The sequence below is a fragment of the Oryctolagus cuniculus genome, chromosome X (assembly GCF_964237555.1).
Source record: "Oryctolagus cuniculus chromosome X, mOryCun1.1, whole genome shotgun sequence".
NCBI classification, from domain to species: domain Eukaryota; kingdom Metazoa; phylum Chordata; class Mammalia; order Lagomorpha; family Leporidae; genus Oryctolagus; species Oryctolagus cuniculus.
The window spans coordinates 25,685,684-25,828,031 of NC_091453.1; the positions used below are offsets into that span (position 1 = coordinate 25,685,684).

General features: G+C 53.3%; 1 protein-coding gene across 1 annotated transcript; it reads left to right on the plus strand.

Annotated features, from left to right (window-relative positions):
• The first annotated feature begins 50,101 nt into the window (after nt 1–50,101).
• On the plus strand, nt 50,102–50,945 carry LOC103351823 (selenoprotein W). Its single transcript, XM_017349659.3, has 2 exons — nt 50,102–50,170; nt 50,715–50,945. Exons 1-2 carry the CDS (start codon nt 50,102–50,104, stop codon nt 50,943–50,945), a joined length of 300 nt encoding a protein of 99 aa, XP_017205148.1.
• Nucleotides 50,946–142,348: the final 91,403 nt, after the last annotated feature.

Sequence of the window (142,348 nt, forward strand, 5' to 3'; positions counted from 1 at the left end):
GGTTCAAGCCCCGTATTTTGCAGAAAAGGAAAGCGACAGCTCATCCTACTGCCCACAGAGAGCAGGATGAGTAACTCCAGGCCCAGGCCAGTGGGAAAAAGCCTTTCCATGGGTGAACCGACTGGAGTGGCCAGGCCAAACCTGGGCCTGGGGCCATGCTTTCCCTTCACCACTGGGCCCTGCCACCTCCATCACCAGGCCCTCCCACTGCCACCCTCCAGCCCTGGAGCAGGACTTCCAAACCGCTTCTCACTTCCCAGCCTGGGGACCTCCAACTTCCCCTCCCAGTACAGATGACTCCAGCTAGAAGAGATTTTCTTTGGTGTCTTAGTGCATTCCAGCCACTGAAACAAAATGCCATCCGCTGCTGGAGGGCTGGCAACCAGGACCTTGCATTCATTCGCACAGTTCTGGAGGTTGGGAAGTCCCAAGGTCAAGACTTCTGCAGATTTACTGTCTGCTAAGGTCCACTGCTTGGCTCGTAGCTGGCACCTTCTTGCTGTGCCCTTACATGGCACGAGGGGCAGGACTGCCCTCCGGAGGGCACTAATGCCTTTTGTGAGGGCTCCACCCCTTGTGACCTAATCAGCCCTCAAAGGCTCCTATCTCATAACTCCAGCACCCTGGGGGGTAGCATTTCCACATATGATTGAGGGGTGGGGACACAAACATTCAGACCATAGCACTAGGAGAAGAACCCTAAAATGCTCAAGCTTCAAATCCCACCCCAACCCTTACTCCCATCCTTTTCAGTTTCAGGCTGAAGTGGGTGAGAACATCCCACTGATTTCATTGAAGATGCCAAGTTCAAGGCCAAATACAATGAATCTTGTATTTGAAAGCTCATTGTAAGCCCCTGGAGCTTCATGGAATTGATACTAAAAAAAATCTCTCATTCATACAACACACACATACAACACACATAATGCAAACATGGAATTATCCAACACAGAACACATGTAAATGCGATGTACACAAACAAGATGCATACAACACATAATACAGACAAGGCCAACACAGAATGCACACACCACACAAATCAGATCATACAGGCAATATACATGACATACACAACATACACAAATGTGTTATACTCAACACATAAACATAACATACACAACGCAGAGACACACATGCAATGCCAAACCCAATGCAGCCCACACGTAGCACACACATGTGCATGCACACACATATACATACTATCTCTTCTCTGCCAGTTCCTTGCCCACTTGGGCCGGAAGTGACATCCGAAACAGGCATGGCACCAGCTATGACCTCGTCAGTGCATCTGGACTGCACCCAGTACGGCACTGAAGAGGGGGTTATTCCAGTTCATTTCCACGAGGCATTTTAACCGACTTTTTGCTTTCTTTCTCATGCCTCGGTATTAATTAGCCCCGGGATTTAAATCTGATGCATTAGGCAAAAACAATTCTAAATGCTTTTGGAGAAACAAATTCCAAATTAGCTGTAGCTGAGCGTGCATCTATTTGAAAGGCAGGCAGCATGAACACTGGCACTATAAATAATAGAAGTGAAACCCCCTAGGAGGGAAGGCCAAGAGCAGCAGTGTTTGTTGAGTGCCTGGTCCACAGCCCAGCCCCGGTGGGGGCTGTGCAGTCCAGGTTCTTGGGATGAGAAGGAACGAGAAGTTTTTCGTCTAGGTTACAGGTGGCAGGGGTGACAGCAATTCTCTCTTTCCTGCATTCGTCTCCCTGGCCGCCTCTTGTCTTTGCAGCAGCCCTGCCTGGAAGTCTAGAGAAACCCATTATCCTAAGGCCATGAGAGGCGAAAATCCACCTCCGGTTTCTCCTGCTGCGTTCAGGAATCTTCCTCCACCTGCCTGTCCCCTTTGGGCGGTCCACAGTACCCCAGGGCCCGAAGCCTCACACCTGCCTCTGACCATGTCCTGGGGCTCTGCCTTTTCCTCTCAGTAAGACTTTCAGTTCCTTACATGCAGGCCTGTGGCACCCCTGTGGTTAGGGACAGCAGGCCTGCAGCTGTCTTCTGTGTGTGGAGCCCGACTGGCTGCTCCACAGGAGTCTGAGCGGGGAAGCCGAGTCGGTGGGACCACAAGGAGAGGGAGTTATAGGAGTTATCGGACAGATCATGCCAGCTGCGGTGGGGGAGCCACTGGGCAGTCTGGGGGAGGCTGCTGCCTCTCTGCCTGGGGTGGGCTCCCAAGGCAGCCTGGCCAGTACTCAGGAAGGTGGACATGGGTGGGCTGGGGGACCAAGAACTCACCAGACCTAACTGGAACCTACATCTATCCCTCCTCACCTCTCACCTCAAAAACATGGGTGACCCGCAGGCTAGCCAGTGCCCTCCACCACGGAGCCACATCCAGCAGCCTCCAGACCCAGGGCAGCTGAGAGAGAGGCACTGGCAGGCGCTGGAGGCACTACTGACCCCGCTGTCGCCCACACCGTCAAGGTCAGCCTGCAGGTGAGGGCTGGCACGCGTGAGCTGCAGCAGCGCCTGCCAGGCCTGCTCTTGACTGGCAGAGGGTACGAATGGCTGCATTCCACTTCCATGCATGCGCATTTCTCGTCTGGCCAAGCACAACCTGGAAGCATACAGGGCAGGGGATGCTGGGAAACGTAATTCAGCAAAGTCAGAGTGACACGGGGCAAAGCCATTTACTGGGTAATGACTTCCCCATTTGCTCAACATCCCCCAATCATTCCCATTTCCTCCAGACAGCAATTAGACTGGATTATTGGTGTATCAGTCAACTACGTAACAATCTCCAAATCCTAACAGCATCCAGCAACAAGCCCCGTGTTCTCACAAGCCTGTGGTTTGACTGCGGGACTTGGCTCCCAACACGGTCATCCTCCTCCTGGGACTGATACAAGCCAGGGCATCACCTTCTCATGGTGACAGCGGGGACAAAAGAGTACAAGAAAAAACTCACCAAGTCTCTTAGGGCCTAGGCTCCGAATCGCGACATGAACACGTTCACCCCATTCCATTGGCCAAGCAAGTCACGTGAGCAAGCCCAAAGCAGAGGAGGGGTGAAACCACGACAAGGATGAGACTGCAGGGGAGGGTGAAGAATTGGGAGAGCCGACTCCACTTACCACGAGGGGAAGACGCTCCCGCTGCATGTACGCCACCGTCATTACATCACCAAGCCACTGAGCGCTCACTGCCTCTTTCCGCCTCTGCCCGTTCAGTTTGGCTGCTCGGGCGATGAATCCCTGGCTACTCCTTGCTTTATACCTCTGTCCTGCCACCCTTCTTTCTTTCATAGCCTGTCTAACAATCACAGGGGAGAAAAAGAAACCTCCTTTTTATTTTCTGCATTCCACTTCTCAGCGATGCCACATGAAATTCTGCAACAGATACAGCTGAACCAAGGAGAAGAAAGGCTATTAGTTTTGAAGTGAAATTAGATAAAATAAAGAGTCAGTGCCATCAATCTCTAACAACCCTTGAAATTGTCTAGAAGTGCCATCCATAATCACTGCCAAGTCTCCATGTGTCTCCTCAGACATAGCTAATTAATATCTATTTTCCTTCAAGCCTCAGCATTGGGCTTGAAGATACTTTCTCCATTTGAAGCTACTGTCCGTGGTATTCGGATCTAAGGAATCTACCACTGGCAGTTTGTCTCAGAGGGTGTGCTTGAGGAGGGATTCGGTTAGGTTCCAGAACACACGTGGCACACACAGAATCGTGGCACTGGCCACCACTGTCCGGAGTGTTTGCAGTCCTGGGGACAGAGGCACAGGGCTGTGGCTAGCAAGCGCTGGTGACCAAACTACCCCAAAATGCAGTGGTGCAAAACAACAGCTGTGAAATGAAAGCTCACAGAGCCCGTGGGTGGGCAATTCAGACAGAGGACAGAACAGGGGGCCTGTCCCCGCCCCGACTGTGTGGGCCTCCGCTGGGAAGTCTCCAGTGGTGATGAGTGACTTCATCGACTATGGGCTCAGAGTCTTTGTGTGCGTGCATGCGTCCGTGCGTGTGCGTGCGTGAGAGAGAGAGAGAGAGAGAGAGAGAACCCAGGGCTCCTCCACATGGAGACGCAACCTCAGGGTAAGCAGACAACCTCAGGTGGTGGCTTTCCAGCAAACAACGCAGAAGCCCTATGGCCTCTGAAGTCACATGACATCACTTCTGTCACCCCCTATAACTGCAGTAGCCACAAGCCCAGCAAACTCAGAGGGAGGGGATGCAGAGCCCATTTTTTAAGAAATGTTCCAACCATGTTTTAAAGCCGCCACTCTGTATTCCCAGCACAGTCTCAGTTGGAACTATGTTCTTCGGTCCAAATAACAGATTCCCAAGTTAACTTTGCAACACAACTCGTTCGTTAAGGTGGGTCTTCCAGAATTCTCATTTTCCCTCCAAAATATCTACCACTTGAATACAGCTACCAATATTATTTATTAATTAATTAGTAACATGTCTGGGGCACTTTTTACATACTAGGCTCAATGCTAAGTACTCTATGTGCATTGGGTCTCCTGCTCCTTCTTAGAACCCTCCAGACGCTGTGGTCATTTCCATGTCACATGTGGGGAAAGAGACATGCCAAAGGTCATAAAGCTAAAACTCTGACACCGATTTTGCAACCAGTTCTGTCTGATCCCCAAACTCCATGCTTCACTCGTCTACCATGTGCTGAGTCCATAAATATTAGCAGAGTAAATGAAAATCTCTAGGGGCCAGCGTTGTGGTGTAGTGGGTAAAGCCACCACCTGCAGTGCGAGCATCCCATATGGGTGCCGGTTCGAGTCCCGGCCACTCCACTTCCAATGCAACTCTCTGCTGTGGCCTGGGAAAGCAGTAGAAGATGGCCCAAGTCCTTGGGCCCCTGCACCCACATGGGAGACCCGGAAAAAGCTCCTGGCTCCTGGCTTCATATTGGCACAGCTCCGGCTGTTGTGGCCAACTGGGGACTGAACCAGCGAATGAAAGATCTCTCTCTCTCTCTCTCTCTGTAACTGTGACTTTCAAGTAAAATAAATAAATCTTTAAAAAAAAATCTCTAGACATTTGCAAAGGCCACAGGGCTCTCTCCAGAAAAGTGTTTTGCGAGGATACTCCCCAAACTTCATGAAACATGGGAAAGGTAAGGTTTTTCTGAGTGCAAAAAAAGAAAAAAAATCTTGAAATCTATGCATACCATGGGATCTCCAAAGTTTATGGAAAATGTGTATCATGGAAAATCTATGCATAGATGTCAAAGATTTTTTTTTTTTTTGCAGCGAAGTAAACTTATATTTTAATTCCATTGTTCCATGAACTCTTGGAAGTCCCATCATTAATGTCGCCATCAGCTCTCACCACGAGTGATGTTCTTGCGCCAGTAGGTCAAAGGGTAGCAAAGGCAGTGCCTTGCTGGCCGGGTGGATCTGGGTCCCACGGTTCTTTCACATGATCACAGCTAATTTGTGTCCCCCGGCCATCGGCCATCGCTGCCTGGCCCCGGAGGTCCCCGCCTTCTCTGTCCTCAGCAGCCCCATGGTTTCGAAACCACAGCAAAGGGAGCTACACTCAGCTTTTTGTCCCCAGGCATGGCCGGGAATGAAGGGCCCTTTTTGTCCAAGGCTGTACAATGCCATTTGTGTGGGGGCAGCTCTGGGGCAGTGCGTGGATGAGGGAGAGAGAGAGAGAGGCAGAGAGAGAGAGAGAGAGAGAGAGAGAGAAGCAAACACCACCGGCATTCTCTGGGGCGGGTAAGCAGCCTGCCTCTGCACACGCAGCAGGAGGCCGAGTGAGGCTGGAAGGCCTTGCCCCCGGGGGGCCGTTCCAAAGGAAAAGACACTGCTGCTCTGGTGGGCCGTCCCTAGGGGTTTCACAGTCGAGCGTCTGTGTCACCGGCCCCAGCCACCCTCCCCCTATTCCCCGTTTCCCCAGCTCCTAGTGCATCCTGCAGTCTGCGAGGAGAAAACCCCCTTGTTTGCAGTCTTTGCAAGAATGATGAAAGCCTTTTTCCCCCTCTTTATAAGAATTCATCTCTGCATTCCAGAGGGGGCATTTATCACCCCATGGCCAGGCTGCAGACGGCTCCCTCCTTCAGATCCTCCTGCCCAGAAAGGCGGCCTTGTCAGACACATGACACCGGCCCCTCTGGACATCTGGACCAGGCGCGGCCCTTCGGCTGAGCACGAGGTGCTCCTGAATGCCACAGAGACTCAAAGGACAGCCCTTGTTCCTGGTCCCAATGGCCCAGCTAAATGGATGCAGCTGGGCCCAGTGGGGGCGGTGGGGTGAAGAGGGGAGGCGGGCGCTCCTGGCTGGCAGCCTCAGGCACCCCCGCGGGGCAATGTGAAAGGCAAGTCTGCTGCAGTAGAACTTTCTGGAGCAGCCTTAGTAACAGCCACCTGCCAACAGTTAAGAAAGCCCGGTTGGTAACCAGTCGTGGGTGGCTGTTGCTTTGGTCTATGCAGCACCCCCCCACACACACACAACCAACTCCATGAAAAGGTGCAAGGCTGCCACCACCACCTTGCACGAGACTCAATGCCCAGCCCTCGCTGGCCAGTGAGGGGCACAGTCACCGTGCATCTGATGCTAGCTTGGCCAATCACAGCTCCCCTTAGGACGCTCCACCAGGGTGAGGGAGCATGCAGCTGCCAGTGGCCATCTCGTCTACCACGTGCCTTGAAACTGGCTACGAAACGAAATGACAAAGCTTAAGCCCCTAGACCCAACAGTGTCTGGTGTTATTTGCTGGACACTTCCAGTCCCCACACCAATAAGTTTGACTTTTTGCTCCAGTGCGTTGGAGTTGGGTTTCTGTCATTTGCACCCCCAAAAAAGACTTGTAGTTTCTCCTCAGCCTGGCATTTTGTGATGTAGCCAGAACGTAGCCATGCCAGGTCCTGGTGGGCCACCTAGGCCAGCCTTGTCCCTGCACCAGAAGGCTCAGTCCCAGCCCTCTGGGAGAGAACGTGACTCTCAGGTCTCTGGGCAGCTGTGACCTGCAGATGCGCTAGGAGGAGCCTCTCACCCTCCCACTTGGCCCTGGCCCCGGTCCCAGGCAAGGCTCTGCACCAATGGTGGCAGGCCAGCTGCCAAGTCTGGGCACACAGCTATCACCTGTTTCATCCCAAGCCTGCCCAAACAGCACATTCTGTTGCCCCCAACGAAGCAGGAAATGCACAGGATGTGTTGGGACTGCCTGGGGCAGAGTTGCTCCCAGCAGCACCTGCGGGCCACCTCTGCAGAGACAGTCTCCAGGCCTCCTGTGTGAAAGAGCTGCAGCTGACATCCGGGTGGTGAGCACCCAGCTTCCCTGAAGTTTCTCACGGGGCCTCCTCCCCAGCTTCCAACCTCTCCGCCAGCTCTGCAGTCCCGTGTGCGCATGCCCATGTGTGCATCTGTGTGTGCGCATCCAGGCACAAAACCAACCACGATCATCACATGTCCATCTCCCTCTTTCCCCCCACGTTCTTCCTTCAACCCTTTTTGAACTCACACTTAACATCTGTCCTCTGTCCCCCAAGCACTACACTTGATGAGAGCGTTACTGAGACTCTTTACCTAACCTACTTCCTAATAGCTATTGTCACCCCCACTTTATGGAAAAGGAAATTGAGGCCCAAAAGGACAATGACTACTAGGGCTTGGATGTGGCTTGTCCCCCAGGGGTCCATGTGCTGGACTCTTGGTCCTGAGTGTGGCAGCATTGGAATGTTGAGAGCTTTAAAGTGCAAGCCCTAGTGACAGGTGCTTGGGTCTTTGGGGGTGCACTCCAGTCATTCTCTGGCTTCCTATCTGGTGATGTGGCCTGTCACCTCCTGAGGCCACTCCTCAGGAAGTCCTTGCCAAAGTGGTTCATGCCCTTAAATCTCGAGAACTATGAACCAGGTAGACCTCTTTTCTTTATAGACTTACCCAGCCTCGGGCATTTTGTTACAGTCCACAAAAACAAAGACAAGCACATTGTCCCAAAACACACAGCCGAGTTGGGATTTGAACTCAGTTCTGAGGGGACATGAGCACCTTCCCACCATACCCTGCCGCCTCCACTGAAGTCCCATGCAGAAACACCTGCCCGCAGTGTGGCTAACTCGTCAGAACCATTCTGAAGTGGTTGGACTTTCCTTCCCTACCTCCATAACTGCCAGCCTTCAAGCACAGTGACTTGGTTCTTTTCTCTGTCCTGTGTCCCATCTTCTTCCAGGGCTGGCATTTTTTAAGCACTCAATCAATAGTGATTAAATTGAATGTCATAAGAAGCATAGAACTAAGTCAGGTGGCCAGGAGGGTAGCCACTATTTTAAAAATAGCTAGGGCACCTGGTACTTACCATCTTTGGAAGGTTCGTGGTCAAGTTCACATGCAAAAAAATCATGGAGACAACACTGCTCAGTGCTGGAACACACAGTAAGTGCTCAATAGATATTAGATGTTATTGCTGTTGCTACACTTCCCACCCAATGATCCCAGCTTGAAGCGAACTTTTTAATTCCTTTTACTCCAAGACAGCACCAACAACTGCTTCATTCACGGAGAGGCACACGCAAGAAGGCAGAGCTGCATAACCCAGTGACAGTGTCCTGGGTTCTGGCGCCGGGGTTGGAACTGCCTTTACAGCCTCTCATAAACCCACCACCCTCCCGAGGCTCTCAGCGGAGGGAAGGAGGGAGGGAGTGCTGCCGACGGAGCCGCTCTGTGTCTTACTTAGAAGCCAGCTTGCACCCTGGTGCCAAGGTCACTGTACCGCGGCCCACGTGACTGAGCCCGTGCCTGGCGAGAGTCGGCGCCCAGGATCCGCTGTCGAACTCATTCTTGCTTCCTGCAGGTCACCAAGCACAAACCCGCCGCGTGCCTGAATGCCAAAATCATTTAATGATTTAAAAAGATCAAGATCAATGGCTTCAGCAATTTCTGGGAAGCGGTAACTCAGCGAGCTGTGGAAGGTTCTCAATTTGCTGTCTCCAGCCTGGCCCCGCGGCAGGATTTATGCTGAATGAGCTCCACGAGGCAAATCTATCCTGGGATCGGGCCCCATCCAATCACCCCACCCAGGAAGTGCTGGCATACTGACATCACCCTCACAGCTGCCAAGTCCCCCTTGCTCAGAGGGGCACTCTCTCATTTCACATTAATTAGAAGGCCATTTTCCAAGCATTTCCAGCCCATAATGAAGGGCTTTCTGCAGCAGCTCAGTGAAATATTAAAACATCTGACTTGGAATCTTAACAAAAATCCATCCTGCCTGCTCAGTCTGTGTATTGTATAACCCTTCATATCCCCGGGGCTGGAGAGAGGTGAGTTCACGGACAAGGACAAGTTGTCCCAGGTGCTGGCAGAAGGGAGGTGGGCTGGGAACAAGCCACCCCCACGGCCACTGACCACTGTGCTGCCTGGTCTCCCACACACGTGCCTCTGATGGGGACATGGGGATCAGTGCAGAGGACGGCAGGAGAGAACAGAGAATACAGAATGTATGGAAACCCAGACCTCAAAGGGTACAGAAGTGGGAGCGGCTACTGTGCTGGCCCCCAGTGAACAATGCCTCCCACCCAGTATTCACCCCTGTGCGCAGTTCCCTCCCATCCTGACTCTGGGCCTGGACCATGTGACCTGCTTTGGTCAATGACCTTAGCAAGAGCGATGCAGGCAGAGGCTAGGTAAGCACACGTGCATTGTTCTCTTGGGACACTCACTCTTGGGATCTAGCCACCAAGCGAGGCAGCCCGAGCTAGCCATGAGCAGAAACCATGCAGACGACCCCAGCTTTCCAGCCAGCCCACCAGAGAGTCAGCTATGTGAATGAAGCCACCTCAGACATTCCAGTCCTGTCCACCATTGACTTTAGCTGCACCAGAAACCCCCTGAGCAAGACCAGCAGAAGATCCACCCAGCTGAGCCCTAGACAACCTACACAATCCTGAAAAATAATAAAATCACTTCGGCCTCAAACCCACAGGTTCTGGGATAGTTTGTTACCAGCAGTGAATAAGCAAAACATAGATCATTCTTCAGCAGCCTCAAGGTCATGATCATACATTCTGACAATTTTTATGAAAATTCCACATGTCTGCTGTTGACATGCACTTGCTACAGTGGGTCCCCACCAACGACCACTCTTCTCCTACCCCTCTGTTCAGCAAAAGTAGGGGTTCTGCTAAACTGTAGCATCTACATCGCCCACACAGTAATCTTCATGATCAAGTGCCTCCCTCAGTCACGGACCTTGACTGTGATAACATATTGGAGCTCTAGGGTTATAAGGATATAAAATAAAATTTCCCTTCTACTCTGTGTGGCAAATGATATGGATGCTGAGAAACAAGATTTGAATTACTAATGACTACAAGTTATGGGGCCAGCACTGTGGCATAGTGGGTAAAGCTGTCACCTGCTGTGCCGACATCCCATATGGTCGCTGGTTTGAATCCTGGCTACTCCACTTCTGATCCAGCTCTCTGCTATGGCCTGAGAAAGCAGTAGATGATGGCCCAAGTCCTTGGGCCCCTGCACCCACATGGGAGACCCGGAAGAAGCTCCTGGCTCCTGGCTTCGGATCTGCACACCTCAAGCCGTTGCAGCCATCTAGGGAGTGAACCAGCGGACAAAAGACCTCTCTCTCTTTCTCTCTGCCTCTCCTTCTCTCTCTCTGTAATTCTGACTTTCAAGTAAATAAATAAATCTTTTTTTAAAAAAAGACTATGTTTTACATACACACATGCCCACACATACCACACACAGGTACACACACACATAGACAGGGCAGGCCTTCAAAAAGTTCATGGAAACAGTGTATTTTGCATGGAGTTTATTTTTTTGCACCAAAATAAACTTACCTTTTGATTCAATTTCCCCATGAACTTTTCGAAGTGGCCTCATATAGTGATTTTTATATATATATATATATATTTATAATTTCTTGGTTCATGCTCTATCACAAGCTAAGCTAAGTAATGAAAGGCTGTTTTGCTTTGTGGAAGTCCTTGCTATAATGAATTAATAAGAACGCTGTGCAATCAACATATTAATTGTATGTAAATGGTGTTTTTTAAATGCTTTAAAACAATTTATTCCCCTGAGCATTTTAAATAGGCCCCCTGGAGTTGTTTCTGTAGTCATTTGCTTGGTGAACTTCTCTCTCCTAGTGGGTGTCTTCAACCCACAAATGAACACTTGAGGAAATCTTACTGCCGCCTTCCTCTTCCTTCCTGGGGCCCAGTGTGTGTGTGTGTGTGTGTGTGTGTGCGTGCACGCACGCGCGCACACGCACCTGAGATCTGTCCTGGCGGTTCTGAAATCTGATCACTTTGTCTCCTTTGTCTCTTATCCCTTCTGCCAATTGATTCCTGAGGTCTGGGTAAGGTTCAACCCTGGGTGATCACCTAGACAAGAGAATCCATCAAGCTACTGCCTGCCTGTGTTCCGACCGCCCCCACCCCTTGGCACAGAAGGAAAAGGTTGCTCAAGGCACACATCCTACGCATCCCCTAGCATTACGATGTCACCAGTCTGCGGCCGGAGTTGGGTACAGTGGTTGGGATGCCCACGACCCATATGGGAGTGCTTGCTATGCGTCCCAGCTCTGCCTCCAAAGCAGCTTCCTGCTAATACACACCCTGGGAAGGCAGCAGTTGGTGGCTCAAGCAGTTGGGTTCCAGCCACCAATGTGGGAGACCTGGATGGAGGAGTTCTTTGCTCCTAGCTTCAGCCTGACCCTGGCCTTGGCTGTTGTGGGCATCTGGCGACTGACCCAGGGGAGAGAAGATAGATATCGCTCTTCCTCCCCGCCCCACTTGGCTCCTCCCTCCCTCTCTTCCTTCCGCCCTTTCAAATAAATAAATAGACACAGTCATTGCGTACCTTCCAGTCAAACTGAAGCAACAAACCAGGAATCAAACAACACCAAAACAAGATGTTCCATAGTGAAAGTGCTTGACTTGAAGAAATAGAAAGTGCCATTTTTAAATTTTATTTTGTTGTGGGCTACCAACAAACAAACCTAATTTTAAAATTAACCTGACTTCCCAGGGACCTTCGCGATAAGTAAGGTTTCTGGTGAGACCTGACCTAATGCAGTCCTGTTGTCCGTCTAGAATTTTCCCACACGCCCCCTCAGAAGTAGAATTCAGTACATTCTCTTGAGACACACACGATCCCGGCATGGAAGGAACACACAGGGCCCTGTGCGTGCGGGGTGTTAAGAATTCAGCTTTGAACCTTGGAAGAATGCAGGGCAGCTTCCAGGAGCTGAGCCCCCAACCCATCCGACGCCCCAGGCCTAATAAGAACCCCAGGGCAGCAGGGGGCACTCTGAGCTGGCTTCTGCAAAGGGTGCATTCTGGAGCTGAACTGACCTTGTGGCTCTGCCTGACCCTGAGGGGCAATTATCTGAAGGAAGTTGGGGTGGGGGGCGGGGCCAGGGTCCTGTTCTCCAGCTCAGCAAACCTTAAGCCAGGAGCAGCTAAGGGTCTCTGCTTCCCTTTTGCGGTATAAGCAGGTGGGAAGGTGACCAGAGCCGGCTGCTTTTCTCAATGCAGCCAGCCACAGCTGACCAGGAGCAGAGCCTGCAAAGGGCTGTGGAAGCAGCCCCCGCTTTCCCAAACCACCCAGGTCGGGGGGAACGGGGGGACTAAGGCCAGGTTGGTCACTCTGCACCTCTGTGATACTCCAACCTCAGGCCCTCACCACCCTACCACCCCCGCCCAAGGCACTCCCAGACAGATGGCCATGTCCCTGTCTTCCGGTGGTCAGGCTGGGGAGGGCAGCTGGGTATGCCACCCTCTCCATCTTGGCACCCACTCCTCCCTAGCTGAATCACCTCTGGGACACAAGATTTGCAAAACCTAACCTGTAAAGAACATCTGGGCAGGCGCCGCGGCTCACTAGGCTAATCCTCCGCCTGTGGCGCCAGCACACCGGGTTCTAGTCCCGGTTGCTCCTCTTCCAGTCCAGCTCTCTGCTGTGGCCCGGGAGTGCAGTGGCGGATGGCCCAGGTCCTTGGGCCCTGCACCCGCATGGGAGACCAGGAGGAAGCACCTGGCTCATGGCTTCGGATCAGCGCTGTGTGCTGGCCTTAGTGGCCATTTGGGGGGTGAACCAACGGAAGGAAGACCTTTCTCTCTGTCTCTCTGCCTGTCAAAAAAAAAAAAAAAATCTGAAGACAGGACCAAAGGGGAGGCCAAAGCTTCATAGGAAAACAATGAAATCATGGGAGAGCTATTTGGAGCCTCCACAGCAGGGATATTTGAGAGTGAGGTCTCTCAAGTTCACCAACAGGTCACTAACTGGCCACCTAATACTTTTGGAAAAGCCAGGTCAGGGACAGCCTGTCTTCTCCACTGGCCAATCAGAAAGGAAGAGGCCAGGTGCAGGGTCCGGAAGCGTTCCGGCTGCACCTGCTGTTAACCCTTTCGTCGCTGGGTAGAGGGAGGAGGTGAGCTAGGGGAGGGGCCCTTGGAGCTGTGGCTGCAGGAGCTCAGAGGAGTGGTGATGCGGAGGCTTTGCTGGAGCCACCCAGCTGCGTGTGATCCAGGCCAGGGCCTCCTGGTGGGAAGCCAAGGGGACAGAGCGCTGCTCTGTAAGCCAGGTCCCCAGGAAGGAGCGGGGATGAGAGAGAGTCCCTTCTGAAGCAGACACTCGCTGCAGACACGCGGCGGCCGGGCTCGTGGAGCCCTCTTCCCACAGGGAGGACGGAATGATTTGCAAGGAGCCTCCCGCTGTCTTCCTGGCCCGGTGCCTGGTCTCTGAGGCGGCATATGTGAGCAGAAGGAGGAGGAGGCCAAGGCCCCCCACCGGCCAGTCTCTGCGCAAAGCTAAGTAGCCTGGGGGGCTGGGAGGAAGACCTTGACCTCAAGAGCCCTAACCCTTGCCTGACAGCAGACTGCAAGGAAGGCCCCCCGGGAATGGCGTTTTATTGAGGGACATTTGTCTTCATTTGGGGCAGTCTACATCTCATCCCGGAGGCGTGCCCTGAGGCTCGAGTCTCCCTGACCCCTACACCCACCGCCCCCGCGCTGCAGCCTCTGTAAGCCCCTCAGAGCCAGGTGACAGATGTCAGACAACTCTGGGCAGCACCCCAGAAGGCTCCACACCCAGCCCAGGACTCCTGACCTAGGGCAGGCGGGAGCACCTCATCACAGACTCAAACCCCTAAAACCCGGGTCCTCCTGGGCCAGCGATTCTGGAAATTTGAAACTCCCATCCAGCCTGAGAATCATACTTTGGATTATAAAAAAAAAATCACTGATGGTTTTCAGAATGCGAACTATAGAACTTACCCTCCTCGAAATCACTGCGCTGGCAGAGTGGCCCCAGATTCTCTCTCTTGGGGGGGGGGGAGACAGACTGTTGGAAAGGACTTTGCAAAGGCCTTTTCGAAATCTAAAAATATCGGAGTGCAAGATCTGGGTGGGGTGTATTTTTCTCTGAAAAAGTCGGGGTATTTAAAATGTTAGAAGACCACAAACCATTTCGCTAGATGCTGCTACTTATTTGTGGACTTGCGAATAAATCATTTCACTTCTCCATGCAGTATTCTCCAAATATATATATATATACACATATATATATATATATATTTCAAAAATTGCCTGATCATCAAAGGCGATGCCTGGAAGCAAGACTGCCAAGGCGCGACGCTGATTATACCCCCGACCCAGGTTCCCAACTTAGCTTTGCCTGGGAAAGGCCTGTCTGGGCGGGGGAGGCCACATGGAAGGCTTTGGTTAGCCGCACGGAGCCAAGCACAACCCGACAGCGAGATTCAGCGAGTTGCGCAGGGGAGGCGTGTGGCGCGCCTCGCTCCAGCCCTTTCCAAACGCACAGCCGCGCTAGACAAGAGCGGTGGCGCCCCGGGACGATCGGGGTCCAGATGTCCCTACCCAGGGGTGAGGGATGTGGATCCGAGGGGGGCGAGCCGGGTCCGACCTCCTCGCCCATGCCCGGCTCACTGCAGCGCTCGCCAGCGCTGCTCGCCGGATTCATTTCCATTTGGAGCGCAGCGCGTCCCAGACGCCCTTATCTCGCCGCCGCCGCCGCGGCTCTGCCGGCGCGGGCGCCCCGGGCTCCCTCCCTTCCCCTCCCCCGCCCGCCGCCCGCCGCCCGCCGCCCGCCGCCCGCCGCCCGCGCCTTTGTCTGGCCCGGCGGCGCGCTCGGAGCCAGCAGGGCGGGTAATTGGCGGCCGGAGGAGGCGAACTGGCCGGCCCGGCCTCCGCTAATGAGCGGGCGGAGCTGCGGGGAGGGTGCGGCGCGGCCCGGGCACAGAGCTGGGGAGGAGGGATTCCGTGGCCGCGCGAACCCCTGGCATGGCCCTCGGGGTCCCGGCCGCCCTCTCCCCGGCTGTGGCGGGGATCGGTGCCCTGCAGGCATTCCCCCTCCTCCAGCCGGTCCCCGGCGCGCTCCAATTACCCTGCGGTGATGCCAAGGCCTCCGGCTGCCCCCGGGCCGCCTCCCGAGTCCCCGCAGCAGTGCCAGGAACGGAACGCGCAGACGGGCAGGCGGAAAGAGGGGGACTCCCTGGGGGGTTCGCCACGCTGCAGGAGACCCTGGTGGTCCAAGCGCTCCAACCCTGCCGCCCCCTCCCGCATGGCTACTGCCGGCAGATGACGCCCCCAGGCTCCAAAGCCCGAGAGCTCTCCCAGGGAAGCCCGCAGGCAGCAGCGAAACCTGCTCCAGCGTAGAAGGTGATAAAAAAAAATCCGCCCTGGTTTCTAAATTAATTACACCGAGTCCGCTGCGCTCTGCCGGCCCGGGCTCCGGCGGGCTCGGACGAGCCTGCACCGAAGGGCACAGTGGCCGGGAGCGGTCATGTGTTACTGACTTCCCTCTCCAAGGCGACAGAGGCCAGCGGAGATGAAAAACAGGGACCAGAAGGAAGCCTCTCTCCAGGCAGTCCTCCCCTTCCTGGAAGCCTGCCTTGCTGCCACCAACGACCCAAAGCCTCCTGCTTCAGGAACCCATGCCCTTCCTGTGGTCCAGTTCCCAGCTGCAGAAATTCTGCACCAAACGCCACCCCCGCCTCGCCCCGCCCCGCGCCCCACGCTCCACTTCCACGGTGGGTGCCCACTGAGCTGTGCCCTGTCTCCACTCCAGCCTGGGCTTGTGCTCCGTGTCTGGGTCCCTGGTTCTTGAAGTCATCGGTGCTTCTTCGTGTCCACAGAAGTCGGGGTCACCCTTTCAGACCGGACTTCTGAGACTTGGAGATGAGGTTCTTCCTGTGCAAGGCAGGGGCCAGGCCTCAGGGCCTTAGGGGTCCGTGGAGGAGCCCCACATTGCCCCCCCCCCCACCACAAGCAGTTCAGAATAGCCCCAGAGGGAGCACCCTAAGGGCTTCCAGGGTCACTGACTTAACAGGAACCGCCACCTAGAGCCTTCCCCTTTCCGACCCCGCCCCCTCCACCTGGGCAACCCGGAAGCAGCCTGCCGGCAGCCAGCCAGCATTACCCCATTTCTGTTGAAGTATAAGCTTGGGGCGAGGGGGGGGGAGGGGAAGGCCTGATGATTTTTTCTCCCGACCATCAGGGACAAGACTAGGGTAGGCGTTTGGCATAACAGGTGAAGCCATGGCATCCCATACTGGAGCGCCAGTTCAAGTCCCAGCTGCACCACTTTCATCCAGAAGGCAGAGGAAGATGGCCCACGTGTGTGGGCCCCTTGTCATCCATGTGGGAGACCGGGATGGGAGTTGTGCTGTATACGGAGGGTGGGCTGGAGGCTGTGGCAGGCATCTGGGCAGATACCAGTCTCACTCCCTTTTGAATAAACCAAAAAATAAATAAATAACCCTTTTTAAAAAAATAAATAAAAACCTTTTTTTAAATGTGGGGGGGGGGGCATCATAACTCATATTTCTATAGCACAGGTTAATAGGAGAAAAGCCTAGCAAATGTATTTACTCACATTTTCCGTGGCCAAAGACTTCAGAGCCCAAAGACTAAGCTCTGCCTGTGTTCTGGGGTTCAGAGAAGACTGCAGAGGGGTGTAGGCCACAGAGAGATGTGACGGGACACGTGGGCCAGGTCCCTCTACCCACGCCCCTCCAGCCCACCCCAGCATACAGCACGACTGTTGTATCCTTCAAGGGACAAGGCAGTGAGTGACCTGTCCAGCTTTTTTTTTTTTCTTTAAGATTTATTTGTTTATTTGAAAGGCAGAGTTACACAGAGAGGCAGAGGCAGAGAGACAGAGATGTCGCTGGTTCACTCCCCCAAATGGCTGTAATGGCTGGAGCTGCGCCGATCCGAAGCCAGGAGCCAGGAGCTTCTTCCGGGTCTCCCACGTGGGCGCGGGGGCCCAAGGCCTTGGGCCATCCTCTATTGCTTTCCCAGGCCATAGCAGAGAGCTGGATGGGACGTGGAGCAGCCAGGACTCCAACAGACGTCCATATGGGATGCTGGGGCTGCGGGCGGCAGCTTTACCTGCTACGTCACAGCGCCGGCCCCACCCTGTCCAGGTTTTAGGGCTGACTTTCAGAGAGAGGGGTTCTAGCTTCTGTGACCCACCTTGCGGAAGGATCATTCTGACTTCTGTGACTCCATGAGACCCGAGGGCAGAAGATCAGGGAGAACTTGCTTCCGGGGTTGCTGTGTTCCAAGTCCTTTGGGGTGCTGTGTTCCGAGCCCCAAGATACACACCTCCTAAGGGCACACCTTGATTATCTTTCCATATGACTAAACCTGCATAATTTCCACCCAGGTCAAGGTCCAGAACTACAGACCGTTGCCAGCAGTCCCGAAGGTTCCCTCACAGCCTCTCTTGGCCAACACCCTCCAATCTGTAGCACCATAGAGTAGCTTTGCCTGTTTTGTCCATGGAGTCATGCATCGTGTGCTCTTCGGTGTGCGGTGTCTTCACTCATTTCCTGCTGTATCCATCCATTCTGTGGTGTGAGCCATAGTTCACCCTTTTCAAACCCTGAACGGTGCTCCATTGGATGAATGAACCATTATTATCTGTTGGATTGTTGATGGACATTTGGAGTGTCTTCAGCTTGGGACCGTTACAAATGAGGTGATTGTGAATATTGTCTTATATGTCTTTTAGCAGATAGAAAAACCTGTTTCTTTGGAATTGCTGAGCCATAAACTCCATTGTCCAACTCCGCTGTCAAACCGTTTTCCTAAGTGGTTGTACCCAGTTAACTTTTGAAAGTTGCAATCCAGGCACAAATATCCGGTCAGACCCCATTCAGAGAAATAAATTGCAAGCACAGCATAATGATGGCAGTGAATACATCCTAAGCGCTTAGTAAGTGCTAGGTAGTGTTCTAAGGGATTTGCATGCAATTAACACCAACTTCCATGGATTTATATGCAAACATTCTCACTGCATCCGGTTTCCTCTTAGAGTGGGCACAGGTCTCACGGGCTGGGTCATACTGATTTTTGCATTGCCTACCCTAGTTGGAGCCCAGATCCAATAGTCTGTATTTGAAGAGTGATTCGTCTGCTTTTTACAAATGAGGAAACCAAGGTGCACAGAGGTGGTGGCTTGCTGAAAGTGCCAGGGGTAGCGAGTGGCAGAGCCAAGTCTACAGCTCAGGTGTCCAGGCTGCTGGCAACACCGGCATTCTGATGAGGAAGCCCAACTGCACTTGTAGCCTCCCTCCGAGTTGGCACCCTCAGCGTGCCAATCATTCGGGACCCTTGTCTTTCTTTTCCCATGACGTCTTTGTGTATAATAAACCGCCCTGAGATGGAGTGCCTTCAAACAGCCATCATGATTGTTTCTCAGATTCTGTGAGTGGAGTGCACTCAGCTGGGTGGCTGTCACTTGGAATCTCTCGTGCAGTCACAGCTGCAGCCATCTGGGCTGGACTGGGCTGGGCATCCAACGTGGCACACACACGTGGCTCAGCAGAGGCTGTGAACCAGAGTACCTCCTGGTGGCTTGGGCTCCTCACAGCACGGCGACAGGTCTCAAGAAGCAGAAGGAGGAAGCTACAGCAGGAACTGGTAGAGATTCCCTTCTATCACATTCTGTTGCTCAAGGGAATCATGGGACCTCTCCAGATTCGAAAGACTGGAGGCAGAGATTTGATAGATGAGTGGCAGGCCACGCTGCAGAAGACCATGGGGAAATGGTAGTCATCTTGGTGAAGCACACACCTTCCTCACCCACTGACCTTGACCCCAGCTACAGGTCCAAGAAGGCCAAGAACAGTTGCTACCTCTTCAGATTCTGAAGATACAGGATCCCCAGGGCTCTTTCTATTTTGGATCAAACATCGCTGCCCTGAGCCTTCTCATCACCGGCCCCTTGCCCTCCCTGGATCGTGGTCTCACTCAGCTTGCCATGCCCCTCTGGGTCCCTGCCCACATATGTCAGCTTCTGTCCACCCTCTGGGCACCATCACCACTCTGGGGCGTCCAACCTGACTCCTGCTGTCCTGGCCTGCCAGCCCCAGCTGCCACCTGTCCAGGCCTTTTGCCTCCTGCCAATCCTCTCTTCTCAGACACAGAACTCTTTCAGACCCCTCATCGAAGCAGCATTCCCCTAAGCTGTCTGCAGCAGGAGGTTTGGTGTCTGCAACTTGCACTACCGTTGAAAGAGCACAAACGTTCTAGAGGGAGGACCCGATTTATAATTATAATTATTGGACCCACCTGTGAGGGCAGGTGTGAGGCTTAGAGGTGGTAACACATAAACAGCTAGGAGAGAGCAGATACTCCCAGAACCAAGTCTTCTCTTCCCAGACTCCAAAGCTACTTTTTGAAAGTGAACTTGTTCTGCCTGATGAGTTTTGCCATCTGATGACTTTTCACAAAGCAGATCATGCAACCAGCAGCACCCGGATGAAGGAAGCAGAACACCAGCAGTGGCCCAGGAGTCCTTGCTCCCAAGACTGCGTGGACTTCTAACAACCTGGATTCAAATCTGACCGCACTTGAAAGGAGCCCCAAATCAGGCTCCTAAGGGGTCCAGATGGCTGAGGCATCCCTCTATGCGCCCCACCCAGGGTTCCCCTTTAAAATGCAAATCCATCAGTGTGGCAGGTAACAATTCCGTAGCTGGCCAACTTCTGCCTACTGGACACTCCCAGGACAGTCAAGTCTTGGTCACCAGCAAACAAACGGGGCTGGGGGGGGGGGGGCAGTGGAAGAGGACAAGCATGGAAGGAGGAAGGACTTCACCTGCTTCGCAATTCCGCCAAAGCCAGCCAGATTTTTAGCATATTTTTTTAAGATTTATTTATTTATTTGAAAGTCAGAGTTACACAGAGAGAGAAGGAGAGGCAGAGAGAGAAAGGTCTTCCATCCTCTGGTTCACTCCCCAGATGGCCACAACAGCCGGAACTGAGCCAATCCGAAGCCAGGAGCCAGGAGCTTCTTCCGGGTCTCCCACGCGGGTGCAGGGGCTCAAGGACTTGGGCCATCTTCTATTGCTGTCTCAGGCCACAGCAGAGAGCTGGATCGGAAGTGGAGCAGCCAGGACTCGAACCAGTGCCCACATGGGATGCAGGCGCTGCAGACAGCGGCTTTACCCGCTCCACCACAGCACCAGCCCCTTAGCATATATTTTAATCTGACATTTAAGACTTACGCCACCGTCAGCCAGAACAATTCCGGGTGGGCTGGGTGCGGCCACATGGCAGCTCTCACAACGCACCTTTTCCAAGTCAGGCCCAGGAGAGCTGTGGCTCTGTGACATCATCAGATGTCAGGCCTGTGACAAATGAGTCCAGCCCGCAGCTGGAGCCTTTGATAAGCCATTTGCGGGCGTCCAGGAGACATCCACGCCGGCGCTGGGAATGCATCCTAGCCCCATCTCAAGTTCACATCTTTTCATGTGTTTTTTTAAAAGCATGCTGTGCATCTGTGAAGATTCATGGCTTAAAATATTTCTTCTTTTTACTGACATTTCACCTTTTCTCCTTATTTTATTTTTTTTCAGGAAAAGAAAATATTCACTCCAAGGTTCATTTAGTTTCTCGGTAATAACTGTCAGATATTAACAGATAGCCCCATACATCCAGCATACAATAATAGAATTTGTGGAGTGCGTTAGACATCCAATAATGGGCGCGGCGGCCAGCGTGGAGGGCCGAAGAAAGGTTGCTCTTGGTCGAAGGGAATGCGTGCTATGAAAAACAAGACATAAAGGACGTTTGTCAAAATGCCCTCCTGGACCTTCATGCATTTGCAAATCCAAGTCTCCCTACTTGGAAAATGCTTTCTTGACTGCCTCTCCCAGCACCTCCTCCGCAGCCTACACACCAGCCTGCCCCCACCTCCTCTGGTGGGACTCTCACCTGTCCCACCCGGTCCCTAGGGCGCCCTGGGCTTGCTTCGGCCAAGGCACTTGTCGTAGGGCTCTGTGCGTGTCCGCTGCACTGTTGTCATCTACAAACCGCAAACTCCTTGGGGGCAGGGCTGCGTCCCCTGCCCCTGCCCTGTATGAGACTCAGGCCAGCAGGTGCAGTTCGTGCTCACCGGTTTGAGCCCTGGCTTTCCGGCTTCTGTGTAGGCAGACCTCTCCAATTCCGATAGTCAGCCTCTGTAGTTTTGCCCGGGTGTTTTCTCTGGCTTCCGGAGCCCACTTTGCTGTTCCTGCGGCTGGCTGGGAGAACTGGAGAATGAATGCCCTTCCCAGCAGCCCTCAAAAGGAGTTGGCACGGCCCTGTGCCTTCCTGGATGGGAACGCTCAGGCTTACGATCCCCAGTGGCTTCAGCGTTGGCCTACGATGTGCACCTCCCTTGCCCTCACTGGTGGGGTTTGACAATACACTGTTTATTGCTTGCCTGCCTTCCCTCCCTTCCCTCGCCCACTTGGCGCTCACTTCCCTACCGATGCTTCTTGAGATCACCTCCCAAATAAACTACTCTTCTTGCGTTCAAGTCCTTCTTTTTCTTTTTTTTTTTTTTAAGATTTATTTATTTATTTGAAAGGCAGAGAAACAGAGGGAGCGGGAGGGAGAGGGAGAGAGGGAGAGAGGGAGAGAGGGAGAGAGGGAGAGAGGGAGAGAGGGAGAGAGGGAGAGAGGGAGAGAGAGAGAGAGAGAGAGAGAGAGAGAGGTCTTCCATCCACTGGTTCATTCCTCAAATGGCTGCAATGGCCGGGGCTGGGCCAGACCGAAACCAGAAGCCAGGAGCTCCCTCTGGGTCCTCCACATGGGTTCAGGGGTTCAAGGACTTGGGTCATCCTCCGCTGCTTTCCCAGGCTATAGCAGAGAACTGGATTGAAAGTAGAACAGCCAGGACTTGAACCAGCACCCATATGAGATGCTGAGGTTGCAAGAGGAGACTTATCCTGCTACGCCACAGCACCGGTCCCTCAGAGTCAGTTTTTAAAGAAACCAGACTGGGGCTAGTGTCATGAGGTAGCAAGTTAAGCTGCTGCCTGCAATGCCAGTACCCCACATGGGCAACAGTTTGTGTCCTGGCTGCTCCACTTCCAATCCAGCTCCCTGCTAACATGCCTGGGAAAGCAGCAGAGAATGGCCCAAGTGCCTGGGCCCCTGCATCCATGTGGGAGACCCATCTCTGGCGGTTGTGGCCATCTGGGGAGTGAACCAGCAGATGGAAGATCTCTTTGTCTCTCCTTCTCTCTCTGTAACTCTGCCTTTCAAATACATGAATAAAATGTTAAAAAGAAAAACTAAGACAGACCCACATAACAGATCCTTAATAAATGATTTCTGAATGAATGATGAAATGTTTACAGTAGAAATGAGCTCTCTGGGACTAGATTCTCTGTAGGGTGTGTAGTGTGCATTTTCTGTGACCAGCCTGAGTCAGATTGGAAGTCTGCATGCAGGTCAGGCACTGTGGCACAGCAGGTTAAACCGTCACTTGCAAAACTCTCATCCCATATCAGTGTCTAGTTCGACTCCCACCTTTGCTTCTGAGCCACACCCTGGGAGGCAGCGGATGCTTGTGTCCCTGCCACCAGCATGCGAGACCCGGATGGAGTTCCTGGCTCCTGGCTTTAGCCTGGCTTAGCCTGGCTGCTGTTGGCATTTGGGAAGTGAATTAGTATATAGAAGATCTCTCTTGCTCTCTCTCTCTCTTCCTCTCTCTGTTACTCTGCCTTTAAAATAAATAAAAATAACTAATAATTCCTTTTTAAAAAAAATTGTACTTGAAAAGCTCTCCTTCACTTTGGTTGGACCAAGCAGACAAGGCCAGGGTACAGGTGCCAAGAACTGGGAAGACCGCAGAGGGTGTGCCGTCTCCATCCACGTGCTCGCTGTGGCTGCAGCAGACTTTGTGAGGAAAGACTTGTTGAGCTCACAGTCCTGGAGGCTCGGAAGTCCAGGAGTAGGCATGGACATCCGCCTACCTTCCGGTGAGCGCCTTCTTGCTGCTTCGTAACGGGGCCCAAGGGCAAGGGGGAAGGAGCAAGAGAGAGCTGAGGAAGCCCACCTTGCTCTGATGATAGCCCACTCTCGTGAGAACGACCCACTCCCGCGAGAACTCACTCAGTCCAGTGAGAGCAGCCTGAAACCATTCATGAGGGTGAAGCCCTCAGGATCTAAACACCTGCCATTAGGCCCCACTTCCCAACACGGCTGCATTAGGAATTCAAGTTTGAACACATGAACTTCTGGGAGACACGTTCAAGCCATACACCGAGTTAGACATTAGAAGCCATGTCACTTTGTTGTTGTTGTTGTTTTTAAAGATTTATTTATTTGCTTGAAAGACAGAGTTTGAGAGAGAGAGAGAGTGAGAGTGAGAGCGAGAGAGAGAGTCTTCTATCCACTGGTTCACTCTCCAAATGGCTACAACAGCCAGCGCTAGGCGAGGCTGAAGCCAGGAACCAGGAACTCCATCTGGCTCTCCCACGTGGGTGGCAGGGACCAAAGCACTTGAGCCATCTTCCACTGCTTTCCCAGGCACATTAGCAGGGAGTTGGATTGGAAGTGGAGCAGCCGGGACTCGAACCGGAGCCCGTATGAGATGCTGGCATTACAGCTGGCAGCTTTAAACCTGCTGCACCACAGTGCCAACCATAACTTTGGTTTTGATTTGGGGCTGTAGACCACACTGGATCCCCCTTTTTCTCTGTTCTGAAATTGATCACGTTGCAGCTTCAACTGAGTCTTGGGATTCTGGTAAGTGAGAAACGGACAGCCCGTGTGTGCTGCCCCTTTCCCCAGGGAGACATCCCAGCTGAGAATCTGTCCTCCCTGCTGTCGCTCAGCCTTCTGAGCTAGCGCAGGGGGCTGGGGAGCGCGGGTTCGGTGAAGGTGCTGTCAATAGTGGACACTGATTTTTCTGATGACCTTGTCCCCTAGTGGTCACGTGTCCTTTAGACGCTAGCTTGGTTCTAAGAGAGCCTTTGTCACCCTGGCTGATGTTTCTGCCACCTATTTGGTTCAGGGAGCTCTTTCTGGAAGTACTCCAGCTTATTGGTGATAGAGCCGACTGCTGACATCCTTTCTACTTGGGAAACTCTTCAAAAATTTTACAACATCCACATTTTTCATAAACTAACATCTATCTGTCATTCTCATCTCGCTGTATTTCCCAACAGGATTTCTGAATTGGGACTTTTTTCTCTTTTAGTCCTTTTTGTAGGCAAAAGAGACGGTAGTTAGGTAGAGGAACCCAACACAAGTAGCTAATATCAGTTGAGTCTTATAATGTACAAGAGCTCTGCGTGTATTATCTCTGTTAACACTCACACACCCCGAGGCCTCATGACAGATGTAGAAAATGAAGTCCAGAGCCCCCAGAGAACTGGCCCAGCGTCAGCTGGGGAAATGGCAGCTCGGGGCCCACACCATGAGCCCACATTTTAACCAGAGCACTCAACCATCTCAACATTTATTGAGTGCCGATTATTGCTAGGAGTTGTCATGCTTCTTCTCCATGTTGTTGTTGTTGTTATTATTATTATTAATTTGAAAGGCAGAAGGAGAGAGGAAAAGGTAGAGACAGACACTGGTTCACGCCCCCAAATGACTACAAGAGCCGGGATGGGCCAGGCCAAAGCTGGGGGCCCAGAACTCAACCCAGGTCTTCGCCATAGTTGGCAGGGACCCAAGGACTCAAGCCCTCCCTCACCTTCTGCCTCCTAGGCAGCAGGAAGCTGGCTGGGAAGAGGAGCAGCCTGGGCTTCCGCCGGGCACTGCACTATGGGATGTGGGCGTTCCAAGTGGTGACTGAACACCCGCCCTGCTTCCTTTCCTGTTGCACCTCCTGCTCAGTACAGTCTATGAAGTCGCATTTGTCTTCCCCCAGAAGGAGACCATGAGATGAGGATATGAGCGCAAGTAATTTGGGAAGGTATTCCAGCAGGTGCCGACAGCGGAGTGGGGAAGTGAGGCAGGGAAGGAGGGGAAGCCACTACCACCACCCTGGGCCGCTGGGGCTCAATCCTGCTGGGGAGCTTGGGGAGCCACTGTAGAATATGCACTTTGATTAACCTGTTCACGGAGCACAGAAGCTGGGGTATTGATCCACCAAGGGGCGTGAGTCCTCAGTTGAGGGCCAGCTCCCTGCTCTGCTGTGTGCAGGTGGAGTGGGCTGCAGATCCGGAGGAAGTCAAGAGACACAGATATCTTAGTGGCTGGAAGACAGGCCTGTGTGCACTCCAAGGGGAAGACATAGGGGGTCCGGGCAAGGTGCCAATAGCGCCTCTAACACCAGCATTATCCGCCTTGTGTGAATGGGGAAACGGACACTTGATAATAAATGGGAGAGCCCTGGGGAACTGTAGGTGGTGGCCGCAGTAGCCGGAAGTAGCAAGACAGCACGGTGTCTGGCCCTAAAAGGTTTCCCACGTGAAACTAAACGGAAAGGACCTCCACCTGGGATTACATTGTTGAGGGGCTACCGGCTCCCCTGGGGGTACCCCGAGGGAGACAAAGGCAGCAGACAGTACTAACAGAGGAAATAGGAATAATAAAATTGGAAAGAGAGAGCTATGATGTGGGACAAAGCCCTAAATAGAAGAAAATTCCAGACTATGAGGGCCATGTTTTAAACTTCTTTTGACTGTGACCAGCATTGTGACATAGCAGACTAAGCCTCTGCCTATGGCGCTGGCATCCCATATGGGCACTAATTCATGTCCCAGCTGCTCCTCTTCCTATCCAGCTTCCTGCTAATGCACCTGGAAAAGCAGTAGAAGATGGCCCAAGTGCTTGGGCCCCTGCACCCACGTGGGAGACCAAGAAGAGGCTCCTGGCTGCTGGCTTCGGATCGGCGGCTATGTGGACAGTGAACCAGCGGATGGAAGACCTTTCTCTCTGTCTCTTCCTCTCTCTGTAACTCTACCTCTCAAATAAATAAATGAAATCTTTAAAAAAAAAAAAAACTCTTCTGATCAAACAACAATAAGATATCCTCCACTTAAAGTGCTACCTCTAGGTTTGAGGGAGACAAAGTCGTGTAATTGATGGCTTTCCATCAGGGAAGTCCCTCCTCTCACATCATGTCCAGGGACTGTGAGCCCCTCCTTTGCCCAATCACAGGAAAGAAGAGTGGCCTTGAATGAGAACCCTGCTAGGAAATGCCCTGACCCCCAAAGCAATGCTTCCCTCGGCTGAAGTTCTGGGAAAACTCATTTATCCCAAGGGAGAGAAACCATTTCAACTAAGGAAAGGGCTCTCGAACCATACAAGTTCAAGTTATTTCTCCTATGACTCTTAGCTTTCCCATACTGCCAAACAAGGCCTGCAAAATGATAACCCTCCCCTCCAAAGATAGCCACATCCCAATTCCTGGGACCTGGGACTCTGTTACCTTATGTGGCAGAAGGGACTTTGCAGGTGTGATTAAGTTGAAGACCTTGGGATTGGGGGCATCATCTTGGATGATCCATGTGGCCTCAATGTATCAGAAAGGTTTTTTATTAGGAAAAGAGGGGGGCAGGAGAGGAGCTGAGAGCGAGGCCCTGGGAGACAGACTCCACCTGCCGTTACTGGCTTGGCAGGTGAAGAAGAGAAAGCACAAGACAAAGAACATGGGTGGCCCCCAAAAGGTGGAAAAGGCCAGGAAAGAAAGCCTTCTGTAGAAGCTTCCAGAAAGGAGACCCAGTGACACAGTGACACCCGCTGACACAGTGACACAGACCCATTTCAAACGCCTAACCTTCAAGGCTGTAAGATACGAAGTTGGTGTTCTTTCAAGCCGTTGTGTTTGTGGTGACTTATTACTGCAGCGAAACAAAACCAACACAGCAAGCTACGCCAGGAGCTCACGAGCCCGCAGCCCACAGCCTGCAGCCTGTGCAGGTCCCCTGTGAGCACCGTGCAGCTTCGCCACTCCTCCGAGAGCTCTGGGGGAGAATGGCAGCACAGCCTCACCTCCCGGAAGACAGAAAACAGCGGTCCCCGGGAAATGTCAGGACCCCAGAGAATCCCAGTCCCGGCATCCACCTGGGAGCTAAATGCCACAGGAATTAGCAAGCAGCTCTCCTCCGGGGATTCAGTGAGTTAACCAGAACCCCCAGCTGCTTCTCGCCATCTTCAGATGAATTTAATTGCATCTAGAATGCGAAACCAATAGTTTCCAAACCTGCCTGAGTCTCAGAATTACTGGGACCCTTGCAACAGGAGCCCCAGACAGCACCGTCTCTGTCCGGAGGGGTCTCCAGTCCAGGCCTCTGAAGTCAGAACCTGTGAAGGCAGGGCAGGGCTGGGCATCTGCATGATTGACAAGCATCCCCAGGGGACTCTGGTGCCTGCCTGCAGACCAGGATGTAGGAAACGCTGCCCGCGCTGCCCAGCTGCAGAACGTTCGTGGGATGCTCCCACCCTCAGCAGCCCTGGCTTAATGGAAGAGTTTGGCCATCCGAATGCACACCTGCAGCCCAGGTAAAAGGCACCTGGGCCATCTTTAGCTGAAGGTGTGCCCCAGAGCTGAAGGTTCACCTTCAGGCCCCAGGTCCCCCTCCTTTCCCATGCCCTTGACCTCAACCCTGGGGCCCCACGGTGGACGCTCTTGGCTGACTACTCAGCAGCCTCTCTTCCCTTCTTCCTTGCTAACAGAAGCCTGGCTTTGCTGGCAGGGAGCACCTGAGAGGGAAATATGGCTCTTTCTCCAGCCTCAGAGGGCCGCTGTGCTAATTCAGCCATGGAAATCCCAATCCTCTTTGGCAGAGATTGGAAAATGATCCCATGACCCAATTCTGCGCAAGGAGTCATTAAAGTAGGAGAAAGCACTTCAGGAAGAATATTCCTTTTCTATCCACTCCCTTCTTGCCTGCTTGGGGTACTATTATGTGGGTACATAAAACCGTAACTGCTGTCTTAGGACCATAAGGTGACACATTTAAAGGTTGAAAGAGCATGCTTTTAAAAATTTTTAAAAAGATGTATTTATTTATTTTGAGAGAGAGAATTTTCCATCCTCTGGTTCACTCCCCAATGGCAGCAGTGGCCAGCGCTGGGCCAGGCCGAAGCCAGGAGCCAGGAGCTTCATCCAGGTCTCCCACATAGGTGGCACTGGCCCAATTAACAGGGAGCAGGATTGCAAATGGAGCAGCCGGGACAAAAACCAGCACGCATACGGGATGCTGACATCACAGGCGGTGGCTTTACATGCTATGCCACAGCGCCGGCCACGAAAGAGCATGCTGGAGATTGCGAAGCAAGGGCAGACATTTGACCTAGAGGGTGAGATGCTTGCACGCCGTGTTGAAGTACCTGATTCCCAGATGCAGCCCCTGGTCCCAGTTCCTGCTGATGCAAACCCTGGGAAGCAGCAGTGACCGTGGGCGTCACTGTGTTCCTACCACCATATGGGAGGCTTCAGCCCCGCCCAGCTCCAGCCATCGCAGGCGGTTAGGGGCTACACCAGCAGATGAAGGAATTTTTAAAAATTAACAAAATAAAGACTTCAGAGCAGAAGCATGAAGCAGGCCTTGATAATAATCACTGTGTACAACTTGACCAATCTTGTAAACACCTAACTCCAGACTCCTTAGCACGGGAACTAGATAAAAGTCTGTGTTGCTCAGGCTACTGTTCTATGGTTATTCTGCAGGGCTATTTTAGATCTCTCTCTCTCTCTCTCTCTCTCACACACACATACACACACACACACATCAACAGAAGGGTGAATAAAGAAAATGAACTGTACATATACACAGTGGAATACTATTTAGCCTTAAAAATGGGGGAAATCTTGTCATTTGCAATGGATGAATGGCTGGATGGATCTGGAATACATTATGCTAAGTGAAATAAGCCAGGCACAGAAAGACAAATACTGCATGACCTCACTTGTATGTGGAATCTAATAAAGTTGAACTCACAGAAGTACAGAGTACAGTGATGGTTACCAGAGACTGGGAGGCAGCAGGAGGGAGGGAACGAGGAGCTGTCAATCAAAGAGTGCAAAGTTTCAGGTAAACAGAAGGACTGGGCTTTTGAGATCTATTGCACAGCAGGGGGACCATAGTCAATAATAATGTATATTTCAAAATAACGGAGAGGACATTTCGAATGTCTCACCACAAAAAGTGATAGGTAGGTAAGCAGGGTGATGTACATGTCAGTTTAGGTAGATCGAGTCGCTCCACAGTGTACACATACATTAAAACACCACGTTTTAGCCCATAAATACATACAATTATCATTTGTCAATCAAAAAATAACATTAAGCACAAATTTTTTTAAATGACTCTCCAATTTTTTTAAAAGATGTATTACTATTTATTTGAAAGAGTTACAGAGAGAGGTAGAGACAGAATGAGAGAGAGAGAGAGAGAGAGAGAGAGAGAGGTCTTCCATGTGCTGGTTCACTCCCCAAATGGCCGCAACAGCTGGAGCTGCACCAATCCGAAGCCAGGAGCCAGGAGCATCTAAGTCTGACCACGTGGGTTCAGGGGCCCAAGGACTTGGGCCATCTTCTGCTGCTTTCCCAAAATTTTGACACGCCCCGCCCCCCCCCCCCCGCCTTCCACCAAGAGGCAGAGTCTACGCCCTCGCCTTCCCCATCCTGAGTCTGGGCTTAGGCCTTAGGAAACAGGTCATCCTCTTCTTGTCTGCTCGGACATCTGCCCTTAGAACCCAGACTCAAGGCCATGAGGAAATCGGAGCAGCCTACACGAAGGAGAACAGGGCCCTGGCTGAGCTCCCTCCCACTGGGCAGCCAACCCCAACGTGCCAACATCTGAGCACGCCATCTTGGAAGTGGCTTCTCCAGCCTCGAGCTGCGCAGTTCCAGCTGACGCCACGTGGAACAGAGACACCTTCTCTACTGCGCTCTGCTCCGATTACACATTCAGGAGAAAAATCAATGATGCTTGTTGTTCCCAGCCACGAAGTTGTGAGCCATTTTATTCTGCATCAGTAGGTTACCGGAACACTCTGTCACTTGCAACTGAGCTACAGTCAAACAGATACAGAGCCATTCTGTAGACTGGAGGCCCTCCAACTGCCTCCTGTAAAGGGCTGGATGATGAGGACTTTGGGCTTTGCAGGCCTTGGGATGTCTCTTCCAACTACTCCACTCTCCATTGCAGCATGAAGACAGCCATAGGCAGTAATTAAAGGAATAGGAGTGGCCCTGTTGCAGTAAAATTCTGTTGGTACAAACAGGTGGTGGGCAGAATTTGACCTCCAGGCCGTGGTAGAGCAAGCTGCACGTTCTGCCTCCTCCTAAGCCAGGCTCCTTCTGATGGTCCTTGCCTTAGTCCTGCTCTGTCTCCAGAAGAAACCCCTGGACCCAGTATCCTCACCCCGACGATGGTTCCCGCCAGCCAGCGGGGAAGTTGAAAAACTCAGCCCTCAGGTGTCTGGTGCACTTGGAGCCTCTCCAAAAAGTCTTCCCAAAGCCTCTGGCTTTTTCCAAAACCATAAGGACCCTTGCCCAGGCGAATCCTAGCCCCCACGCGATACTCTACGTAATGGAAAGCCTTTCCCCCGAAATAAGTATATGAAGCTATGCTTTGCATTTTTTACATGAACTGAAATTCGATGCAAATTGATAATAAATTACCTTCCCCCTACTCATTCATTTGGGAATCACGTAAACTAGTTTACGGTTATGTATTATTACAGTTCCCATTAATATAGCCATAGGACGTTAGGCTTTGGAGAAATTTGTTCCCCAGCAAACCATCAGAAATTGAGGCGGTGAGAGCGGGATTTGTTGGAATAACCAGCTCTCCTAATGTTCCAGCCATGGAGAGCTGGCAAAGTAAACCATGAGGGCAACGCTTGAGGCCCAGCTAATTCATCAAATGATCGCTATCCTACTTTATGGCATAATTTTTCTCACTTCAGGATCTTCCCGTCTTCCTACCTTCCTTCCATTAACTTCTAAATGAGTACTTTTGGAACCACAAGCAGGATCTCTGGTGGGAAAAAGCAAATTAGAGAATGCCAAAGGCTTACCGTTTAATGGAGGTGAAAAGCGCTAGACAAAGATGCGCATTGACTAAAGATATTCAAGAAAAAGTTCAGTGGAGACTTTTACTGAAAAGTGGTGGACTAGGACCCAGCGCTGTGGCGCAGCAGGTTAATACCCTGGCCTGAAGGGCCGGCATCCCATATGGGCGCTGGTTCAAGACCTGGCAGCTCCTCTTCCAATCCAGCTCTCTGCTATGGCCTGGGAAAGCGGTAGATGATGGCCCAATTCCTTGGGCCCCTGCATCTACAAGGGAGAGCCGGAAGAAGCTCCTGGCTCCTGCCTCTGGATCGGCTCAGCTCTAGCCATTGCGGCCATCTGGGGAGTGAACCAGCAGACGGAAGACCTCTCTCTGTCACTACCTCTCTCTATTACTCTGTCTTTCAAATAATTAAAATAAATCTTAAAAAAAAGAAAAGAAAAGTGGTGGACTAAACACTCACACTTCCCTCCGATTCCTCTCAAAACGTCACAAACCCATAGAGAATAAATTTTCTAAAAAGGCAAATCCACAAAAACAGAGGAAATGGGAGTGATGGCAAAGTCTTATCCTCTTAGACCACAGAAAGCAGATAACCGAGTATCAATGACTTCTCAGATTTGGGAAAATGAACCCTCAGTAGGCAATGGGATGGGAGAGAGCCTGGGACAACATCAGTATCGTCGAACTGCCCAACTACGCAGGCACGGCTGGCACCAGGCGCCTGCAGAAGCACAGGTCAATGTGGAGCTGAACATCTGTTGAGAAGACCCCCGCAGTTCCCTGCTCAGTTTCCCACAGCTAAGCTGCTGTTTTTGTCCCGTTGGGTGCGTGATCTCCAGAGAGCGTCAGCCTAGAGATTTCCCGATGGGGTCACGGGCAGATCTGAACTGATGTGTCCCCTGCGGAAAGGAGTCAGGTGAAGTTAACATGTTGAATGCCAGAAATGCCCATCGTCTTGGCCACTAGCTCCCACACTGACACTCCACCCCCGCCCCATGTCCCCAGGTAGGAAACAGGACGTGAGGGTTAATTTTAGGTATCAACTCCACTTGATCAAGGAATACCTAGACCCCTGGAAAAGCGTTATTTTGAATGTGCCTATGGGAGCATTTCCAAATGAGATGAGCGTGGGTGGGAAGACCCCACCTCCGTGTGGACAGCACCATTCATTGGCTGGGGGTCGGGAAAGACTAAACACAGAGGCGGGTTTGGTCCCTCCCTCTGAGAGCCTTGGGCGTCATTTGCTGGCCTGTGGACTCTGGGACTTACACCAGCGCCCCCCCCCCTCCCCTCACCAGGTGCCACCCAGGCTTTCAGCCTGCAACTCAGAGTTACAGCTTTGGCTCGTCTGGTTCTGAGACCCTCAGACTTGGACTGAGCCATGCCACAGGCACCTCGGAATCTCCAGTCTGCAGAGACCACCAGTTGTGGGACTTCTCAGCTGCCACAGTCGTGTAAACCAACTCTACTCATAAATCCCCTTTCCTATGCCTATATACACAGCCTGTCAATTATGTCTCTGTAGAACCCTATATGGATTCTGATGGCAGGAGAGGATCGTATCCAAGGCCAGGCCAAGAAGAAACGTCTGAAAATAATGAAACTTACTCTTAGATATAAACCAATAGCCAAAGGCCAGCAAACACCTGCAGAAAATTTCAACCTTGAGAAAGAGATCAGTAAAAGGGGACATAACCTTGGCTGAAAGAAACGCTATGTAAGGGGCCGGCACTGTGGCGGCATCCCATATGGGCGCTGGTTTGAGACCTGGCTGCTCCACTTCAGATCCAGCTCTCTGCTATGGCCTGGGAAAGCAGTAGAAGATGGCCCAAGTCCTTGGGCCTCTGCACCCACGTGGGAGACCCGGAAGAAGCTCCTGGCTCCTGGCTTCAGATCGGCGCAGCTCCAGCCTTTGCGGCCATCCGGGGAGTGAACAAGCGGATGGAAAACCTCTCTCTCTCCCTCTCTCCCTCTCTCTCTCTCTCTCTCTCTCTCTGCATATCCTCTCTCTGTGTAACTGTGACTTTCAAGTAAAATAAATAAATCTTAAAAAAAAGAAACACTATGTACAGAGAAAAGAAACCTGAAACATAAAAAAAGCATTGTTAACATTGTCAGAGAAATAAGATGATGCTAATAGCTAAAACTTATCGAGTGTTTATCATATACAGGTACCACTGTAAGCCCTTTATATGCTTTTTTTAATTCTTTCAGTAAGGTAGGTAGAATTATTATCTCCATTTTAAAGATAAGGAAACTGAGGCCTAAAGAGATGGAAGAAGTTCCCTATGTTTATGCAATCAGGACGTTAGATCTAAGCCTAAGCAGTTTGGCTTCAGAGTCTACTCCACCAAATAACGTTGCCACCCCTGGAACAACAGCAGGGTATCATTAAAGGCCAGTATTTGAAAAGGGCAAAGCAAGACAAAAAGCAAAACACTCCTGAGAATACAAAATACTATAGAGGAAATTCAAAAGTGGATAGGACAATTAGAAGACGTACGTGAGGAATTTTCTAGAAAATAGAGCAAAAAAGACAAAGAGATCTAAATAAGGAGAGAAGTGGGAAGAAAATTAAAGGATCAGACCAGAAGAGCCAACACCTGAATAACAGCTTTTCCAGAAAAAGAGGAGAGAAAATAAAGGGAATTTATATCATCTAAGCAAAGAACTCAAGAAAATTTCTTAGAACTATAAAACACAAATTTCCAAATTGAAAGGGTGCTCTAAGTACCTAGGACAGAGAGCAGGCCCTAAAGGCTGCCAAAGAGAAAAACCATGATTGCAACAAAAAGCTATAAAATCAGAGTGCTAGTGGAGCTGTCCACACCATTAGAAGTTAAAAGATCATAAGAGAAATGCCTTCAAAATGGTAAACAATTTCCAACTTGGCATCTCATACCTAGGAAAAAACACAAATGTGGATGCTCCTTGATTTATGATGAGTTCTGTCCCAATTATCCCATTGTAAGTTGAGACTATCCTAAGTGGAGAAGGCATGGAATGCCCTAACCCAGGGCCCATCCCAGCTCAGCAACACAGTGTGCTGTAGAGTGGCCAGGGGTTGGCCTCATGACCATGGGGCTGCCTGGGAGCTGTGCTCGCTGCCACTGCCCAGCATCACGACAGAGGCAACGACTGTAGACTGCTAGCCTAGAAAACAGCAAATGCCACCAAATGCCACATTCACAGTATAGTTTTGATTGGATGTGCATTGCTCTCTCAGTATCTTAAGATATGTAAGTTGAATCATTTTAAGTCACTATGTTAACATAGGGAAATATTTGCAAGCATGCGGATTCTTAAATTTTTACACTCTAGGCATCCTTTCTCAATAAACTAGCAGATATGTTCCACCAAAACGAGAGAGGAAACTATGAAGGAGGGAGGCCTGGAATCTAGGAAACAGGAACTCTCTTACAGAGGAGGAGAACAGGAGTGTCCTGGTAAAGACAGATTGAGGAGCACCGTTGTGTAACAGGAGTTAGGGGCCAAGAGTACAGATTAGAGTAGGTCAGAAGGTTCCAGAAGCGATGTCTCCAAGATGACGGAATTTATAGAATATTGTATGGGCTTGGTTATATTAAGAGGCGATTAGGGAGCAAACAGAGATTTGGGGGTTGGGTTAGCAGGAGGTGCCTAGAACAATATCTCAGGCATCTATTGCCATGTAATGAACCTCTCAAACACTTAGTGTCTTAAAACAGCCACCATTTTATTTGACCACAACTTTGTGGATCAACGACTTGGGCTGGGCTCATCTGAGCGGTTCTTCTGGTTTGGCCTCTAGCCACTTATGTGGCTGCGGCCATCTGATGGCTCAGTTGAGGTCGGACAGTCCAAAATGGCCCAACTCACAGGTCTGGTGGTTGCCAGGCTATTGATTGGGAAGCTTCAGTTTTCCTTTATGTGGCCTCACCAGCATGGTAGCCCAACTCAATCATATCATGGTCTCAGGTTTCATACTGCTCCACATTTGCTCATGTCTGTGGCAGACTGAAAAATGGCCTCCCAGATATGTCTGTCGCTTAATCCCCAGAACGTGTGATTGTGACCTTACCTGGTGAAAGATGGTGTGCGGATGCCATCACATTTAGGATCATGAGATGGCAAAGATACCCTGGATTCTCCAGGGGAGACTGACATCCCCCAAACGGTCCTTATAAGGAGGGGGCAGGAAGAGGCAGAGGCAACGGAGGAGGTGTTGTGATAGGAGCAGAGCTTGGAGCGATGCACAGTGAATACAGAGGAAAGGCCACAAGTCAAGGAATTCGGGCGGCCACTAGAAGCTGGAAAAGGCAAGGATAGGGTCCTCTCCTCAGATCCTCTGAAAGGAACCAGTCCTACCCGCACGTGGACCTCAACCCCGAGACACTGATTTCGTCTCTACCCTCCAGAACTGAAGCGAGTAAAACTACGTGGGCTGCAGCCACGAAGCGTGTGATAACTGGCCACAGCAGCACCAGGAAAGGAAAACGATGTCTCATTGGCCAAAACCACTCACATGGCCAAGTTCAGATTCAGGAGATGGAGAAAGCGACCAAGAGGTGGAGGGACAGCGGCATGCATGGCGAAGAGCTGCGCATTCATGGCAGCAGTTCTGGTAGCCATGTTTGCGAATCATCTGCCACAGGAGAGAGTGAAGACAGGATCCCAGGGTACTACACGACTCAGCTATGAACGTTGTTTGCACAGTCATATCATCCAGCCACAGATTCAATCAACTGCAGATTAAAAATAATAGAAAAAATCGTGTCTGTGCTGAACAGGTACAGGTTTTTTTCCCCATCGTAATTCCCTAAACAACACAGTGTAACAACTATTTACATAGCATTTACGTTGTATTGGGTATTATAAGCAAGGCGATTTAAAATATAAAGTATAGAGGATGTGATTAGGTTCTGTGCAAATATTATGTCATTCTGTATAAGGGCCTTGCACATGCATGGATTTTGGTATCTGTGAGGGTCCCGGAACCAATATCCACTGGACACCAAGGGATGACTATAATACGAATGCTAAATATTGATCTGACTTGAGAAGACTGAGAACGGGGGAGCGTGGTAAAACAGAACCCAACGCTCATATTCTGTGATAGGCCATCCATAGCAATGAAGAGATGATGCTTACGACGGAAAAATCCGGAAGTGCTGTGCGTGCATTAGTTAGAGAGGTATGTCCGTGCAGAGCTGGGCAAAGGAGACGAGAGGGGAGAGCGGGGCAGGTTTGCCAGAGATTTGTGTTTGTGCACAGAAAGTCTGGTAGAGCTGTCACACGGCTTAAATCACACGCGTGCACAGGATGACACAAACCGCGAAGACTGGTTTGGCGAGGAAGGTGCACTACGTCTTTTTGTTGTTGTGCTGATTCCCTTTTCTACGGAACTACCTCTGTTCTCCAGCCACACAGAGCCGAGGCTAAAAGCTAGGGTTTTCCCACACTAATAAACAAATAAGAATACAGGCAATGTTTTCCACAACGCACGCAGATGAAACTACAAGGCCTCCAATAGATGTCAAGTGCAAGTGCTGTGGCCCGGAGGCTGGCAAAAGGCCACCGTAATGCTAACAGGCTTTTGCCTGCTAGTTCTAAAGGTAATTTATACCCAGAACACTTCCACCGTGTGAGAGAATGACCCTCCATTTTACTACATGCGGTATTAATGTCAATCAATATATGTTTGAGGGCTTTATACATTATGGATAATCATATCGGAGCTTTGCGAGTCATTTCTCTCGGGGGAGCCACGCAAAATTCTGCAGGAGAGAGGAGAGCAAAGCAGTCAGGCCCTGGGAGCCTAAGCTCCTGTTCCGTGGGTGCAGCCCATGTTAATCAGCTCAGCTATGCAAATGAGAGCAGGAGCAGGCAGACTCCCAGATGGAAAACAGGAAATGCCCTGGGAGGGGGCGGGGCCATTCAAAATGGGAAAGTGGCCTCTGGCTGTGTTCTGGGGAGAGTTCTGTGGGGACCCCGGGACTTCTTCCTGGACCACACCGGCTGTGCTCAGGAAAGACAGCCACGCAGATGGGCTGGGGGACTTTGGCCAAGTCACTTAATGATTTTAATGTCTCAGTAGTGCTTGCTTTTTAAAATTGGGCCCACTAATCACCTATACTTGGAGTTGTTGTGAGGACTGGAAAATCTATACACATGCGCCTCGATTTACGATGAGGATTTTCCGCATAAGGCCATCAGCAGTGGGAACTACCCTAAGTACAAAGGCACAGACTTCCTCTTACGCAGGACCCATCCCAGCTCAGCAGCGCAGGGCACGGTAGAGCATGGGTGCTCTCCCTTCACGACCACAGTTGCCCAGCCTGTCCAGACAGCATCCAACCACTCAGCGCTAGCCCAGGAAGGGGCCAAATTCAATGCTCGAAGTATGGTTTTCACTGAATGTGTGTTACTTTGGCATCATGGTATGAAGTTGAACCATCGTAAACAACACTATCTGTGTTTCATATTTTTAAAATTGTCTATTTCCATTAACAATCAATTAAATGATTGGACTGGATTCTTCCCCGTTACCTGCACCCACACGCTTTGTCATGCTACTTGGTATCCATTCTACTTCCCCTAATTGTGATACAGAAAAATTGAACCCAGGTTGCTGGACCCTAGACGGCCGACTTGACAGAGAGCTGATGTGAGCAAATGGGTTCATTCAAGAGACCAGCAATCTTGGGGGGAAAGCACACAGCTTTGGACTCAAAGGTGCTTTTCCCGCCTTGCTAGCTAGCCAGAGCAGTCTTAAAGGATGAATGGGGGTTGGGGCGGGGGGTGTTAGGGAAGGTAATGGGCTCACTTGATTGTCAAGCAGAATTGCAAGGTTGGCTTGAAAGTGGCTTGGTGATGGTCACTTTTGTTCAAGGCCCAACTGTGTACAGGGGCGGTTACAGTTCCTGGCTGGGTCTCATAAGCCCAGTGATTTCGCTATAGTCAGTGCCTGGAATTCTTAATCAAGCATTAGTTATCTGTTTAAATATAATTCTGACTAGCTGTAAGATCAGCAGTTAGCTTTCCTTGATCAGAACGGGCAAAGAAAAGGAAAGATGTACTCTCTTACAGTTACAGGTGTATGACTAGTCACAAGGTTGGAATAGGGAAAAGGACAGGAAGTTATCCTCACTCCGCTTACACCTTGATTTTGAACTTGGCCATATGTCTTACTTTGGTTGATGGAATGTAGCAAGAAGTCACTGTGTCTATTTGAGCTTAGGCCTTAAGAGGCCTCACTTGCTTCTGCTTGCCTCCTTGTCCCTCTGCCATTGCCATCGGAAGAACATGCTCCCAGCTCTGCTGCTGGCCCAAGAAGGATGGGAAACACGCGGAGCCAGTCTCCATCCACCTTGCAGCCTGGAGCCACGCCCAGCAGAGCCATTCTAGGTTCACAGAGCAGCCGTAGGCAACTCGAACGACTGGGAGAAAGAAATCCTTATGACGGTACCACTGAAATGTTGGTGTTGCTTTTTACACAGCAGTAGCTAAGTGCTGCACGTGGCCAAGCCGAGAGCTAGTAAAGAGAAGAAGACCAGAAGCCGAAAGGGAAGGACACCAGGCAGCCCATCTCTAGACAGTGGCCAGGCAAAACGCAACGACTGCGGTAGGAACTCAGAATATGGAAATGCGACGCGGAGTGTCTTATTAGGATTCCTGGGATTGGGTGTTCTCCTTTCATAAACAGATGGTCTTAAGCATTTTTAAATATTTGTGTTTTAGGAATTCTTCTCGTCCTTAGCTTCTGCGGCAGCCTTTCCATTCTGCCGAAGAAAAAAAGAGAAACATTCATGCCCTGAAAAGGCCTGAAGAGAAAGAGGCACAGTCGTGGTGGCGAGGAAAGGACACCGCTGAGGGAGAGGCACAAATTCCGAGGAACGACGTCAGGGGAGGCAGGTGGCTGCTCTCACCTCCAAAGTCCACTTGCCCCCCTCGGAGCCCTCAGCCCTGTGCTAGGCTTAAGCTTATAACTCCCGTATGCAACCAAAATTTATTTGGGTTTGAATTGAAAGCATAATTTCAAGTTGTTCCACTAGACCTTGAACTTCTTGAGGGAAAGAATATCTTTTTAAGATTTATTTATTTGAAAGATACAATGACAGAGAAAAGAGGAGAGAGAGAGAGAGAGAGAGAGAGAGAGAGAGAGATCATGCATCTACTTGTTCATTGCTTAAATGGCCACAACAGCCAGGACTGAGCCAGGCTGAAGCCAAGAGCCAGGAACTTCATCCTGGTCCACACGGGTGACAGGGTCCCAAGTATTTATGCTGTCTTCCACTGCCTTTCGAGGAGTATTAGCAGGAAGCTGGATTGGAAGCAGAGCAGCCAGACTTGAACTGGCACTCTGATATGAGACGCCGGCATCACAAGTGGAAACTTAACTCACTGTGCCACAACACCAGCCCCTAAAATGTCCTACTCCACCACACAGCTCCTATGTCTAGCACAGTGCCTGGCCCACGTTAAACGGAAGGATGGTTGGAGGGTAAGATGATGGATGGATGGATGGATGGGTGGGTGGATGGGTGGATGGACGCATAGGTGGATGGGTGGATTCTGCAGGTGTAAACTTGTACACAGTAGAGGTATTTTTTACTTTGAAGTAACCGTATTCAGCACAGACTTCATCTAAAGTTCCGAAATCATTTTGTGGATTGTAAGTGCTCAAATATCTCTAACATCATTGCTATCATTTCCTGTCTGGTAGCTTCCTCCAGCAGCTAGTAACTAAAATAGCTCCGATAACCCAAGTTCTCTGACCTCGGGGACTTCACCACGTAACGGAACGGAATGGTAATGCAGTCTTTGAATTGCAACAGTATTCGTACTTTTGGTCACATGTCATTTCTCAGTCTCGTTAATTTCTGTTTCTCATAGTCTAAATGCTAATATGTCAATTGGTTACGACTGAGGGCCAGGTGAGCCAGGTAGCTTGTCTGCCCCAGAGTACACTGGAGCCCCACCAGGGTGGCTGGGAAATTCACACACTGAGCGTATCAGGATGAAGATGACCTCCGGAGGTCGGGGCCACAGCCGCATGTCTTCCCAAACACCGCTTACTTCTGAATACCTTTCCCGCCCTTCTTACCTCTCTGATGCCCTTGACTTCCAGGCTCTGAATTCTCGGCTGCCTGACGATGCATCTCGCCACCACCTGGCCTCCCCGGCCCTCCATTCCCACCCTAGTCTTTAACTTGGATGCCTGCCCCACCCCAAGCGAGCACCTTCCCTGGTCTGGGATCTCCCACTGGAAGCATCAAGAGATGCAAGTAGAATTTTCCAGAGCTGCTGATGGCTGCGTCGCTAATGGCAAGAGTACCTGCAGACGTCGAGCCGCGGCTTCCTGTTCATTGATTTCAATTTGCTGTGCAGTCATTTCTTGGGCTCTCATTGGCCCACGCGCTCAGAGCCCTGTTCAAGGTACTGCTGAGAGGAGCTGTGGAGCTCCTGGGGCAAGCCAGTCCTTCAATGCGGGGCACAACCCGGAACCCTGCGGAAGCAGCTTCAATATGTGGGCCAGCGCCGAGCAAATGGGAAAACATTTTGAAGCCGCAGGCTTCTCCTGAATTAAATATTTACTCATTTCATGCCTCTCCCTCTGTCCACGGAGAATCCAGCTCAAACTAAATAACAAAGGAGGTCAGGCTTCTGATCGGCACAGAAATACTTACCCTGCAATTATAGGAATATTGGGCCTTACAATTAATGCCAGGCCTGTGGAACTTGGAGAGGGGCCAAAGAACAGCAATGGAAATGATGAAGGGGCAGAAATATAAAGCTGTGGGAAAGACTACAGAAGTAGGGCTGGTTTTCAATGGAAAAGACCTTGGGGGTGGCTTCACTGTGGTCCTCAATACATGCAACATGGGGTCTCCAGTTCCACCGGACGTGTTTAACCTCTACCATCAGGTCGGCCACCTCTTGCATCTCAACTTTTTCATCTCACTTCCCTATTAATAAGAACATATTGAGCACTCCCCATATAATTATGTACACTTACTTCATTTTAACTATGTTTAACTTTAAATGCAAGCTTTTACCAAAATTATCTTCAGTAGGAAACACACATGGAAATAGAAAATAATAGAAAAAAATAGAAAATAAAACACAACTTTCTTCCCACATCTCCGGGGATTACCTGGCTGTCTTTCTGCCCCACCAAGGAGTCCACTGCTGGATTAGAAATAACCTCAGCCACAAGGTCTTCTCGAGGGAAGGGGACCTTGGCATGCCCCTCTCATTCAGCTGAGTGTCCCAAGGACCCGGATGGGCCACTGCCTTAGATCAGTCTCCCCAAAGGCAGATCCTGAGATGCACAGTCCTGTGCAGTGTTTGCTTAAGGGTACGCATCGAGCGGAGGTGGGAAAGGGAGCTGGGAAGCAAGACAGGGAAGAGGAGGGTGCCAGAGTTCCCTGCCTCCAGTTATTGGTGAATGGGCCCTGATCATTGCCTTTGGGCTGGGCAGCTGGGCTGAGGGACGCCAGAAGTTTCCTCAGCTCCCTGTACAGGCAAGGCGGCTCCAGCAGCCTGGGGCAATCCTCTGAAAAGCAATCCCCAGTGCTTGGCTGCAGAAAAAAAACTCCACATGGGGTGGGAGAGGTCGGAAAAAAAAACTGATGGCAATGTATCCCAGGTGATGGGTGACACCAGCATTGTGTGTTATGGTAGCTAATTCTTTGCATATGTTCCACAAATGTGTGCTGCCTCATGGATGGAGCTCGGCCATGCTTGAATGCACCTGGGGAAATTTGCATGCTCTCTGCACAGGGGTCTGGGAGCTGCCATTCCACAGGGGCCCTGGTCCCTGCCAGGGCCTGGACAGCAGAGGAAGCACTGTGAGGCGCGTGCGCTCTGTAACCTGCGACAGGGCAGCCCTCTGGAGATGGTAGCCTGTGTGAAACACTGACGAAGACAAAGCACTGCCCCCGAGCTGGGACAGCATCTGCATTTTCCAAAAAGCGCTTCTCTAGGCTTGGCTGAGCAGAGGGCACCTGCCACCCCGGGGGGAAATTGGGCCAATACCCCATTTGCCAGCCCATGCTGTGGCCGTGTGACCTTGGGTACAGTTCGGCATCACTCAGCGTGGACATTTCTGCATCTGTTAAAAAGAGGAGAGCCGTGCTGGCTTCCTGCTGGGTGCACATGCAAATATTCTGTTGCTGGTAGACTCAGGAGACCTTGGAAGCAGGGAGATGACAAGTCGCGGGAGCCACAGGTTCCTCATTTGTAGTGCAGCCACCCAACAGCACAGAGACCTGTTAAGTGCTCATGGCTGTGCTGCCGGGGCCCAGAGCTCACCCTGTGGCCATCTTCGCAGAAACGAACCACTGGGTTCCTGCCCTGTGATGTTTCTGTCCTCTGTTCTCGGATCACCGCCAGCCTTTTCATGAAGAACTCTATTTCATCATGTGAAATGCCGTGCAGTTGAAAGTGTGAGGATCCAGATTCTAAGGCCACTGGATTCCTGCGTCACCAGCCAAATCCACTCTTTAGCTGATGTGTGTCTTCCGTGTTCAATATAATTCTCTTTGGCTTCCTAGCTGCCGGTGGCTGAGTTCTGCTGTGTCCTAGGGCAGCTCACCCGTGAGCTGCCTCTCCATGTGGCCTCTGGGGTCGATTCATTTTTCTCCCAATGCCTTAATGAGTGATGATTTCTCGAGACAATCAGATCGGCTGTGCGGGAGACTCCTCTCCATCATTACGACAGCCGGATACATCACAGGCACCATTTTTCAAACCCATGTTTTTCATCACCCAGATATGACTTGATTAAACCTTTGTGCTATTATACTGGGATATTTGGGAATAGTCTTTAGTGGCCAGCATGTGCGTCTTGTTTGTCATAAATCTAGCACTTCCAGGGGAGGGCGTCTTACATACGGGGTTTCTCTGAAACCAGACTGCCTGGGTCCAAATGCCAACTCCACCACTAAGCAGCTGCGTAACTTTAGTCAAGTTGTTCAAGCTTTCTGTGCCTCAGTTTCCCTATCAATAAACTAGAAATAATGTTGTTAATAGGAAACCTACTTTACAGGGTTGTCGCCAGGATTAACGGAGTTAACATGTACGAAGTGCTTAGCACGGAGGAAAAGATGTATATACGGGGACTTCAGAAAGTTCGTGGTGGGGCTGGCATGGTGGCGCAGCAGGTTAAGCCTCGGCGTGGGACAGCCTACCGGAGTGTCTGCTTCTGGTCCCAGCTACTCTGTCTTTCCAAATCCAACACCCCGGGAGGCAGAAGGGGATGGCCCAAGTACTTGGGTTCCTGTCACCCCCGTGGGAGACCTGGATGGAGTTCTGGGCTCTTGGCTTCAGCCTGGCCCAGCCCAAGCCATGCAGCCATTTTAGGAGTGAATCACTGCAGGGAAGATGGATCTCTTTTATTCTCTCTCTCCATCTCTCTCTCTCTGTCATTCTGCCTTTGAAATAAATAAATCTTTTTTTTAAAAGCTCATGAAAGAGGCCAGTGCCTCGGCTCAATAGGCTAATCCTCCGCCTGCAGCGCCAGCACCCCAGGTTCTAGTCCCGGTCGGGGCGCCGGATTCTGTCCCAGTTGCTCCTCTTCCAGGCCAGCTCTCTGCTGTGGCCAGGGAAGGCACTGGAGGATGGCCCAGGTCCTTGGGCCCTGCACCCCATGGGAGACAGGAGAAGCACCTGCCTCCTGGCTTCGGATCAGCGCGGTGTGCCTGCTGCAGCGCGCCAGCTGTGGCGGCCATTGGAGGGTGAACCAATGGTAAAGGAAGACCTTTCTCTCTGTCTCTCTCTCTCACTGTCCACTCTGCCTGTCCAAAAAAAAAAAAAAAAAAAAAAAGCTCATGAAAGAGTGGAATTAAAAGTATGAGTTTATTTGGACAACAATTTTTTTTAAATGCAGGCACAGTTTTTTTTTTCATAAAAAGTTTGATGTTTAAAAATTCTTTTGCACCTAAATAAACTGGTAAGTTGCACTCTGCCATGAGCTTGTTGAAGCCCTCTTGTATATGATGTTCGTGCATACAGCTTGCGCTGCTATTACCCTCCTCAGTATTATTTACCCAGCACTACATTCCTGAGAGGCAGAGCTCACTTAGAGCTAGGGAAACTGATGCTGGAGGGAGGTAACGTAGCTCGCCCCAGATGGGGTCACGGCACCAGATTCCACATGCAGAATCGCATGTATGTGCTGGCTGCTACTTGACATCTGTCGCCCTTCAAGGTCAGCCTTTACGTGAAGGTCGCAGAACAGGCTGCAGGCACAAAGAGAGGCTGGCTACTGCCAGGATCCCACCTCCATCCCCATCAGCAAGTGAAAGGAGCAACTGAGACACGCAGCGCGAGCAAGTCTGGCAGCGCTAAGAGGTAGGTCCCTGTTGTCTCCAGACGTCACAGGCTGCCTAGAGAGCTGGACAGAGACAGAATGAAATCTGTGCACTGTAGTCTATGCTAGAAAAGACACCTGCCCTGAAGGTCAGGGGGAAAGTGAGGTCTGGAGAGAAGGGGCAAGCAGGGAACGTGCTTCCATTGGTGGCTCCCCTGGCTCATGCCTTGTAGCAGTCAGGACTCTGCTCACACCGCTGTGTAACAAACAATCCTCAAGCCTCCATGTTTACAGCGACAAGCATTTCTTTTCTTTGTTCCCACCCCACCCCCCATTAAACTTGGCTCCAGGCTGTCGGTTCAGGTTAGTTTCAAGCCTGCTCCATACGTCTCTGCTTTCTAGGACGGGCAGCCCCCCGCACATCTGCCTCACAGCAACCAGCAGGCCAGCAAGAGGCCAAGGCAAGCCACACAAGCATATTTAAAGCTTCTAGCCATTTTCCGTGAGCTGAAACAAGTCGTACAGCCAAGCAGCATTCATGGCCCAGGGAGGCACGCCGGGCCTGTTCTAGTAAGAGGGTCTTCAAAGTCACGTGGGCATGGTGGTATAATTCTGTTATCAGGATAGACTGAAGAATTGGGAGCAAAAATGCAGTCTACTATGGGTACCGCAGGCAAGACCAACAAAGAAGATGGCGGCTTTACACAAGCAGGAAGCACTGCCCCCAGGGAACAGGGTGGGGCTGCTCCATGTATGAGGCGAGAAACAGGTGCTCCACGCAATGTCCCTCTCACTCAAGCCAAAAGGGAATGCATTTGCTGCACAACTGGGAAGTCTCCGAGTTGTTGAATTCCAGTTTGACCCTTTCCAAAGGCTCAACCGTGTTGTCGGGGGTCAGTCGCTCGCTCTCGGTGTCTCTGTCCTGTTTCTCAGTGCGGTTGGAAGGTGGCCATGGCATCCTGAGGATTCCAGACAAGGACGCCGGAGGAAGTGACACACTTAATCTCAGGCGCCCAGTAGATTGGGCCGGGTGGGCCCCCTCTGCAACCCTGAATCCATTGCTAAAGCCCTGGAGTAGAATGTTCTGGATGACTGGCTAGAAGGGCGGTGACCTGGGGACACGATGATTGGCAGCCCCACCAAGATCACCTGGAGTAGAGAAAGGACCGGGGTCCAAAGGAAATCACAAAGAAGATGTTGATTTGGGAGGTTTTTTTTTTTATATTTTGCTGTGTAACAAATTTCCTCAGAACTTCATGGCTTGAAAGACTGACTTACTGGGGCCGTCGCTGTGGCCTGGTGGGTAAAGCCACCACCTGCAGCGCTGGCATCCCATATGGACTCTGGCTCGAGTCCTGGACATTCCACTTCCGATCCAATGCCTTGCTGATGTGCCCCAGAAGGCAGTGGAAGATGGACAAAGTCCCTGGATCCCTGGGAGACCCACATGAAGCTCCTGGATCCTGCCTTTGGCCTGACCCAGCCCCCACATTTGTGACCATCTGGGGAGTGAACCCACAGATGGAAGATTCTCCCTCTCTCTGTCTCTGTCTCTCTTTCTCTCTCTGTAACTCTGCCTTTCAAATACATGAATAGGGCTGGCTTTAGCTCAGTGGCTCTTTCGTCTACTGAATCAAATAAATCTTGTTTTAAAAAAATTGTGGGCCGGCGCCGCGGCTCAATAGGCTAATCCTCCACCTAGCGGCGCCGGCACACTGGGTTCTAGTCCCGGTCAGGGCGCCGGATTCTGTCCCGGTTGCCCCTCTTCCAGGCCAGCTCTCTGCTGTGGCCAGGGAAGGCAGTGGAGGATGGCCCAAGTGCTTGGGCCCTGCACCCCATGGGAGACCAGGAGAAGCACCTGACTCCTGCCATTGGATCAGCGTGGTGCGCCGGCCGCAGCGCACCGGCCGCGGCGGCCATTGGAGGGTGAACCAACGGCAAAGGAAGACCTTTCTCTCTGTCTCTCTCTCTATCACTATCCACTCTGCCTGTTAAAAAAAAATGTGATTCATTATTTCGTGTGGTGGTTTTGCTGATCTTGCCTGGATTTGCTCATGCACCTGCTGTCACGTGATGGGTTAACTGGGACTGGAGGCTCCAAATTGATCCCACTCAGCTGTGTGGAATTTGGTGCTGGTTGTGGCTGGCTGGGGTGCCCTAGTTTTCCACATTGCTCCTCAGGCTCTAGCTGGCCATCCTGGGCTTCTCCTCAGCATGGTGGTCTCAGGGGCCCAGGAAAAGTTGAAAAGTCAAGCTACCAGATCACTTGGGCTCTGGTCTTGGAGTTACACAGCATCACTCCACCACATTCTAACAGTGAAAGCAGGCCACGAGCCAGTCCAGACTCAAAAGGAGAGGATTCCACGTCTCCAGGGAAGGAAAGGCAAAGTCACCTTGCCAAGGGGCCATGGGGGAAGGGGAAGCTTGGGAGGATTTGCTGCAGGCATCTTTTTAAACAATGAATCGTAGTAGGTTTGGGGTGGGCCCAGGCCGCTTGGCCGTGGACATGGGTTAGAGGAGGGAGCGCCCTTTGGAAATGCATTAAATTCCTCCCCTATGCAGCTCTGCTGACCCCTATCCAAATGTCCCCTTCGAGGCAAACACCTGCCACACAGCTCCTGCAGGAGGCCCTCCAACATCCCTCTTCCCTCAGTCAACTTTCGCAGCCACTGTTCTAGGGTGTTCTAAAACCAACACCGGCCTGTCCTTTCTTGCCCTCTCTTCATGTGACCGTCTGAAGTGGCAGCTTCCTGTCCTCAATTACCACTCACACCACACTTGCCGTCCTTCCTCCAAGCCCTCCTAAGACACAAAGCCCTCACTGGATGGCTCTCTAGCTCCTTACAGGGAAAAAAAGGTCCAGCGTGAGAGCGAGAGAGGCAAAAGGGAGAAGACATGAGCTACGCCACTCTCCTGGATCCCAAGCAAGGGAGCTGAGCCCAGCGCAGGTTTAATTCAACAACAAAGAATCGCGCTGTCGCAACAAAGCACAGGTGCGCCCATCTCCGGCTGCCTCCCTACCCAGCAAAGCCAACCCGAGTTCAGCACCTCTTTCAGCCTGGCTTCACCCCGCGGGGCAAGGAGAACCAAACCCCAGTTGCTCTTCCCTTTCTCAGCCACTCAGTTCTTAAGTAACAGGAAAGAGCATCATATTAGGGCTGGCCGGAAGTGGCATTAAGTGTCTCAGCTATTATCCAACGCTCATTAACAGGACCAATCGGATATTTCCGATAGGTTGCGGTACTCCTGGAAGAAAGGAATTTGATTTAAGAACCAACAGGGGCTACTGGTGTGAGCTCTATGGAGTCCGCCCTCCTCTTCCTACCACTACAGTTTCTAGAAAGTTCAGTTGTGACGAGTAATGCCACGGTTTGGAAGAAACATAAATTCTCCTTCCAGGTCATTCAACAACCACCAGGAAAGCATCCTGCCCTTTTCCAGGGCTTCTGTCTTTGGCAAAGCTCCCACGGAACTCCCAGTCCGTCCCCACAGAGACTCCTGTGACACAACTCTGGAACCATTGCTCCCCTCGGTTGTGGACTGCCTTCCGAGGCAATGCCTCTCCTCTCCACGGGCGCTGTGCTGCCTCCTGCTCAGATCTCAGGTGAGATTTAAAGCGCATCCTACTAAACAGAGACCTCAGCTCCTTCCCACCAGTCCACAGCCTCGACGCCGGGAGATGCTGGCCCTTCAGACTTAGCTCTGACCAGCCACACCACGAGAAATAGCGCCAAGATGTCGAGCGGGTCGCCGAGCGCAGGTGAGAGCAGGGTGGTGTAGGACCACGCAGCCGCTTAGCAAAGGTTTCCTGACCAAGGCCCAGGCCCTGGGAGAGGGAAGCTGGCGAGCCCAGGAGTGCAGCTGGCCCTCAACAAGCCCACAGCGCGCTCAGAAGGCAAGTTCCCTCCCGAACAGTCACTAGAGAGTAACACACAGGCTGGAAGCGGTAGCGCTTGGGCGGAGAGACGGGGGCCCTGGAAACAGTGAAGTCAGCCCCTGAATGCTGTGCGGAGAATACAAGGGCCAGCCCAAGCGGCCCCCAGGCTACAGCTGAGCGCCTCTGGGTTCATCATACCAGAGGACATTGCAGATAGGATTCAGACGGGGTAGAAGTGCACGGAGATGGCAGGATAGACTGCTGAGGCTTGGGAGTTCTGAGCAGGCTCAAAACCCATTCTACTGTTGCTCTCTCTCTCCCACTGTCTGTCTTTGTGCCTGCAACAGGTGTTCCTCTACTTATGATGGGGCTACTCCCCCCGATAAACCCATCGTAAGTTGAGACTATTGTAAGTGGAGTGCACCGAATCCCCTAACCCAGGGCACATATCAGCTCAGCAACACAGCACGCTGTAGAGTGTGGTGCTTTTCCCTCAGGATTCAGCAGGGCTGCTTGGGAGCTGCACTCACTGCTGCTGCCCAGCATCGCCGGACTGCATCTCGCTGCTCCGAGCTAGCCTGGAAAAGATCCGAGTTAGAAACAGAAATACGGTTTTTACAGAATGCGTATCACCTTCCTACCATCGTAAAGTCAAAAACTGAAGTTCAACCATGGTCAACTGGGGACTGACTATTTCATTTTGTCTTTTACCATGTTTCTCTCTCTCTCTCTCTCTCTCTGCCTCTCTCTGCCTCTCCCTCTCTCCCTCTCTCCTCTTCTCTTCCTTCTTTGCTTTCTCCCTCTCTGTGCCTTTTCTTTCCATGATTATCATTTCTTTCCCTTCCGGATTTCCCTTTTGGGTTCTCATGGTTTTTTCTTGCCATTCTATGTGCCATCTTTCCTCTCCCCTGTCTCAAAAAAAGGGGGCCAGAAGTACACTTTTTAATTGTTTTGAGTCATTTGCTTCAAAACTATTCCTTTAGCTTAGAAAGTAAATAGTGGGGCTGGCGCCGCAGCTCACTTGGCTAATCTTCCACCTGCGGCGCCGGCACACCGGGTTCTAGTCCCGGTCAGGGTGCCGGATTCTGTCCCGGTTGCTCCTCTTCCAGTTCAGCTCTCTGCTGTGGCCCGGGAAGGCAGTGGAGGATGGCCCAAGTGCTTGGGCCCTGCACCCACATGGGAGACCGGGAGAAGCACCTGGCTCCTGGCTTCGGATCAGCGTAGCTCCGGCTGTAGCGGCCATTTGGGGAGTGAACCAACGGAAGGAAGACCTTTCTCTCTGTCTCTCTCTCTCACCGTCTAACTCTATCTTTCAAATAAATAATAATAATAAAAAAGAAAGTAAGTAGTGAACTTGACTTTTAATGGGAAAAGGCAAATATTTAAGTTAAAGGTTGCCATGAAATCACCCTCATGTGTGAGCTTCCTTAGATATTGCCTGCGTTCACTGCTAACAAAATAGATAACAAACTCAGAGGCCATTTCTTTTTCCAAAATCCACAGGGGAAAAAGTGGGCAAAAATGGTCAAATAACATGGGCAAACAATTCATAGATAGAAAACATCCAATACCTAACCAGAGGGAGACGTTGTCCGCCCCCAAAAGCACTCAGAGACATACATATCACAACAGCATCCCTTCAAGCTGAAAACACTGGCAAAACGTGTGAACTTGAATAAAACCAAGCGCTGTAGAAGATGCGGGAAATGGGGACCCATGCGACTCTGGGGAAACTGCCAAGTGACACTGTCATTCTGGAGGACCCTGCGGGGCACGTGGGTGGCAAACCTATGACCCTGAAAGCCCCCAGGTCTTTAACTCAGAGACCCGTGCAATGGTGGTAGATACATGTGACAGAATTCCGGGTATCAGTCAGAAGCAATAGACCAGATTTACATACAACACATGGACAGATCTTTAAGACAACGTGCTGAGTGAAAGAGGAAGAAGATTTATAGCTTTATATTAAATTACTCTTCTTATAAATTAAAAGCACATGTGTACTCCATAAATTACCACATGTCTTTGAAAGAATATATATTGGAGCGGGTGCTGCACCTGGAGGTGGGACGGGGGGAGAAGATGGAGTACAGATGAGGGATACAGAGGGAACCAAAGGGAACAGATAAAACAAGAAGGATCTACGCGGGGATCAATGAGAAAGGCAGCGAGTCATGATCTCAGCTGTGCGGCTAACTCTACTGCGTGCGTCTGAAAGCCAGAGACCAGAATACGAGATGGGCTCTGCGCCTCCACGCTCCCACCTTCTGGTCCCCCTCACCGGCTGACGATCCCCAGCCATGATCCTCGCCGTGCGAGCCGGGGAGTGTGGAGCCCAAATATCTGCAGCTCAGGAAGAGGTTGGAAGCGAAGTTCCCCAGCTGTCTGAACCTCTGTGCTGAGGGGCCTCCCCAAGTCCCTAGATTCTTTGCAGTGATGGTAGCAGAAAAGTTGGTTCACTCTGAGGAGAGAGGTAATGGCTACGTGGACACAAAAAGCAAGTTTCTGAAGCTGGGGGCTGCTGTTGAAGCCACCTGGGCTCTGGGTTAATATGCCCCGATGGCAGAGTGCAGGGACCTTACCCAGCCCCTCTCAACCAAGGTTTCATGACCGGACAGGGCGGAAATGTCTCAGGAGCATCTGGTCTCCCTTGATGCTTCCCCAGTGCACTTGCGGCCACCAGGTAGGGGCACAGCTCAACGCTCCCGGTGTTTGCCTGTGTGGGGGAGTGCATGCAGCTCCCCTACAATGCAGCTTTGCATGCTCCCTGCATCCCTCGTGTCTCTCCATCTACCCCTGGAGTTTGGGTGAGTCCTGCCTCAGGCCTCCCTTCTCAAGGGGAGGCCAAGAGAGGTGTCAGGATGAATGGGGAGTCTTGGATCGCAGTAACGGTTGCAACAGTTCCCAAGTCAATAAACATTAGATGATGTAAGAAAGAAGAAAGAGGAATGGCAAGAGGGAGGGAGTAGAAGGGAGACCAACAAGGTCATGGTCCTCAAAGAGTTCAGAGCAGACCTGGTAGATCCTCTTTTTTAAGAACAGAAAGATGAAGTTCAACATAACGCCATTGCAAGCCTTGGCCAAGGCAAACAGCAGATAGAAGCATGGGTCAAGGTCTTCTTGTTTCAGTGGCTCAAATTCAAGCATTGGCCAGATGACCAAGATGCTGGCCAAAAAGATGTAGGGAGAAGGAACTGCCAAACAGGCTTGGTCAAGTGGATGAGGACTGTTGTCTGAGCAGGCCAGACAGCTGGGCAGTGGCTCAGAGGGGCTGAGAGCCAGTGGGAAACAAGGCAGCAGACCCAAGCCTTGAACGGGTACCATTCCCATATCCACCAGCGGCAAGGTGGGACTTGCTGAGAAACCCCTTGGACACTTTCTCCATCACTCCTTTGCTGCTCTCAGCTGTTCTAGAGATTTCTTCTCATCCTGACTGTTTCATGTGCAGTTGTCCCTTGGTAACTGTGAGAGATTGGTTCCAGGACCCCTTGTAGATATCAAAATCAGGGGCCGGTGCTGTGGTGCAGCGGATTAAAGCCCTGGCCTCAAGTACTGGCATCCCATATAGGCGCCGGTTCTAGTCCTGGCTGCTCCTCTTCCGATCCAGCTCTCTGCTGTGGCCTGGGAAAGCAGTGGAAGATGGCCCAAGTCCTTGGGCCCCTGCACCCATGTGGGAGACCTGGAAGAAGCTCCTGGCTCCTGGTTTCAGATCGGCACAGCTCCTGCCATTGCAGCCATCTGGGGAGTGAACCAGCAGATGGAAGACCTCTCTCTCTCTGGCTCTACCTCTCTCTATAACTCAGTCTTTCAAATAAATAAAATAAATCTTTAAAAAAAAATCAATGGATGCTCAAACCCTTTATATAAAGTGATGTACTATTTGCACAGAACTTACACACATCCTCTAGTAAATTTTATTTATGTATTTATTTATTTTGACGATGTATTTATTTATTTGAAAGTCACAGTTACACAGAGAGAGAAGGAGAGGCAGAGAGAGAGAGAGAGAGAGAGATCTTCCATCCGCTAGCTCACTCTCCAACTGGCTGCAACGGCTGGAGCTGCGCTGATCTGAAGCCAGGAGTCAGGAGCTTCCTCCAGGTCTCCCACGTGGGTTCAGGGGCCCGAGAACTTGGGCCATCCTCCACTGCTTTCCCAGGCCATAGCAGAGAGCTGGATCGAAAGTGGAGCTGCCAGGACTTGAACCGGTGCCCATATGGGATGCAGGCGCTGCAGGTGGAGGCTTTACTGGCTATGCCACAGTGCTGGCCCCCCTTCCATAAATTTTTAATCATCTCTAGACTACTCATAATTCCTAATAAGATGCAAATACTATGTAAAGGGTTCTTATGCTATCTTGTTTAGATAATAATGACAAGAAAAATATCTGTACCCAGTAAAGATGCAGGTGCTTTTCTGGAATATTTTCAATCCACAGTTGGATGACTCCATAGGCGTAGCACCGGCAGATGTGGAGGGCCAGCTATAAATATGTATGCACTCGGCACTTCTTCAGTCGTAAAGGAGAGAAACACAGCTCAAACCAAACCCAACTCAAGCCAAAGGGGAACGCGATGGGTGGGAAGTACCTGCTCACAGAACTTGCCAGTTCATGGCTGTAGCCCGCTTCAGGCAAGGCTGGCTCCAGAGCTCCCAGGAGCAACAAAGGACACGGCTTGTTTGTTTTCATCTCCCTTGCTCTCTCTCTTCCCACCCCGCTCTGTTCTCCTCAGCATTGGCCTCATTCCAAGGCAGGATTTCCCCTCGCTCCCGGCTGAGACAGTTGCTGGCCAGTCTGGGCTAATATCCTGTTCACTCATCAATAGCAAACCCCTGAGAGTATCCCTTTTCCCATAGCAATAACGAGTTGCAGGGAGGGCTGTCATTGGTCTGGCTTGTGTTAAGTGCTGAAGCTGGAACCAATCACTGCAGCCAGGGGATGTTCTGAGCTCTGGTTGGTAGGCCTGGATCATGTCCCTATCCTCACAGTGCACAGGGGGAGTGAGTGTTAAGGTCAATACCAACCCTGAAAGGAAATCAGGTTGCCATGTCAACACAAATAATAGATGTCCACTAGCATATATATGTCTGCATGGGTGCGTGTACATATATGTGTACATGTATTTGGGTATGTATTCATACACACTGAGACATGACTTTGTGTTTATTTGTATTTAGCTCTTTTTACATAGCTGATATGGTCCCAAGGCTCAAAATTCCAAAGGAACAAATGAGTGGACAGTGAGGAGTTGCCTTCCGCCCCTGATCCCTGCCACCCACCCAGTTACCGTCCTGGGTTCTTATCTTTCCTTCCAGGGATTTTGTGTGTATACACACAAGCCAGTCTGGAAACAGACCTCTGCCCCAGCCCCACAGCCCACTTATACACAAACAGATGGGTTTGTGTACTTGGGGTGGGGGAGGGGGAGGGCAGGCATGCCTGTGTGCTTGCATTCTGTGGTGCAGAGGGAGCACTTTGACCTTGGCAACCTGCTCATCCTTTCCACCCAAAAGCCAGGCCAAGCAGCGTCACTCGCTGGAGCCCACCAAGCTCCTGGCCAGCTGTACGCCCCGTGAGGAGCCGCCAGCCCCCGAGGGAGAGGTTACAAGGGACTCTCAGGTGGCATGGCAGTACAGCAGCGCCTCTAGCACAAGGTCATGGCCACCTCTGACCGGACACCTGTTTTCAGGCCAGGCCAGCCGACCAGGCATACGTCTGGGCAGTGGGTCCACCCCTAAGGAAGTGGCAGCTGTAGTCTCCCCAGGCTAGAGGTACTGGCCAGACAGAGTATAGTGCTTGTTGAAGGAGCCAGTGCCAGGGCGGGTGGGGCAGGGGGAGGTGAGCTTACCAAATGAAGAGAGGACATGCTTGCCAAAGGTGGTCCCAGCCCAAGGCAGCTGAGAGAGTGGCTGCGCTTGAGCAGAGGCCCAACACAGCCCCAACCTTGACCTGTCTGGAAAACAAGACTTCATCCTAAAGGAAGCCGTCCCCACTGCTGCCGCTAAAGTGGAAGAACTGAGGGGTGACCTCGGACTTCGGGGGTCCCCTTGCACCACATCCATGACTGTGTTTTGGCTCTGTTACAAGTTAAGTGCTATGCTTGTATAGGTGTTTCCCAACATGATCCTGCTGAGCCCTCACAACCCTCCTTAGGAGACAGGAAGTAGTGTTATACCCCCTTGACAGATGGGAAAATCGAGCCCGAGACCCGAGGCACTTGGTATGGATACAGATCCAGGTCTAGGCTGTATCAGTCGGCCTCCCTGTGCACCAGGGCTCCAAGGCCATGCCCACACGAGGCTGTCTCTTCCGCCCTGCTTGGTAAACTCCCAACAGGACCATGAAAATCAGAAGCCTGAAAAAAATCGAGACTCAGCAATGGCCATGACGCTTGGGCCATCTGACATCCTGTCACCTGTGGACGCTGAACCCCAGCGCGGGTTTTCCCATATACCTGGAGCACCCCAGGCCCAGTGGATGGGGCCAGGGTCTCTCCCCTTCCTCCCTGCAACCCCAGTGGGAACTTCAGGCTGCTAACGGCCAATGGCATGGAGAGGCGCAGGGGCACAGAGCAGCAGGGGTCACAGCGGTTAAGTGTTGTCATAATTCTCTCTCCTGGAGCAATGAACTCCATCTCTGTCCAGTCTGTGTGGGAGAAGCGTAACCCAGTTCTCCTTGGAACTCGGAGCACATAGTAATTCCTTTCTCCTTCTGTGGTCAGGAAATGAGTTTTGCTGTTTTTCACTTGGGGGCTTATTATGCAATTGCTTAAAATATGCAATGGGATGCCGATATTTCGATGACGATGTTGAAATGATGGCTTTTTAATGAAAGTCATCTAATTATGCCATATCTGTGCCCTTTGCATTTTTTAAAAATTATTCTTACCGTCTTTCAAAGAAGAGGTGTGTGTGTGTGTGTGTGTGTGTGTGTGTGTGTCTGGGTTGTGTTTTTGTTTTTGTTTAGGGTAGGTGGTTTTATTTAATCTCCCAGACTGTTTAAATGGATTGCAAAGAAAAAAAAATCCAAAAAGTATATGGCTGCGATTTAACAAGATAATTAGCAGCTGTACTTTATAACAAAATCTAAGGCAATTATCACTTCAGGGGGACCCGGAGGAATCCCAGCTGCCAACATCCTGCCTCGCTGCCAGAGAGAATGACATCATAACTGCTCGAGACAAAGCGGAGGTGATTTCTGGCCACTGTGATGTCACTTGCTCCAGCAATCAGCCCCAGCCGGCTGGCAGACAGGCGGCTGCTTCGTAGGACGTGAGCGAGGAGGCTGAGGACCAAGAGGCCATCAGCACATCACGGGCACAAACCCTGGCCCGCAGGCCACTCCTAGTGGGCCACTGTGTCTGCTCCAGGTTCTCCCCTCAGCCGTCACACTATCTTCTTCAAGGAAGTGGAATTGCTCCTCTCCTCATCTCTGAAGCCGTGTTTCAAAATCTTTAATTCAACAAATCCAACTTTAGTGGCTTATTGGATTTCGCTCATGGTCAAGTTTCTCACTTAGCCAAAACATAGCCCCTCAAACAGGAGCATTGCTAAATTGCATTGGCTCCCAAGTCAAAGGCAGCTGAAGAATAAGATTCCTATTCTCAACCCGGAGTTACTTCTTTCACCCCGTGGCCAACTACTTATCAGTGTAGATGCCCCAGCACTTTTTTGATCAAAATAAAACACTCGGCCGGCGCCGCGGCTCACTAGGCTAATCCTCCGCCTTGCGGCGCTGGCACCCTGGGTTCTTGTCCCGGTCGGGGCGCCGGATTCTGTCCCGGTTGCCCCTCTTCCAGGCCAGCTCTCTGCTGTGGCCAGGGAGTGCAGTGGAGGATGGCCCAAGTGCTTGGGCCCTGCACCCCATGGGAGACCAGGAGAAGCACCTGGCTCTTGCCTTCGGATCAGCGCGGTGCGCTGGCCGCAGCACACCGGCCATGGCGGCCGTTGGAGGGTGAACCAACGGCAAAGGAAGACCTTTCTCTCTCTCTCTCTCTCTCTCTCTCTCTCACTGTCCACTCTGCCTGTCAAAAAATAAATAAATAAAACACTCGAGCAGAAAATGGTCCCAATTCTAGTTAGCAAACTGGAATTCGTCATTGAGGGAATCCTGTGTGTAAAACTCAGCCAGGATTATAAATTCCAGCAAATGTTTAAGGGCATTGAGATAGCCCACAAGTGAACGCACAGAGTCTTTGGAGAAACGGAGAAAGCAGTCTTGATTTTCTTGCAAATTATACGAGCTACAGACCAGCAAGGTGAGTCTGGGCACACACAATTAAAAGTGCCCTCATTGCAAAGCAACAGCCACGGCCTCATGCGTCACATTGCCAGGTGACATCCCTGGTGGCCGCGTGGGGGTCTTGCCTCTGTCCTCTGACAGGGATAAAGCCACAAGAAGGTATGTACTTGCTCATGCCCGCTAGCTTTGGCTCCCCACTGCTCCTTCCCTTCCAAAGCCACGCCCCCTAGGCGCGAGGTTCAAACCAGGGGGAAAATAAAAGGGTCAGAACATTTTTTTTTTCCCTTTAGATTTTACTTATTTATTTGAGAGGTAAAGTTACAGACAGTGAGAGAGAGAGACAGAGAGAAAGGTCTTCCAGTCGCTGGTTCACTCCCCAGATGGCCACAATGGCTGAAGCTACGCCGATCCAAAGCCAGGAGCCAGGAGCATCTTCCAGGTCTCCCACGCGGGTGCAGGGGCCCAAGGACTTGGCCCATCTTCTACTGCCTTCCCGGGCCACAGCAGAGAGCTGGACTGGAAGAGGAGCAACCGGGACTAGAACCCGGTGCCCATACGTAATGCCGGTGCCGCAGGCAGAGGATTAACCTACTGCACCATGGCGCTGGCCCCGGGTCAGGGCATCTTTCATGCCTGCTCCCAAAACCTCAGCTAGAAGGCTCCTGGGCTACATAGGAAAGGAAATGAAGCTTGAACAGCCCAGAGACAGTCCCCAAGCCCTGGCCTCACCCCGACACCGGGGTCAGTGACATCCAAAGGAACAAGACAGGCCTGCCCATGGTTCAGTGTCCCTCTGGACCAGGGCGGAGCTCCGCAGCCGGGAGCTGAGTGTGCAGCCCACACAGCAGATCCTTTGGCCCAATGCCATTCTCAACCTTCTAGAATACTTCCTGCCTCCTTTATGGAAAACAGGTGTCCATGTCTTTATGCATTAGGCTGGACGCCAGGCAGGACCCTGGGCTAAGGGGCTGTTCCCGTTATCTCTTGCTGCTTAACAAACCAGCCCAACCTTAGCAGTATAAACAACCGTTTTAATATGCTCCTGGATTCCATGGGGCAGGAATTCAGACGGAGCACAGCAGGGGCGGCTTAGTCCTGCTCCGTGATGTCTGGGACCTTGGCTGTGCAGATGTGAATGGCTGGGGGTGGCGCAGTAGCTAAAGGCTAGAATCATCGGGAGCTCTTTCACCCGTATGCCTGGCTTTGGGGCTGCAATTGACCCCAAGACCATTGCCGCCGGGACCGCTGGCTGACGAGACCTACATGGCCTCCTCACAGGAATTGGGCTTCCTCACAGCATGGCGGCCGGCAGTCAGCGCTCTGAAGTGGCCTCCCGTAATGTGGTCTTGGAAGTCACATAGATCACTCGCGTCGGTGTGTTTCGGTGGGAGCAGTCACAAGGCCATCCAGGTTCAAGGAGAAGCCACCTCCCGACGGGAAGCATATGAAAGAATTCCCACGGTGGACTTTCACTTTCAGTGGGGGCTTGAGCACTACAGTGATATTTTTCAACGCTAGGGATGGTGAGGACCCAAAGGGTCAAGGCGTGGAGGGCCAAAAGCAAGACTTTGGTTCGCCTTTTTTCAGTGTCTAATTCTGCTTATTTCCAAGAGTCTCTGAAGGTCCCCCTTTGCCCACCCTCAAAGCCTTTGCTGCAGCCCAGGGCTTCTGTCCTGAGAAGGGCCACTTTGCAATGGAAAGCAGCGGCGTATTTGAGATTACGGCCAGAGGCCTTGGCAGGACAGGGTACTGGATGTTTGCTTTACTGTTCTAGGCCCAAGAACGCACCTGAGAACCCGCCCCCAGCGTCCGCACAGCCCTTCCTAAGAGAGACCCCCAGTGAGGGCTGAAGGCGAGCTGCTAGCCCTGCAGCCCTCCCCCACCCGTCTTTTCCAAAGCTCAGTGGGGCTGTGACTCGCCCAGGGTCACCCGCGTGCCCTCCACCCGGGAGCGTCATCCCCAGCTGGCTGACTGCCAGCGGTTGCCCTCAGGGGAGAGCCACTAATCACCAGGCTTGGCCAGCTCAGCCAGCTGCCCTGCGCCTCTGCAAAGCTCCAGGCCTGCTGAGAGGGCCCTGCCCACCCCCAGCAACCCACAGAGTCCCTCCAGGCTGCCAGGGCCACGTCACCGTCAACCGCAGCCTGCGGTCTGCCCAGCTAATGGCAGCGGCTGCGAGAGGAGCGAAGCGGCGGCCGTAATTACAGCATCAAGGAATCACAAATGGGTCTGCAAAGACGACATTAGAAGCATTAGACCCGGCACGGCTGCCTCCGGAGAGGTCGCTGGGAGGCAGCCAGGGCCGAGGCCTGGGGACAGGAGACAGACGCGCCTCTGTCTCTCCCCACCCTCTGTGTTCCCAGCCGGGGCCGTGATGACAATGCCAGGATTCACAAGCCCCTCGCAGAAACCACGGCGGCCGCCAGTCCGTGTGTGTCAGCGAAGATAACAGATGTCTTTCACAGGGAAGTAATTACTTGAAACACAACTGGACAACCCCCCCTACCCTCCCCAAGAGGTTGCATAGGGGGAGGACGCCTGGCTTGGGGGGATGGGCGGTGATGTGGTAGGCAGCCCCCTCCCGGGTAACCGTGATCCCTTGACAGCCTACTGAGCCGAGCTGGCCTTGCTGGCGCAGCCCACAGCGCTGGGCAAGGCAATTATCATGTCAGAGGCGGCACCTCGCTCAGGCTCCGCCCTTAAGCCTGGAGGGCGTGGCTGTGGGGGAGGGGCTTCATGGGGGTGGAGGGGTTTGTGGCTGGAGGAATTCACTCGAGGCTGTGGGGGAAGGGCAAGGCCTCAGTCCATTGACTCTCATGCAAAGCCTGAGAAATGGGTCTGAAGCTCAAGGCTGCCTTTGGCCAAAGCTGGCACCAGTAGGTGTCACTGTAGGAAAGGAGGGGCCCCCTGGGGCTGTCTGCGGACTGCGTTGGTAAAAATAGATCTCGCCTGTGTTCCCACTGCCAAGTCGCCGCGCCTGGTGATTTATAAGGCTGCGAGCCGACGTGTGTGTAAATGTTTTTGCGTGCGAGATGTGTAGCCAACCGCGGGCTGGCTTTTTCAAACTTACAAGGAGAGAGCGAGCGAGCGAGTGAGCGAGCCAGCGAGCGACCGAGCGAGGGAGGGAGGGAGGGAGGGAAGGGGAGAGAGAGGAGGCAGCCAGGGTGGGAAGCACACGGGCCACTTTTATGTAACGCTCCTCTGATACACGCCGCAGTGGGGATTTATGCTCTCTTTGAAGTAAATTGCATCCCGGTGCACCATAGCATGAAAGTTAAGATTTACCATGGCTGCGACCTCCGAGACCCTGCTGGAAGCTAGAATAATTAGCACAGCGTTTGGCTGCCTCTCCTCCCGCTCGGCGGGCGGTGACAGGAGTGGCACTAATAGATCTTCCAGGCCTGGGCCCCGTGTGTTTGTCCTGGGGTCCGTGGTGACTGTGGGCGAAGATGACCCTGGTCAAGTGGAGAAGTGGAGGCAGGCGAGCGGGCGGGGCGTGCCCTGGCCTGGGGGCTGGGGGCTGGGTGCAAAGGAGCAGGCTCAGGTGCTGTTCTGTCAGAGGGGGCTGGCAGGGCCAGGATGAGCACTTTGGGATCCTAGGCAGCCTGTCTGTACGACAGATTCCAGAGCCAGACTCCAGGTGACTGTAGCTGGGCATCCTGGGCTGCCTGGCCAGCTCAGCCCCCACCCCACCGCCATTAGACCAGCTCCGGCATTCAATGCTTTTCCTGAGACAGAACCTGCCCCCCCACCCCACCCAAGCCCTGGCAGCTTTTCTCCCTCCCCTCCCCCTTCTGTAGGTCCCTTCCTTGCGTTCCTTCCCAGGGAGCCTTGCAGTTTCATGTTGGAAAAGCTGAGGAGGGAACTTGGTCAATGCATTCCAAGCCCCACGGGAAAGTCCTAACAGCTGCTTGGTCACCCCCCAGCTCTGCCGCTCGCCAGCTGTGTGACCTCAGGCAAGTCCCAGCCCCTCTCTGGGCCTCAGGATGGCGTTGCTAACATTCGGTGACACGTGTGACTCTGCCCCCTCCCCGGGACACCTGCTTCTGCAGAGCAGACAAGTGAAGGCGCGGTTACAGGTGCTGTGACGGGCAGCCACCCCGGCGGCGGGAGAGGGGCCAGCTGGCATTGCCCGGGGCAGCGGCTGTCAGTACCGGCTCACAAGGGCTTTCCTGCGGTTGCAGTCAGCTCCCAGGACCGAGTCACTCCTCCACAACGCCCAGCAGCTGGACTCTCACCACATCCTCTTAAGGTTGCTCCGAAGATGGTCTCCATTTCACATCTGAGGACACTGGGCTCTGGCCAGGAAGAGAGATTTTGGCCATCAAATCCACTGGCGTGCAAACCTCAACTCTGCTGCCCTAGTCGGGTGAAGCGGGATCGACGGGAAACTCTCAAGACCTTGGTTTCGTCATCTGAGAAATGGGCATGAAGTGAACGTCGGTGAGGTCCTTTGAGGTCTAAATGCTCGCAAGTGGCTGGATTGCTGGCCTTGGAACCCGTGCCACTGGTTGCATGCCAGTTTTGCCTTCCTGGCATTGCATGGGATCTGGCACAGGTCAGGCTGGCAAATATTTGCTAAACTAAATTACACCACTACCACTACAAAGGGCTCACTGTCGACAGTAGTCTCGGGGAAGTAGCAGACAAAGCTGCAAAGGCGACAGAAGGTTCTCGAAAGGAAACTGGGGGCCGCTGGTGTAGAAAGAGCTTAGGAAAGGGGAAGAACCGAGTTTAAAAGCTCACACAGGGCAGGCACCTGGTCCAGTAATTGAGATGTCTATTGGGACACCGACGGCTCACGTGGGAGTGCCTGGGTTTAAGTCCTGCCTCGGCTTCCAATCCAGCTTCCTGCTAGTGCGCACCCTGGGAGGCAGCCGATGATGGCTCAAGGACTTGGACCCCTGCCACCCACGAAGGAGACCTGGATGGTGTTCCTGGCTTCAGCCTGGCTCATCCCTGGCTGTTGCAGGCATTTAGGGTGTAAACCAGCAGATAGGAGCATTTCCCGGGGCTGGCACTGTGGCATAGTGGGTAAAGCCACCGCCTGCAGTGCCGGCATCCCATATGGGCACCAGTTCGAGTCCTGGCTGCTCCACTTCCGATCCAGCTCTCTGCTGTTGCCTGGGTAAGCAGTAGAGGATGGCCCAGGTCCTTGGGCCCCTGCACCCACATAGGAAACCTAGAAGAAGCTCCTGGCTCCTGGCTTCGGATCAGCAAAACTCCGGCCGTCGGGGAGTGAACTGGGGAGTGAACCAGCAGATAGAAGGCCTCTCTCTTTTGTCTGCCTCTCCTTCTCTCTCTGTGTAACTCTAACTTTCAAATAAATAAATAAATCTTTAAAAAAAAAAAAGAGCACTTTCCCCACCCCATCACTCTACCTTTCAGATAAGTTAATTTAAAATGCTTTAACAGAAATGTTTTTAATACTGGGATATCTGAAGACCTGTGGAGACTGGACCAGATTTAGCAGGGAACTAAGGTTCTTGGGGAACCCCCAAAATGCCCTGAGCAGTCTTTCTAACGAGGAACATCTGATCAATGAAGTGAAACCAGCAGCCACAAATGCCGAGTGAGATTTCGAAACAAACTGTCTTTCCAATCCTCTCGCTTCGGGCCACCACACCCTAAATTCCCATCTGCCCCATCCACGGGGCTGTGGCAGGGAGAGGCCAAGTGGCACTGCCTCTGCTGTCAAGCCTGGGGGGATTGCCTGGGGTGACGAGAACCTCCCCCAGGGAGGGGGCCTGAAGCTTCCTTGCCCTCAGAGGCACCTCCTTTCCTTGAGGTCATACCTGAGACAGGTGCCACAGACTTAGCGAGCAGACAAGCCAGCAGAACACCCCCAGGGTTCTTGGTTTCTCCTCCAAGATCCAGGACAGACAGGTGGATCGGTAGGTGGTGATGGGTAGATGGATGGGTGGATGGGTGGGTGGGTAGATGGATGGATAAGTAGGTGGGTGGATGGGTAGGAGTGGCAACAGATGGGGAGATAGATGGACGGAGAGCGATGGATGGGTGAATGGACCAATGGACCAGGTTTCCGCACTCTTCTGGCTTCTTACTCTGGAACTCTATAGCTCTTCCAACTGAAAGCATTTTCCAAGTATCTCACCTATTTCCCCTCCAGCTATCGCTTTTAAAAATACCACCTTTTCTCTGTCCCTTGCGACAAAACAAACAGCAAGGTAACCTCCTACAGGAAACTGTCACGTTCGGCTACCTGCCATTGCACACATATGACATCACGGCAAGAGGGAGGGCTTGGAAGCGAGCTCGTGGGGGGAGCAGCAGCCAGGGCTCTGGCACTGAAACACGTCTGGACTGGAACCTGCTCAGCCACTCCCTGGGTGGCCGTGAGCCAAGGCAGTGAGTTCAGCTTCCTCACCTAGCAGAGGCGCCTCAGTCTCCCCGTCTCTCAAACAGGCTATTAATATATTGCCACGGGGATTCAACATGTTTTACATGTACACAGTAGGTGCTTAATACACGGTAGCCATTATTATCTCTTGTGAAAGAAGGTAGGGGAAATGGGGGGGGGCGGGACTTTCAGGCAGTGGAAGAAGGGTGAGGACGAGGCTCCCTCCCACGCAGCTTACAAGCCACACCAAGACAGCACCAGGAGTGGTTTCAATCACGCTTAGTCCCCACCCCGCAGCCCGCGTCATTAGGACTTGGCTTGACCTCTGACCCCAGCTCACGGGGCCAGCTGACACCTGAGAGCTAATTTGGACCAGTTTCCTGGACTCCCAGTCCAGTGCTCTCCCGACACCTTCACCAGGTGCTGTAGCCAGAGCCCTGCCACCCTGGCTCCTAATCTCAGTGCCCCCACCTGGAGCTGGGTGACCACCGGCCGTGACTTACCCCTCTGTGTCTCGGTAATGGGAATGACGCAGCGCCTACCTCCAAGGGCTGTTGCCACGGTGGTGCCTGGCACCTGCAAAGTCCCCAATCAATGTTAGCTACGATTATTATTTGCTCTTTGCCACATACAGCTTTGATTTCTCAAACACCCATTAATCGCTCAGCCCCTTCTGCGAGGGATTAAAAAAAAAAAAAAAAACCAGCAAATGAAATTCTACATGAAATCATCACTGTAATATTTCTGCTGCCAGGACAAATCATTAGGAGGGGGAAGGAAGCTGGCAGTGATACCACTGGCTTGCTCAGAATGAAGAAGGGACATTAATACGGCAGCTTCCCGTCTAATGGCTGGCCGAGGGGGAGGGGAGGGCTACTGGACGGAAGGGGGGAGGGGAAGGCCTCCCAGTTAAGAGCCCCCAGGAGGTGAAGGACTGTCTGTGCCCTGCACGGAGAGACCTGGGGCGAGCGGGGACCCCCAGGAACCCAGGTCTGGTGGCCCTCCCTCCCTTCAATGCAGGCGGAGCCCAGCCAGTCGCCGACTCTCATGCCTCCTCCCCGCAGACACAGGGAACAACTTGCTTTGGTGTCCGTTGAAGCTGGTCCCAAGGGACAGCGGACCTGGGTTCCTGCCTCTCTCTGTCCACCCCGTCTCCGCCCCCACCCCCGCCCCAGCCCCTTTCCTGGCACCGATGGCCTCAACTGGAGGGTATGGGCTTTGACTGCAGGTGTGGCTTTGAAAGCGATGACAGTGGGAGGGAGGGCGGGAGTGGCCTGGTAAAGGCCAAGTTTGACGCGGGTCTCCACGCTGCCTTTCTCAGACTCAGCCACCCAGAGTGTATAAAAGGACTGCGGTTCCAGGTAGACATGAATTTCTATCAAAAGGACTGCACTGCTTCGAGCTGAGCCATGCCCGGAGCCCAGGGCTCCAGCCGCCCGCGTCTTAGGAGGGGCTGTGGCTAGGCAAGGGGAGTTGCTTTGGCCCTGACTCTGGATCCAGGAGGAGAGGGCTGGGCCCTGGGGCCTTGCTGATCCCGTAAGAGTTTATTCCCTAGCAAGGGCTGGCTGGACACAATGCCTTGGCCCCGGGCTACCTTCAGCAGCCAAAGCCAACAGTGGCCTCGGCTTTCGGCCTTGCGCCAGCACGCGCTCCTTGGCAGGAGAGGTGGCCTGCGGGCAGAAGGAATGCTGTCTCGCTGCTCCCCAAGGGGCGGCTGGGAGTCGCGTGCCGGGCTCAGGCCTGGGATGTCTCAGTGGGCTGTGTGTCCGACTGGGGGTGGGGGGTAGGGGTTGACAGAGGCTGTGCGGAGGGACCTGTGACCTTCGGGGACTAGTATGAATTACCACACCGCCCACTCCCTGAGCCCCGGAAGCTACACTCAGCCTTGGCGGGGGGGGGGGGGGGTCCCTTCCAGAAGGTATGTCACACATAGATGCCGAACAGCGCGCCGTCACAGGATAGGACCCATGTTCCACTGGAAGTGGGGGTGGAGGTTTCTCTCAAGGAAGAAGAACTGCACCCCACCCCCCCGCAAAGGATGGCCAGGGCCCGAAGTGTACTGACAGCTTTGCGGGGCAGCGCATCTGAGCTCTTTGGTGCCGGAGTGAAAGCCCTCCGACTTAGGGCCCCTGCCTGCTCTACCACCCCAGCAGCCAGGCCTTCCCCAGGCCCTTGAACTTGGCCGTTCAGGGACAATCAGACCACTCTGTGCCTCCTTGCCTTTGCACATGCTGTTTTGTGAATGGACTAGCCATTCCCTTTTCCTCTCGCCTACCCTTAGCCTTCTCTGCCTGGCAGGCTCCTGCTCACCTTTCAAAACCCAGTTTCCCTTCCTCTGAAGGCCTTCTCAGATTCCCTCCAAGGACCCTCCTCGCCCCTCCTCCGCCTCCCCCTAATATCTTACATACACACATACCACCTGGGGCGATGGTTACATTGATTGGATTGTGGCTCCTTGATCCTCCATATAAACTACAACTGCATGTGTGCTCACCTGCTTCTTTTTTTTTTTTTTTTTTTTTTTTTTGACAGGCAGAGTTAGTGAGAGAGAGAGACAAAGAGAAAGGTCTTCCTTCTGTTGGTTCACCCCCCAAGTGGCCGCTACGGCCGGAGCTACGCCAATCCAAAGCCAGGAGCCAGGTGCTTCTCCTGGTCTCCCATGCGGGTGCAGGGCCCAAGCACTTGGGCCATCCTCCACTGCACTCCCTGGCCACAGCAGAGAGCTGGACTGGAAGAGGAGCAACCGGGACAGAACCGGCGCCCCAACTGGGACTAGAACCTGGGGTGCCGGCGCCGCAGGCAGAGGATTAGCCTAGTGAGCCATGGCGCCGGCCTCACATGCTTCTTCATATGTTTGTCCCACCTACTTACAAACCTCACCCGCCGTGGTGTCAGGAACAGCTATACCCAGCGTTTCCCAGCAGCCCCGTGCGTGCCTGGCCTCCCTGACACTGTGGACACTGTTGTCACATGTCACAGGGTGGTAAGTGGCCTGCCAGGGATCACACGATCAAGAAGGCTACACTAGGACACGTCCTGGTTCTTTTAGGCTGCAGAGCCCAGGATTTTCACTGCTTTCGGGTCACACTACCCTAGTACCAGAAGCTCTTCCCAGTTCCTGTCCCTACTGCCTGCCAGTACATGCCTGAGGCATGCGTGGGAACCAGGCAGAGCAGGTGAGGGACAGACGGTGTGACGCGAGCACTCTGACGCTGATCCCCACTGCGTGGCCTTGGACCAGCAGCAGGAGCACCCCTTAGGAGGGGCTTGTGCACAGTCTCAGGTTCCAGTAAGACCCACTGAGTCAAAAGCTGCACGGTTGACAAGACCCCTGGGGGGGTGTCATTTGAATACAAGTTGTCCTCACCAAAACTCATCATGAGGCTTGCTGTCCCTCAATGTGGCAGTGTTGGGAGGTGAGGCTTTGTGGGAGGTGTTTGGGTCATGGGATCAGAGTCCTCCCAAATGGATTAATTCCCATTGATCGTGGGGGTTCGCACTCTTCCGCACTCGCCTGCCCTTCTGCTTTCTACTGTGAGTTGAAGCAGTACAAGGCCCTCACCAGAAGCCAAACAGATGCTGACATCATGACCTTGGAGTTCTAGAACCATGACCCAAAATTAACCTCTTTCTTTCATACATTACCCAGTTGCAGGTTCTCTGTTGTAACAACAGAAAGTAGACTAAGCCAATGTCAAAAGTCTGCATTTTAATAACCATTTATTTTTTATTAACTTGTTTGAAAGGCAGAGTGATAGAGAGAGCCAGACACCAAGCGAGAGAGAGGGAGAGAGAAAGCGATCTTCCATCCGCTGGTTCACCTCCCAAATGACTGCAACGGCTGGGCCAGGCGGAAACCAGGAACCTGGGACTCCATCTGAGTCTCCCATGGGCGTGGCAGGAACCCACACACTTGGGTCGTCTTCCACTATCCTTCCAGAAGCATCAACAAGGAGCTGGATCTGAAGCGCATCAGCCGGAACTCAAACGGACACTCGACACTGGAGGCTGGCGTTATAAGCCTGGCCTAAGCTGCTGAGCCACAAGCCTGGGCCCCCTCAGAGCCTGCATTTTAAGCACCTGTGTCCACAAAGATGAGCCAGAGAAACTGGCAGAGTGGATGGCACAGGTCACTTCCAGCACAAGGGTTAAAAAAATTGAAAATTATGGGGGGCTGGCGCTGTGGCTCACTTGGTTAATCCTCCACCTGCGGCTCCAGCATCCCATATGGGTGCCAGGTTCTGGTCCTGGTTGCTCCTCTTCCAGTCCACTGGGAGGTTGCTCCACCTCCCAGTCCAGGAGGGCAGTGGAGGATGGCCCAAGCGCTTGGGCCCCTGCATCCTCATAGGAGACCAGGAGGAAGCACCTGGCTCCTGGCTTCGAATCGGCGCAGCGTCGGCCGGAGCAGCCATTTGGGGAGTGAACCAACAGAAGAAAGACCTTTCTCTCTGTCTCTCTATCTATAACTCTACCTGTCAAATAATAGTAAAAATTTTAAGAAATTGAAAATTACCTTCCTCATTCCTCTTTTACATTGCTAATTTACATTCTTAGGATATAAAAAGTATCCAGAAATGTCTGATCAAAAAGTTCATGGAGAATGGAATTTAAAAATAACCTTATTTTGATGCAAAAAAAAAAAACTTGTCATCCATGCAGCTTTTTCATAATATGGTTTTTTCCTTGAACTTTTTGAAGACTGATAATATTTTTTTCTTTGTTTGATACATTCAGGTTTAGGAATGAAAAATTGATGCTGCAGAAAGCCATTTGATGTCATTGGCTAGAGGTGAGCATGTAGGGGCCGGCGTTGTGGTCCCGGGGACTAAGCTGCCGCTTACAATGCCGGTATCCCACGTGATTATGGATTCCAGTCCCAGCTGCCCCACTTCCAATCCAGCTCCCTGCTAATGCACCTAGGAAAGCAGCTGAAGATGGCCCACGTGCTTGGGCCCCTGCTCCCACGTGGGCGACCTGGACAGAGCTCCAGGCTTCTGGCTCCAACTTGGACTAGCCCGGTCTGTTACAGCCATTTAGGGCGTGAACTAGCAGATGGGTGAGTTATCTCTCTCTCTCTCTCCTTCAAATAAATAAATTAATCTTTTTTAAAAAAGCTAACCATACACATACTCTTGCTTCCACTTCTAGGTGCAAGCCCACAGAAAGGAGTCACACGTGTCTACCAAAAGGCAGGTTCTACCGCGTCCGTAGCAAAGTGAACCCGCCCAAAAGCCCATCCAGGACACATGGTTCAGGAAATGGTGAAATCATCCCATATGGAATACTACGTGGCAAGAACAAACCATGAGTATCCGAGACGGGGTGGGTAAATGTCACCACCCAAATGCTGAGCAACCTTGCCTCCGGCTTCCTGCTAACACACCCTGGGAGGCAGCAGTGAGGGCCCAAGAGGGTTCCCTCCGCCCGCAGGGGAGACCTGGATTCCCGGCTCCCTGCTCCAGTCCAGCTGCACGTAAGCTAGTGTAGGCATTTGGAGAGTGAACCAGCAGATGGGAGCATTCTCTCTCTCTCTCTCTCTCTCTCTCTCTCTCTCTCTCTCTCTCATAAATAGAAATTTTCTTAAATCTTTTTTTTTTTTAATGTTGAACAAAAGAAGCCAGCCCACAAAGATGACGGCGGGTTCAAAGATAGACAAAGCTGCTCTCTGCACAAAGTGAGGACGCTTCGCTGGGGGAAAGCGGTGACTGGGAGAGGGAGCAAGAGGGCCTTTCTGGGGCTGCTGCGGCTCTGCGTCTCCTCCTGGGTGCTGTTACGCATGGGTGCTTTCAGCTTGTACAAATGCAGCAAGCTATAGGCTTCGAATATGTGCACTTCTCGGAATGTAGGTTATACTTCAATAAAAAGTTTTTTTTTTAAAGAAAAAAAGCTAATGTCGCCTAATGGCCTAAATTCTATGAATATGCAATAAACTTGCAGCACAGGAATTTTGTCCTGCAATTTGCCGCTGACTCTGAGTTCGGGAGGTGTCAGGGTAACAAAGCACCCCGGGGTGAGCATTTGACAGGAAGCATTAGCTGCCCCCCAGGAGCCTCAAGTACCTGATGGGTTTTCTTCTGCTTAAAATTAAAAACCTGCCCACAAAGATGCCCAGGAAGGGAGAATGCATCCACAACCCTCATTTTGCAACGTTATTAACTGTGGGAGTTGAACGCAGTGGGTAGTGGGATTCGTCTACGAATGCAGGCTGGACACCACGTTCCCATTCCTGGGGGATGAGGCAGCTGTGTCTTTATCATTACTCATGTGTGCATGCGCTCGCGCGCGCGCACACACACACACACACACACGTGCACGCGCACACATAGCCTCACCCGCAAAGGCATGAAGACGTCTGTTGCTTAATCAACAGTTTCTTACGGGCCACGGCACTTTGGCAGCAGAAGGAAGATCTCCCTTGAGTTTTGCACGTGCTGCGCACCCAGCCATGCTAATGACTTTCTGCGCCTGAGCACCGTCCCCTGAGGGAAGGGCCATGGTCACTCCCACTTTGCAGATGCAACTGGCAGCAGATGAAGACAGTAGTTTGCCCACGGTCGCACCGTGGCCATGGCAGAGCTGGGACCTCGTGCACACGGGGCATTCGATCCACTGCCACCAATGCCTTTAAGGCTTTACTGCCCCCCACCCACGCAATGTACAAGACATACCCGTGCTAAGCATTGTGCACTTGCTTATCTGAATTCCAGCTTCAGCTGAGCGGCCAGTACTTTATCTGCACCCCCTACCATTGGGCTCTGCATCTGCAGATTCAATCAACTTTGGATAAAAACTATTGGGGGAAAAAGGCATCTGTATTAAACGTGTGCACACTCTTTTTCTCTGTCATTATTCCCTAAACAACACAGTGGAACAACTATTTATGTAGCATTGGCACTGTGTCAGGCATTATAACTAATCTAGAGACGATCCAGTATATTGTATAGGTTCTATGTAGACACTACGCCACTTTATACAAGGAACTTGAGCTTCCGGGGATTTAGCTTGCTACACAGGGGTCCTAGAACCAAGACGCTGCAGATATCAAGGGACAATTGTAACACACCAAGGTGTGTCTGGACCAGGGGCCCGACTTCTCACTCAAGGCTCTCTCCGCTGGCTGCAACCCTTCCCTGAACCTCCTCACACTCTGCATATTGACAACCAAATCCATGACTTCCCCCAAATCTAAAGCCCTCTCAACCTTCGGTGGTGACCCGTGTCATCACATCATGTGACCAGCTGCCATCACTCCCCGCCTGCCATTCACCGGCATAGTGTCTAGAGGCGCTGGTTGACCTTGGAACTTGTAGGTCTCTTCACCCCAGCCAGATTGCAAACCCCGTCAGAGCAGGGCTAAATGCCATGTTTCTTGCACCCTGCTAAGTCAGGCCAGCTGTGCCGAGCTCCCACCACTGCAGTGTGCATAGGCTCAGCCCTAGACTATGGGAACGTGCACCCTTCCATAGAGCAAACCCAGGGGGCTCCTGAATTCACAGCCTGGTCATTCAGCCTTGTCACAGCCTCCTCTTCCACCTGCAACTGTGGTCCCAGGAAATAGGTGCTCCAATCATTTCTTGCTGCACCATAAGCCACCCCGAAACTTACAGGCTTCAAACAATGACGGTCACTGATTGTGCTCACAATTCTGCACCTTGGGCAGGTGTACACGGGGAGGATTGGTCTCTGTAGCACATGGCATCTTTTAGGGTAGATCGAGTGAGAACGAAAAGATTCACCTCTCCAGTATCTCATGCATGGCTGGCAAATCGGGGACGGTAGTCAGATGCAGGCTCAGCCAGAGCTGAGGACCAGGGGCCGTGGTCCCTCTGCGTGTGAGACTCTGCATGCACTGGGCTTCCTCACAGCGTGGCAGCTGGGCCCCAAGAGAAAGGCAGACAGACCCTGAATTGGCCCAGCCTCAGGAGTCAGCTAGTGTCACCTATGCCATCCTTTGGCAGCTGAGGCAGTCACAAAGACTTACCCAGGGTCAAAGTGACTAACAGAGACTTTACCTATTAACGGCTGTGCCAGGTTTCTAGAAGAGCAGGTGGGACTGGAAATACTATTGCTGGCAGACAGGGCTTGGCATTTGACACCACATTCACACTTTCTAACCACAGTCAAAGCCAGACTCTTGGAAACCCTTAGCCTCGAAAAAGGTATAGTGCTGCCCCTCTGGGTATTGACTTGGAGCTCAAGAAATTATAAGAAATAAAAATCAGGAGCTGGCACTGTGGTGTAGTAGGTAAAACTACCACCTGCAGTGCCGGCATCCCATATGGGCACCAGTTTGAGTCCTGGCTGCTCCTCTTCTGATCCAGCTCTCTGCTGTGGCCTGGGAAAGCAGTGGAAGATGGCCCAAGTCCTTGGGCTCCTGCACCCACATGGGAGACCCAGAAGAAGCTCCTGGCTCCTGGCTTTGGATCAACTCAGCTCTGGCACTTGCAGCCATCTGGGGAGTGAACCAGCAAATGGAAGACCTCTCTCTCTCTCTCTCTCTCTCTCTCCCCCTCTCCCTCTCCCTCTCCCTCTCCTCCTCCCTTCCTCCCTCCCTCTGCCTCTCCATAACTCTGCTTTTCAAATAAATAAAGAAATAAAAGAAATAAAATCCAAGGCACCTGCAAAACAACATGTTCCATAGGGTACCATTTATTTTTAAACATATTCACAAATTTTCATTTCTGCATACATGAATGTGTGTATAAATGTATTTTGTAAAATGTCTTAGTGAAGCAGTATCCGAGACATTACCAGGGCTCATGTCCGGGAAAGGGACTTGGACTGGGGGCCACTGGGAATAATATAGCAGACTGTGGCTTTATTCACGTAGCTTGAGTAATTTGTAGTGCTAATGTACTCTGGTCCATTGGATAATTAAAAATAGAAAAAGTACAAAATGGAGAGAAGAAAGAAGGCAAGAGTCAATGGCTTCCAGTTGTGTTAGAATAAAAAACAAAAGCCTTACCACGGCCCACGTGGCGACTGGATTTCTGTGTCTAACTTTTCCCTCTCCTGGAACCTTCGCCGTCTGAGTGCCCGCCTCCTAGTAGATGAGGTAAAGGGTCTTTCCGTGCTGACTTAGGGTCTGGCTTTGTCACTGACTTTGACCTGTAGAATGAGAGCAGAAGTTGTAGTGTGCTGGTTCCTGACCTTGACCCTAAGACACAATGGATACAACTGCCTCCTCGAGCTTTAGCCTCCTGACTAGTGAGAAGAGCTCATCCCAGGTGGCTGTTTCTCTGTCTGTCTTGGGCCCAGAATGAGAGAAACAGGGTGCTGCCCTGAGTCCAAACCAAAGCCAAGGACTCAGCCTTGGCCTAGAGCGCTGCAGCTGAGGCCCACTGAACTACAGGCCATCAAAAGACCTGAAAATGGGCAATGAACGTTGTTGCAAGCCATTGAGTCTGGGGGCTGTTTGTTAAGCAGCATTACTGCAACAGAAACCCGACTGGTGCAGCCTCCAAGCCCCAAGGGGTCTGGCCCTTGATGGCCATTCCCATCCCACCCCTCCTCACAATACCCCACTGGCCTTTTTTAGCGTCTCAAAGGCTTTTAGTCTTTCCACAAAAAACTCACGCTACCTAAACTACTTTTAATCCTTACTCTGTATCTATCATGAGTCACGCTCCCGACAGGAACTTCTCCAACGTCCACCACCTCCCACGGAAATGAGCTTGCGCCTTGTTTGGCTTTCTGATAACATCTGGTCAAGCCCGCAGTGTCAGTCTTCCTTAACGTGATTTATGAGTTCACATCTCTGTGGTTTGGGGGGTTTTGTCTCCCCCTTCATGGTACAGATAGTCTTTCGCACACAATGGCTTGAATCAAGCCTTTTGACTTTATAATGGCACCAAAGCAATATGCCTCCTGTAGAAATTGTACTTTGAAATTTAAGTTTTCTTTATTTGAAAGGGAGAGAGAGAGAGAGAGAGAGGAGAGATCTTCCATCTGCTGGTTCACTCCCCAAATGCCTGCACCAGCTGGCGCTGAGCCAAGGTGAAGCCAGGAGCCTGGAACTCCATCCAGCGCTCTCACATGGGTGGCAGGCCCTCAGGTACTTGGACCATCAGCTGCTGCCTCGCAGGCGCATTAGTTGGAAGCTGAATTGGAAGCGGAAGAAACTCAAACCCACCCTCCAATGTGGGCTGTGGGAGTGTCGAGCAGCTGCTTAACCTGCGGCCCAAGGTGCTCACTGCGTACTTTGAATTCTGAATATAATCTTCTCCTCTTCCAGGGCTAGCCATGGGGCACGGTCTTCTCTTGTGATCTTGGACAGTGGCTGCAGTTGCTGCTCTCAATCAGCCAGACAATCACAAAGATAAACCATCTGTATTCTACAGTGGACTGTGTCACCAACGTTTGTTGGATAAAAGTATTCAAAAAATTACATGAGACGTTCCCAACTTTATTGTAAAATCAGTTTTGCGTTGGATAGCTTTGCCCAGCTGCAAGCTGATGCAAGGGTTCTCAACACGCTCATCTGAGCAATAAAGATGCATGGGTTATGTGTATTCAGTACATTTTAAGATTTATTTATTTATTTGAAAGACAGAGTTACAGAGAGGCAGAGGCAGAGAGAGAGAGAGAGAGAGAGAGAGAGAGAGATCTTTCATCCACTGGTTCACTCCCCAATTGACCACAATGGCCAGAGCTGTGCCCATCCGAAGTAGGAGCCAGGAGCTTCTTCCAGGTCTCCCACATAGGTGCAGGGCCCCAAGGACTTGAGCCATCTTCCACTGCTTTCCCAGGCCATTAGCAGAGAGCTGGATCAGAAGTGGAGCAGCCGGGACTCGAACTTGTGCCCATATGGAATGCCAGCACTATAGGCGGTGGCCTTACCTGCTACACCACAGCGTAGTGCCACAGCATCGACCCCTTCAGTACATTTTATTTTATTTTATTTTTTATTTTTTGACAGGCAGAGTGGACAGTGAGAGAGAGAGACAGAGAGAAAGGTCTTCCTTTTGCCGTTGGTTCACCCTCCAATGGCCGCCACGGCTGGCGCGCTGCGGCCGGCGCACCATGCTGATCCGATGGCAGGAGCCAGGTGCTTCTCCTGGTCTCCCACGGGGTGCAGGGCCCAAGCATGGTGCAGGGCCATCCTCCACTGCACTCCCGGGCCACAGCAGAGAGCTGGCCTGGAAGAGGGGCAACCGGGACAGAATCTGGCACCCCGACCGGGACTGGAACCCGGTGTGCAGGCGCCGCAAGGCGGAGGATTAGCCTAGTGAGCCGCGGCGCCGGCTCCCTTCAATACATTTTTAACAGAATATTTTCAGCTTATGATAGCTTTGTTAGGACATGATTCAAGGAGCTTCTGTGTTGTGAGCTCCGTGAGGGCAAGGACGATGCCCATTTTGTTCATCAATAAATGCCCAGGGCCCAGGCATTGTGGCACACGTGGTTAAGCCACTACTTAGGACACCCAAATCCCATGTGGGATGGAGTGCTTGGGATCGAGTCCCACCTCTGCTTCGGATCCAGCTTCCCGCAGATGCACCGTGGTGGGCAGTGGATGATGGCCCAAGTACTTGGGCCCCTGACATCCACATGGGAAACTTGGATGGAGTTCTAGGCTCCTGGCTGCAGCCTGGTCCAGCATCCGCAGGCATGTTGCAGGCATTTGGGGAGTGAGCCAGCAGCTGGAAGCTCTCTCCCTCTTGTCATTCTGCCTTTCAAATGTCCTAATGGTGCCTGGAGCGTAGGGCTTTGTTGAACAAATGAAGATGGCTGAAAGCTTCCTAGCAAGCTACAGGAATCACAGAAGGGCTTCCTTCCCTGATGGACAGGGCTACCGCGGAGGACGTGGTGTTTAATCTGAACCCTGCAGGCTGGGTAAAACTCAACAGCAGCAAAGACGTGGCTAAGGGGAGCTCCAGCGACCCCAGGGAATGGTGAGATTCAGAAGAATTGCGCTAGGTCAAGGGCCTAATATGAAGAGCAGAGAGGTGCAAGGGCCTTCTCTCTCTGGCTGTGGCGTTCCAAGCTTCACCCAGCAGCCAGCAGCAAACCGTGGATGGGCTGGCGGCAAGAATGGGAAGTCAGGTGAAGAGAGTGAGGAAGTCTGTTCTGGAAGACACCAGTGGCCGGGGCCAGTCGCTGGGGTGTGAGAGGAGGAGGGCATGGGGCGAGGGGACGAGGAAGACCACTAAGCTACAGTAGTCAGGGCTGAAGGGCAACACAGGTCGGTGCTGCTCTAAAGGAGCTCGGGGTTGCTGGCAATAGTGACAGGGGCCGGCGCTGTGACGTAGCAGGTTAAACCCGCCTCCTGCGACACCGGCATCCTATATGGGTGCTGGTTCGAGTTCCGGCTGCTCTGCTTCTGATCCAGCTCTCTGCTGTGGCCTGGGAAAGCAGTGGAAGATGGGCCAAGTCCTTGGGTCCCTGCACCTGTGTGGGAGACCCGGAGGAAGCTCCTGGCTCCTGGCTTCAGATTGGCCCAGCTCCGGCCATTGCAGCCAATTGGGGAGTGAACCAGTGGATGGAAGACCTCTCTCTCTCTCTCTCTCTCTCTCTGTAACTCTGTCTTTCAAATAAATAAAATAATTGTTTTAAAAACATAGTGACTGGACATGGCAGAATAACTTCCATGTTTCAGTCTTAAACGACTAAGGGAAATGGTATGATGACTAGGAGATGTGGGGAAGACAGAAGAAGGGACTGGTTCAGTGGCGGATGAGTCAGTTTGCCGTGACTATAACAAAGCACCTGAGGCTGGGTACTTTATAAAGAAAAGAGGTTTTCCTTAGCTCATAATTCTCATCAATTTGGCTCTGGTGAGATGCATCTCATGATGGATGGCTTCACAACAGTGGGAATGTACAGGGAGCCGAACGCAACTGGGTTCTAGCAACTGCTAGAACTACATTAATCCCTTGGGAGGGTAGCACCCCAAAGAGCCTAAGGACCTCCCACTAGGCCCCACCTCTCAGAGGCTCCAGTGCCTCTTAACACTGCCACACTAGGGACCAAGCTTCCATGAACCTTTGGGAGAGATGCTCAAACTGTAGCCAACCCCGAGCAGATGGGAAGAGACTCGGTGTCATTTTGCACGCATCAAGTTTGCTGTGAGCACGGGTTGTCCAGAAGCCAACCAGGAGATGACTACCAGAAGTTGGGAAGGCGGCTCAAGAAAATGTCCCAGTTTGGGGTTCCCCAAATGCAGACTCCAAGACAAGGACTTGTGCAGTAGAGGCTTATGGGAAGGGGCTCTCCAGAAACCCTGATAGGGAACAGAGGAGGTGAGACAAGGTAGAGAAGGAAGGAAAGAGAGGGGGAGTTTGCAAGCGAGTTAGCTCTGGGAGCGAATGGAGCTTGCTGTGTGAGGGTGCTCTGGGAGACAGACAGGGTGTTCCGCCTGGAGTTCGCCCCCCCTCGGGGTCAGGAGCGAGGGGGGCTCTGCTTGCGGCCCTCTCATTCCTCAGCACCCCCAGGTTGCCATCCATACAAAAGACAGGGCTCTAGTGGCTAAAGAATAGCTTCGAGCAAGGAGATGCAGGCTGTGGGGGTTAGAAATGGGTAGCAGTGAGCAGAAATGGTAGACTGTTAGTCCCTGTTATATGCCACATCCTCCCTAGATACTTACAAGTAGGATCACATTCCATCCTTCCAAGAACCACTTAAAGGCCGGCGCCGCGGCTCACTAGGCTAATCCTCCGCCTAGCGGCGCCGGCACACCGGGTTCTAGTCCCGGTCGGGGCGCCGGATTCTGTCCCGGTTGCCCCTCTTCCAGGCCAGCTCTCTGCTGTGGCCAGGGAGTGCAGTGGAGGATGGCCCAAGTACTTGGGCCCTGCACCCCATGGGAGACCAGGAGAAGCACCTGGCTCCTGGCTCCTGCCATCGGATCAGCGTGGTGCGCCGGCCGCAGCGCGCCAGCCGCGGCGGCCATTGGAGGGTGAACCAACGGCAAAAGGAAGACCTTTCTCTCTGTCTCTCTCTCTCACTGTCCACTCTGCCTGTCAAAAAAAAAAAAAAAAAAAAAAAAAAAAACCACTTAAAAAGATGAAGAACCAGGGCGGCAGAACTGAAAGTGTGGGGTCACTGAGCCCCTCCGTGCCAGAAAGGCCAGGCAAGAAGATATGAGATCATGGCGGTTGCAGGGCATTGTGGGACGTGGAAACTTCTAGCCCCAAAAGCCCACTGTAGCAAGAAGTGAAGATAAAGAGACCTTACAAAGGCTGTTGGATGCTGGGCGTAGCAAGCCATGGCACAAAAGGCAAAGTAGAACCTGGAAATCCTACTGCTGTGAGTGGACAGGACCGAGTGATAGGACGTCTAAGATTCTAAAGGAAATGAAGCATTTCAATGGCTCTGATGTCAAGCGAGATGGCAAATGTCCTCAAGGGTGCCTGCTCCTGGGGATGAGAAGACCGTCTCCCAAGGGAGATCACTGTAAGCGTTCCCCCAAGGGCCGCCCCACCCACTGCCAACCTGCGCAGTTGATCTCAGTGCTGGGGAGACAGAGCCAGGCCCGAAGGGCCAGTTTTTGCAAATGCATCGCCAGGCTCTCTCAGCCACATGGAGGACACACGAGAGGAAATTAATCTATTGACATGGCGTGAAGGCAAAGAGCTGGTCGTGAAGAATTGGAGCAAGGGACTAGGAAACCATGGCCCACAAAGAAGGAAAGCTTGGTGAATGCTAGACAAATTAGTCATCGTTAGCAGTGATTGGCCAGCAGGCCTGCGCAGGCAGATGAGAGGCAAGGCACAGACAGCCATCGGCAAGTGTGCTAGAGGCTGTTCGTTGGGTCCTTGTCTCTAGCTGATGATGGCCGAGGCCCCAGGGGAGGTTCGGCGGTGACAGGCAGGACGGTGATCGTATCAGAATCCTCGGGGGAAGTCCTTCAGCGTCCAGGTGACCCAGCCAGCTCTAACTTCAGCAACTCTCCTTGTGACAGCGGTCCCCACCATGCCACCGCCTCCCGCTGCCTTCCATGGAACACGAAGGGGTGTCGCAGCATTCCTTCTCCCTTCCGCCACTGACAGTGACACGTGATGGCCTCACCTGTCTTTGGCCTGCCCTGCCCACACCCACAGTCAGCCTCCTGGCTGTGCAATGAGTGACACAGGCACACTCGCATCCCCAACCCTGATACCCAGTTCCAGGTGTGTCTTCAAAACCAGAGATTCCTGAAGGGACCATGGCCTCTCCCTGGGTGGAAACAGAAAAGGGCAAAACAGCTACTCAGGGCTGCAGGAGACGGCCAATGACCTCTCGAGACAAATGCTAGTCCTCTCCGCCGCGCACAGCAGCGGCGGGGGGCTGGCTCAGTCATGCTGTCCCAGGGCTGTCCAGGCGGCTGCGTGCCCCGTGGGGCCCATAGCTGTCACAGCTGCGGTGGCACTCCGGGCTCTCGTGGCTGTCGCGGCAAGCCTGGGCCCCCTGGGGACAGGCTGCCTAGGAGGATCCCAAGGAGACTGCCCTTGTCCTGGGCCCCGGGTGATTAATGGCCCCATCCACACACACACACTCACTCATCCTGTCCACAGACTGAATCTGGGCTAAGGCCCATAAAATAGGCAACAGCTATTGGCAAATTCATTAATTAGGATTCTGTTTGTACTTTTATTGTGAAGGAAAATCATTTGTCAGCTTAAAGTCAGACCCAGTGCCTGATGAGAACTGTTATTCTAAGATGCTATCGATTGACAGCTCCCACACGGCGTTCCCTCTCTGCCCATCGCCGTCACTCCCCCGCGCACCCGCCTCGGCCAGGGAAAGCCTCCTGTCCCTGCACTTGACCCGCAGCCTGGGTGGCAGATTTGGCCTTCCCCCCACCACTTCTTCCCTGCCGACCTCACCCCAGCTGTGTTCAAGACATCGCTGCACACCGTGGGCGACCGGCCCGACCCAGCTCCCAGGCGAAGCTTGATGACTCAAACTCCATTTCCTGTCCCAGCGACACAAATCCAGACCAACGAGGTGTGAAAAGAAGTCTCTCCTGGCCTTTTAAAAAGGTCTCAAAGGAGACAGGTGGTTGAGCGGCCAGTGTTGGAGGACCCGGGTTCTATTTCCGGTTCCAGCTCCTGACTCCAACTTCCTGCTAATGCAGACCCTGGGAGGCAGCAGTGATGGTTCAAATGATTGGCTTCCTGCCACTCAGTGCAAGACCTGGGTTGGGTTCCTGGCTCCCAGATTCAGCCCCCTGGGTGTTGCAGGCATTCTCTCTTGCTCTCGCTCTCTCTCGCTCTCGCTCTCTCTCGCTTCGCTCTCTCACTCTCCCTCAGATAAGTAAAGTTTGAAAAAATTTTTAAAAGAGAAGGACTCCCAGACAGAGCAGTCTTTTATGAAACCTTTGGACTTGTGCTGGAACGGGATGCCTGGAGCCAACGACGCTCTCTTGTGACCAAGAGGCAGGACAAAGGACCAACATTGACTGCTGAGCACGGCCAAACAAAAGGCTGGGAAGGACCTGGGGCCTCCATGATGTCAGTGAGCGCTGAATTCACCAACTAGGAATTGTCCTGCCTCTGGGCTTCTTGGCTACAGAGGATAATGGTCTCCCTATTGCCTGCACCGTTTAGAGTGGGCTTTTGTTATTAGAACTGAAAGCAGTGACTATAACTGCAAGCCTCCTGCTACAATATAACCAAGTTAGATTCTTTTAAAAATACATCTGTTTTATTTATTTGTAAGGCAGAGTGGCAGAGAGAGAAAGCTCTCCCATCTGCTAGTTCACTCCCCAAATGCCCGCAATAACCAGAGCTGGGCCAAGCTGAAGCCAAGGGCCCCAAACTCTATCCATATCTCCCCTGAGTGGCAGGGGCCCAAGCACTTGGTCATCTTCCACTGCCTTCCCAGGCACATAGGCAGGGAGTTAAAATGTAGCATCTGGGACTCAAACCGGCACTCATATGGGATGCCAGCATCACAGGCGGCGGTGTAAGCCCCTGTGCCACAATGGGCACCCCCAAATTCTTCATCCCCAGTACCTCGGAATGTGACTCTATTTGGAGATAAGGTCATTGCAGATGTAATTAATGAAAATGAAGCCGTACCAGTAAGAGTGGACCTCTAATCCAATGTGACTGTTGTCCTTATGAAAAGGGGACATGCGGACACACGACACACACAGGAAGAGCACCTGGGAGGCACTGCGCCCTGTGGGAACCTTGATCTTGGGCTTCTGGCCTCCAGAACCAGGAAACAACACATTTCCATGCTTTAAGCTACCCAGTCTGTGCCACAGGCTGAGTACTTGTCTACATGTTCGGAGACCGGAAGTGTTTTTGGATTTGGGATTCTTTTTTTTTCTTCAGATTTTGTAATATTTGAAAATCCGTGTGCGCTCTCTTGGGGTAGGGGACCCACATCTAAACACAAATCTCACTTATCCCTCGTATACGCCTCACACACCGAGCTTGGAATTCATCTGATACCTTTTTTCATGCATCTGCAATTTGAATGCGACCAGTCACATGAAGTCAGTTGTAGAACTTTCCACTCATGACATCATTGTCAGCATGCAAAAAGTTCCATATTTTGGATTTTCAGATTAAGGATGCCCAACCTGTACTGTGCCCTGGTAGCCCTACCAAACGAATTCAGTGCCTTACACAAACATCAGAGTGGGTGTAGGATATGGTGGCAGATTGCACCTGCCGGACGCCATCAGGCCAAAGTCATACCTTTTGAGTAGAGATTCTGTCCTCTTTAAAGTCCCTCCTAGTGTCCTCAGACACAGAGCTGCCTAGGCAGGCCAGCTGGGCAGCTGCCTAGGGTACCAGTCTGTTAGAAGGTCCAAAATACCGCTGGCATAAATAGAAATCCCCATGCCAGTTTCCACAAGTTCCTACCAAAGTAAACAGCAACCATACATGGAAATTTTAACAACACCCCTGGCTGGTCTTAAGCCCTCTCCCCGGGTATTTTTGTAATACACACATATAGCTGCCATCAGCTGAAATCTGAGACCAAATAAAGCATGCTGGGGCTTTCCTATTTACCGCAAACAAAAATTCGTTTTATTAGAGGAATTTGTAAACCTTTCAATCGGCGCCCTCCCCACCCCTCCCCCTAACACAGACCCAAATTGTCTGACTTGAGAAATTGCCAAGGAAAACTGAATCTGGGGGAAAGAGCTACAAAAACAAGAGCCGGTTTTCATTTTTTCTCTAACCAGAGGAGGTAAATTAGCCAGGAGTCCTGTCTGTACAGAAAATTGTTTAATTAATAAGTCAGTCCGACTCTGCTTCTAGCCCGTGCGGTATCCTTTATCTCTTTTTTTCATGCTAAGAGAGTCGCAGTTGGAGCAGGGGTTTGTGGCCACCCAGGGAAGGGACTACATTTCCTTGCTTCCCACAGTTAGGAGTGACCACGTGGAGACGTGCCATCACGTGACAGCTGTATGCCGCAAATGATGACGTTTCAGTTGCCGCTGAACCGCGTATGACAGTGCTCCCATCAGGTTGTGCTGTCTAAGGAGCTCATGGCCACCTTGGCTTCTGTGAGGACCCTCTGTGTCAGCACAATGATGAAATCGGCTAACGATGCGGTTCTCCGGACAGAGCGAGTGACACTCCACTGCAGTGGGTAGCCTCTGCGGCTGCTACTTCTTGGGCCTTTCCTCTTTCCCTCTGTCCACAACATGGACGTGCGCACTGCAGCTGCAACAGGTGTCTTTGACCGTGAAAGAACCAGGAAAACAGAGGCCATGCATGGTCGAGCAGTGGAATAGAAAGAGCCTAGGTTGGGTCTGGCGTGGCGGAGTCGTGGTCAGCCCGTACCCTGCTCGTCTCCAGATTGGCATGCGAGAAAGGATCCTGCCTCCACTTTGCTTTAGATTTCTTTCTCACTTGCAGCCAAATGCTGCCTTCGTAAGAAACCTTAATTTCCCGCCGCCATATGAAAAGGCACCATAGTATTCCCCTGTGCAGAGCACTGCTGGTGTAGCCTTGTTCCAAGGAAGCATGGCTCTCTCTCCTCTGGCTTCCACAGAGGCCCCGCTGGGTAGCTGGTGCTTTGATTGTCGCAAGACAGCTGTGAACCAAGGAGGTGGTTCTGAAACATGACCGCAAATTCTTTGACATTTCTCCCATCCATAGGTAGGGTCTGACTCCTTCCTCTTGAATGTAGGCCACTCTTAGGGACAGGTTTCTAGCCAAGAGAATATGGTGGAAGTGATGCCCAGTGACTCCTCCCACTCTAATGGCTTCCACCTGAGTCTCTCTCTCTCTCTCTCTCTCTCTCGGGACGCTCACTCTTGGAAACCAGGCAGCCACTTGGAGAGGCCACATTTAGACACTCTTGTTGATAAATCCAGCTCAAGTCTCAGCCAACAGCCAAGGTCAAGTGCCAGACATGTTGCCGAGCAGGCCTTCAGCTCCCAGCCACCCCAGCTGATACCGAGGCAAGCGGAGAAGACCCGTCTCCGGGAAGCGCTGCCCAAACCAAGTGTTCACAAAGAAATCCAGTGCTATTATTATTTTAAGTCACTGGGTTTTGGAATGGTTTGTCGTATGGCAAGAGATCATTGCAACAGCTGCTGCTCTGCCCACATCCTGTGTGTCAGTCATTGGATGTAGGTCTCCAGCTACCCTCAGAAGCTTCTAGAAAGTTCCAGCCTCATTTCAGTGGATTCCAGAGAAGGCAACAGGCGTCCTGGGCTGTACCTGGAGGGAAGGCTAAAGGGGGCACAGGTTGGTCATGTCAAGTTTGCAAAGGCCAGAGGGAAATGGCTGCACCTCCCTGCCTGGCAGTTGAAACTAGCAAGTGTGTGCATGCTCCAGCGTGTGTATCCTCACAAACACACACACACACACACACACACACCCCAAGCTGAAGCTCAGGCCGGAGTCCCAGCACCAGGGCCCACAGGCAGCACCGCTCATTAAGCCTTCTTGCCACCTGAATATTCTCCTGGCAGGGCCCAGCTGAGAGGGCCCCATTCATTCTATGACGTTCGGCAGGAAGCAGTTACCTGGGGGGGTAGGGGGGAGGCGCTGACATGTCCAGGGACCATTTCTCAACATGAGGCTTCAGGCGCAGCAACTGTAAGAGAGGAGATGTAACTTAGGGGAGAGTGCCCGTAGCTCTCTACTTCCTGCTGTGTACTGTGTTCGCCTAGCCATGCCCAAACTCCCAGTGTAACTGGACTCCATGAGAAAACACCTTTAAGGAGGCGATTACAGTTAAATGAGGTCATAAGAGAGGGGCCCAGATCCAACAGAATTATGTCCCTTTAAGAAGAGAGGCCGCGGGGCCAGCGTGCTGGCACAGTGGGTTAAGCCATCCTCTGTGATGCCATGAGCGACGGTTCAAGTCCCAGCTGCTCTGCTTCCAATCCAGCTTCCTGCTCAAGTGCCTGACAAAGCAGAAGACATCCAAGGACTTGGTCCCCTGCTACCCATGTGGGAGACCCAGATGGAGTTCCTGGCTCTTGGCTTCAGCCTGGCTCAGCCCCAGTTGTTGCAGCCGTTTGAGGAGTAAATCAGTGGATGGAAGAAATTTCTCCTTCTCTGTCTCTCCCCCTCTCTCTGTACCTCTACCTTTCTACATTTCTTTTTTTCATTATTATTATTTTATTTATTTGAAAGAGTTACAGAGACAGGTAGAGAGAGAGAGAGAGGTCTTCCATCCATTGGTTCACTCCCCAGATGGTTGCAACAGCCGGAGCTGCACTGATCTGAAGGCAGGAGCCAGGAGCTTCTTCCGGGTCTCCCACATGGGTGCAGGGACCCAAGGACTTGGGCCATCTTCCACTGCTTTCCCAGGCCATAGCAGAGAGCTGGATCGGAAGAGGAGCAACCGGGACTAGAACTGGCGCTCATATGGGATGCCGGCGCTGCAGGCCAGGGCTTTAACCCGCTGTGCCACAGCGCCGGCCCCACTCAACCTTTCAAATAAAATAAAATGAATCCTTTATTAAAATGTTTAAATCTGTCTAAACTAGGTCATAATTACTTTGATTTCTAGATTTATTTGAAAGCAGAGTTACAGAGAGAGGGAGATAGAGAGAGAGGTCTTCCATCTGCCGGTTCACTCCCCAAATGGGCACAATAGCTAGAGCTGGGCCGATCTGAAGCCAGGAACCAGAAGCTTCTTCCAAGTCCCCTATGTGGGTGCAGAAGCCCAGGGACTTGGGCCATCTTCTACTGCTTTCCCAGGAGCACTAGCAGGGAGCTGGATGGGAAAGTGCAGCCAGGATTCAAACCAGCACCCGTATGGGATGCTGGCACTGCAGGCAACAGGTTTATGCACTGTGCCCCTGTGCCGGCCCCAAAATGAGTCTTTAAGAAAGATGAAAAGGGAGAAGAGATGTCAGAGAGCTCACCTCCCCTGCAGATGGCACCTGCACAGAGGAAGGGCGTGCTGGAGACAGTGAGAAGGCAGCCACCTGCGAACCGAGGAGAGAGGCCTCGGCAGCATGCAGGCAAGCCAGGACATCCACCCTGGACTTGTCCCCTCCGGAACGGCGAGACTGTCATTTCTCTTATTGACATCACCAAGTCCGCGGCCTTCTGTCACAGCAGCCAGAGTAGACCACTATGCTCCCTGAAGGAAACAACGAGGGAAAGAGCAGGCAAGAGGCAAGACCACAGGCCACTGTCACCTCCCGGTCGGTGGCACAGGGGAGAGCTTTATCCTGCCGCATGCTGGCCGCACAGTCCTGCGCAGGATCCCCCGCAGGCAGCCTGGCCCAGGGCGCATTTTCCAGAAAGCCCCATCCTTTGTGTCTCTCCCTGGTGTCAAGCATTTCAGCCTTGGAGTGGATAAAAACTCACCCAGCAGGGCTCCTTCCTCCCCCTGCCCGTGTGTGTGTGTGTGTGTGTGTGTGTGTGTGTCCTGCTGCCAAGCAGCAGAGGCTAGGGGCACCTGGGAGAGCCCTCTGGCCAGGGCAGAGGGGACACAGAATCTGAAGACAAGGGCCTGCACCTGGGTCCCTGAAGCTGGTACCCTGGCAGCCTCCCTCCAGCTCAAAATGAGCCAGTCAGCTTCCAATCAGCCTCCTGGCTTGGAGGTTCTGCTGCCTTCTCTCTGGCTTCCTCTGTGCTCCCAACTTGAGTGCAGCCGTGTGCCATCCCTCACTTCCCCACCCCCACGGGAAGAAGGAGGAGGGATGGTGGCAAGCAGGAAAGGAGGAAGGGGTGGGGGGAAATGCCTCTGCCGCCCTGCCCCCTCTCGTCATGCCATCTCGTTGGTTCCTCCCTCTCCCCCTTAAGGGCACTGAGCAGGAAGCCCTTAGCCACTCTGCTGCCATCTGCCCTGTTGGAGCCGGAGCCCAGCAGAGCTACACTGCAGCCAACGTAGACAGTCTGGCAGGACTCCAAGACTTCCGGGTTAGGACCCCAGCTTGCAACACGTTACCAAGCAATCTCTCATCTTGCATTCGCTCAGCGAAGTCGCCATCAATATTCATTCCACAACTGCAGGCCAGGCCCTGTGCACAGGCACAGCCCTGAGCAAGGTGCATGCGGTCCCCACTTTCTCCTTCTGACAGAGACAGACAATGAGCAAATGGCAGATGCTATTAAGTCCTGTGCTACAAGGCAAGACAGGGTGCCGTGGTGGACTGACTGGGGAGCTCCCTCAGGCGACCTGGAAGCCAAGTTCCGGAGGACCCAAAGACGGCAGGTGTGTGGCTATTGCATGGAGCATCCCACGCAGGGGAGCAGCTACGATGAAGGCCCTGGGACAGGAGTGGACTTAGTGAGGTCTAGAAAGCCTAGGAAGGCCATTGTGCACAGAGGCCCACAGCAGCACCCACCAGGCACCAGCTCACACAGGGCTGCACACGCCAAAATAGGGAGTTGAGATTACGGCTGGGGTTAGGAAGGGGAACTGACCTACTTGGATTTCTGGTTTTTTGCAAGATTGCTCTGGGGGCCAGCACTGTGGCACAGCAGGTTAAGCCACCACTTGTGATGCCAGCATCCCATGTGAGCACCAGTTTGACTGCTCTGTGTATGCTTCAGCTTCCTGCTAATGCGGCTGGGGAGGCAGCAGAAGATGGCCCAAGTACTTGGGCCCCTGCCACTGATGTGTGAGACCCGGATGGAGTTCTGGGCTCCTGGCTGCAGCCTGGCCCAGCTTTGACTGTTGCAGACATTTGGGGAGTGAACCACCAAATGGAAGATGTCTCTCTCTCTCTCTCTCTCTCTCTCTCTCTCTCTCTCTCTCTCTCCCTCCCTCCCTCTCCCCCACCCCCTGCTCTTTAAATAAATCATTAAAAAAAAAAGAAAGATAGCTCTGCCCATAAGATATCTATTCACTACAAAGGGGAAAACAGTGGTCAAGGTGGACGCCAGCAATCCCAGGCCACGAGGAGGTCACGTGGCTCCTGATACGCTGCACTGCGGACAGGACGCATCACTGGGGTGGTGCTCTTACCAAGCAGGCACAGTAGAATCTAGTCACGAGCAACAGCAAAGCCAAACTAAGGGACAGTCTTCAAACTAACAGGCCTGCAGTCTTCAGAAGGAGGTCCCAGGGACATGACAATTGAACACCATGTGCGATTTCCAACTGGATCTTGGACCACCCAAATATTTTTTTCTTTTGTTGTAAAGTGCATTACTGGGACAACTGACAAGATTGGAATAAGATCTGCAGATCAGATAATTGTATTGTATCAGTGTTAATTTCCTGATTTTGATAAGCTGTACTCTGGTTATTTAAGAAAATGTTGTCTCAGTTCATTTTGTGTTGCTGTAACCGAACTCCTGAGATCAGGTGGTTTATAAAGAACAGGGGTTCATTCGTGCTCACTGATCCAGAGACCGGGAAGGCCAAGAGCGTGGTGCTGGTGTCTGGTGATGGCCCTGTGCTGCTTTGTCTCGTGGCAGAAAGCCGAAGGGCAAGTGGGTGTGTACAGAACAGGAGGAGCCTCCTTGCCTGCTAGCAACCTGCTCTCGCGGTAACTCACCCAATCCTTGCTGAGAGAGAACCCACTCACAGTACACAGGCACTGATGGAATACCCGGCACTAGGCCCTGCCTCCCCACACGGCCCCCACGGAGGAGTTAAGGCTCCAACATAGGAGCTTTGGGAGAAGCCACTGAACTCAGAGCAAATGTGCGTGTTGCTGTTGTCTTCAGGATGGAGCCATCTTCTACTGCTTTCCCAGGCCACAGCAGAGAGCTGGATCGGAAGTGGGGCAGCCAGGACTCGAACCGGCGCCCATATGGGATGCCGGCACTGCAGATGGTGGCTTTACCCGCTACACCATAGCACCGGCCCCCTGCATTTAGAGATCAGGGAGCGTGGTGCCTGCAACTTAATCTCGAAAATTTCATGAGCGCGCGAGCGTGTGTGTGTGTGTGTGTGTGTGTGTTTAGCCGGAGAAAGAAAGACTCTGAGCATGCCCTCTTAGCACTGTTTTTGCAACTTCCTAAGTCTGAAATTATTTGACAAATCAAACTCATCTTCAGTGAAGATTCAAACGGTGTCCTTGGGTGGCTGGGTGGGGTAGCAGTGTCGGGGGCAGGAGCAGCCCGAGAAGAACAGGGCCGGGGACAGCCACAAGGACCTGCTGGGGGATGGCACGGCCACAGCTGTCCTCGCAGAGGTCAGGGCAAGGCGGGTTTTCCACCTTAGGAAAGCTGTTCGGCGTCCACCCTGGTGCCCGCCACGTGGCTCCACGATCATCCTTTGCAGTCGTGCCGGAAACAAATCCAACAAGAAATCCCAGGGAGGCCAGAGCAAAGTGTCTGCGACTCAGCTGGGCTCCGGAGGCCCATCAGGACAGGGAGCATTGTCACCTGCATTGCGGAGTGTCCCCCACTGCCTGGCACCCCTTGGCCGGCCTCAGTGGCTCAGGGAATAAGGGCTCTCTGGGCCTCAGCAGGCCTTTGGCCAAGATCCCTTCAACCCAAACCCAGGGCAGCCAGAAAGAATAAAAGAACAGACTTTCTCCGGGGGCTACCCCTCCCGGGCCTGCTGCAAGGCTGCCTCACCAAGCAGGGGTTGAGCTGCACCCCCTTCCCCTCCCCCTCCCCAATGCCACACTCCTTAAATAGGGGGCCAGCCGCAGGGCTAATATGGCGGAGCCCCGCAGGTGCATGGGGGCCCTGCCGGCCAGCACGCATCCTGGAGGAGTCTGAGTGGTCTGCATCCCCCGTGCCAGCCTACTGCCCGTGGCCCCTTTCCCACTCTCCTTGTCATGCACACAAACGGTCGCCCGCGGCCAGGGCACTCTAATGGAAGCCCCTTCCCCGGGGGCTCAGCAGCTCACCACGGGACAGCCCCCCACAACACGCATGCAGCCTGCTTCGCTGGATTAGAGGCCGGTGGCACGGCGGTGGCAGGAGGAGGAGGCCAGATTGCTATCAGCGGCCCCTAGGAGCACCTGCAGCTTTCTTCCCACACACTCCTTAGTGGAGACAGCCAGCCCAGGCCCAGTGACTCAGCCAGCGCTGTGGGCCTGTGTGTCAGGCCGGGGCCCTGGCACCTGGCCAGCTGGGAGGCTGGAGGGTTTGCAGGCTCATAAAAAGAAATCGCTTGTTCCTCTGCCAGACGAGAATGCGCCAGGTGGAGCTGGGAGAGAAGAAAGGCGTTTCTGGTGCCGAGCTCTTCACGCCCAAGAGCGTGTCCTCCTTCACGTGGGGGGGCGGGGGGCTGGCGAGCATCTGGGGCTTCTTCAGGACACGCAGCAGGCATGGCAGGGAAGGCCCGCCCGCCACTTCCTGGAGCCACCTTTGGGAACCGCTAAGGACGTAGGACCAGGCTTCCTGGTTAGTTGGTTGGTAATGAACTCAAACTCATCACAGACAGACGCTTGGGCAAAGTGCAGTAAAAATGAGTTGCCAGGCAAACGAAATGAAAAACAGACACTCAGCATGCCAAACGCAAGCCTTGACTTTGATCATTGGGACTCAGACAGACGCACACTCTGTCCACCGGCTCTGAAGCTTTCCAAGCACTTGGTCCCAGTATCTGTACTTAGCTCACCGAGGACAGGTGCCAGACGGCCTGTGGACTGGCACTAGCCCTTGGAGCATGCTTGGAGTAACAGTGGCAAAGCGTCAAGGGCAAAGTCTGCGGGTTCTGAGGCCGCCCCCATCATTAACAGCTATGAGCCACACTCCCTCCACCACGCGCGGTAGACTCGTGGGTCAGCGATGCCAAGGGAGATGGCACTTACTCATTTGGCTCTGGCTGACCCATTCACTGGTCTACACCGGCCCTGTTAGGCAAACGCCCAGCTTCCTCAGAGCTCCACCGCCTGCCCCTCTTGTCTACAAGATGGAGCTTAGGTACACAGGGCGGGACAGTAGGATTTATGCCAGTGCTTCCCCAACTTTAATGTGCACGCAAAATGCAGGTGCCAACTCAACAGGTCTGGGGTGGGCCCCAAGATTCTGGTTCCTACCAAGCTCTTTGGAGCTGGTGAGGTTGCTGGCGCTCAAAGCACACTTTGGACAGCAAAGGTTTATGGGACCTTATGGAGGGAGAGGAAGCAGGACCTGGTACACCCTCACCATACTGCCCTACCTGTGAACCACGGGACCCCGTCCAGAAGCTTCCAGTGGAGTGAATGATGTTGGCTGACTCCAGAATGGTGACATAGCTAAAGAGTGAGCCTAAAGAAACCCTGATCCAAATCTCTGGGCACACACATTCTGAGCCCCCTCACCCCAGTGCCCTGCTCTGCAACCCCCCCATCCCCCCCCAGCTGTCACTGGTGCCCTGCCACCTTTGAAGACTCTATGATGTCCTCCATCTGGGCCTCAACACGGATCCCTCCCACCATCCCCACGTGGGGGCACCCAGGAACCACCAGGCACTGTTGCCAGCCCCCATCCCCCACACTCCATGTCAAATAAGAGAATCTCTCTCAAGCCCTCCCTCGGCAACTGGGAGACTGGGCGCACTTCCCAGGGAGACCTGTGGCTGTTACCCCATAGATAATTAGTGAGCACCTACTGAGTGCCGGCTACCAGGTGACACCCCCAGGCCGTCACCGTCCTGCTGTCTCAGCACTGCCAAGATCAGGGTAATGACATCACCAGCATGCCCTGTGGAAGGATCTGCTCAAGCCCCCAGCTCTCAACGCAGCTGCCAAGAGCTGCCCGGCCAGGAGCAGACCCTCTGGGGGCAGGCCACCCCCAAGGACTGGCTGCTGCAGAGGTGTCGCCTGGGGGCCACCCAGCATCCATGGCTGCGGGTGCGTGGGTCTGGGGCCGGCCAGGGCCTGGGCTTCCTCTCAGCGAGGGGTGTGCTGACAGCACAGTGGAGGGGCCACTGCCTGGGGTCTTGCAGCACAGCTGACGGGTCCACGTAGTGTCCACCCAGGCTGAGGGACCCCCCAGCTAGGAGGGGAGAAGAGAGACTATTCTGAGGGCCATCTGGCTCTCGGTTTGCTCACCTCTGAGGCGCAAACGGTGCACGACTTACCAGGAACTCCCATCAGGGCTATAATAAGCCGGCCCGGAGGTCCGCCCACTGGGGTGGGGGGAGGGGCGTCCACACCCCTACTGCAGGCGGCTTGGCCTCTGGCCCACGGCCAATCGCCTGCCCCCCAAAGGTGGGGTGTGTCGGGAGCGAGGCGGGGACCACTCCCAGCGCCTGGAGAGGCAGCAGCTGCCCAGGAGGGAGGAGACGCCCCTTCTCTAAATATTTTCTCTCCGGTCCAGGCAGGGCCACAGTCAGTCAGGGGGCTGAGAGCACCCCCTGAGGACGGCCTTTGTGAGGAAACAGCAGCAGGCAGCGCTGGCTCACTGGCTGGCTCCCCGGCGCTCAAGGGGCGAGGCCACCCTCCCAGTCCTGGGTTTGGGCCAGAGCGCCCACTGTGACTGCGAGGGGGTTGTGGGCCCAGGCAGACCCCAGAAAACAGTCCCCAGCCCTCCACTCCGCAGCCCAGCCGGGGGTTTGTTTTCACAGCTGCTCCCTCCGCCTCGGCTCTTCCAAAGAGCAGGGGCATCTTGGGGACAAGAACGCGGCAGAGAGGCAGGAGGCGGCCCGGGCGGTCCAGCACTCACCAAAACTAGCCAGCCACCCAGAGGAGGCAGCTAGGGGCCTAGAGGTCAAGGTCACGCGCTCAGAGACGCCCTCACCTTGCACCTGTGCTCTCCAGACAGCCCTGCTTCTCCGTAGGCCAGGGCTTTGGGGCACAGCCCTTGGGGGAGGTGCCAGGCTGGCAGCTTGAGCACGTGGGATAGAGGCCCACCCGCTTGAAGTATTTTATTTACTTCTTTCTTATTTACAGACAACCCCTCCCCCAGCACACATACGCACACACGCACATGCACACACACACTGGGAATGAAATCAGTCAGCTATGCTGATGAGGAGGAAAGCACACAAGACTGAAAGCAAGCAAGTTTGTAGCCAGGCCTGCAGTGCGGCCGGAGCGAATGAAAAGAGACAGGTGCCCAGAGACCCTGCCACCCTGGTGGCAGCCTGGCCCAGGGAGGCAGAGCTGGATCCAGGCAGGGCGAAGAGCACCTGCCAAAGGGGAGGTCCAGACTCAGCCCCCAGGCCCGTCATCCTTGTTCTGGAGAATTCTAGGCAGTCCATGGGGGGCGCGAGCTGGGTCAACCCAATGGTCCCTGTGCTTTGGGGGAGTTTTGGCCACATCGGGGACCTTGGGAGACAAAAAGAAGAGCTCTTTTTCTCCAAGCACTCTTGATGCCCCCTGGGTTAAACGAGAAGTTGCCCTCTGCGTCCTGGGGCAGGGTGAGAAGGGGGCTGCAGCTTGCAGGGAAATGTTCGGGCTTACGTCAGGGCTCCCGTCTTGAAGATTGGATCTGGAAAATGCTCCGGTTACTGTTGCAGTCTAGCCTGTGCTGAAGCCCTCAGGCCCCGGATATAGAGCCTAGCACAAGCAATCTCTCCTGCACATCTCTCAGTCAGACGAATAACCCGAGCGCCTCTCCCCGGGCTCTCCCTCTGGCCGTGGCAGACAAAAGTACTCGCCCAAGGTCAGCTAAGGAAGAGCGGCCGAGGGAAGCTGTCTTTGGCCTCTCCCAGAAGCAGGATTTGGGGCTAACGGGTTTATTGGGGAGCGGGGCAGGGAGGCAGGGCAGGGCAGGGCAGGGAGGCAAGCAGTAAGGTAGGTATCAGAGTGAGACCCTGGGGTGGCCCTACCAGGCCTCTTGCGAAACAAGAGGGAGGTGGGCAAGCTGGGGTATTCATCCTCTACTTCCCCACCCACGGTGGCCTGGCGGATGCCCCCTGGGACATGGCAGCCAAGCCCTCGGGCGGGATTTTCCTGTCCTCAGAGAGTGTTCTGGACCGGTGAGTACCAAAGGGACCAATGTTGGGTGCCAGCAGCAGCAGTTGAAGAAGTTGGCCGCAGCCGTGCATGAAGGCAGAGTTTGGCTGGGTTCCCTGCACTGGGTCACCCCTCACTGGGTCTGTGATGAGCTCAGCCTGTCAGTACTTGAGCTGATAGCACTTGGGGATGGGGTACAAACAGCCTCCCCCAACATATGCAAGACCCACACACGTATGAGCGTGTGCCACTTAAACGGGATTGGGTTTTTGGGGGCGGCTTCTGTTTGGGGATTCCCTAGAGGACTGGGAGCTGTACTGTGGCCACTTGGGGTACCTGCATCCCATATCTGAGTACCTGGGTTCAAGTCCCAGCTACTCTACTTCCCATCCAGCCTCCTGTTAATACGCACCCTGGGTGGCAGCAGATGATGGCTCAAGTACTTGGGTCCCTGCCACGTAACATTGAACTTTTGCCTTCTGAATTCAACCTGGCCCAGCCCTGGCTATGTGGGCATTTGGGGTGTGAAGCAGCAGATGAAAGCGCTCTCTCTCTCTCTCTCTCTCTGCCTCTCTGTAACTCTGCCTTTCAAATAAATAAATATATCTTTAAAAAAATGTTTATTTGAAAGACAGAGAGAGACAGAGAGAGAGAGAGAGAGAGAAATATCTTCCATCCACTGGTTCACTCTTCAAATGGCTGCAGCAGCCAGGGCTGGGCCAGGCCAAGGCTAAGTGCCAGGAACTCCATCATGGTCTCCGACGTCGGTGGCAGGAGCCCAAGCACTTGGACCATCATCTGCAGCCTTCCCAGGTGCGTTAACAGTAGCAGGAAGCTAGATTGGACCGGAAGAACAGCTGGGACTCGAACAGGCACTCCCATGTGGGATGCCAGCACCGTGAACAGCAGCTTAACTCCCTGCACCACAGCACCGGCCCTCACAAATATTTTAAAGTGTGCAACTCAGCGGTGTATGTACAGCGCACTACTATCTGAGTGCAGAGCCCATTACCACCAAGAAAGAAAGCCCCGTCCCCATGAAACAGGCACTCCGTGCACCCGTCCCTCCAGCTCCCTCCCATAACCGCTAACCTACCCGTTCTCTCTCCAGAGTTGCCTATGCTGAGTGTTGCATTACAAGTGGACTCACACAGGCACGCCCAGCAGTGGGATTACCGGCTCACGCGGGGAGGATACGTGACACTGTTGCCACTGAGGCTGCGCTACTGTCTCCGGCCACCAGCGCTCAGCGGGGCTGATTTCCTTCTCCACAGTCTCACCGCCACTGGTTACTTCCCCTTCCTCTCCTCTCCTTTCCGTTGTTTTTAACAATCATCCTATGGGCGTGAAGCGGCATCTCACTGTGGTTTGGATTTGCATTTCTCGAATGACTAATGACGTGGAGCCTTTCCGTGTGGTTATTGGCCCATAGATTTTGCTAAGATGTCGATCCTCCCAGCGATAATTACCCTGGAATTAAACCAACACACACGCGTGGACTGAGCTCCATAGAGGAGGGCATTCTAGAAGCCCCTGGACTTGTGTTCCCTTGGTCCAGATGTCAGAGCCAGTGGGAGACTTCAAGGGCCTGCAGGGGGGCAGCTCGGCAGTGGGCAGTAGCTGACCTACCTTTTTCCTTCTTTGGGAGAAATTCCCAGGATTCAGATCACCAGGACAGAGGACAGCCATTATTGGGTGTAGCCCTTACTATGTTCGCTTGAGCTCGGATACCACTGTACTATTTTCAAGGTGTTTGGCAATGACATATAACGTTGTTTGGTATTCGTATGTGACATAACTTTTATTTCAACATGATATTATATTTTCTTTTTGGGAGTTATCTTTGTATTTGGCTCATTTATTAATATTTTCTTATCAGTTCAGGCGAGGTCTTTCATACAGTAACAGGCTATAGCAATCACTTTTTTTTTTCTTTTTTGCCCCCTGTCTGGTTTCTCTTTGTAGTTTCGTTGGAATGTGCTTTCGGTCATTTTTTTCCTTTGTGTTAGGCATTTTTGATTATCTGTACTGTTAACCTTTATTTCTCTTTTCTGATTTCTTCCATCGCGTCAAACTTAAAAAAAAAAAAAAAAAAGTCCTTCCCCGGGGGGAGGGGGGGCAGAGAATGGATCTCAGATGCAATCCTCAGAAATCACAAAGCTCCTCTGATGGCTCAGGTGACAGTGCTTCCCCTGAGTCCCCAAGGCCTTCCCAGAGAGAGGGGCTGAGGAGAGATCATCCAGGGTCATTAGAAAGAATACGGGCTGCAGAGGCAGACTCCTGAGTTGAAACCCCAGCTCTATCACGTGGATAAGTTACCTGATCCTCCGTGCCTCAACTTACTCATCTGTAAAATGGGGGTAACAACAGGCGCCACTTAGTGGGGTTGCTGAATAGATTAAACGGTGCCCTAAGTCTGAGGAAGGGATCGGGTAACTTGTCCACACGATACAGCTGGGATTTAAACCCTCAAGTCTGGCTCCAGCCCAGGCTCTTCGTAGTGACACCGTCCTCGGCCAGCTTTTCCTTCTTCGGTCTTCTGTTTGCTTGGGTCCAGGGTTAACAGAACACCTTGCCTGCTAAACCGGGAAAGTGAGCTCACCCCGTCTGCCTGCTCACCTGCAAGGTGCTCTCTGTCTTTACACACCGAGGGGCCAGGCAGCTGGGGCTAAGAAGAGCCCTGCTTGTTCCGTCATTTGGGCCTCGGCTGCGGTGACTGCCACCCTATCATTCCCCTGCCATCAAGGTGACTCAGCCTCAGGAATTTTAATTGACCTGGAATGAGAGACTCCATTGACCTGGAGCTGTGGCCTAGTAGACTAAGCCTCTGCCTGCAGCACCAGCATCCCATATGGGCGCCGGTTCAGGTTCCAGCTGCTCCTCTTCCGATCCAGCTCTCTTCTATGGCCTGGGGAAGCAGTAGAAGATGGCCCAAGTCCTTGGGCCTCTGCACCTGCATGGGAGACCCGAAAGAAGCTCCTGGCTCCTGGAGTGACCCAGCAGATGCAAGATCTCTCTCTCTCTCTCTGTAACTCTGCCTCTCAAACAAATGGGATAAAATCTGAAGGAGGAGGAGGAGGAGAAAAAGAAAGGCACCTCACTGACACCAGTGGAGGAGTCGCAGGAGGGCCTTGGGGCTGGGGTTCCGGTGCCTGTGATTTTCAGATGGCGGAGTCAAGTCCCGAGAAAGCTGGTCAGAAAGGGGGGGAAGCAGATAGCAGTGCCCACCCCTACCCCCTGCCATGGTTCTCTGAGCCGGGGAGAGTTCAAGTCCCTCGGCTTAAAACAGCCTCCCCTTGTCCCTCACTGTTCCCACCATCTGCAATGGAGCGAGTGGTCACTAGCACGCCTTGGGCCTTGCCAACTGTCCTCTCATCCACAGGGCCAGTCAATCAGGAAGCGCCCCTTGAAGCCAAGGATGCGGGCATTGCTTCTGTTTTACGCAGGAGGTAGCTGAGGCCCCTAACAATGACCTAGGCACAGGTGTGGTCAGGTTGAGCCTCAGGCGAAGGCTTCTAAGTCCTCGCCTAATGCAGTGGTTCTTGATCTCCAGCGCATCCCAGTTGTCCGGGAGGGCTTGTTCCAACCTGGAGCGCTGGGGCCGGCGTCATGACACAGCAGGCTAAGCCACCACTTGGCCCGCAAGCCCTATCGAGTGCCAGTTCGAGTGCCGAATGCTCCCTTTGCCATCCAGCTCCCTGCTAAGGGCCTGGGCAGGCAGCAGAAGATGGTTCCAGTGCTTGCCTTGACTTCCTGCCAGCCACGTGGGAGACCCAGATGGAGCTCTTGGTTCCTGGCTGTGGCCTGGCCCAACCCTTGCCGTTTCAAGCATTTAGGGAGTGAACCAGCAGGTGCAGCATCTCTCTCTGTGTTCTTCTCTCCCGCTCTCTGTGTCACTCTACCTCTCAAATAAATAAATCTTTTTCATAAAAAAAAAAAAAAAGGCAAAACTGGGCCCTCGGAGATTCCAACTGAAGAGTGGGCTTTCTCAGCCAGTGTCCAGGCGAGGCTGTCACTGTGGGGCTGGGGACCTCACTCTGAGAACAGCTTGTGCTGCTACGTTTTACCTCCAGACTGAGTGAACACAGGTGCTTCCAGCAGCTACGCATGGACAGATTGGCACGGAGCTTGGATAGGACAGGCAGGGCCAGCCAGGGTTTTGGGCTTCGATCATGGGGTTCATCCTGAATCCCTTCTGAGAAGCCCCCATGAAGAAGAAGGTGGAAGATGGATTGATGGCTTACATACGGGAACTGTCAAGGTCTTGACTGTGTGAAGCCCTGGTCATTACTTCCAGGTAGTAGTAACGCGTTTTAGGCCACGTATTGTCTTTACGCTCAGCAACGCATGAGTCTCAGCACGGTGGCCAGAGAAGCGGCGAGTCACCGTCTATTGAGCGAGTGATAATGGAACCCAGGAGGTGGCAATTACAAGTCGAAAAGTAAAATCGATGCCCTGACTGCGAAATGACTGAGTGCCTGGTGAGTGGTGCTGCAGAGCCTCGGCCCCCGACTCGGCCTTGACCTTGAAGAGGCTTACCAGTTGAGAAGTTCCTTGAGGGCAGGGAGCGGATTTTAATCATGGGTCATCAGATCACGACATGGCTCTAACGGGCTGTCAAGAGCTTCCAGCCCTGGGATGACCAGTCGGCTTTGTTTTCGTGCCAGCTACAGTCAGAGATACCAGAAGCCTTCTGAGCCCAGCGCTTCCGGCAGGCGTCACTAAGCAATTGCTTACCTGGGGCGGGAGTGCGCGTGGCGGGGAGGCGGCCAAGCCCAGATCTAGCCCAACCCGCCCTGCTGATGGCTGAGGAAAGACTCACTCCACGACCCTGCCTGTGCCCCCGGTCACACCCCAACACATCCCCGCCCCAGGATTCAAGGGTCTATAAACTTAGAAAGGACCCCCCCCCCCCCGCCGCCGCCTCCAGAGAAATTACATCGTCCGTTTCACTAACCTCCAACTGAAATCAAGCCCTCGCTTCCAACGTGAGCATAGACATGCACTGTCTGTGACCTCCGAACGTGGACACAAACCCACAGCTGTCTTCCTAGCACTCGGAGTGGCGGCTGCTATTTCAAAAGCTCCCTTACACTCCTCCCTAGCATGAAATGATCGCAGTTATTAGATCTGCCACGAAATCTGGTTATTTAATGCATTAACAAAGAAGCGCATATATTGCCGCCCACCCCGAGTTGTTTTTTAATATTTAGATAACTGCATTTCAATATAATTGGTTTCCTTTGTAATCCTATTTTATGCATTTAAATACATTATTCTGAGAAGAGGTCCACGGGCTTCCCCAGATGCCAAAGGGGTGTGTGCCCGCCAAGGGTTGGAGCCCCCTGCTGAGGCTGGCCCAGGTCCTTCGGGCCCTGGGCGGCTCCCGGCCCCAGCTCTGGGCAACGAGGCGGGCCTTGGTACCTCGTATACTTCACTGTGATTTGGCGGCAACCGGCAGCTGAGACAGCGAGACTTGGCCGCTGTCCACTCTGGGGAGACAGCTGATCTTGGGGGCTCCCTGGGCTCAGATGCCCAGACGGTGACAGCTCTGGCGCTGTGCCGGGCCTTCCCCAGCGATGGTCATTCTGGGTCACAGCACAGCGGCGTGACGGAGCGCTCCAGCCTGCTTCTGTCTCCTCTGTGGCCAGCCTTCCCTTCCTGCGAAAGCCTGGCTGCCTGGGTCCCTGGCGGCTGCTCTCAGCTCCCGGGGGCAGCGGGGCCAGTTAACCAGGAGGTTGCCACTGGGCAGCCGGGTCACAGCCCCTGCGGCCTGTCGCTTGGGTTTTCACGTCGTTGTTCAAAGCGTGCCTCCCCTCCTTCCTTCTGTCGCACAGATGCTGAATTACTGGCCACGAGCCCTGGAAGAGCCCTCAAAAAAAATAAAAACAGCAGCCCCACCCACCTCCTGACGCCGCCTTCACTTTACAAAGCAGCAAAGGGGCTGAGAGAGTGAACAAGACCTGCGGCGTCGTGGCCGAGGCCTGGGGTTACAAAGCAGCAGGCCGGCCCTTCCCCAGCCTCGCACAGCCTCATAAATAATGTCAGATTTTGGCGTCGCAACCATCTGTCTCAGGGCAAGGACTGGTGACCACGCAAACTGCAAACTCTGCCCTATTCACAATCACCATTTTAATGAAACAGAGGCTGCAGCCGGGGCGGGGGGGGGGGGGGGGGCAGCAACTGGGCGGGGGGGGGGGGAGCCCGGGGCCTCCACAGCTGCCCGCTGCCAGGGTCGGGGGCTCAGTTCACACTGCAGTCTCTGTGACTGGCACGGCCGCTCCGTGGCAGAATTCTTGTTTGTTGTTCTTTTCAAAGACTCCTTGAGAAATCCCAGAAGTAGTGGGGGTGAAGAGTGGAGGCCTCCCATTTTCCGCCACCCTCTGGGCGCCACAAAGATGCTGGAGGGACAGAATCTGCTCCTCTGCCCGAGGAACCTCCCCCACTGCCGCTCATGGTTGACAAGGGGCACCTGAGACACCAGGCAAGGAGCCGGGACAAACATCCCCCAACTGCCGTGGCTGAAGGGAACGTGCGTCACGCTTGTTTCTTGCTCACTTCATGTTCTGATCGGGCCCTCCAGGGGCGGCCCTCCACATGGTAATTCAGGCGCCGAGGCAGCAGGCTGCTTCCAGCTTGCAAAAAATAGCACTACCAGGGTTGGCATCACCGTACAGCAGCTTAAGCCGCCTCCTGTGATGGCGGCCTCCCATGTGAGCGCTGAGCACTGAGTTCAAGTCTCGGCTGCTCCATTTCCAACCCAGCTCCCTGCTAATGTGCCTGAGAAGCCAGCAGAAGAAGACCCCAGAACGTGGGCCCCTGCCACCCACATGGGAGACCCGAATGGAGCTCCAGGCTTCTGGCTCAGCCCCCAGCTGTTGTGGCCATTTGGGGAGTGAACCAGCAGATGGACAATCTGTGTGTGTGTGTGTGTGTGTGTGTCTCTGTAACTCCGCCTTTCAAATAAATAAAAGCAAAAGGAATGGGGGGAGGGTAGCACTACCAACTTTAATGTGTAGGTTGCAAGGTCAAAAGTAGAACAGGAAGGGGCCGGCGCTGTGGCGCAATGGATTAACGCCCTAGCCTGAAGCGCCGGCATCCCATATGGGCACCAATTCAAGATCCGGCTGCTCCTCTTCCAATCCAGCTCCCTGCTATGGCCTGGGAAAGCAGCAGAAGATGGCCCAAGTCCTTGGGCCCCTTCACCCACGTGGGAGACCTGGAAGAAGCTCCTGGCTCCTGGCTTCGGACTGGCGCAGTTGCGGCCATTGTAGCCAATTGGGGAGTGAACCATCGGATGGAAGACCTCTCTCTCTCTCTCCCTCTCCCTCTCCCTCTCCTCTCTCTGTAACTCTGACTTTCAAATAAATAAATAAATCTTAAAAAAAAAAAGTAGAACAGGAAGAGAAAAAGGTGTCCAGGACTCAGTCATACAGCCCCAAAGCAACCGCCAGGAAGGCTGGGAGGAAATGCAGTGTAATGGGGAAGCCAGGCTGCTATGAGAACAGAGCACCGACCCTGTCCAATCCTCGATGTTGCACTACTGTCTTAGGAAAAGTCCTCTTGTTAGTTGTGACAAACTAGCTTATGTGGGGTGGAAAAAATGCTGCTGAGAGATGACCCAAAGGACGCTGGATGCCCAAGCGGCTGCAGGAAGAACTGGATGGAGGCTGCAGCTTCTCATTCTATGGAATCCATCATGGTTTTCAATGCTTTTTCTTTGCTTCATTCATTCGTTCATTCATTCATTCAGAAAATATTATCAAGCACCTACTATATACAAGTGTACTTCAAACAGTTAATAGAGGGGCCGGGCATTGTGGTGTAGCAGGTAAAGCTGCCACTTGCGACACCTGCATCCCATACCAGTGCCAGTTTGAGTCCAGGCCACTCCACTTCTGATCCAGCTTCCTGCTAATGCACTTGGGAAAACAGTAGAAGATGGCCCAGGAGTTTGGGCCCCTGCACCCACATGGAAAACCTGGAAGAAGCGCAAGTGCTTCCATCCACTGGTTTACTTCCCAAATGCCGCCAACAGCCAGGGCTAGGCCAGCTGGTCCGAAGCCAGGAGCCTGGAGTTCATCCAGGTCTCCCATGTGGGTGCAGGGGCACAAGCACTTGGGTCATCTTCTGCTGCTTTCCCAGAAGCATTAGCAGAGAGCTGGATTGGAAGTCGAACAGCCGGGACTCGAACCGGTGCCCATATGGAATACAGGCATCCCAAGTGGCAGTCTAACCCACTGTACCACAGTGCCCACCCCAGAATTCTTTTTCTTATTACTGGGTACATGTGGCCCAAGAGGCTCTGGCAATGGGAAGGTTAAATCTGACAATAAAGAGGAAGTCACTACTTAACAAGAGAACAGGGGGCTGGGGAGCTGGAGCCCCAGAACCCTGCGGAAGGAACAGCAGCTAACTTGGGCCTTCGGGAGGATGAAGGGGCGTCGACTGGTCCACTCTTCTGCCACCTGCACTCTGCACCCCCCAAGGAGGGAACTTGGAAAGGCTCCCACAAAACATCTGGCACCCAGCAAGGCCGATCCTGGCGTGTCCATCCCAAATCCCTACTTGGCAACTCTGGAAAGGGGAAGAAAATTCTTGAGGCTGGCTTTGTGGTACAGTGGGTTAAGCTGCCGTCTGCGGCACCAGCATCCCGTATGAGCGCTGCTCCACTTCCCATCCAGCTCCCTGCTAAGGCGCCTGGGAAAGCAGTGGAAGATGGCCAAGCACTTGGGCCCCTGCCTCCACGTGGGAGATCTGGAAGAAGCCTCTGGAGCCTAGCCCTGGCCATTGCAATCGTCTGGGGAATGAACCAGCAGGCAGAAGATTCTCTCTCTCTCCCTGTAACTCTACCTCTTAAATAAATAAATCTTTAGGAAAAAAGAAAGAAAATTCTCACCTTATACTGCCTTCTCTTTGTGAATACAGCTTTCGGGCCCTAACCCCTTGATCCGGAATTTGGGGCTTAGACCAAGCCCAAATGTGTCTCGTTGTGATCTGCTCTCTTTCTGGAACCTACCACCTCTGTCGTGGTGCTCCCCAAATGCGGGGTTTGGCAAGATCTCGTAGGGGAAGGATGGTGAGGTTTCCACTGCTTCTGGTGTCTCAGCTTCCTTCCTGATCTGGGAGCGGGGAAGGCAGCCCACGTGGGCGACTCGGAAAACAAGCCGAGATAAGAGTTTATCGACAGGCTGGCTAGCAGGCCCTCATTCACACGGCTTCAAAGACAAACACTTTCCGTTTGTCGATTTGTTTTAGGCCTTGCCGAATCTGCGACTCTGTGGCCTTGACTCTAAAAATAAATCTCCCGCGCTAATGACGAGGCTGTTGCAAAGGGGAAGGCGCGCAGGGAAGGGAAGACGGAGGGCGGCAAAGTGCGAGCAGGCGGGAGAGAAATCCAATACCCAAACAGGAAGAAGGCATGTGGCGAGAGGGCCCCGGCTGCTTCCTCCCCACCAACAGCCGGGCCCATTGCAAAAGCCAGCCGCGCTGGCGGGCCCAAGACGTGACTGCTGGGGCCTGCGGTTTATCACAAGCCAGGCGTGTAGGAGGAAAACAGCCCCACGTAGCCATTTTGCCCTGGGTCTCCCTGCTTACCAGCGGTGGTCCCTGGACCCCAGCAGCAGCAGGGTCCCCTGCAAATCCCCTGCCCCGCCCCGCCCCACCCCACCTTGCAGAGATCCCCAGGGGACTGATTGATTCTTAGGTGCAGGTAGAGTACCTGGTGTTTCACCCAATGCAACTTTGCAGGGTCAAACAGATTCTTCACTCTCCTCCCTTCGGGCCCAGCAGAAGTGAGCCCCTCCCCCACTGAGGGACTGACTTCCAGAACTTTCCTTGGAATACAGGAAGCTAGGGACCAATCTGGCAGCTCCCCGCCCCACCCAGGATCATTAGGAATCTCTTCAGCCCGGACTCTGAGCTGCAGGCTGCAAACTCCAAGGGGTCTCTAGGGGAACTGTCCTTTGGGCCCCTCCCCTCCCCCCCTCCTCCTGGCTTTGTTTTCCCCTTCCCCCGGGCTGCTCATCCCCATTTAACTCTATTTCATGGCCTCAGTGCTGAGATTTTTGATACACGCTGACACCACCCCCACCCCACCCCCACCGCCCCTCGTCCCGCTGACGTATTTCCACCCCTCCTTACTGTTCTCATCACTTCTGCGAAGCGCCCAGCCTTTCCGCCTCTGCGGTCATAAACCCAGTTCTTTAGTGAGGATTGGGGCTCCCGCCGCTCCCGCCCAGGCCGAGGCAGGGCAGGTGAGCAGTCAGGCCATTGTTTAGATGCTGAGCAAGTGACAAATAGTTATGGTTGCTCTTTGCTGGAATTCTAAATAGTGGCTGTCACTCTTCATTGACTATAAAATGTACAAATGTGAATGATAAGAAAGAACATAACTGTGCCCCATCTTATCAAATTTATTTTAGCTGTGCTTTAAAATCAATTTAATTTGTAAATTATTCATGGCATGTAGCAACTATTACAGACTCACACCACCAAAACCTATGCTCTGAAGATTGTACTAACTTTTTCTAGACATTTTGTGGATGCTTTTTATCATTTTCACTGCAAAAGTCATGCATATCTATTTTAGAAAATGTGGATACCACAGATAAGCAAAAATAATTATTTTATTATCATCACTTTTCCTCCTATGACCAAGAAATAATCACTCTTGGTGTTTTAGCATATTCCTTTCTGTCTTCTTCCATTCTACGCACGCACCCGCATGTGGATAGCTCGCGCGTTCTCTTTTCAGTTCTCTTTTCAGGGTCATCGCATGTGTGTGAGCTCGTCTCCAAAGAAGGCCGCCTCCCGTTCCCTCCTCCTTGGCTGCCCCACAGCGCAGTCCGGAGGCCGAGCCCACTGTATGCCTCTCTTTCCAACTCTGCCTTCGGTGAGAGCGTGGTGACAGCTTGAGATCAGCCACAGTGACAAATGCTACCAATCAGAGTTTTGGTTCTTTGTCGTGTGTTGTGCCTGTAGACGCCCAGGGCCAGCTTCACGGGCGTGCCACGTGAGCAGTCACACGGAGCCCCCCCCCCGGATCAGAACGGCCTCGTGTTCGCTTGCGTGGTCTCCTGTGTCCGTGCTGAAATGCTTCTCCATTGGAACCTGTGCTTCGCGCGTGACGTCTGAAGAGAGCACGGAGCGTGGGAGTTCAGCGAGACTCAAAGGTGGGAGGAGGTAAGGAGGCGACGCCAATGACTGAGGAGGCCGGGAACTGACAGCCAGCCCCACGAGGCCACACTTCCCATTTGGCCACACACCCAATACAAGGGGTATTTGAAAAAGCGCAAATGACCAAGAACGCTGTGGTGGTCACTCTTGTGTTGTTGCCATGCGTTCGCCAAGCGCATGCCACTAAGCGTGGTGACCCTGCAGGAAGGGGAAAGACCGGGCTCCCAAGGGTGCCTCCTCCTTCCACTCCTGCCTGCGTCGTGGGTCAGCTAAAGGCAGGGTGTGGGGAGAACGTGAGCGCGTGGAGAAGCCAGATGAAACAGTTGAGTTACTTCTGGGTAGCGTTTCTCCTGGGCTGGTAAGAGCAAAATCCATATGCATGTATGAGCCACGAGACGCCAGACGCGTCACTTTGGCGATTCTGCATCCTAGTTACAGGCTCCTACATTCGCATTTAAAACTGAGGCTGCACCATATACAGATGAATGGTGCGTTCAAGTTAATAATTTAAAATTTTAATTTTTCTTTACTTAGAAGCCTATTAGATAGCAAATAAACACCACAGCTCAAGAGAGAGAGTACACAGAAGAAAGCAAAAAAACTTTATATTTCAGAGCCTGCTATGGTTTGAATTCTCTCGGCCCCTCCAAAATTCATGTTAGAAACTTAATCTCCAGTGTGACGGCCTTGGGATCGGGTGGCCTTATAATAAAAGGCCTTGTACCAGTTCGAGTCCCGGCTGCTCCACTTCCGATCCAGCTCTCTGCTATGGCCTGAGAAAGCAGTAGAAGATGGCCCAAGTCCTTGGGGCCCTGCACCCATGTGGGAGACCCGGAAGAAGCTCCTGGCTCCTGGCTTTGGATTGGCACAGCTCCGGCTGTTGCAGCCAACTGGGGAGTGAACCAGCGGATGGAAGACCTCTCTCTCTCTCTCTCTCTCTCTCTCTCTGCCTTTCCTTGTCTCTCTGTGTAATTGACTTTCAAGTAAATAAATAAATCTTAATAAATAAATAAAAGGCCCTGGTGGAGAGAGTTCACCCCAGAACCCCTTCCATCCCTACAGCCACAGAAGGACACATCAAAAAGGCGTCATCTTGGAAGCACAGACAGGGCCCTGAGCAAACGCTGACTAAGAGGGCGTCTTTTGTGACACCGTTCTCCTGGTTTTGTGAACAGGGGACCCGACTCAGTTAGCATCACTCCTCCCCCTGTGGGCCGCTGTCCCGCTGTTGGGAGTCTAGTGCAGCCCGTGACCGCTTTGACCCGTGCAGCTCCGCGGCAGTGAGATCTGTGGGTCATTTGCTAGAAGCTTCTACTTCCTGCCTCTCGGAGCCCGAGACACTATGAGAAGATGACAGCAGCCCCAGCAGCCTCCTATCTGTGGTCTCGCGAGATGTCTGATGTCGTGAACCTTTAGGCTGGTTTAGTCAGGAGCCTGGGTAACGGGAAGTGTCCCTCCCCTGTTACAGTCTGGTTTTGTTTGTTTGTTCGTTTTTTAGAATTTGAAAGAGAAAATTCTGGACTTGTTTCTCCCAGGAATGAAGTAGCAAACATCATGAAGGCTTTTTCTTTCTTTTTTTTTTTTTTTTCAAGATTTATTTCTTTGAAAGTCAGAGTTACACAGAGAGAGGAGAGACAGAGAGAGAGAGAAAGAGAGGTTTTCTGTCCACTGGTTCACTCCCCAATTGGCTGCAACGGCCTGAGCTGTGCTGATCCAAAGACAGGAACCAGTATTCTTCCAGGTCTCCCACATGGGTGCAGGGGACCAAGGACTTGGGCCATCCTCCTCTGCTTTCCCAAGCCATAGCAGAGAGCTGGATTGGAAGTGGAGCAGCCGGGTCTTGAACCTGCGCCCGTATGGGATGGCCGCACTGCAGGCGGTGGCTTTACCTGCTACGCCACAGCGCCAGCCCCATCATGAAGCTTTAACAGTAGCTCTCAAAGTTGTGGGCGCCTGGGATTTACCATGTGGAGGCAGGGGGCAAGCAGCAAAAAGGCAGCGCCTCCAACTCTGACTGCAGATTCATTTTCAGCCCAGCCGCCGCGGGGCTGAGACCGCCACGTGTGTATAAGCCAGCACATGAGTCTCAGGCAGGTTTCTGGTGGTGCACAGTTTGGTGGAACACTGCTTCCGAGGCGCTGCTGGGTGGTGACAATAGGATGGGGGTTTGCAGCCTTGGGAGATTCTCATAGCTGCTGCAGCCCCCAGAATTCCAGAGTTCCCCTGCCGCCTGGGAGGGTCAGCCGGAATAAGGCTGGGACCACACATCTCAGACCGACTCAGCGGTCTGAGCACCGGAGAAAGCAAAGGACTGACTTTTGTTCTGCCACGTTACGCAGAACTGTCGGGAAAGGCATCCAACTCTTACTGATTCGGTCAGAATAAGTCTACTCACGGGACCCTGCATGGGAGTTGAGGGAGGGAAGGTGACGGTCTGTCTGTCACACACTTCCTTTCTAACATAGTTCCCCAAAGAGATACGGATGGCCCCCAAATGCCACACGATTTCAGTTCTTCCAGGCGAACTAAAACCCACGAGCGTATTTTAATCGGCTGTACCAGCTGGCGCCGCGGCTCACTAGGCTAATCCTCCGCCTTGCGGCGCCGGCACACCGGGTTCTAGTCCCGGTCGGGGCGCTGGATTCTGTCCCGGTTGCTCCTCTTCCAGGCCAGCTCTCTGCTGTGGCCCAGGGAGTGCAGTGGAGTGCTTGGGCCCTGCACCCCATGGGAGACCAGGATAAGCACCTGGCCCCTGCCATCGGATCAGCGCGGTGCGCCGGCCGCAGCGTGCCGGCCACGGCGGCCATTGCAGGGTGAACCAACGGCAAAGGAAGACCTTTCTCTCTGTCTCTCTCTCACACTATCCACTCTGCCTGTCAAAAAAAAAAAAAAAATTAATCAGCTGTACCAAGAGGAAAAGGGTACTCCATTCAGATTGCAGTTAGACTGACACGCAGGCACCTTTGCCGTCCCGGCTCCTAGCATGGGTGCCTCCCTCATAGTGGACGATTGGTAATTACTTTGAGTTATGGAGAAATCCCAGGCCTCAAACACATCTACAGTGTAGATGTCGTCGGCTCAGATCAGTATCCAGCAGCTCTCCTGGGATCCTTGCGGGCGTGTCGTAAAAGAGAGAGACAGTGTGCCCATCCCAGTGAAAGAAACTCACTCCAGGCCTCCCTACGAAGCCTCGGGCCCCGGGATGCAGTCTCAACATGGAAGTCTCAGAAAGAGGCTTTAACGGAGTCAAGTTCAATGAGCATCCCCCAGCCACAGCGGGTGAAGGATGAGGGATGAGCTTTGGTTCTTAGGGTACAACCTCAGAGAACAGGTGCGAACTCAGGCAAAGAGCAAACGATCAAAGAGCAAATGAGCATGGGCGTGGGCAGCAGAGCCCGTAGTCTCATTGACGAGGTTGCATGCTACTCCATATTATTTCCTTCATCCGTGAAATGGGGCGTGCAGGGCAGGTTTCCCAAGGTTTTCATGAGACTTCAACGACGTAACATCACATGCAGCGTGCCTGGCACATAATAGCTCCTCACGAAAATGTTAGCTCTCATTCCCTTTCCCCAAACGCTCGCCACCCTGGATGAGTCACTCTGCTTCAACTCTCCCTGAAGACACAGTCATGTTGGCTCTGAGGAAAGCTGGGGCTGGCTTGGTATACCACTCAGCTTCTGCTACGTGACAAACCACCTCAGACCCAGGAGCTCGAAACAACACTATTCACGCTTGCTTTTGCTTCTCTATGTCGGCTCATCTCAACTGGGCTTGGCTGGATAGCTCTGCTTCCGGCCGCCCATCTGTCTTGCCAGGTTGGGCTCTGTATTCCAGACGAAGGGCACTCCTACAGGCCAAGTCATCATGTCCCCTTCCCCGGAATACCTCTGCTGGACTCTTAACCCCCGCACCTGCCAGCATCTCCATGCTAGTTGTTTACTGGATCTATGCTGTTTGTGAGCTACCTAGTCTACAGTAGCTGGTTATAGCAGCCCACATGGGATGAGAGAGACCACCTGGTTTCCATCTGCATCTGACTCTGTCTTTCCGTCGTCCCACAACCACATTCAAGCTACAAGGACAAAAAGCGGAGGTAGTAGAAATACAGCCCCAGGCCGGGCCACCTGGCGAAAGCTGGGACCACAGGAGAGACATGGCTGCCGCAGGCATGGCACGCAAGGCAGACGGTGTGGAAGATATGCCCTGCTTCTGCCTTCTTCCTGCTCTGCCACTCCCATCAGTGTCTGCCATGGGCTGAACGTACCAGGGAGCCGGAGAACCGGGCAGCACAGGGTAGGAAAGGGGGCAGGGCTGGAGCTGCCAGGGAACAGGCGAGCGTAACAGCATGTCCTCAGTCCAGACTTTGACATACATTAGCAGGCATTGCCAGCGCCCCACCCATAGCCCTTGGCCAGACTGATCCCACACCGGAAGCGGAAGTGCCCTACTGGTGACACCTTCCGCTCTGCTTGAGGCTTTCCGTGCTCACAGAAGCAGCTCGGGGGAAAGGCTGAGGATCCACCTTCCTGGGAGTTACTGCCATCCGACAACGAGCCAGAGCCTAAGACAAACATCGCAAGACAGCTCCCAGGCTTGCTGCAGTCCTGGACCCCAGTAGCAGCAAGGAACAAGCTGCTGGGGTCAGGGCAGCATGGCCCAGGGCTGGGCATCCTTGAACCCGTGCCTGGGAGTCAGCACCCAGCGGCCCTACGTCACTCTTCCCATCCACCACTGAACAGCTTCTCCAGTCCTTCCACGGGACGAAGAACAGAGCGAGAGAGCAGAACTTGGACCGCGCGCGGAACGTTCTCCCAGCACCCCCCCCACACACACACACACACCCTCGCCACTGGCATACACTCCCACCTGCCCCCAGCATCCCCGGGAGGCCACCTCTTCTCAGAAGGGAGTGAGTTAAGTGCTGTGTTACCAAGGAGCTGCCACAGTAGCCACCAAAGTGACTGCTCATTATTTGAACACTTTCTTCTATTTGACTGAATACAGGAAAAATGTCACAAATAGAATATTCATCATCCCCCCGCCCCCACCCCTCCCCGTGCGCCTTTTCTTCCCTGCTTATCTCCCGGCTGTCATGTCCGGATCCTGGCTTCAGGTTCATTTGGTATGGCGGGTGCGTGCGTGCCCAGGGACAGGATGACGCCCGAAGGCTTGCCCACAGCCCTCCCTCCCCACCGGTGACAAACGCCACTCACACTGACCCCTGGAGGCTAGGACAGCGTCTGCCCAAGCGGAGGGGCCACGTGCTGCACGCGGAGGCGACAGAAAGGACCCGCGGAGCCTTCACAGCCATTTAGTGATTCTCGGCATGTCACTTTCACAGACACCTCGGCTTCCAGAGCTTTTATCCTCAGGTGCTTCTTAGAAGACGCAGGATGGCATCCCCGCCCCACTTCAAACACCGTCTGTTTCGAGATCCTCAGAGGGGCTCGCGCCGCCTGCCAAGTTCTCGGCTAGAGTCATCAGAGCGCGGCGGCGGCGGCGCTCCCTGCCTCCTTTCCATCAGCGCCCGAGCCGCCCCCGCCCGCTCCTCCTCCAGCCAGGCCCCATCCTGCAGATTACCGTGTCGGGCTGCAGGGAACACGTTTCCAGGACGGGAAGAATCAAAGTCCTTATTGCCCTGACAATTAGATATTATGTTCAACTGCAGCAACACAAGCCTGGAAACCGGTGACTCAAACAAGACAGGGGTTTATTTTTTCTCTCCTGTAACCTCAGTCCAGGGAGGGGGTGGGAGACAGGCAAGGGCTGGGTTGGCCACCCCAGGAGACCACTGAAGTTCTAGCCCTTCTTGGCTTCATTATTGGGGTGTTGGTCATCATTCCGTGCTCTGAAGACAGCCGCTGGAACTCCAGCCATCATGTCAGAATTCCAGACAGGATAAAAACACAGCCTCTTGTAAGGGGTGTTCCCAGAAGGCCCACCCAGGAGCTCCACCTGCACTGCATTGGTAAATCTGTGACCCATGACCATCGCTAGCTGCAAGGGAGGCTGGGAAATTGAAGCTTGTGGCTGGACATCTGGCCATTGTGCATAAAACTGGGGTTCTGTTTGGGTTGTGGGATGAACTGTGGCCCCTCAAAATGTGTATGTTGAAGCCCTAACCCCTAGTACCTCAGAACATAACTGTATTTGGAGATGGGAGCCATATGCCAGTATGACTGGTGTCCTGCTCAGAGCTCAGGTCACAGACACGGGCCGAGGAAAACACACAGAAGCGCAGCGACAAGGTGGCCATGTGCGAGCCGCGGACACAGACCGCAGAAGGACCTGGCCCTGGGACACAGACTTCTGGCCTCCAGAACCAGGGGACAGTAAGCCCTGCTGGCTCCCTCTCTCAGGCTGTGGGACTCTCTAGTGACAACCGGAGCAGGCTGATGCGGGCAGAAAGGAACAAGAGAGGCAGGCTCACGGGGTGGCAATGAGCAGAACCAGTGCCATCAGGGAAAACTGCGTCCTGACCACCTGGGCATTTCCAAAGAGCTTCCAAGCCTTGTAGCAGGTGTCTTTTGTAAAGATGCTTTGTAAAAATATTTATTTACTTGTTTACTTTGTTTGAAAGGCAGAGAGACAGAGAGAGAACGAGACAGATGGACAGAGAGAAATCACCCATCTGCTGTCTCACTTCCCAAATGCCAGTCATAACCAGGGGCTGGGCCAGGTCAAAACCAGGAGCCCGGAACTCCATCCAGGTCTCCCACATCCAAGTCTCCCTTCTTGTTGCCTCCCATGACTATTTTGCAGGAAGCTGGATTGGAAGCAGAGGAGCCAGGACTAGAACCAGGTACTCCCTACACGATGCTAATATCCCCAGCGGTGGCTAACCGCTGCACCCTGATTCCTCACCCCCTCCCCACTCCCACCTCCCCAACTGCCCTTTCCAACTCAGCTCCCTAGTGCTGGCACTTCGGACCTGCAGGCTGCATGTGTCGGGGGGTGGGGGGCACTGGAACAGGAAGGTAGGAGACAGGGAAAGTTGCCAACTTCCGGCTCCCAATGGATGCGGTCACTGGCCTCTCTCTTCCTGGCTGGACCCTGGCTGGGAAGTTTGAAGGCGCGGTTCCATCATCCTCCTGCCTGCCAGCCAAGGCCTCTAACACCACATGACTACTTCCCATCTTTCTGGAAGACTCAGAACTCTTCTTCGTTACCCTTGGACTTCAGAAGTTCGGGTGCCTTTAGGGATGGTTCTTTTCATAACTTCCCGTTGGGCATCTGGTCCGCTCTTTAGCTCCAAAGACTGAAGCTGTCTCCAGCTCAGCGCATTGTTCACTCTGTTAGAACTTCCATTCTCCCCTCCCCTCCAGGCTCTCGCTTCCCGGCCTCTGAGAATTCCCATCGGCCACAGGGCTGAACCCCACATCCTGCCCCACGTCTCTGAAGTTTTCTCTTGTCCATTCTGCGCTTCCGGAGACAATGTCTCAGCCCTGTCGTCAGTTCACCCTTCAGCCACGCCCCACGGCCCCTCAGCCCTCCAATGAGCCCATTACCTCAGCAATGGCACTTTAAATCCCCAGGATGCTGACGGATTCCTGAGACAGCGCCAGCTCTCTGTTAATGGCGAGTACCTCTACTCCATTCAAGTGTCTCTCTACATCCTGAGAATTGGGTGGGGATCTGTTTGGTTCGCTGGGCACCTCTCTTTCACCGCTTTGGTTTTCCTGCGTTACGTCTCATAACTCTGCGCTCTGCTGTTTTAAGAGATGAAGCGCCAGGCTCGCCTACAGGGGCAGCAGGTGCGTATTTTCTCAACTCCAGTGAGAAATGCCTGTGCTCATGACAGTGAAAGCAAGGTCTGGGAACGGAAGCCCTGACCATCACAGCTATATCGGTGAAGAAGGGCTGGAATCAAACCACCTTTCCCTGTGGGTGTCATCCATTTGAGCCGCTATAACGAAGTGCCATGGAGTGGCAGCTTAGTAGGCGACACATATTCATTGTTCACAGTTCTGGAGGCGGGGCAGGTTCTGGGGAGAGCCCTCTTTGGGGTGGCAGGTGGCCAACTTCTCATTGTGTCCTCGTAGGGCACAGACAGAAAGCAAGCTCTCTTGGGACACTTGAGACCTCGACAGGGACCCCCACCCCATTCAAAGGACCTCATCTAATTCTAATCAGCTCCCCAGGGCTCCACCTCCTAGTCCCATCACATTATGGGGTAAAGTTTCAACAAATGGATTTGGGGTGAGGGGAGGGAGGGACGCGAGCATCAGTCCATTATGGTTGGCTTGTCTGCAAAGGGTGAGCACTTTCCGCCCCACAACTGGGGCTATGCCTTGACCTCCAGCCACAATCTGTGCGAGCATCCTGGGCTAGAGCCCTAACACTAAATGGTACTTCTCACGGCTTGGGCCTGGAGGCAAGATTCAAGAAGCAGCTCCCTGAAAGCTGGAGCCGGAGGCTGGCCCCCTAACTCACAGCAGCCCCACGGCGCCATCCTCTCTGCTCCAGCTCTTGCTGCCTCTGAGCTTGAGATTCTTCCAGAATTTTCCAGCCAACTCACCTTTGGGAAGAAGAGTTCTCTTTTGCTTGTGGAGAATCATGGGACCTTCAAAGCCACTGCGAAGTTCTCATCTCACTTAGGTCTTCTCCAAACTTCGGGTCAACGCCTTTCCCAGCTTCCCGGCTAGGCTTCTGGTCTCATGCAAACCCCAAAGTAGATTTCTTTAAGTCAAATGTGCTGCTGATCACAAAAAGGTAAATACACGATTTCACTTGTAGGAGGCCCCTATAGCTGTTGGATTCAGAGACACAAAGCAGAGCGAGTGGCTGCCAGGAGCCAGGAGGGAGGGGGAAATGGAACGTGTTGTTTAATGAGTACTGAGTTTTAAAGTGAGTATGTTTAATAGTACTAAATAGTACACTTAAAATGGTTTGCATGGTAAATGGTATACTGTGTGTCTTTTATTCCAATCAAATACACACACGTGTGCACACATGCACACACACACAATGACGCCTCGCATAAACCCATCAGCCAGCCTTCACAAATATCAATTGGTTCTCCCACAGTCACACTCACTCCCCCATGCACTCACACACTCATTGACTTCTTTCTTTTTACGTTTTCCACTATGTGATGGCGTGGGAAGGGGAGGGACCAATGGCAAAGCAGCCCACGCGGAAACCCGAGCTGGCTTCTTCCTACGCGCAGGAGGGAGACGCCTGAGCCCGGGGAATGGGTCCACGGGCCTCCCAACTCGGGAGCGTGTGTGTCCTCCTTAATGAGGACTCATTAAGCTAGCACATCGGTGCCTGAGGGACAAGTGCTACCCAGTGTAGTGCTCTCTCTGGGCTTCTCAGTGCGCAGGGTGGGAAGGCGCGCATGCTTCCTGTTCTTGGAGGGACCCCATCAGAACCACGGCGTTCCCCCAGTGCGCTCTCAGAGAGGGGTGCTTTGTTCAGGTGATCGGGGTGCAAGCAGGGACGAAGGGGTACCCCCCACCACCAACATTCTCCTTGCCAGGTAGAAAGTGAACCTCCAAGTCCATGTGGACTCCAGAGAAACTCATGAGTCAGTGGTATTTTCAGGTTCCCTGTCTTACGTTCTATTGACTCCAAGGCCTTCAGAATAATCTCAGAGCTGGAAATTTGAACTTGACTGGATATTTGATTGCATTAAGGAGTTAGTTTTTATTGTTAACTTTAGATATTTATTGCCCAAACTATCACCTAAATGCGATTGTGGTTCTGTCCTCTTTCCAAGATACATACCAAGATCATTCTGGATGGTATTATATGGTGCCTAGGACGTGTTTCAGAATAGCAAAGGAAGAGGGGCATCCCCTGTGTGTTCTCCCAAAGACACATGCTAGAATATTCATAATGGCATTGCCCAAACACAAGGGGAAAGGCAATGGCTACATTGTAGCACATCTACGCAACAAAATACCACTCAATGGCAAGAGGGAATGACCTGCCAATTACACACACATGCTACCTTGACCATCCCCGCCAACATGATGTCGCACCAAAGAGGCCAGACTCAAGAGTCCGTACTGTGGGATTCTGTTTATATAAAGGTCAGAAACAGGCAACACCATCTATGGGGTTAGAAGGCAGCAGAGGGCCCGGCGCTGTGGCGCAGTGAGTTAATGCCCTGGCCTGCAGTGCCGGTACCCATATGGGTGCCGGTTCAAGACCTGGCTGCTCCACTTCCAATCCAGCTCTCTGCTATAGCCTGGGAAAGCAGTGGAAGATGGCCCAAGTTCTTGGGCCCCTGCACTGGCGTGGGAGATCTGGAAGAAACTCCTGGCTCCTGGGTGCAGATCGGCGCAGCTCCGGCCTTTGCGGCCATCGGGGGACTGAACCAGTGGATGGAAGACTGTCTGTCTGTCTGTCTCTCTCTCGCTCTGCCTCTCCCCTCTCTATGTAACTCTGACTTTCAAATAAATAAATAAATCTTAAAAAAAAAAGAAGAAGAAGGCAGCAGAGCAGCCGCCCTGGGCAGCGGGGCGGTAGCAACTGGGAGGGGGCACACGGGGGCTTCCGGGGGCACAAGGGGCTGGTCATGATCACTGTTCCACAGGTGTGCCCAGCGTGTCAAAACGTGCTCAGTGTCTACTTCTGAGCTTTTATGTGTGTATATCATACTTGGATTAAAAATTAACAGTCATAATCACACATGGGGGGATGTGTGTATGGGGCAAGGCTGGCCATGGGGTCATGGGTATTGGGGTTGGATGACAGGTGCATGAGGGTTCATGATGATATTTCATCTAATTTCATAAGCATTCAAAACTCTCCATAATGAGATGGGTATTTGTAGAATACACATTTTTCTCCTGTGCGAGTGGGAGACAGTTGTGACTATTATTTTGCATCAGAAGATGAGGGGGAGGGAATTACCCAAATGCAATGCCCTGTACTTCTTCCCGTCCTAGTAAGGATTGATTTCCTAGCCAGGTTCACTTCTCTGTTTCAGGAGCCTTCAATCTTTCTCACGCCTCCCCGCTCAGTTGCCCTCCACAGCCCCAGGACACGGAGCTGTATATTCAGGGACAATTGTTTTCAACAAGCCCAAAAGTGTCCAGAGCTTCCATTAACCACTATGCATTTTTATTGATTTATATCTGCCTTGTTCCAAGGATGTATTTAAAGGTTTACAAAGATGCATACAATAAATTACAAGTAAATAAGAACAAGTGAGACAAAGGGAAAATAAGGATAGGAAAGTAAGATAGAGCCAAGAGTAGAGTGACTACACAAAAACATGCCTGAAACTCGCTACACTGGGGCTGGCGCTGTGGCATAGCGGGTAAAGCCGCCGCCTGCAATGCCGCCATCCCATATGGGTGCGGGTTCGAGACCCAGCTGCTCCACTTCTGATCCAGCTCTCTGCTATGGCCTAAAAGGTAGGGCCTGGAGCAAGGCGATGAAATCAATGCTTACTTGGGTGGTTGGCTCATGGGAGGCCTGCCCATGGAAGGCATTAGCGCTGGCTCTGCAGAGTGCAAGAGTTCTCACGCCGTCAGGTTGCAGGGCAGGTGCTGGGCCCGGTGGTCAAGACACCAGTTAGGATGCGTGCATCCAGAATCCGGGCACCTGGGTTCACTCCCCAGCTCGGCTCCTAACTCTCCCTTCCTGCTAATGCAGCAGTGATAGCGCAAGAGGTGGAGTCCCTGCTGCCGCTTTGGGACACCTAGACTGAACCCCCAGCTCTCCACCCCCGGCTTCCAGCCTCCAACCCTGTGAACTGAATAAACACCTGCTCTTTATAAAGGACTCCGGCTCGCATACTTTGTTATGGCAGCGGGAAATGGACTAAGATGGGGAAAACCCTTCCGCGGGGTGGCTTCCCGTGGGCTGGACTTTGGGGTATCTCGAGCAGAGATCCATAGCCAGGGACCCATGCACCAGAATTCAGGCCACGCAAGAGTCTGGCACTCCATTGGCAAACCTGTGAGCTTCCCTGCGGTTTTCCCAGGGAGCAGGTGCGTGCCCTTCATTAGATCCTCGTGGTGTCAGCACATCCAAGAAAAGTGAGGAAAGGACACAGACAGCACATGCTTCACACTCCTCCACAGGGGCAGGCATGGGGGCCCTTGGGGGACACCCCCGTCCCAGATTGCAGTGCCTGGGTTCACGTCCTGGCTACTTCGCTTGGGATCCAGCTTCCTACTCATGCACTGTGGGAAGTGCAGATGATGGCTCAAGTACTTGGGCCCCTGTCACCCATGTGGGAGACCTGGATGGGGTTCCAGGCTCATGGCTTTGGTCTGAGCCAGTCCCAGCTGCTGCAGGCATTTGGGGAGTGAACCAGTGGATGGAAGACCTCTCTCTCTCTCTCTCTCTCTCCCCCTCTACTTCTGTCTGCCACTCTGCCCTTCAATAACCAAACTTTGAAAGAGAGAGAGGAAAAGGGAGTGGGGGAAGGATTGTCTCCTAACAAAACCCATGTGCGAGCAGAAAGATAAAAAAAAAAAACAAAAAAAAAAACACTTCCGTCAGCACTGGTGCTCTCCAACCCCTGGCACCACGAGGGGGGAAATGCAGGTTTAACATCTCCCGGAGCCGGGGAGGGGGCAGCACTACCATCCTCCCAGGAGACTGAGCTGGATCAGAGCCGAAGTCCGACTCAGCGTCCCCCACCCCTGCCATATGCACGGAGGGGTGCCCGGGGATCCTCCAGAGGCCCCGTATCCTGGAGACGGCCGAGCGAGTGTGAGGTCGCCGCGGTTCTGGGCCATGGAGCACGCTTACAGGGATCTCCACCGGGAGATGTTTTCTCCTGTTTCACACAATGCTAGCTGAACATCCGCCTAAATCATTTCTTAAAAGCCATTAGTCTCTGACTGTGGCACTTCCTGCTGAATCGGCAGAGCTCAGCTAGGGCAAACGGTGCCCAAGGCCACCCCAGGTGAGTAGCTGCTGGGGTGACAGGCCAGGAGTGCTGATGACCGAGGGATCCCCACCACAAACAATGGCTTCAGAGCCACGATGGCTTCGCTTCTTCCGGAGCTTCTCCTTCCTGCCAAAAATTGGAGAGAAGTTGTCTGGGAAAGACATTTCTGGATGTCATTTCTGATCATTGGAAGAGCTAGCATGTGCTCCACATGTATTACATACCAGGCCCTCGATTTTCTTATGTGATCCTCACAGCAGCACCCTGACTGGGAGACCAGCCAATCACTCCCACTTAACAGACGGGCACACTGAGGCTTAGCGAGCTAAAGTGATGTGCGCAAAGTCGAAATGTGAGGCAATATTGGCCTGATTTGCCTGTCTTTGCAGTGGGAGAAGACAGTCCTGTCCAGTCCCAAAGTGTGGAGGCCCACGTGGGGGACAAAAGAGATCTTTGCTCACTCATCACAAGGTTCATGGCTGCGGCGTCTAAAACAAGACAGGTCAACAAAGAGAAAAACACACAGTGGATTTCACAGGAATTTTCTGTGACACGGGAAGGCTCCGAGACACTGGTAAACTTGGTTATCTTCTGCTGAAGAGCCGGCTCGCCGTGGGCGAGTAGGATTGGACAGAAGGCAGGAAGCCAGGGCCATAAAGTGGGCAGAACCGGGCCAGGCCTGTTTGTTCAGATTCTTCTCCGTGGCCCTCTGTCCTCGTCATAAGCGCATTCCTTTCCTCTGGGTGGCGGTGGGCGCCTCTCACGTGAGGGGCTTGTGAGCCAGTGCAGGGACGATCAGAGGTCCTGTTCAGGTTTGATGACGTGCTTCAGGGGCGGGGGGGCGGGAGAAGGGCAGAATCCTTCCTGTTTCTGTGGCTTTCGCCCATGCCAAGGTGCCATACCTGGGCGTAGCGTGGCCCGAATGTCATCCTATAAAACACCATCTAATGATAGCCTCGGGGGCCGGCTCGGGCTACAGCGCTCTCCTGCAGCTGCTGGCTGGGGCTGGAGTCCTCCTCGGCCTCCACAGGCCCCTACCCGGGGCTGGCGCTTGATGTCAACTGCCATCTGCGAGGTCAGCTGTCTCCCAGAGTGCCTACATGGGGCCTTCCCATGGGACTTGGATGGTACGATTTGAGTTCCAGATAAATCATGGATAATTTTTAGTACAAGTATGAACATTGAGAAGTATATAGTTGTAAAGGCACTAGTTTAGTATAAGTATACCCCAAATAGCGCACAGGACACTTTTAAAAACCAACAAAATGCATCATTTACCTGAAATTTAAACTTGGGACATATTTTCCCTAAAAAAAATGAAAGTGGAGTTTATCTGAAATTCAAAATTAACTGAGTCGATTTTTATTTCTCTGGCCATCCTACCTAGGGCACCACTCTTACCCTGTTGGAGTCTGTATTCCTTTTCCTTTGCTGCAGGCCGAAAGAAAACCAACTCAGCAGCTCCAAACACCACCCAGGCGTCGCCTTACCGTCTGCATAATTCAGCAGGTCCACAGTCCTGCGCGGAGCGGGGGAACTACGTTCTCTCTTTACGCATCCAGGAAGCTGAAGATCCAGGCGGCGGCGGGGCTTTGCGGCTCTCTGGAAACTGAGGAAGGGTACATTCCGGGCTGGCTCTAGGCATTGCCAGAAGGCAGCTCCTCCTCTTGTCTTCCACAGGGCCCCTCTATCTGCAAGCCCCCCAGGGCGCATGGACTTCTTCCTGAGCTTTGGATCTGGGTGACCGTTCCCTTCTCTCCCGTCTTCTCCCACCCGCCGGAGAAAGCTCTCTGCTTGTAAGGGTTCGTGTGATTCGATCAGGCCCTTTCAAATACTCTCCCTTGGTCATGGTCACCTGTGCTACATACCGTATGACAACTGCGGGAATGAAATCTCACCGCTGTTATGGCTCCCAAGGATTAAGGAACATGGGCTCTTGCGCACTATTCTTCAAAAAAAAAAACCCAAGTGTTTCTGAAGCTCACCTTCCGCGCAGCGAGACCGGGATAGCGGTGTAACGAGACGTTTGCCCGCGACCTGGGGAAAGAGCTGTTCCCTTCCACAGGCCTGAGGGCTCGCCGGGAGTAGGCCTGGAGGTACCACCACTGAAGGCCGTGAAGCCAGCAGAGGTGGGAACAGAGGGCTTGAGAAGGAGCCAGCCGAGGGAGCCAGGCCAAGGACTGGGGTGGTGATAGCATTGCAAGGCTGCACCAGACCACTACAGACCCCCTATCTGGTAAAAGTGGACTCTTGGCCACCCCCAGGGGGCTGTCCATTCTCTCCTGTGTCTATGAAGTCCCTGATCCAGGAAGTGACGTCACTGACCCGAGTGCAGCAGAAGGCAGGCCAGCAGGGCACACTCAGAGAGCAGAGGATCGCCTATGACTCTCCAAAGCCTGTTCTCGGACTTCCAATGCCTTCAAGGCGGGCAACGGGGCTTCACACAAGGAGGAAACGCAGCACGCTTGGCCCGGCTCCCTGTCACCTGCCGTTTCTGGAACTTTCCCGTGTCTCTCGATGGCCTGCCCATTTTCTTTTCCAGCACAACATTAGGGAACTTCGGTCTGGTGCTGCCAAGGCGGCAGTCACCCAGAAGGCCACCGGACTCTGGGTAGTGCACGCCAGTGCCTCACCCTGGGCTGGGTGTGTGGAAAGTAGCTGGAGCAAGAATGTTTTGTGTTAATCCTTCCAATAACCCGTACAGGCAAGTATCGCGAACATTTTACAGACCAGGAAACTATTGACGGAGTCACTTTTCAGTATCACGCAAGGAGCGCCGAGTTGGAGTTGGAGCCCAGGGAGGCGGCAGCACGGGAGGAATTTGAGATGAGAGATCTGGCCCAGTCCAGGGTTGTTCAGCTACCCATTGAGCAAGTCACCTGCTTGTGCACACGTTTGGTTGGCCACCTCCAGTGTGTTCACACCACGTGAAAGACTCGTGCTACTGGGCTTGGCCTCCAGAAATCAGTAAATATCAGGGAAGGTGGTTTTTTTTTTAATAAATTCACCTTTTTTAAAGATTTTATTTATTTATTTGAGAGTTAGAGTTACAGACAGTGAGAGGGAGAGACAGAGAGAGAGCTCTTCCATCCGTTGGTTCACTCCCCAAATGGCCGCAACGGCCGGAGCTGTGCCAATCCAAAGCCAGAAGCCAGGAGCTTCTTCCGGGTCTCCCACGTGGGTGCAGGGGCCCAAGCACTTGTGCCATCTTCCACTGCTTTCCAGGCCACAGTAGAGAGCTGGATCGGAAGAGGAGCAACCAGGACTAGAACCGGTGTCCATATGGGATGCAGATGCTGCAGTCAGAGGATTAACCTACTGAGCCACAGCGCCAGCCCCAAGGGAAGATGGTTTTGGGGTTCCCAAAAGGAGCGTTCCAGCAGGATTGAGGACAGGTGCAGCAGCAGGCAGCAGGAGGATGGCGGAGTTCACTGTCGGGAACAGACACCGCTTTGGGCATTTCAACACAAAGGGGCTTGGTTCAAGCATTTGCATGCCAACACGTTGGCAGGAGGACCGGGCAGAAGACCCTCGGGCTGGCTCTGCAGAAACCAGCCCCAGGATGGATTCGCCAGGGAAGCTGCAATGAGAAGAAAGGCACTCAGAAGGTGCCCCGGGGACTAACAAGTTCAAGATCAAGGCCAGGCTGGTGCCGCGGCTCACTAGGCTAATCCTCCGCCTTGCGGCGCCGGCACACCGGGTTCTAGTCCCGGTCGGGGTGCCGGATTCTGTCCTGGTTGCCCCTCTTCCAGGCCAGCTCTCTGCTGTGGCCCGGAGTGCAGTGGAGGATGGCCCAAGTGCTTGGGCCCTGCACCCCATGGGAGACCAGGAGAAGCACCTGGCTGCTGCCATCAGATCAGCGCCGTGCGCTGGCCGCAGCGCGCCGGCCACGGCGGCCATTGGAGGGTGAACCAACGGCAAAAGGAAGACCTTTCTCTCTGTCTCTCTCTCTCTCACTGTCCACTCTGCCTGTCAAAAAAAAATGGCCAGAGCTGTGATCGAAGGAGCCGGAGCTGGAGCCAGAGCTCAGCTCAGGAAGCTGGAGCATGGAGCTGCCCCTTTACAGCAGCCTTGATCCAGCACCTTGGATCTGAGAACACTGCCACAGCGAATTCCCTGGCTCAGGGCAGGCACTTGCTTAGAAGGCTCACGTCCCCAGATCAGAATGCCTGGTTCAAGTCTGATCCGGCTTCCTGCTAATTCACAGCCTGGGAGGCAGCAGATGATGATGGCTCCAGTCCTTGAGCCTCTGCCACCCACCTGGGAAGCTGGATGGAGTTCCGGGCTCCTGGCTTTGGCATCTGGGGAGGGAGCCACTGGATGGAAGATCTCTCTGTGTCTCTCCACCTTTGGGATCAAATGAAAATAAAGAAAGGAAAAGAATGCTCTGTTTCTACAACCTTGCTTGCAAACAAAAAGCCTGCCAAGGCCGCGGGACTCAGACCTGCGCCTCACTTCCGTGTCCGAGCACACACGTCTACTTGGGGGAGACTATTTTGCATCCTCCCTAATCCCACTGGAGTCTGGGGAGAAGGACTCGACAATCTTTTAGCTTCTGTTCTCCCAGGAAGGCACAGTAGTGGAGGTGGGAGCTGAGCATCACCTCCACCACCTCCCCACCCCCCCAAAGAAGTCCCTGTGTGTAGCAGCTGCCAATATCCATGGTGTAAACTGTCTCTGGGTGGCTGATTTCAAGCTATCCAGGTGATGTCGCCGAAGTCGGAGTTGGGAAGAGATGTGTCTAATTAGCTCTCGGGAGCCAGGAGACACCAACTGCGGCACGTCACTGCTAACTGGTCATATCCAGTTTCTGAGACAGGCAGTAGAGGGAGGGGAGGGGAGGGAGGGAAGGACTTGGGCTGCTGCAGTCCCATCCAAGTGACTCAGGCTCCCCGCTCGGGTCCAGCCTCCCCTGCGCTCATGGCCGTCTTACTATCCTACCTGTTGGCTCACTTCTCAAAGCCAAGAATCTGATCCCCGTGAGTCGCAGCCCTGTATGACGGAAACGAGCGTTTCCCCACTGATGGGAGCCTGAAGCCAATGCCTCACTTCTGAAGAGCTGGCGGATTACATTTCGCCACTCTCCCTTTCTCTCCCAAATGCTCACAAGATGGCAACACCAGGGACGTGGAGGACACCAAATGACAGAGCCAATAAGGAGGTGGTTTGTTGATTAGTTTGAAAAACCTTGGCCAGAAGGGGAGAATCTTCTGGACTCCTTTCTTTTTAGGGGGTGGGGGAGGGAGGACAGAACTGGGGGGGAATCCTTTTTGTTTTATGCTTCCATGGAGAAAAACTCTCAAGTTCAACTACTGTGAATTGCTGAACTAAACAATATAAGCCTCAAGAAAAGTTCCCTTCAAACAGATGTGTGAAAGGCACTGGGAAGTAGAAAAAAAAAAAAAACATAGTTAAAAAATAAGATCTTGGGGCTGGTGCACTGTGGCACAGTGGGTTAAGCCTCCACCCATGACACCAGCATCCCATATGGTTGCAGGTTCGAGTCCTGGCTACCCCACTTCCAATTCAACTCCCTCCAACGCACCTGGGAAAGCGGAAGAAAATGGCCCAAGTGCTTGGGCCCCTGACACTCACATGGCAGACCCGGATGGAGCTCCAGGCTCCTGGGTTCTACCTGACCCAACCCTGGCCATTGCAGCCATTTGGGGAGTGAACCAGCAGATGGAAGCTCTCTCTGGCACTCGCTCTCTCTCTCTCTCTCTCTCTCTCTGTCTTTGTGTGTGTGCGTGTGTGTGTGTCACTCTGCTTTTCAAATAAATAAATAAAATCTTAAAATAAGATAGTAAACTGGTCCCATGAGTAGAGAGAAAGGAGCAGGTGGCTTTATTTTTTCCACTAGAAAAGCAAGTACGTTGTGGCTGAAGCAGGAGTTAGTTAACACAAGAGCAGGCAAGCAGTTTTGGGGGCCTCCCAGCAGAAACAGGGCCTGGCTTCGTGCAACGTTCTAATTGGCGGAAGCCGACGGTAGTGTGGGAACCCGTAGCAGGGAGGGGGATGCCATATATAAAAAGTTACAGGACAGTTCATCTACCTCAAGTGTCTTGCAGAGCGCACCTCTTGAATTTTAACGACCAGAGTTACGACTGGGCAATTAACCCCATGTGCGGTAGCCTTGCACCCGAGACAGCTAGAGACAAAAGGCAGAGACTGACAAGCTCTCTGGGGTCAGCCCTCCACCCTCCTCCTGGGCAGAAGTAAATGGCTTTTCTTTTCACACCAGGATCTCAAAAAAAAAAAAAAAAAAGTAACACACATGAAAAGGAACTACAATATAACTCACTGTTGTTTTTTAATCCTATTTCAACCGAATGTGCCATAATTCTAAATGTTTTAGAGAAAAAGTGCAAAAATTTCCTTTAAAACATCCAACAGGCCTGAAGCAGATTTTAAGCTGCTAGGAGTGTTGGGCACTTAACAGATAATAATTAGTTGTTCAATGCAAAAAAAAAAAAAAAAATCACTTTTCGATCCAGGCCGGCAGAACAGTGGGGGAATGAGCTATTGAAGGAAGCTAAGAGCAGAGTTTCCAAGGAAATGCTTCTGGGATGATGGCGATCTGGGGCGGTTATAACATCTTTTTTTTTTTTTTTTTTTTTAAGATTTTTATTTGAAAGGCAGAGTTACAGAGAGGCAGAGGCAGAGAGAGAGATCTTCCATCCACTGGTTCACTCCTCAAATGGCTGCAATGGCTGGAGCTGCACCAATCCAAAGCCAGGAGCCAGGAGCTTCCTCCGGGTCTCCCACGTGGCTGCAGGGGCCCAAGGACTTGGGCCATCTTTTACTGCTTTCCCAGGCCATAGCAGAGAGCTGGAAGTGGAGCAGCCGGGACTCAAACCGGCACCCATATGGGATGCCGGCACTGCAGCTGGCGGCTTTACCTGCTATGCCACAGCGCCGGCCCCCAGTCATGACATGCTGAGATGGTTAGCATCTTCTGTTTGTCTCTACCCCGATGCAGCTGCAGCCTCCTGTGACCAAAGCAGAAAACCGGGGTGGGGGTGGGGGTGGTGAGAGAACCACAACCTAGAGAGCCCACAGGTGCCCAGAGCAGCTCCTCTTTGTAAAACAAGAGTGACCAGGGAAGGAGGGGCTGAGGAGGATGGACCCCAGAGTGTCCGGAGCTTAAAAAATAGTGGCTTTTGATGCCCAGGCAGGTTATAGAGACGGAAGGGAGGGGATCATGTCTAATCCCGAAGCGCTAGAGAAAAAAACAGCTTGATTAAGTGAAGTCATGACCCCAAGCCCCTCCAGTCTTGTGCCACAAGTTCTGAGTTCCCGAGTCCTTTTTCAGGGGCTTGCCTGGGCTTGTCCCTCTTGGTTATATACTGCCATAGACTGCTGTGTGGGGTTTAGTTAAATAATTTATGTGATTGTTTTAATAGAAAGTTCACTCTTTATAGGAAAATCAATAATGCCTACATCGTGTCCTACTTCGGTGCAGGCGTGAGTGGAATCTATTCCCTTGCGGCCTTGCCACCCAGAATGGGTGCTCCAGAGAGCCAGGCAGCCCCTCGCAGAGCCAAGACTTGCAAAGCCAAACCTCTTGAGCATCAGCCTCTTCTGGGTATCCCATGCAGGTGCAGGGGCCCAAGCACCTGGGCCATCGTCCACTGCTTTCCCAGGCCATAGCAGAGAGCTGGATTTTGCTCCTGAGGACTAACATAGATTCTGGATTGGCCCTCATCTTTGCATCATTTGCCCCATCTCATGTGTACTGGGCCCTCTGGCCCTGAGAGGGAGCGCTACTGAGCCTAAGCCCTGCCCTTTCCCATACAGGCCGTGCAGGGTGCCCCAAGCTGGGTTCCTGCCCAGTAGTGAGCTAGTTAACCATTGAGGATGATGGCCTGATTCATAGCATTTGGGTTTTTTTTGGTTTTTTTTTTGTTTTTTTTTTTTTTGGACAGGCAGAGTGGACAGTGAGAGAGAGAGAGACAGAGAGAAAGGTCTTCCTTTGCCGTTGGTTCACCCTCTAATGGCCGCCGCGGCCAGCGCGCTGCAGCCGGCGCACCGCGCTGATACAATGGCAGGAGCCAGGAGCCAGGTGCTTTTCCTGGTCTCCCATGGGGTGCAGGGCCCAAGCACCTGGGCCATCCTCCACTGCACTCCCTGGCCACAGCAGAGAGCTGGCCTGGAAGAGGGGCAACCAGGACAGAATCCGGCGCCCCGACCGGGACTAGAACCCGGTGTGCCGGCGCCGCTAGGCGGAGGATTAGCCTAGTGAGCCGCGGCGCCGGCTCTGATTCATAGCATTTGAATGTTTGCCCTGAGCCTATTGCAAGCTTCCAATGGGACATCACTGAACACAGTCACAAAGACGCACGCAGTCTCCTCTCGCATGCAACCAGGAGCTGGCTCCCCCACACACACCACACTGGCTCCACTCCTTGGGTGTTAAACCAGGACCTCCGCAGATCAAGAGGGTAGCCTCAGAGGTCTGGAAGCCCTGGTGTAGAGACGGGAGGTCTTCCATCGTGATGGCCCATTGGAATCACCTGGGGAGCTTCGACACGCTGCACGCTGGGGCCCGCGTTTGGCTCAGCGGTTAAGCTGCGGCTTCAAGCCCCCGCCTCTCATGTCCACAGGCCTGTGTTCAAGTATAGGCTCTGCTTCCCATTCCTGCCGCCGTGCATCCTGGGAGGTAGCATATAATGGCTCAAGTACTTGGGTCCCTTTAGCACATGGTAGACCCAGGCTGAGTTCAGTGCTCCTGCCCCAGCCCTGGTTATTGCGTGTATTTGGAGAATGGAAGCGCTCTCTCTCTCTCGCTCTCTCTCTCTCTCTCTCTCTTTCAAATAAACAAATACATTTTTAGAAAATCTGCAGGCCCAGGTGCTTGGTTTGAATGTGTCCCTCAAAAGCTCCTGTGTTGAGAACTTAATCCCCAAGGTCATATGTTGATGGGATTTGCAGGTGGCTCGTTGAGAAATAGTAAGGATTAGATGAGCTGGTGAGGGTGGGGGTCCACCTGACGGCTTTAGTGACTTTTTAAGACGAGGAAGGCAGCAGGCGGATGTTGTGGTGTAGGCAGGTAAAGCTGCCACCTGCAACGCTTGCATTCCGTACAGGTGCAAGTTCAAGTCCCGGCGCCTCCATTTCCCATCCAGCTCTCTGCTAATGGCCTGGGAAAGCAGTAGAAGATGGCCCAAGCCCTTGGGCCCCTGCACCCACGTGGGAGACCTGGAAAATGCTCCTGGCTCCCAACTTTGGCCTGGCCCAGCCCTGGACAATGCAGCCAGCAGATGGAAGATCTCTCTCTCTCTCTCTCTCTCCCTCCCTCCCTCTCTCTCTCTCTAACTCTGGCTTTCAAATAAATAAATACATACATATTTAAAAAAGAAGAGGAGGAGGAGAGAACTGAGCTAGGGCACCTGCTGTCTTGCCAAGAGACGCCCTCACCTAGTGTCAGCGCCATGCTCTCGGACTTCCCAGCCGCCAGAGCCGTGAGCCTAATACATCTCTGTTCTGTCTACATGACCTGGGCTCAGCTATTGTATCCCAGCAACAGAACACAGACGAAGACACTGGACCACATCCCAGGCCCATCACATCCGGCAACTCTGAGGACGGGATCAGGCAACAGTATTTTCTTATTCAATTCCAATGGGAAACCAAGGTTGTAAACCAGGGTGGATCCGTGAGCACTGGACTCCTCGGGGGGGGGGGGGGGGGGGGGCTTGTTTAAACTCCCACAGCCGGGACCTACCACAGAGTTCCTGATTCTCAGGCCTAGGCTAGGGCCCGGGAATCGGCATTTCGAATGAATTCCTAGGTGATGCCGATGCTTCAGGGACCCCAAAACTTGCCCGACACTGCTGGCTAGAAAGCTTGTGCTTGATGACAGGGCCGCCGAGGTGGAGTTTACAGGAACCCTCCCTCCTGTGAAGAAGTCGTCTGGTCAAAGTGAGAGGCTCCTGCCGCCTGGGCTGGGACACGGGCCACCTGCTTTGCTCCAGATGCGCATACGGAGACTGAGGCCAGGCCGATCCGTCCTCGGGGGTCACCTTGACGGCCTTGCTGCTCCAGGGACTGCGAGCCCCTTCGGAGGCCTACGGATGGGATTGACCAAGACTGCTAAATTCTTGCCTGCATTCGTCTCTCTTCCCATTCCCCCTCGTTCACTTCTGCATCGTGACCCCTTTCTCCATCCAAAATAGGAAGCCATGATGGGCAAAGAAAACCTTGTTAAAAATCAGCATCATGGTGACTTCCCCCTCCCACAAAAACAAACAAAAAATTTGGTGCAGGAATTTCCTGCTGCCTTGGAAGGCAGATTCGGGGAAACCTTTGTTTACGGAGCTACTATCTCACCTAAGTTGTCTATGCCTCATTCTGGAGACAAGAATCATTCAAAACTCAGGTGGCACTGAAGCTATAAACACATACAAATATTCTTGCCTGAGAATTCCATCCCTAGGACGGCCCAGGAGAAAGGGGTTCAGTGTCCACATGTTTGCAACTTTAGTTACAAGAGCCAAAATAATGGAACAAATCCAGATTTTCACTTCCAAACTATTTTGATTTATTTCTTGATTTGAAAGGTAGAGAGAGATCCACTGGTCCACTCCTCAAATGCTCACAATAGCCAGGGCTGGGCCAAGTGGAAGCTGGGAGCCTGGAGCTCATCCCAAGTCTGCTACGTCTGTAGCAGGGACCCAAGTCCTTGAGCCATCACCTGCTGCCTCCCAGACTGCGCATCAGCGGGAAGCTGGAGGGGAAGCAGGTGTCCCGGGCAGCATCTTAACCATGCACCAAATGGCCAACACCACCACCCCAAATGTTCATCTACAGGAGAATGAATAAGTACATTATGTTGTATTCCTAGAATGGAATACTACCTAACGGTGAAAAAGAAAGAAGTACTGATTTGTTGCAGAACAGGCAAAACTAAGCAGTGGTTTGAGAAGGGCAGAGGGAACCTTCTGGAATGCTGGGAAATGTTCTGTATATTGATTTGGGAGCTGAGTACATGAGTCCACACATATGTAAAAGATTTCTGAGCCATACACTCAAGATGAGACTGCTTTATGATATATAAATTATACTTTGACTTTTTAAAAGATTTATTTATTTATTTGAAAGTCAGAGTTACACAGAGAGAGAAGGAGAGGCAGAGAGAGAGAGAGAGAGAGAGAGAGAGGTGTCTTCCATCCGGTGGTTCACTCCCCAGATGGCTGCAACAGCCAGAGCTGGGCCAATCCGAAGCCAGGAGCTTCCTCCGGGTCTCCCACGTGGCTGCAGGGGCCCAAGCACTTGGGCCATCCTCTACTGCTTTCCCAGGCCATCAGCAGAGAGGTGGATTGGAAGTGGAGCAGCCGGGACTCAAACCAGCACCCATATGGGATGCTGGCATTGCAGGTGGAGGCTTTACCTGCTACGCCACAGCGCCAGCCCTTATACTTTGATTTTTAAAAGTGTTTTAATGCAGTTGGAAGCATTTAGGCCATCTGGTTTCAGAGATGATGGCTTTTGATATCTTGGAACTGGAGTTTGAAAAAGTTTGACAAATTAGCAAAGACTTGTTCCTTCTGTTCAAATTGGCCAAGACAAAGAAATAGTTCCCGCCAAGCCGTACGTCAACACAGTGGTGTGGGTCAGCCACCATGGGAAAGTATTGAACTTGTGCCCTCGCCACACCTGAGCCAATCATTGTGTGTGGGTTCTCCTCCTCACCACATTCTGCAAAGCTGAGGGTTAGTATCGCCTCTGTTTTACAGCACAAGGAACCTGAACTTCAGAGAGACTAAGAGCTGAGAAGGAAACCCAGGTCCGTTGTCACTCCCAGGGGTCTGAGCAGCCATCAGGCTGAGTGTGCAGTGAAACATGTCCCACGTGCGTTGTGTGCCGTGGACTCTTGGCAGGCTGCTGAAGCCCATGGGCCCTTTCCTGGAATGGTGGTTTAATCGCACACAATAAAATAGCACAGGGTGGCGCGGCAGGTTAAGCGGCAGCCTGCGATGTTGGCAGCCCATAGGAGTGCCCGTTCAAAGTCCTGTCTGCTGCGCTTCCAATCCAGCGCCCAACTAATGCGCCTGGGAAGGCAGCGGAAGATGGCCACAGAACTTGGGCCCCTGCCACCCGTGCGGGGCACCTGGATGGAGTTCCTGGCTCCTGGCTCCTGGCTCCTGGCTCAGCCTGGCCCAGCCCTGGTCTCTGCAGCCATTTGGGGGAATGCACCAAGAGATGAAAGATTCTCTCTCTCTCTCTCTCTCTCTGGCTTTCAAATAAATAAATAAATCTTATTTTAAAAATAAGAAAATTCAATGCTGCCCAGAATTACGACTCAAACTGAATATATTGAAATAGGTAGCAAATAGCTGATGATCTCACCATGTACGTGCTCACTTAATGCAGTAAATAACGAGGGGGAAGCAGCTGCTGTGATGTCAAAGCAGCGATAGGTGTAGATGACATTTGACATACCCGCAATAGCTGTCACGTGACACAAAGACCCCTGTGATTTCTGTGACAAAGCCACAGCTCCCGCCAATACCGCTGCCGTTTGGGTCCTACACCCATTAAAGGAGGTGCTGCATTTCCGTGAGAGGTTAGTGAAAATAAAGATGCAATCTGAGTTCTCCCATCCAAGTTCACGGACCTCCTGCCGCCTAGCAGTTTAATAACCCTGCCTTCCAGGAAGCAGCCAGAGGCCGCCGAGAGAGGAGGGCGGCTGGACCGGCTTTTGGTCTGGCTCTCCAAGGAGCTCCCTGGGTGGCCTCCCAGGGCGCTCCTCCTCCCTCTGGCTCAGGTCCCCTCCTCTGTAGAAGATCCCCGTGCAGCACTCCTCGCCGTCCCTGGCTGGGCAGCCAGAAGTTGCTTGGCTGGCTCCAGGGCTACCATCAGCCAAGCGACAGATGTTTAACGAGGTTCACCCTGTGCTAGGAGCCTGGGGAGCACCGAGGAGAGACCCCCCGCTCTCCCGCCGGCTTCACAAAGGCAATGGGGCTCCCCTCCTGAACCTGGGGGACCTCCCTGCCAGCAGGCTGCACAGCAAGGTTTCGGGGAGTCTCTGCTGAGCAGGGATGGGCGCCTGCCTGCCCCCCTCCCCCAGCAGACCTGCGAGGGCCTGGGAATGGGCCCCTCCTCTCAGTGTTCCCCATCCCCCGGCCTGGGCACTTGCATTGCCCAATTCTTGGTCGCATTGATTCTGCACCCAATGGGACCCAGGTTAAGTGAGAGGAGCGAGTATATAACCCAGGTTTGAGGCAACACCATGAGCGCTGGGGAAGATAAATAGCAAAGCAACAGTCGGATAATGGGCCCAGGAAGGAGTGATTAATTACCAAGCCCCCGCGTCCCCAAACAAGCGCAGTGGCAAGGGGCAGAGCTCTGTGCAACAGGCCTTGGAAGCTGGCAAGACTGGAAGCAGGTCAGGCTTCAGGGCAAATCTCACCGCCGGTGTCACGGGGGACCTTGGACTTGGCAACACAGCAGACTCACCTGGGGGCTCTCATAAACCTGGCCGTGCCTGTGCGCCCCATCCTCAGACACGTGGATTTCATGTGAGTCGGGGGGGAGGGGCAGGTGTGCAGATATATTTTTTTTTTGAGAGACAGAGAGAGGAAGAGAGAGAGAAAGAGATCTCCCATCAATTGGTCCATTTCCCAAATGCCTGGAAGAGTTGGGGTTGGGCCAGGTGGAACCCAGGAAGCTGGCATTCCATCCAGGTCTCCCACGTGGGTGGCAGGGATCCAACGACTTGAGTCATCTCCTGCTGCTTGCCAGGGTTTGCACCCCAGGAAATATTTTTTTTCTGAAGATTTATTTATTATTTGAAAGATAGAATGACACAGAGAGAGAGAGAGAGGAGAGAGAGATCTCTCATCTGCTGGTTTGCTCTCCAAATGGCTACAACAGCAGGAGCAGCAGCCAGGAGTCATTTGCATTAGTAGGGAGCTGGATTGGAAGCGGAGGAGCCGGGACTCAAACTGGCACTCCGAGATGGGATGCCGGTGTCACAGGCGGTGGCTAAACCCACTGCACCACAACACCAGCTCCAGGAAATCTTTGGAAAAGCTCCCTGGAGGATTGCCAAGCAGAGCCAGGACCGTAGCCAAGTGCCCGCAGCAGTGGCTGGAGAAACAGCTGTCTGCTTGCTCCCTGCCGGCCGTGGGAGAGGCGCTGGCTGAGCGAGGCGACCTGAAAAGCGGAAGCTGCCAGGGCTGCTCCCGGGTCCGAAGCCCCGGGGAGGCCAGGGGAGAAAAGTAGCAAATTCCGTGGGCTTGCTGAGGTCAGGCTGCCCGTCCTGCCTCCCCTGGTGCCGGCTGCTGTGGACACCTGCTGCTGTGTGGGCCGGTTCCCTTCCTGTCAGCCAAAAGGGGGGACCAGAGCATCTGGTCTAGGGGCCATGGGGACAGACTAAAGGGGCCTGCAGAGCCCTAGCGGCCGGCGTGAGTAAGCAACGCGCCACCTGCCAGCCAGCCAGCCAGCAGTCCCTGTTGTTTCCGGAAACCCTGGGGCCCAGGCGCCGAGGCTGGCTTGGAGGAAGCCCCTGATATCTCTGCTTGGGGGTGGGGGGGGTCACTCCTTTTCCTGCTCTGGTCCCACTTGATTCCAGCACGTGTCCCCTCCCACACCCACACATCGTCAACTAACGCCGAAGAGCCTCCACGTGCCGGGCGCGGAACAAGATGGTGAACTACAACAAGAGACAGAGGCTGCCCTGCTGCTGGGAGAGAAAGACAACCAAATACACCGCGTGGGGGGTCAGGTGGTGGTGGACACCAGGGTGCAAGAGAACAGGGGGGCTGGCTAGGGAACACATGGTGGGGGGTGGGGGTATCGCCAAGGAAGTCCTCCCTGAGGAGCTGACATCCGCATAAAGAGCTGCTAAAGGCAAGCACTGAACAGCCAACTTGGATGGGGGCAGGGCATTCCAAGTCGAGGATGGTGTCAGTGCAAAGGCCCTGTGGCAGGAGGAGGCAAGAGCCCTGTTCTGGACAGTGTGGCTGGAGCAGAGGGGAACAGACAGATGGTGGGACCCTGCCGTGGGACAGACAGCACTGCTGTCCCCAGTGCTTTCACTCGGAGGGAGCTGGGACGCTTTCGAGGTTTGCCCAACAGGGCCACGCTGGCTTCTTCACTGAAACGAGACTTCCAAGGGCAGGGGTGCAGCAGTGAGTGAGGCTGGTGAGGAGGCGTCAGCAGAGAGAGAAGCAGCACGGAGGCCAGCCTGGTGGCAGCTGCCCCGGGAAACAGCCTGGGCCGGCGGGTGTTTGACAGCGAGGCCTCCAGGGCTTCCTCACCGGGCAGAAAGAGGGAAGAATCCAAGGACAGTCCGAGGGTTTGGGGCTGAATGGAAGGAAAGTGCCTCTGGCTACAGAACGGGGAGGGCACCGCGCGTGGATGAGGAGGTGGGGGGAGGGGACCGCAAGGGCACGTCTGCAGCCCGCTGCGCAGGTTTCCTTGCACTGCATCTGACCTTCGCACCCTAAATGCAGCCCCTGTCCTGGGTGGGGGCCCAGGCGGCCTCCATCCCTCCGTCCCCCAGGCCTGTCAGCTCCTGGAGATCCCTTGGCCTTTGCCAAGCCGCCCACTTCCAGTGAACGCACTTCAGAGACAGCGAAGTTTCCCAGCAAACAGCGGGAACAAATTTAACTGGCACTTGACCTTGGAAGCAGCACCGAAAGCTGTAAAATGCGTTCTTTTTGATCTCACGTGTCTGTGGGAGCTCCAAAAGGCTCACCTCGCAGAAACAGAAAGTGGAATGGTGGTCACCAGGGCCTGTGGAGGGACTGGGGAGACGCCGATCAAAGGGCGCAGAGTGCCTGTCGTTGCGCATGAGGAAGGCCCAGCGTGGTGACCCTGGTTAATAATCAACACTGCAGGAGCCACTCTGTGGTGTAGCGGGTAAAGCCGTGGCCGCCTGCAATGCTGGCATCCCATATGGGCACCAGTTCGAGTCCCAGCTGCTCCACTTCCAATCCAGCTCTCTGCTATGGCCTGGGAAAGCAGTAGAAGATGGCCCAAGTGCTTGGGCCCCTGCACCCACATGGGAGACCCGGAAGAAGCTCCTGGCTCCTGGCTTCAGATCGGCCCAGCTCCGGCTGTCGCAGCTATCTGGGAAGTAAGCCAGTGCACAGAAAATCTCTCTCTGCCTCTGCCTTTGCCTCTGCCTCTCTGCAACTCTGCCTTTCAAATGAATAAATCTTAAAAAAATACTCAACACTGCGCTGGAGTTCTGGAATTGGCCAAGGAGAGGAGGCAGGGTGGCACACAGGTTGGGACACCCATACACCATATCGCAGCGTCTGGTTCAAGTCCCAGCTCCATATCCAACCCAGTTTCCGGGAAGGCAGCAGATGAGGGCTCAAGGACGTGGGTCCCTGCCACCCACATGACTGACCCAGATGGAGTTCCAAGCCTGGCCCAGCCCTGGCTGCTGTAGGCATTTTGAAAGTGAACCAGCAGGTGGAAGATCTGTGTGTGTGTGTGTGTGTGTCTACCTTCAAATAAAATAGAAATAAAAATAAATGGTTTTAAAAAGAAATTTGCTAAGAAAATAGATATGAGTTGTCATCACCAAAAAAGTAACTATGCAAGGTGATAGATATGCTAATTAGTTTGATTCTAGTTACCGTCCCACAATGGGTACATATATCAAACACTGTCCAGCTTAAATAGACACCAGTTTTGGCCAAATAAAGCTGGAAAAATTATTTTTTCTTTTATTTAAGAACCTGAAGCTTCCAAATGCAATTGTGTTCTCCTTCGAGTTAACAGAGCAGTGACAAGTTCAACGAGAAGTTCAAAGCTTTTCTTCTTCTCCCACCCTCCCCCCACCAAGCTCACCCTTGATCTCCACACACCGGTCATCTGCACAAAAAGCTTCAAGGTCTCCACCAGCTCTCACAAGGATCTCTCTTGAGTCTTGCTTCTTGCAAGAGTTTGCTGTCGGATGCGCCTGTACACGTCCCCGACTTGCAGGTCACTGCATCACCTCTCTCAAGACCCTAGGAGCGACTCCTAAGGAGGCGGGAGCGATTTCTCGGCCATCTTCCTCATTGACTTCAGGAAATCCAGCAGCTCCGCTTTGGGCCATGCTCCTGGGGGTTCAAGGACAGGACATAGGCAGCTGGGCAGGAGGAAGAGATGTCGCATGTCCCACAGCGGATCATCTCTGTAGTCTAACCATTTCTGCTAGCCCACCCCAAGGCATCACTGCCCCTAGCCCGAGAGCAGCCATTTGGAGGAGGAGCACCCTGTACACAGCCAAGTGTATTCAAACATACCCACATCCGGGGCCAGTGCTGTGGTGTAGCGGGTAAAGCCACCGCCTGCAACGCCACTGGCATCCCATATGGGCGCCGGTTCGAGTCCTGGCTGCTCCACTTCCAATCCGGCTCTCTGCTGGTGGCATGGGAAGAATAGCAGAGGATGTCCAAAGTCACCCATGTCTGGGTCACCCATGTGGGAGACCCAGAAGACGCTCCCGGCTCCTGGCTTCAGCCTGGCTCTGCCCTGGCCGTTGTGGCCACTTGGGGAGTGAACTAACAAATGGAAGAACCAAGATTCTCTCTGTAATTCTGACTTTCAGATAAGTAAATAAATCTTAAAAAAAAAAAAAAAAAAAAGCCCGGATCTGTACCCCAGTGCCAGTTCTGCCAGGGCACCTCAAGGGGTTCCCATGTCAGAAGGAGAAAGAGGCCCAGAAGTTTCCCGCGTGGCAGCTGCAATGCTACAACCGCCAAGTCTTTCGCAATCACAGTCTGCATTTTCTCCTTTGTCTCACTGTGTTTTTCTTTGTGGGCCTAACTCCCGAGACGGAGCACTGCCCGTGCACAGTTCTCCCTGCACAAAGCCACGTTTATGTAATCATTCCAAAACTCACAAGTCCTGAAAACTTTGAGGAATGTTATTAGACCCTGTAGGCCAGCCGCACTGTTTCCAGGACGACAGCAAGTCCGCGCCCAAGACACAGGGCCCTTCGCTCCCAATGCTTCAGGCCACTGCAGAGTAACCCAGGCCCCAGGCCCAAGGGACACTTCCCGTGGCTCCTACCCACGGCCAGGACACCCCACCTGCCCCTGTGCACCGGAGAGCCACACTTCCTACCTCCAATAGCCCGGGCTGGTGTCCTGCCAAAAATCCAGCCTCGCTCAGCCGTCAGTGCCACCCCATTTGTGGTCTGGAAAAGTCAGCGGAGATGTGAGAGAACTCGGGCTTGGTATGTGTGGGTCCCCGGCGTAGCCAGAGGCCAGCGCCTGGCTTGTGCTTGGGGCGAGGTGGGTATGGGAGAGCTTGACTGTGCCCCTTGGCCCCTGGCCTGTGTTCTTCCTGCCTCACTGATCAGGCAACTGGGCAGTGAGGAAGGAGGCTGGCCGGGGAGCTCTGGAGACGCGCTGTCCACGCAAGGTGAGAGACTGGCCTGTGGGACTCAGGTCTCATCCAAGTCCAAGAACAGAGCTAGAAAGCTCATGGGGGCCCTCATGGGATCACTGTTCCCCCTTCCCTGTCCCTGCGTACCACAGCACCCTGTCCCATCAACACGAAACTCAGCTTCCACGGGCTACGCCCTTGCAAGCTTCGTGAGCGAAGGCTGGGGAAGAAGGTATTTCTGCCAAGGGCACTGAGCTGCCCTGATTCGTATGGAGTCAGACCTTCCAATTCCCCTGGGGATGGAAGAAGTGACTGTCTGGAAGCCCTTGGGACTGTGAAAGGTACTCCTGAGACTAGGAGAGCCCAGTGAAGAGAGGAAATGCACACGTAACACGATGCCGGTCAAGTTCAGCAACAGTTCAGAGAAGGGAGCTATGGGGCAGACCAGCTCAGCGAGCAGGGGAGGGCCTTTGGGGGAGCGCAGAGGCTGGCGCTCGGTCTTGAATTAAGTAGATTTCCTGGTGGTAGGACCAGAGCAGAGGCGGGAACGCACCTCGTGTATGGGAGCAGAGAGAGCAATCCACAGAACAACAGGCTTCGCTTATTTCATTTAGACGAGTTTCTGCGCGGAGCGGAGTCATTCATCAACCACTAGTCACCCGCTCTAGGGTAGCTGCAGCGCAGCCCTGACACCACGCAGGGGATCCAAGGCTCGTTCAGCCGGGCGAGACCAGAGCGAACCAAGTGGCACGCTGTCTGAGTTTGGGGTGCCCCCAAAGTGGACCCCGAGAAAAAGCTCTGGGTGCAAGTGCTTATCTGGCAGAAGGGAGGGAAGGGAAGGCCAATGGGTGGGGTCACTGCTGCAGGTGACTGCAGCTCCGTCTCCCTGGGAACCTCTAAGCCCGCATAGAGCAATCACTGCCAAGTGGCCCACCCAGGGGGCGAAGGAGCGGGGTCTTTGGCCAGTGGTTGGTTGGGGGCTGCTCTGAGGGAGCAGGAATCCCCCCCCCTTCCTGCTCTGTGTATACAGAGAAGGGATTCAGAGACAGCCCCCAGGCATGCCCCCAGGCGCGAGGACAACAATGACAAGCACAAAGGGACCTGAGCCAGCATTTACGACAGAAATGCTTGTAAGAAGCAAAGAAGAGAGGGACTTGGGCCGCAGGAGAGACGCCAGAGCAGAGACCAGTTCCCTAGCCATTCCCCGAAGATCGCTGGGGTTGACAATGCTGCAGCCGGCGAAGCAGCACCGGCAGTCAGAGGGGGCAGGTGTGAGAAAAGCCCGCCGGCGGAGCAGCGCACCTGGGAGAGGCCGAAGTATGGGGGCTAGGAAGGTCAGAAGAGGGACCTGGAGCCCGCCGCAGAGAATTCACGCCAGGCCGCAGCGGTCTTCTTCATCCCGTGGGCAGTAGGGAGCCACCGCAGGTGTTTGAGCACGGATGGCATTGAGCAATGTTCACCCGGTCACAAAGCAGGGCCATAACTTGGAAGCAGGCAGACTAGGTAAAAATCCCCCCAAGAGGGATGTCAGTGAGCCCCGAGGGAGATTATTTGAGATGAAGGGGGCTCCCTGTGGCTCTGGCCCGAAGAGAAAGGCCCCTGACAAGAACCGCGCAGGAGCTGCTAAGACGGGGAGCAGCCCGTCAGCTGCCTGGCAGAGATCTGGGCCCACTCATTTCTCTCCTATTTTCTTTCTTCCAAAAAAAAAAAAAAAAAAAAAAAAACGCTTTTGGCCTCTGGTTTGCGAAAGCTTTGCTCGGTGAGTTTAAACAGCATCTCACAGCACGGCGGAGCAATAACAAACGGTGCCTGGTGGCTCGCCTGCTGGTGGCTTAAAAAACAATTGATGACTTTTAATCAGCTGAATGAGCAAGGGACAAATGACAGCATGGCCTGAATGCGGCCCAGACGTCATGGGCTGACATCAGTGGGGAGGAGGGAGATGCCCTTCTGGCGAGCTGGGGAACAAACAGCAGCAATTCCTGGCTACTGGGGAGGGGGAGGGGGGAGGGCTCTGGGGACAGCCCTGCCCACGCCCCAAAGCTGCTGCCTCCTTTCATGCGACCCGGAGAGCCCAGTGGCAGGAGCAGCAAGGGTAAAGCTGCGGAAAACGACAGGAAATCAGCAGGTGCTATCATGAGGTCCGGGGGGGTGGGGTGGGGTGGGGGGGCAAGACCTGGGGCGCTGTGGGGCCGGGGCGCTGGGTTTCCAGGTGTCATTTGGTAACTGGCCAACTCAGTGTGCCAATCCACCCCGCCCCCACCCCCATGCCCGCGCCCCTGCCAAGACCTCACTTTGCCCTTCTGGCAAATGGAGGTAATGAAAGCAAACGTGCTTCCTCTGTTGGGCTGTCCGCCTGTGGGAGAGCTTTAGGGGTGGGCTGAATCTCTCTACGGGGCTCAATTTAAGAGTCTGTTGCTACATTCTGCCCCTCCCAGGACCCCCACCCCCCCTTCTCTCCACATACCAAATGCTTACTTAGCAAGCATTTCTGATAAAGCAGTGCAAATTCGAGTAAACAAGCAAAAAAAAAAATGGCAGGAATGCAAACAAAGGGATCTATTGAGTGCTTGCTACGTGCCAGCCCCCACGCTAAGCTCGGCCTTTGCATGCAGGATCTCCCTAGCCCCATTTCACAGATGTGAAACAGGCGCTGAAGACTGCTCAGAAATTGCCCCACTTTTCCAGTTCAAAGCAACGCACAGCATCCACCCAAGCGCCCAGGGACCAGCGTTGTTGCACAAGCGAGGGAAGCCGCCGACTGTGAGCCCGGCATCCCATGTCAGAGTGCCAAATCGAGTCTCAGCTGCCTCCCTTTCCAGCTCCCTGCTAATGCTGGGCCCAGCCTCCACCATTGCAGGCATTTGAAGAGCAAACCAGCAGAGAGGACTTTCTCTCTCTCTCTCTCTCTCTCTCTCTCTCTCGTCCTCAATTGTCGGAAGTGTCATCACTGCAGGAAGAGAAAAACTTCATGCCACGAATCCTCCCTGCCTGCCAGAATGGGGGGATTCGGAATCTGCTTCCCGGAATTAGCTTTTCTTGCTCCCCACCCTCCATGCCCATTTGCCTGCCGTTTCCCTCCCACCTGCCAGCCCTGGCTACGCTCAGGTTGCCTGGGAGATGGCCTTTGGGAGGCAGACCATCGTGTGGGAGCTGGACTGGGGGTGCTCTTGGAAACAGCATGGGGGGCTGGCAGGCAGCAGGATGAAGCAGAGGGGGAAGCTGAGCTACTGCGCAGTTGCAGCAGAGGCCTCGGCCAATCCCATGGAAAGTTCTGGAACTGCGATGGCCCTTCAGTGAGGTCCTGGACTAGGGCAAGGGAGTGAGCCCCGGTATACCTGCTGCCATAGACCAGCCATGAAATACAACTTGTCTCCCAGGAAAGGGGGAGGGGCGTTGCTTTGGGCGAGACAGCTCCCAGCCGCTATGCACAGTTCACCGCTTGGTGCCTGAAGTGGGGCCCTGGGTGGGTCACCTCTGCACCTACCACCTCCAGGAAACCTGCTCTTCTGCAGACTTGAACCTGACGCATGCTTCTGGGAGTCACAGGGCACTACTTCAAAAGCGTCGGATAATTCCTAAGTCACCAGCGCTGGACGGGGAAGGGCAGAGCTCACCTTTCCCACCTGCTCCTGGCACACAGGATCCGCCGCCGCCCCCTCCCCCCGCATGTTGAGTTCGATGCATGTTGCGTGGGAAAGTTCCGGCATCTGCGACTCCCTCTCTGTCAGTGTCTCAAAGTGTCTAGGTGGCTGCTGCTGATGAAACACAAGCACAGAGAAAGCCTGCTTCTACAGCCAACCTGGGCTCGAGCCAAAAAAAAAAAAAAAAAAAGTCCTGTCCTTGCTCCCTGGCCTGCCCAGTGTTCTGCTGCAAGTCCATTTCGTAGCTAAGAGGGCCAACTGCATTTAGAGACCTCTGTGCCAGGGAAAGCCCAATGCCATTGCCAACCGCACTACATCGCCGTTCTTCTGAAGGAAATTACTATCGATCCCACAGCTCTCCTCCCCATGCTGTTTGCCAGGGACAGCCAAGGATCCCCGTGCCAGCTGGGCTCCCACACGGCTCGACTGTTCCCGCACCAGATGGCCAGACCAACACCCTCTGGCTACCGCCCGCTCCCTGGGAGACGAGGCTGTGACGTCTCCCAGCCTGGCTTTTGATGCACGCGGACGAGGACGGCGGGGTCGGGGATTACAGGGCCAATCACATTACACTTAAAATCTCTGTACAACAAAAAGATGGCCAAATCCCAGCGGTTATCAGTGCAACCACAGGCAAGAACACTTTTTTTTTTTTCTGTAGCCTTCTTTCATTGCTCATTTGACAAATGTCCATCAACTGTCTCCTTGGCCTGAGGGACGCCAGGGTAAACAGGAGGGTCCCTACCTTCAAGCAAGATACAGTCTACTGGGGTGCAGGTTGGGTGGCTGTCTCTTATTGTTGAAGCCACGACACTTTGGAGAAGGTAAAAAAAAATAAATAAAGACTGCTGCTCATAGTGAAACCAGGGTAGCAGGCATGAACGAACACTTGTTCCAGAAGAACCAGGATGTTTGGTCACCCCAGATAGTGACAGTCTGGCCAGAAAGGGGGGGGGAGGGAGTTCCAATTATGGGGGTGTGGTACTGTTAGGTGGTGCCACAAGGTGGCGCAATTGAAATACTCGTAGTTTTTCTTTGTTTTTGTTTTCTGTCTTGATGGAACCGACTTGCCTTTGCATCGCCATGGCTCCCATGGTGTGCGGGAGCCCTACAGTAGCAGTCCGAGAGCATGCTGCAGTCTCAGAAAGTTTGCAAGGTGGTTGTCACACATGGCCTTTGACAAAAAGGAAAAATGCAGAAGACTACACTTTGAATCGTGGAAATGCTAAATGGGATTAAATCATATTAAAGCCCCAAACTCATGCCACCTTAGTTGCTTTGCCATGACCGCCATTATCAGTGCTGTCGACGTGGTGAACAGACAGGCACCCCTCTGCCCAACTTCACAGTCAACACCACACCGGAGTAGCTTGAGACTGGCTGTGGAGGGAGTTGTACGGCCCAGACAGCAGTGGATGCCTCACATCCGGGCGGGTGAGAAGCAGGGCGCCGTTGTAAAGTGTTTGCCAGAGCATCGTTTAAGTTTCGTAATTTATGTGGGTGGTTTCATGTCCTTCGGGCAGCTCTGTCACATTCCCCCAAATTACAATGTCCTCCCTCCCCCAAAAAGCACGCAGAGGGTTGGAAGAGGGTTATGTCCCTCCCACAACCTCACTCATCTGGACACCCAGCAAGGGAGAGCCCGCATATGCAAGCCAGTTCAAGGCTAAACACCACGGCAGTGGCGGCGGTGGCAGGTGCGGTGAGTGAGTCATGGAGTCCACCACTGGGCTCTAGATGGCTGGGGAAAAGCTTATCCCCGAGTGATTGATGCATAACATTTGCATATTCAAATTGACCAATGGGGAAGTCAAGATCTCTTGTCTGTGATTGGTGGGAGGGCAGAGACTGCCCACAGGCATCACTCCTGCTGCCTGTGTGAGTCAGGCCCCAGCAGGGGAGGATGGCACACTCAACCAGAGAGGGTTCATTGAGAAGAGCTTAGTCAAGGGACTTTGGGCAGAGGTGTGGGCTGATTAGGGAGCCACAAGGGATAGGGAAGTACCAGGGGATGAGCCACTGGGTAGCAAGGGGTAGCGGCTGTCAGTAGAAGCTGGAGGGAACTATAAGTGGCAGCTGCTGGTGGCCAAGGAACACAGCCACTCACAGAACTGCAGCTCGGCTGGAGAAGCAAACACTACACCCCCCTCCACGGGGCCCGGCGCTGCTTTCCACTGGCCAAACCTGACCAGGAGCCCGTGACCAAGGCAGGGCAAGAGATCAAGGATCAGCCTCCTGGGCACGGCAGGTGGATGAGGGAGAGGAGGAAGGCCGACAGATCTGCCCAACCGCCACGGAGCTGCCCTCCCAAGTCTGCAAGCCTCGAGAGGATGCACCAGGCACCCCACAGCAGCGTGAGGGCCGGCCCGGCTGGCAGCCCCATGATCGGGCAGGGCAATCCCGAAGAACCAAAGCAGAGCCGCCCAGGCCTTCCTTCCATCCACACGTGAATACGGACACGGATGTGCCATAAGGAAACCTCTGCGCAGGTGTGGCTAGACCTTGATGCAAACAAGCTGAAAGGTCAAGGCCTCGGCTGGCTCCTTTCCCCTTTCCAAGGCCCAACTGGGGCCCTAGCAGGTGGGATTTGTTTGTCTTAAAGAAGCCCCCAAAGCCCAAGTAAGTGTTAGGGCCTCAAGCCTGGATCTGCCACTGCAGCTGTAAGAAGGAGGGACTGCTAGAACTCTCCCTCCCCGGATATCCACCCCTGGGGCACAGGCAGGTGGAAGTCAAACCCCCGAACAGGGACCCTTGCAAGAGGGGCTTCTACTCAGCTATCGCAAGCTCCTCTCCCTCACCCTGGTTCTGCTGGGGGTTAACAGATGTGGGAGTGGGCAGAGACCTTTTGTGACCAAAGGCTTCCAGGAAAGAGGACTTTTGCGTTTGTTTACTGTGGGGGGAGCCGGTGATTCCTGGGACTTAAGCTGAAAGCAAAAGGATGAGTAGGAGTTAGATAAGGGGGCGCCAGGCTTGCAGGCACAGCCCTTGCAGAGGCTCCGACAAAGCCGGGGGAGCCAGAAGCTGGATGCCACTGGCAAGAGGAGCCCGAGGTGGTGGGGCAGGGAGAGACAGGCTGCAGGAGGCGACAGGCAGGCCTTTTGTCCTGAAGGCACCTGGTGGGGCCTGGCTTGCTGATCCCTTTCGCCCTTGCATCTGTAACCAGGGCTGGTGGGGGGAGGAGGGGAGTGGCGCGGACTGCCCCGCCCCCATAGTCTCCAACTAGCCAGTGGGATCACAGTGCCCAACCGCCCCCAGCAGTAGATGCCCGTGCTGGCCCCTCGGAGGGAAAGACGGCTTCAGGCTGCTGCCCCTAAAACCTCTGCCCATGGTGCCCCGGCCAGGGAAAGTTTGTCTCTGAAACACACACACACACACACACACACAGGCTGCAGAGGTGGCCCTGGCTGGCCCTAAAGCTCCATAGCCCAGGCCACCCCCTGGGTGCCGGCCTCCGTGCTGTGAGCCTTTGGAGCTACCAGGGAGAAGTGAGAACTCGCAGATTTCTCCTCTTTTGGGATGCCCAGGGAGGCAGCACCAGGTCTCTCTGCCACTGTCTGCCCCTCCCCAGCCAGCAGAATCTGGGGCCAGAGAAGGCAGGCTGGGCGGGGCTTTCCAGCTTCCACTCCCCACCATCCCGATGTCAAATATGACGCATTCTCTCAGCTAATGACCTCTGCCCTCGCCTTAAAAAAACAGCCCTCCACTTCATCCATCTTTGGGCTCATGCCTGCCTCTCCTGGAGCAGCTGAGCAGTCTCGCAGCGGGTTCCTTTGTTCGCATGGGGACGTTTTTGCCCCCCGGTCCCCGTCCTTCACTCCTGATGGCGCCTTGTCCAGCCCTGTCATCGATGAAGCAGGGTGTCGCTGCCTGTGGTCTCACCCCTGGCCCCTGCACCTCTCGAAACCAGTCTGGGGAGTCTCTGAGTCAACATTCGGATTTGCAGGACTGGCAAGTGGTTCTCAGATTCATGTTGAGAGCGGCCATGTGGCAAGAGTTCTGGGTCCGAGAGAGGTCTGGTCTTGGGATGGACCTAGTGGAGTGACTGGGCAAACCGTGGGTAGAGCCAGCCCTCGGACAGCAGGAGCCCTGGGAAGAGAGGGGCTCCAGCATTCCCAGGAGCAACTTGGAGAACTAACACAAGGGTCCAAGCCCAAATGGTGGAGGGCACGGGAACCTGA

Excerpts from the sequence above, each read along its gene's own strand:
- LOC103351823 (XM_017349659.3), top strand. The coding sequence starts at position 50,102 with ATGGGGACCCATGCGACTCTGGGGAAACTGCCAAGTGACACTGTCATT. Across the intron at positions 50,171-50,714 it reads TGGAGGACCCTGCGGGGCAC|CCGGGGAGTGTGGAGCCCAA; the intron begins GTGGGTGGCAAA and ends TCGCCGTGCGAG.